Source organism: Electrophorus electricus, chromosome 9 (assembly GCF_013358815.1).
Source record: "Electrophorus electricus isolate fEleEle1 chromosome 9, fEleEle1.pri, whole genome shotgun sequence".
Lineage (NCBI taxonomy): Eukaryota > Metazoa > Chordata > Actinopteri > Gymnotiformes > Gymnotidae > Electrophorus > Electrophorus electricus.
In genome coordinates, this window is record NC_049543.1 from 19,256,651 (window position 1) to 19,396,847 (window position 140,197).

Consider the following 140,197-nt stretch of genomic DNA (forward strand, 5'->3'; position numbering starts at 1 on the left):
GGACCTAATTAGAAGGGGAGATGAGGAACAGGTGCAGCTAATCATTCAATAAACTGATGAACGGATGAGTATTTTTGAGGTGCAATGATCAGGGCATGACAGCACCAAATTTGTAGAAAAAGTCTAATGCACTTATTCACCTCTTGTGTACTCTTGCTTTTTAGTGCCTGTTTCAGGTCCTCTTGTTGGTACTGGTGTTCATTTTCCTACCAAATCCATTTCCACTAGATTGAGAGGCTCTGCTATCTGAAATTTGAATCCTATATTTAGGATTTTAACAATTGTAATACTTACAACAATGTCAGTCATACTGGATGAATAAATACTATGAATACTCATTTCAGTAAGTTAGTGGTGGCAATGCAAAGGGAGTTTTTTGCCATTCATTCTAAAATGTTCATCTCTTATCTTGCGTAATCGCACTGTACAGCCCTCAGGATAGCTGCTGTGCATGATGAAGTTAACATTTTGCATTTCCCGTAGAGAACATCACAAGCTAAACTGATCAGTGGGCAGAAACAAGTGTGTTAAATTACATCAGGAAAGAAAGGCTAAGGTCCGACGCTCCAGCACTGGATATGTTTAAAAATGCTGGGCTGTACCATTTTTATATGGTTGCTTCTCCCTGTGTTGAATTTGTGTAGGCCTGCCCCAGTGGAAGAGAGGGACGGAGGCTGGAACAATTAAACTGATACACCCCATGGTCTGATCATGAAAAGCTTTTGCTCATCATGGGGCAGTGAAAGGTGAATGATAAGAGGTTGTTTTAGCTGGTTTTTAGATTTCACTAGGCGTCGCTGATTCTATGTTTCTATGGACTGAAGTGACGTTTCGAGATATTACTAGCTCCAGCAACTCAAGATGTTCTTGAATAGATGATCGAAAGCTCACAGCACACAGGCACAACAAAACTGGAACCGCTGATAAACAATAATTCTCTCCATTAGTCGCTAAAAAAAATAGTATTCGGTGCATAGGCCAAAATGCATCCACTGAACTTCAAATAATCCAAATGGAGTAAAATGCTATCTTAGGTTCTCAAGGAAACTGGACCAATGATGATGGATCCAAGGACTCAGTTCTCAATAATCTTTTCAACTGCCGATAATCCACACATAGGCAAATAGCGCCATCCCTCTTCCAAACAACCACAGTGGGAGAGGAATGGGGACTGTGACTCATCCATACAAAAGCTGCATCTAACAGCTCCTAAATATAAACTTTCACCAACTCAAACTGGGAAGGGGGGAGGGGCAATGTTATTGCCGTACTAGTGCATAATCTAAAACTATAGTACCCAAGTAAATTAGTACAAGCCATGTTTCCCTGCCCCTGGCTAAATGCCTCATTATATTTCACCAGGAAAGATTTGACCTCCTGTTCTTGAGTCGAAAATTCAGCCATGTCATAACTAAATCTTGGATGACTTAATTCATTAGCTCAACTGTCTGCACTTAAAACTCTGGACCGTTACTTTCATCTGCCTCTACTAAGATGACAGAAAGTTTAACTTGAACCATTTGAAGGTCTCCTAGTGCTGTTTAGATTTTAACCATATATCTTAAGACCCCTATGTTAACAACTGGTCCCATACTATAACTCTCAAAATGGGGAAGAATACATTAGCCACAAGAATGCCTGATAGTAAAGAGAGTTTTTTTTAGACATTTCCCGCCTCAGGTCCAGAATAGGTTATGGTCATGCAGGTGCAGCTAGTTTCATCTTAAAGCAGCCGATGGGTTTGAAATACAGAGAAAATATAGAGACAGAGAAAAAGAAAAAAAAATACCCACAAGGTATATTTGCTAAAAACCTTATAATAAAATAGAATGCCATGTCCTCAATTGTTTTGCAGTTTCTAAGATTTTTTTTTAATCTTATCCTGATAAACTACAAAACCATCTATTTTCTGAAACTTACCTGTAGGCCTGGTGGTAATAGATTACTCGACGGATGGAAGAGTACTGGACACAAGCAGTTTGGCCCAAGCCACAAAATAATTCTTAACAAAGGCCACATTAAGCATGTCATTTAGAAATTTGATGAATGAAAAAAAAAAAAAAAAACATTTGTAAAAATTGCTGTTGTGAAAGTGCTGTTAAAGAACACATGGTTTTCTGCCTTCTAAATGCCTCTAGTATGACCCAGAGAGACTGTGGCAACATTATGTACCTGGTCTAAACTTTAAAATGTAACTGCAAAAGTAGTTTTAAATATATATGCATGTTCAATTTATACACCAATAAAAATAATATGCACATACAGATTCAATTTATACACTAATACAAATAGGCATGACATATGCATATTCTCCAGTTATCATGAATGAGTATGTGTAGCACTGAGAGACCATGTCAGTGCTGGCAGCTAACTGAATTTACAAGAGCAAAGAACACAGACAACCTGAACATATGTTTTCCATTTTCATTTTGTAAAAGCCACGAACGTTGAGGACAGCAACACTGACTGAGAAACTGAACCACGGCGTGTTTTTAGTGCTTGATGATGTTCCGATAATAGCAAGTTATCTGAAACTACATGGAATTTAAATTTGAAAACTGAGAAAAGTGGTCATCACACTGAGCACAACATACATCATACAGTCATGACCAAAAGTTCTGAGCCTAGCACAAATTTTGGTTTTCACAGCTTGCTGCTTCAGTTTTTATGGTGGCAATTTGGATTAACTCTAGATTGTGATGAGTGATCAGATGAATTGCAATTAATTGCAAAGTCATTCCTTGCCAAGAAAATTAACTTAATCACAAAAAATACTGCAATCCAGCCACTGCATTTCAGCCCTGCCACAAAATGACAAGGCAGCTGATATCATTGTCATGCTGATTAGAAGAGCAGACTGGTTGCTTTAGAAGGGTGGTGGTGCTTGAAGTTTTCTTCTGTCAACCATGGTTACCTCCAAGGGCATTGCTCCTTGAAAGATCAACCATTTATCAAATCATCAAGAACTTCAAAGAGAGATGTTCAATTGCAGTGAAGAAAGCTTTAAAGAAAGTCCAGCAATGCTAGGACCTTCTCCTAAAGAGGATGCAGCTATAGGATCAGGTCACCACCTGTGCAGGGCTTGCTCAGGAATGGCAGAAGGCAGGTGTGAGTGCATCTGCATGCCCAGTAAGGCGAAGGCGAAGGCTTTTGGAAGATGGCTTAGTCTCAAGAAGGGCAGCAAAGAAGCCACTTCTCTCCAAGAAAAACATCAAGGACAGACTCACATTCTGCAGAAAGTATCAGGATTAGACTGCAGAGGACTTGGGTAAAGTTATTGTCTCTGATGAAACCCCATTCAGACTGTTTGGGACATCTGTACAAATGATTGTCCAGAGAAGGAAAGGTGAGTACTACTATAAGTCTTGTGCCATGCCAACAGTGAGGGATCCTGAGACCGTTCACAAAGGAGTGGGTTTCACAAGGTTTTGCCTAAGAACACTGCCATGAATAAGGAATGATATCAAATTACCCTCCAAGAGCATTCTCCCAATGATCCAGCAGCAATTTGGGGATGAACAATGCTTTTTTCAGCACGTCAACAGGCAAAATCGATAACAGAAAAAGCAGCCTGGTGAACAAAACATTGAAATTTTTGGTCCATGGCCAGGAAACTCCCCAGATATCAATCCTATTGAGAACCTGTGGTCAATCCTCAAAAAGAGGGTGGTCAAACAAAAACACAGAAACTGTGATCAACTCCAAGCACTGATTAGGCAAGAATGGGTTGCCATCAGTCAACTGATATCCAGCATGTCAACACAAATTGCATAAGTCTTAAAAAAGAAAGATCAACACTGTAAATAAAGTCTTTGCTTAAACTGGATGTATGTCAATAAAATGTTTTTAAATCCTTATCTGGTATAGTAATGTACAATGACAAACATCTGACAAAATGATCAACCAAAAAAAAACAAAACAAAAAAAAAAAAAGAGCTGAGGAAGCAAACTTTGTGAAAACCAAAATGATGTCTCAACTTTTGGCCACAAATGTACATCTAACTTCTATGAACTTGGCCCACTTTAACCCTAAAGCCACTGAGCATGCTGTTGCCATCACTCTGCAAGGTGATGGCAGTACTAAGTAGACAATGTTCCATTTGCTGAGATCTGCACACATTTCTAGTTTTCCTGACACTGCCATGCTAATGCATTGCATGCAGTTCATTAAGAAGCACTTGCACATCTTTGTAGAGATCTTATATTTTACAGCAATGTCCTGTTAGGTTTCACAGATTTTAGAGGTGTAGTTACAATCTATAACAAGAGGTTACTCAACTTTTACCACGCTACATTACTGGCGCTATGGCCAGAAACCAACCAATCTTAACATGCAGCAGCCCCACCCCCAAAAAAAGAGACAAATAACCCAATTAAATAAAAACAAATACAGCACAAATATTAAGACTTTTTATTTCCTTTAATTTTTTTTTAAAAAAGAAATTTTTTATTTTTTTTTTTTAACAAGACTACCAATTCAGGACGAAGAGAATGGTAATAACAAAAGACAGTGTATGTTTACGTCACATCTATAAACTGTTTGTCCTTATGTCCACATGTGGTGTATACCCATGACCCTCCCTCTTCTCCCCCACCCAAACAAAAAGAGAGCAGAAAAAAAAATTAATCAAAACGAATCTATACACAAATCTATAGGTCAATCTGTTCCAAGAGCTTTTGGGGGGGGGAAGGAAATACAGGGCAAAATGAGATGGACAATCTGAGAAGAGACACAGAAGGCTCTAATAAAGCACATGGCAGGAAAGGGAGGAGAGGGGAAAAAAAAAAAAAAAAAACCCCACCAACACTGCTGTAGCTCTCTGTTGGTTAACAAAAATTCTGGATGAAATTTACAGGACACCCCTCTGCCATTAGCTCATACACGCACTTACACACACCCACAATGCCAAACAGGAATGAAAGTTGAGAAAGATGAGTCAAACATCTTTCTGCTCTCTAGTACATGAGCATTTCTTTATGACACTCAACCATTTAACACGACCAAGGGGCAAAAGCCTTTATTTACAGTGTGTATGTGAGAATGACAGACAGACACACACACACACACACACACACACACAGAGGGGGGGGGGGGGTTGAAGAAACCATTAATTGGCAGTGCAGGTGAGGGTGTGTATGCGCACACATGCATGTGTAACTTAATGCCGCCGCTTTTTCTTGCTGCTGGGGGGTGGAGCTGTTGATCTGCCCTTCCTCTTCCTGTTGTTAGTGGTGGTCTCATCATCCTCATAGTGACTCTCCCTGTCAGCTAAATGGACAGTATACAAGAAAAAGAGGCAAGTAATGCAATGCGCTTGGCTCTAGGTAACAGCTGCATTCCAACACCAGTTTAAAGCTGAAGGTGAAATGTCAGCCCACCTTTTCTGGCCTCTTCTTCCAGTTCATCCCAGTCTTTGCCACTTTCTTCTTCACTACCCAGAGATGCGCTGTAGTCTAACAGAGCGAAAGCGAAAAGTAAAAAGGCATGACTTATATAAGCAGGAAAGTATAAAGGAAAATGTACATATTACATTAAATGCAGCAAACATTCAGGGACATGAAAGCAGGACCATGGTTCATCTCAATTACCCGAGTCCTCAGTCTCTGAAGAGTAGTCTTCATCACTGTCCTCCTCTTCTTCCTCCTCTTCATCAGCTGAAGGGTTGAACGTCTCATCCTCCATTTCAGACTCAGAGTCTTCCTCACCACCGCTTCCCTATGACCACAACCCACATTACTTCAAACCAGGGTCACTGCACAGCAGGTCAGCCAGAAGCACCCGACTCCAGCCATCATGGACTTCGGAGCCACAGCCCATGTGATGTTTGCTTCCCTTTGCACAAAGCTAGCTTTGTGTAAATTTTCCAAAGGAAAAGGTTGCGTTTCTCACAATTTTAAGCCTTAGTGATTTTGTTTGCTTTTAAATGTATAAATCATTTGTTTAAATCAACAATAAATATTTAAGAAGTTTTTAGATAAATGCTGACCCCTGCTGGTCAAGAACATTACTGTTGAAAACAGAGTTAAATTCCATAATAACCACCAACAAAATATTTGGGGTGGTGGGCAAGAGGATGAGCAAATTCTGCCTGTTGGACAGAATGACTGAATTCCTAATTAAACAGTATGTTACAGTGGATTTGTTGGGAGGCTTTGACTGCCGTTATGTGCACTGTACTAAAACCAACACACTCTCACTCACAAAATTAAAACCCATTAACTGGTTACTGCACCTGCACCCTCTAGCATAATCATCTGGCATACACCAATCACCTGATGGCACCGAATATTTTTAAAATACACTTCATCCATTAACATAAAATCACTCAGGACCAATACAAGTACCTGCTTAGCGATTTTAGGCCATCTATGTGCAACCGTTCACCAGAAATCCCTTGCTGAACGCACAGCATTTTTGGTTATACAAAATTCAATTACCATCAAAGCATCTGTTTGATGTTTAAAAAGTATACAGAACGCTAGTAGTTTTGATTGCTCATGTCTTTGTACAAAAACATGCATTCCTTTCCTTAGTAACCTAAAATACAAAAGCCTTTATTTGCCATAAAATGCACGTAATTCACGCAGAAGTGTTCCTAAGAGAAGGTTCAATGGCTTTTAGCATGGACTAGCTGTGACGTTTGTATCACAAAATCACTAGATGTTTCCATTTACTGCTGGAAAAAAATCATAATCCTGCTATAAATTCTAAGTATAAATAAGAAAGCATAGATACAATTTCTTTATAGCATTTTCCCCAGCATAACCCAACAGCCTAGGCAATAGCCTTGCAAGGAAGCTAATATTGTCTTCAGGTTGAACATTATGTTTTAGCACCCCCCAAAAAAATCTTGCAAACTCAATGTATAGTGACTGATGACTGTGTGGGCGCGCGTGCATTTGGAGGTTTTTGGGCACTTTGGAGAGGCCAAGGACACAGTGGAAAATACTGCTAGCTCCTAAATAATTTCATATATGCCGAAAAGTGTTAGACAGGTTAATAAACAAGACCCTGGTGAATCAGGAAATGTACAGCATGACTGAAAATGAATCTCCAGCACCCAGATACATATTTGTAATCCTCCAAAATTAAAGGTGTTTTTTGTTGACATCTTCGATATTAGATGATCTCAAATGGTACCTAAATGATGGAAAAATAAGCCTGGATGTGAACGTATGTCTTGTCCCAAGTGTCTACTTCAATTTGAATCCTGAATGATCATTGTGCTGTGTACAATTTCAGATAACTACTATTAAAGTGAACAAGTACAATTCATTCAAAAATGATCTTAAAACTGGGAGGTACATTTCACATTTGTTATCCCATTCATTTCCATGTTTTTCTTAAACCAACAATCCACTGATAAGCAGCCTCCTCCACTCACCTCACTCTCAGGATCAAGGAAAGACCAGCCGCCCTGCTCGAAAAAGCCCTCAGGATCATCCACAATGGTTTTCATGATCTTGGTCCAGTTCAGGGACTGAACACCCTCTGTGTACTTGATGTCACATGAGCTGGAAAGATTGTGGACGCCACATCAGTGATCATACATCAGCTCCTTGCCTTTCTACAACTGAGCATTTACAAGTACTACAAGTTTCAGTCATTATTAACTTACTACTAAAAATCACCATAATGTTTAGTTTCAAAGGAGAGGCATACATGATTAAACCTGATGTAAAGCTTGAAACTAAAATACGAAGGACTGGGACATACTTGAGCCACTCTTTGATCGGGTCGAGCGAGTTGACGGGCACAGCATTGATCATCGTCACCTTCTTGTTGTAGTCTTTGTAGACGATGACAACATCAAAGTTCTTCAGATGGAACTGCACACGCTCAAAATGGACCAGCTCAACTTCGTCCAGTGTGACAACGAAAGGGGGCTGGAGTGGAGACACATGGGGAAGAGAGGATGAGAGTCGAGACAGGTGTGCTTACAGCAATGGCCACTAGTGTTTCGACTGCTCTGGCACTCACCCATTCAGTTACGTTGCAGAGTGCGCTAGACGTCGGCTGCAGTAGGCAGGTGCTCCTGTAGGGGGCGCCCTGGAACCTGTACACAGTCACAAATGGAACTTTCAAACTCAGCAGACGTTCTAAGCTTTGTAGTTCAATGCTCTTATGCCAGGAAACTACAGAAAATAAAGGCAAGGACAGCTGGACAGACAGAATGTTCGTTTTGCACTCTCTTGGCTAGTTTTTCCCCCTCACCCCAGGTCTCGGAATGGGACCTCGAACTCCAACTCCTCCTTGGTGAGGGTCTCCACCTTCTCAATGAAGTTCTTAAAGGCCGACTTGAGCTTGTGTCTCATCTCGCGTTCCATCTGCTCGGCGTAGAGGTCGTCACGGTCGTGCATGTGCTGGTGCTTGCCCAGGTCCGTCGTGATCTCGCCCACCTCCGTGTAGAACTGTACGTCCGTGTGCCGCTTCTTCCCAAACATGATTGCATTCTGGGAGCAAGCGGTAGAGATTCGAATGGAAAGCACACCGACTTCCTCGAAAGAAACTTCACAAGTAAAAGACGACTAGTTTGTTTGTTTTCCATCAATCAAAGTTTCAGTTAATCATGATATTCACTGAGCTGCACACATTTCAGACTTCATAAGGATATTTTTTACAGAACCAATCATTTTCATTTCAGGGAACTTTATGACCAGTTCATGAAGGATTCTGTTGCCAGATCCACAATTTTAAAGCCAAGCACTGGCCAGACTTGTCCACATGCAATGACAGCATGCACACCTTTAGGTGGAAGTGCAGCACAATGATCATCTCTCCGTCACAGGGCTGAAAAATGGCGTGCTTGATATTATTGTAGAGGATGTCCACTTTGTCACCGCGCACGGATGTGAACCGGAAACCTACAGAGAGGACATATATTACTGCTTGATAGTCAGAGGCTTGCCTGTGCGCTGACATGAAAAACTGACCCCGTCCCCTCCACAGTCCCTTTACTAGAAAAAGATGTGCTGACTCAGTATTTACTCCATGACTGATTGTAGCACAGTGGTGTGCCCAGCAGTAGCAGAACAGCAGCTGCAGCAAAAGATTTCTACAAATTAACTGGTTCAATAAAAATTAAAAAAAAACCAAACACAAAATCACCGTTGGTGTGTGCCTCCAGCGAGCCCTGCATCCTTTTCTGGGCGATGTTGGGCCGGATGTAAAGGTCCTTGAGCTTGGGGTTGCTGCGGTTCATGTTGATGACCAGCGAGTCCTGCTTGACGATGCCCTCCTTCTCCTTCTCCTCAGCCTCCCGCGTCTTGTAGCGCTTCTGCACCTCTTTGATGATGCGGAAGGCATTCTGCAGGTTGGTAGATGGTACCGACGGGTCGCCGGGGGACTTGAGGTTCGATGCGCGGTATGTACTACGAGCAGAGGCCACAGACATGCCAGACTCATGACGCGAGATGTTACGTATGAAGTAAAGAATACAAAAGGTGTATGCGTCATTTTCCCACAGCATGTTCTTGCTACCGCAGGCATCTCTTCATGCATGATTAATGAAGGGGTGGACACTCACATCTCTTTGACAAATGTGGCCTCAGGGTTGGGGAAGATGTTGCCTTCGTGCCTCCCCAGCGAGCTGCCTGGCACGAAGAAGTTTATTCTCAAGTAGGTGTAGTCTCCTTCAACTGACATGCTGATGTTCTACACACAAACAGCATTTTCTCAATCCGGGAACCAAGCACTGAACATTGCCACTTGTGAGTGATGACCACCCTTTTACAAAAGCATTGCATTCCTATATGCCACATCTGAGTGAAAGCAGCTCAACTATGGCTTATACTGATGGACATGGACCATATTTTTAAACAAGTCAACATCAGCTTAGATGCAACACCTTTCTCCTGCCAAATATATATATAGACAACACCCCCGCTCTCCCATTTGCACAATGTCCGAGCGAAGGGGCGGGTGTGTTACCTTAACCGTGGCGATGTGGAAGGGTGTGGCTATGCCGAACACTGGCATAATGACCGTCTCGTACTTCTTGTCAATGTAGAGCTTCATGTCCCGAATGTCCTTCTCACGGGGCATCTGAGACACGTTCTTGTAGGACACATTTGACTTCCTGGCCCTGCAAAGGAAAAGGGGAAGAAGAGTCAGCTTTTCAGCTGGGGGACACTGCTGTTGCACCAAGAAGCATTTGCTTAAACAATTAGGCATACATGTGCAGTAGTCTGTGTGTAATATTAAAAAACTAAAGACTCAAGTTTTATTGAATGTTACAGAAGTTGTGTATAACAAACCCCCCCCCAGATTTCATTTCAACTGAGCTACTAAAGTAAAATCACGCCTCATTACAAGGAGGAGCTCAATGCCTTCTTTTTACGTTTATCCCTTACTTTTGAATCTGTTGTTCACCCTTCTGTTCAGTCAGACGTCGCTTGGCTTCTTCGTTCATCTGATTGGCCAGTTCTCTCTGGTGGGCCCGCCTCTTCTCTTCAGCAGTCATCTCGTTCTGATGAATTGGATTAGAGCATTAGTTCATTAGGCAGTCACACCATAATTATTATACATCTGTACACAAGCTTGCATGTTAGGATAAACACCACATGCTGCATATCGTACCCTGGTCCTGTCAGCCAGAAGGGCAGCACGAGCTCCTTTACCCAAAAGCTCCTCTGCATTATCTTCCTCCTCATCTTCATCATCCTCATCATCATTCTAGAGAGAGTAAGAGATTCAGGAGTGCATTCATATACATCAGTGGTCCGAGTTAGCACACGCACACACAAGGTAGACAGATACCTTGAGGAAGATTCCAACATTCTTTATCTTCTTTTTCACTGGAGTTAGTATAATGGCAGGGTCCTCCTGTGACAGACACACAGAGTAATGATACATTATTTTAAGGATGTGTTATATGGTTGCACATATACCCAGCAGTTTGTTAAAATGTTAAATGCATGTGCACCTTCACCTCATTTATCAGAACTGAGTCTCCTATGAAGAGGGCATATTTCTTCTGTTCCTCCTTCTTTCCCTCACTGTTCACCAAGTCAGCAAATCCCAGACTCACACTTAACACCATGCCTACACACAAACAGCCCCCACCATACACAGTTAATAGCACACTACTTGCTCAATGAGAAATAAGATCCTTTTTCCAACACCAACATACTGCGCAGTCAAGCAAAGGAAAGCATCATGACTGTTACTTATACTCCCACAGATGAAGTCAACTGCTTTTAACCAGTCCATGTACTCCAAGATTGAAATAGGGGAGGGTGTTCTCACCTTTCTTCAGCTTGTACTGGTTTTTAGCATTCAGTACCAGGGAGCCCTCCCTAAACTCGATCCCCATGGCAAACCTGAAACATACACCACACTATATCTAAAACAGGCTTGTGTGTGCATGCACACATTCATTTATGTAAATAAATAAGTGTAAGAATGAACCTGCATTCTGTGCTGTGGGTGTTGAACCTACCCCAAGTTTTTCGTAAGTTTGCTAACCAGATCTGGTTTCTCCTTTTTGGCATATTCCATGACGGCATTGTACGCATCACAGATCTTCACGCCTATATGTTTACATATGAGTGGATCACTACAACAGCATGCCACATAGGCATAAGGAAACGCAATCCTTTCCCCGATATCTTCTAACTCTTGCACCGGTCAACCCCCCCCAAAGACCAGGCAGGCAAATAGACACATTTGCCCTCTGTACTTTTCACACCTCACTCTCACCATTCTCACCGTGTTTGAGCTCCTTGAGCAGTTCCTCCTCCACCTGCAGGAGGAAGTTGTAATTGTCCTGCATTTCCTGTGGTGGGTCCACCATGAGGGTGCGTACCAGATTGGAGCAGTACGACTTATAGCGGATGCCCATCGCACACGTTATGGCGCCGAAGTGCATGTGGTTCTTATCACTAAGTGTGAGCAAGAGGGAGACAAGAATGCAGTTCTATTAAAAGTGGGGTTCTATTAAAAGACCAAACCTTGTTCATTATATAATACATTGAAGACACCGCATTCTAAATACTTCAGTCACACTGTATACTTCCAGAAGGACTGTCAAGTGTCAAATGATTTTTTTTATTATTATTTTTTAATATAAATAAACCAGCCCATCAGACCCCTACACTATTAGCCAAAAGGGCCTGTCATCACACCCTCTCACCTGACCACACTAAATTTGAGGCTGTAGTTGCCACCGCTCTGGATGATTGGGGGGTAGCACATCTCCACAGTTGAGGGGTCAACACCACCCAAATACTTCCTGTCCTCAATCGCCTTCTCCACAGACTCTGCCAGCCGGCTGTGCTTCACTTTCTGTTAACACAAATACATATGTGCACACACACACACACACTGAGGAATGTAAGGCAATACCTATATGCTGCAATGTATGAGACGGGCAATTTCCCCACAGATATATAGTGATTCGGAAAGAAAGCAGGTATCTGATAGTGTGTTACCAACAGTCCTATTGGTCCCTTGTTAGGAATATGTCCATGTGTGTTCGTTCCTCACCTCGTCAGCATCCACTATCTCCATGACCCTCTCCTTGAAGAACTTTGTAAAGACGTCGCTGGTGATCGCAGCGGCCTTCTTCATCAGGGCCAGCTCACCGTCTTCTTTCACTGCCATCGTGTATGCCACCACTGCACTGATATCCACCTGACAGACGCACAGTGTGCAAAAATAACTTGCTGCCTATATCTCTTCCCATATTTTCACGACTAACCATCTAACCCACCACCGCCCCCCCCCGACAAATACAATCAATTCGCTCTCCCACCTTCTCCAGGCCCTCAGCTGTGATCATGTCATTCCAGCTCTTCATGTACTCTCCAGGGAATTTGTCCTTGATAAAGACGCCCACCGTCTTTCCCGCTTTACTGCCACGGATTGCTTCTATCATCTTCTCAAAGTTAGCCTTATTGCTCTCATTCTGAGAAAGAACCCCAAGTTCCAGAGAGAGGAAGAGAATGTTGCTGTTACTTTTACAAGTTTTATTTACGACACTTATTTTATGGCTAATAATGTAGAGTATCATGGACAGACAAGTTTCAGAATTAACCATGCTGCATGATAATGTAAATGTCAAATGTGCTAAAAATTGCCACATCAGGGAGTCCATGGAATCTTCAAATTTAGGGATTGAAATTTCTGACAGAATGAGAGAAGAGAGAAAGAATGTTAAAATGGTCCATTGGGTCTACTGGGTACTTCACCTTCTCTCTGACCAGGAGAGTAATGGGTGGGATTCCATTGGCATTCTCATTGCCCTTGGTAATGGCCACCTGTTTAAGGAACTCCACTTTCTTCTTGCTGGCCAAGAAAATGATCTTGGTCTCACAGAACACCATGATAGTGTCTGTCAACTCGTAACCAAACAGCCATGTCTGTATGTGCGACAGAGGATGTTTTATTGTAAAACCAGTTACATGAACACAAAAGTGACCTAGAATAACCTATAAAATCTTTGTGTAAATATGTAACTAGAATTGCAAACCCCATCACTTTACCTGAAGTGCAGTGGATTTCGCGTACACAATCTCTTCATCCACTCCAACAGACACCACGATGGCATCCACCTTACCAAACTCATCTTCGCCTTTCTGTGAAACAAAATGCACAAATTTAAAAATACACACGTATAGACATAAGACTCTCTTGCAGAATATTTTATATAGTTTTTATTGCGTCGCCATTATATTAAAAAGTAATGCCTCTTGTGTAGGTAGCGTTAGCAAATGTGAAGCTGAAAGCAATGTTTCATCAGTCTAAAGAACACTAACCATTAACCACCCATTACCACTTTAGAGTTTCTTGCATTGTGACATATTAAGGGGGACAGCATTAAACTTTATTTCAGACGAAACATCCAACAAACTAAACTTTGCAACTAAAGCGTTAGCTAACTCTTTAGCTAGCTAGCTAAACTTTTAGCCCATTAGCTGGCTAACTAGCTAGCTAGTTACAGAGCTCGTTAGCTAGTATATCTAAAAGCCCGATGTGTCACAATAAATCGACATTGTTAACTAGCTACAAAAACTATAGTCACGAAAAGCACTATGTAAACAAACTGTTTAAGAATTAAGTTAACGGTTTAATTAAAGAAAACCCTCCAGTGCCAACTCTGCAGGTGGCTAGGATAAATGGCTAAACACGCACTGCTAGCTAAAGTTAGCTAGTTAGCATTAGCCTGACAAATGAGCGAGCTAGCTACATTGGTAACGGTCTGGCTAAACTACTATAATAGCAAGCTATTGCTTTGATTTTTTTTTTTTTTTTTTTTGACCGATTTATTTTTGTACACACGTTTTAGACATTACAAACGATCCACACACGGTTAGAGCTCGGAGTATGAGACGTAACAGTTAAATGTAAATCAACACCGAGACGATGATGGAGGCCTTCCTATTGATGCTCATGGCTCGTGCATGGCTCGCGCATCACCACAGGCAACAAACGGCACTACGCACGTCAAAACGCGGACAGATAACGGCTAACCAGTTGTAAACAGCAAGACTAGATTTACTAGTCTCGGCCAACAGCCGGCCTTACAACCTCCCAGACCTGATGTATTTACCTTCCAATTGCCATACAGTCGTTTAATTCGGCGGTAATATGCCTCTTTGTCCAAGTTTACCGCCATATCGACTCTTCAGCTCTTCCAAACTCCAGGTCCCGGCTTCAGTGAAGGCCGGAATGAGGACTCAAGCACGCACTTTCCACGCCTTGCAACCACTGTCGACGCTTGCAACGTTGGCTTACTCCAACCTAGGACTGCCTTCCTGTCCTTTGTAAACGCTGGCTAGTTTTCCCATCAACAAATTAAAAATATATTGGTATAATCCCCTACACCAAGTTCTTATTAAAATTGTTTGTTTTTATTAATTAAAACTATTGTTTTCTTAGATCGCTCGGGTTTTTATTCCCAACACTAATATTAAAATTGGTGCCTGTAGCTACATAATTACATAAATTCCGCCAAATGCGCGTGTATTTGTTTGCTGCACAGCTACGCATACAGGACCGTGATAATTACACGCCGTTTCACCCACTGTTTCTCCCTCCCCCTGCTTCCCGCCCTCCCAGTGTTGACGGCTCTCACAACCACTCAATTCGCATGCTTTTATTTTAAGCGCCAAATATATACCATTATTTTCCGATAATGGCTCTCGTGTCAAATGTTAAGATGGTTAACGTTCGAGGTTTTTTAAATACACAAAAAAATAATTACTAACAGTGTTTACAGAGTTTTGTCCGTATCTGCACGGTTAAAAAAAAAAAGCACGGTATAGTGAATTAATCTGCTGAGCTCTTTGTTCCTTCAAAGACAGCGCCGCCAACGACTACAGCGCCGCTTTGCAACATAGGACATAACTCTGCTCCTCCACTTTTGACCATGCGCTAATTTCCCGCCTTCCTGTAATTTCCCGCCAACTCCTGTCATTTAAAATGGTTCGCTCAGCACAAAGAGGATGTAGTGGAACGCTCCAATCACGTGGGATTCTAACTTCGATCCATCAAAGGGTATACCTGTGCTGTCACAGCTTTACTTATTATCCGCCTGGCGGAAGTACAGCACATAACTTCTATTCCCGCTTAAAATAAAAGAGGGACTAAAATAAATAGCAAAGATCCAAGTGAACAACAAACAAAGAACGATTAATCTTTGGACGTGTATATTAAAGTGTTATGGCCAAGAGCAAAGCATTTCATGTACATTCGGCAACTAATTAAATAATAATTTTAAAAAAAGAATAAAAAATATTAAAATTTTATATGTCTATATCCACCCCACCCAGAGGTTTCTCCGTGCACCACTGGACGGAGCACGCGTACTGCATTAGTTTGAGCGACTGTTTCTATTATCCAGTTCTAATTAACACCTTATTACTAATATAAAGACAACTCAATAATAAAAACATTTATATAAATACTGATATTTCATAACCAGTTTACAATGTCCACCTATTACCATGACCCCACTAAAGCAACATACAAAAACACAAATGACTTGTCCTGGATGTTTATGAAACAAAAATGGAGAGCGCATTACTTTGCAATTTGGTCTCCAACAACTGTTTATTATCTCTGCAAAACAAGGAAAAAATTCAATAAAATTTTGTTCAAGTATACAGTATATTTTAAAACCATGTAGAATTTTAAAAAATATTGTATTTGTTCTAATTTTCTGCCTGTTCCCCCCCCCCCCCCCTTTTCCCCCCTAGAGAATTAATACAAAGTTAAATGTGTCTGTTGTGACTGACAATATGTGTTGCTGCATCTTAAAAGTTTTCCATATGACACAGCAACAGTCTCTTTACACATCTGGGCAGTAATGCACCTGAAGCACAGAAAGCTGTACATATTAACAGAAAGTGAATGACTAGTCTACTAGTGAAGCACAGCATTATAGTTTACTTATTACGCTTCCAGTACAACGATAGTCTTAAATTAGCTTAAGAGGTGTTTTATTTAATCTCATCCACAATAAGAAAACACGTATGCATGCGCAGACATACGCATACGCACGCATGAGCACGTGCACACACATGCACCCTTATTTCGGACCATTCTTAACCTTCTGACCTCACATAACAAAAGCAATACATAAGTAAACTCCAACAGGAATAACTACTCATTTTAGAAAAAATCAACTGAAAATTTCAAATTTAAAAGAACCCAATTCCCTTTTATAATTTCAGTTGGTGCGTCTCGCATACATAACTGATCTGTGATGCCAAACATTAGTGCCATCTTAAATGGACATAACCCTTTCCTGTACATTTTGTTAATTTGAGTCCATTAAACAAACCTTTCAACATGGTTCCTCTGACTGTCCCCACTTTATCAACTAGTCAAGGGTTTTCTGAGAACCTTCTGAGCACCAAGTGGAAAAACAAAAAACTGACAAACACAGACTTTGCCAATGACACGTGAACAAATTTAGAACAATGAGTGAGAAACGACTAGTTCCCAAGCAATTTCACATTTTAGAATAGGTACATTCATAACATTTCATTTTGTAATCAACTTCAAAACTCCTTAAGCATCTTTCAAACATTGCAGTGCCTTGTATTTGTCCTCCAAATTCTTAAAAATTCAAGGATTTTTAAGGCCCATGGGACTGCTGCCCTGGCTTCTCTTAAACTGCTTTTGCAGCCTTCAAATCTAATTTTAGTGCTTAAAGGGATGGTTTAAAGAAACAGCTGGTTAGTTCACTAGATGAAGTCAGAACTCATATCTCGTCAGCCACATGCCTTTTACTGGTTGAACTCTCTCTTTAATTTTGTGTTCACGTATAGTGTACTTCCAGGTAGAGATGAACAACGCCCAGCACTGTGCCGACTATATCCTCTCTTTTTTTCAGTTTCTCTCAACATGTCTACTACATGCCAAGCGATTTCCCCGACTGGCACTCCCTCTCTCGGCCTTGTTAAAGTGAGTACTAAGTTACAGTAGTGGAGTTCTGTCCTCTGATTACGCACCAGGCCATGAACACGTCCCTGTTGGAGAAAGATGTGAAAACACTGCTTAGTCAAATGGCATGTGCACTGTGGAAGGACAAAATGGGGGAGGGGGGGGGGGGGGAACCCCAATGAGCATGCAAAAGATGGTCAGTAGCATGCAGTCCATTATATTTTTGGGATGGCAGTCTAATATCCTGTGAATGAAACATTGTGTAAGAGGCCTCTACCTGCAGTGGGTGGCCACGCACTCATTACTGCAGTACTCGCGGTCCCAGTCTTTGCTCTCAATGGGCGGGTTGTTGCAGCCCGCACGCACGCACACGGCAGGGCCGGCCGGCGGCGCCACTTCGGATGCAGGGGAGCCGTTTAGCTCCACCTCCATCTGAGAGCGAGGAGAGAAAGAAATGGAGAGAAAAAGGTGAAATGATGGCCGGAAAATGAGACAGCACACTATAAACCCAACTGAAAATAAATGACCTGTAACTATATGAATGTTTTAAGAGTAGTTTGATATATCCATTTTGTTTTAGCTTTGACTTTTGGAGGCATACCCCTTCTTCTCCTTCTGCCGTCACTATAGCAGTGGGCTGCGCCACCTCCACAGCCAAGGCAGGGGAAGACGACACCGACGCCTCCCCCGCCGTGGTCACGATAATGGGTGTGGCCATGTCTGTCTGTACAGGGGCGGGGACAATCTTGATTTGCAAAGGTGGTGGTGGTGCTGTGGCAACCGTGGCGGCGACCTGCCCGGCAGCACTGCCGCCACGTGGCTTGGCCTGAAGCGGGGGTGGGGCAGGGGAGTGTACCATCTGTTGGAGGCGTGGGGGAGGAGGGGTGTTCTGCATCTGCTGGAGAGGAGGCGGCAGGCGGGCCGAAGAGGCGGGGGCCACCAAGGGCATGACTTGCTGTTTGGTTATGACTATCTTGGCGACGGTGGGCGGTGACTGCGTGGTGGCAGGGACAGCGGCCGGCTTGTGGGCGCCCGTGCGGGAGCGCGTGGTGACCTGTGGCAAATCGATGATGATGTTGGAGGTGCAGATGTTGGTGATGGTGTTGTTGTCAGGGGCGTGCTGAGGGATGCGACTCGAGCGCGAAGGTGGCTGTGCCGCCGGCTCAGGCGTGGCCATGGCTACAGTGGGAGGGGCAGGTGGAGAAGGGGGTGTGTCCAACACCTCAATAGTGGGCTGCAAGAGACAAAAACAAATTATAAATAAACAGTTGTAAAGTAGACAAATATCAATACGAATGGCTGATTACATTACCTGAGAGAGCAGATTGGCTCTGTAAGCTGCCAGTGCTTTAAGGTACTCCTTTTTAGCTGCTTCAGTCTTCCTCTTGTAAACCTGAAGCAGAAACAATGTGATATGAAATAGTGCATTCTTGCAATTAGGATACATCTTTAAATGTGTTAGTAAGCATTGGTATATGTTCATCTTTTAAGACTGCATTAAGGTAGACATGTATTTGACATAAGCTACTGCCAAGACACATGGAGAAGTCCGTTTAAACGTTTAATAAACATTTGGAAAATGCCAACAGAAAATTCCACACAACATTATGAAATCCCCTGCAAATTAAGAGGTCTTCAACTGTTGTACTGTTAAGCTAAATACACCATGTGGTTATTATAAATGTACAGATCAGAGATATTTTAACAACCAGCAAATATATATATATATATATATATACACACACACACACACACATACACACACACACACACGCACGCACGCACGGGTGTACCTGTTTTTGCTCTTCCCCCAGACTGTCCCACATTGATGCCACGATCTTGGACACTTCCCCAAAAGTGGCATTGGGGTTCTGGCCCTTGATGGCTGCCTGCGTATCTCGGAAGAACAAGGCATAGGCAGACACAGGCTTCTGAGGCTCGTTAGGATCCTTCTTCTTCTTCCCTTTCTTTGCCCCACCCCCTCCACCAGCAGTCACGCCTTTCCGGGCCAAGGTGGGTGGGGCCACAGCTGAGGAGGTAGCGGGCTGCTCTGCAAGGGACGGGGACAGGGAGATGACACCAGGGGAGACTGAGAGGGAGACCGGGGAGTCCACCAGCACGCTCTTCTGAGCCAGAGGGTGGGCAGAGCAGGGGGGGGGAGGGGGAGGGGTATGGGGGGTGGAGAAGGGCATGGTAGCCAAAGAAAGTACAGATTAGTTTCCAGAACATGATGGGACTGTTTTTTGGGCATGCATTATTCCTAGACTAAATTATAGTGTCACTGGTGAATTATAACTTTTTAGTCTAGGTTTAGAAATAATCTTGATCAGGGAAATTAGTCCTTTAACTTTTAAGATACACCATTAGTTTCCAAAATTAAAAACAAAGCAATGGGCAGCCATGTGATGTACTACATAACCTACATTACAGTTAACTACACAGTACAAATAAAATCAGAAACAAATAAATGACTAAAGAAAGCAAAGCAATACAGGTACTCCTTGGAACATCAGTTTCCCAAATATCATGTAACAATTCCCATTGTGTAGAAAAGTAGAAAAGTTCTAAATATAGATGTAGCAATGCATTAAGGATAACTGGTAAATGCACCAAAAAACAACTGCAATTCAACTGGCATTTGTGATCTTCTGAAATCTGATTTTATAGTGCAATATATTTTGCATATCATATAGTATTTGACATGCCCTGTAACTTGTACTGCACTTTAAAATCAGTCAAAAAAACTTTCAATTCTACAACACTGACAAAATTCCCCATTAAAAAGCTCTATAGATCAGTATGAAGGCTTATAATTGTACCTCAATTACATAATTTCCCACAAAACTTTACAAGGTTGCAAAGACTCACTCTTCTGAAGTCGTCCATGTCATCATCCTGCAGAGATTCAGAAGGTGAGCCGGTGGTGGACAGCGGTTGGTCAGGTGACTGGGAGCGTGGCAGGATAGTCCCACCACCCAGACTGAGACCCAGCTGGGCACTGAGCTCTGACTGGTCAATGGTGGTCAACTGATTGTGACCCAGGAGACCATGGTTCATATCAGTCAGTGGAACGTCAATGGTCATGGGGGAGGAGTTACTGAACTGAGATCCAATAGGGTGGCCAATATCCTGAAACAGGTCGAAGGCAATTGGGTTGGGTTTAGAAATGTGTTTCTCATCTATAACAACAAACTGACCTATATAATTTGTGCATGACTAGTAAAAGCAAAGTATGGCTGCAGCCCTACATGTCTGGACCTTTTTCCAATATCTCCTCACCATTCCCAGAGTAGATGCAAGCATGGGCCCCCCTCCCTGCTGGCTCATCAGACTAAGGTGCTCCAGGCCCTGCGAAGATGGGTTCACGAAGGTTGAAGCAAAGGAGGGGTCATCGCCCTCGACGACAGCGTTGCCAGGGACGCCAGAGGAGGGGCCGCCATCGCCCAGCTCTCCAAAATGGGACACCACATCCGAGACGCTGAGGGTGGAGTCAGGGTCCAAAGATATAGGTGGGATTTCAAACTCCTCATCGCCAAGACTGGGTGTGTGGAAAGTCTGCAGGGGGAAAAATAAAATTATTAACTAACCAAATAATTAAATACAAAGAAAACTAGTACATTTTGATAGAATATCAGATCATTCATGGCTACTAGCTTTGCTTCAACAGTAATTGGACTCTGAAGTGTTTATTTTGTCCTACACATCCTAATTCCCGTTCTGCTCATTAACTTGGGATTTAGCCTGAAGGGTGCCGACACTGACACAGACAAAAAGAAGCAGAGCATTTTGTATGCAAAGCACCTTAGCATCCTGGATCGTAAAGGATGTATTTGGAGGGAAGAAGTACCTCGGAGGAGGACAGGAAAGGATGACCTTCTCCACTGATAGCCAAGTAGTTGTCACTTCCTCCAGGGAACTGCAACAAAATAAAAACCATATAGTGCGAGTAGAAAAGGAAAAGAAGAAATAAATCAACAGAATTGTCACATAAGCACATATTAAAGTGTTCTTTTCATTAACAGCTCAATTTCAGGCAAACAAAAATGAGAGGCTTTTGGATGCCTGTTGTTAAAATATATTTATTAGCATTTCAATACATACAATGCAAAACAACTGGCCGAAATTTCTATCTTAAAGACCTGTGTGATCACCTTTTGAACTGTGTCAAATCCATTAAAAGCCTGAGGATCCAGAAACTCCGGATCGCCTGGTTGTCCAGTCCCGTCCGTCAAATCAGAGTAAAAGTTTAGATCCATTTTATTCCAGTGTAACAAATCTTAAATCTCAGCAGCGTGAGCAACGTAAAACAATCGTATCTTAGGAATTAAAGCTGAACTAGACTGTTGTTTCAGTACAACGACCACTCTGTCGTAAAAATTCTCCAGTTAAGATTTCCAGTACACCGTAGGCCTTGGCAAGAAGCAAACCCCTCGGACTTACTCCCATACCAAAAATAACTTGTCTACCCCACTAGCTAACTCAAGACCTGGCTTGTTCCATCTTGCACGCCTGACGCATACTGCGGTACTGGTGCGCTTGCTAGCTAGGTTAGTTAGCTAACTTTGAAGTCTAATCACGCATTCTAACAAACAACATAGCAAACGTCCTTCATTAGACTTTAACAGCACATAAGAGTCGGATGTGCATATTAAAGACAAACGATTCTTGAGCGTAGAATCATCCTGACCGAAGTCGTGCTAGCTAGCTCGCTAACTAGCCTGCTTGCTATTAACATGGGAAGCAACGAGGTAACCAGCGCCGACTTGAATGACAGTCACATGGAAAAAGACGGCTAACGGCGTCACTAACAACAATCGTGCTGTTTCGTGCTACGCCCAATAATACGCACACCACAAATACAATTGCAGAGTTAATAAAACGAGCCAAATACAGATCAAGAGTCCAAAACCAGCTGGTTGTCAAGAAGGTCGGTCACATCGCGAGCGTTTTTCTGTGATCCTGTACGTGCGCGACAGGCATCTCAGTTGAGTCAGTTATCGATTTGGATTTCATTATAGTAGAAGAGAGAGGGGTCAACTGTATGTCTTGACATTTAACGTGTTTAAACCCTGTTTCTTAACCCGATGTAAGTTATATCAATTGCATCCGCATAAAAAATATGTTCCCCCAACCATGTACGTGGTTTATAGTATAAATGGGAGTAATAATATAAGTGGTATTTTCAAAACCACCAAGCTCCCCCCCTATCACCAGCCAGTGAAATAGTCCTAATGTGGCCCAATATGGTGTAGATCGTCGGGTTATTCACCACCAACAAATTATATTAAGTCGGTAAGCAGAGTGGGTTTTAATTCAGTAGTACACACACTGCAAATAGATGGAACAGCACTGAATGTTAAACATTTTAACCAAGTGGAAGGACAATCACGTTATATAATTGCTGGTCCGTTCTCCAAGGAAGAACTTTGGATCTGGGTATTACACATACATGTCAGAAAGCCCCAGAGTCGTCTGATCTATTTTAGAACTATCTGGACATTTGTACTCAAGAAAACGTTTGGCTAACATTCATATTTTCATAATTTAAGTTACTTGACTTTCTGTAAATTAAAAAATAAAGTTGGGATTGCCCTTTACAGATCATGTCTTTTTAGAAAGGAAAAAATGCACCAGTTCAGCCCATAGTCATCGACTGTGGCGATTTGTTTTACAGAAATGTTTTGTTTTATTTTATCTTTAGTTACATTCACCTATTAAAACGAAGTCCTGCACTTCGTAGTTTTTAAAATATGGTAGTTAATAAACTTTTGTAAGAAAGACCATTTAGTCACCTAGAGCAAGTTAACATTTTAGCAATGAAAGAAGTTAAATCACAATCTGTTTCTGTTATAAGTCACTTTCTTTGCCGCATGGTTTAAAAGAGTACACAGATGGCTGAAGATAAGAGGTTTCTTGCCAGCGATTACAAAAGTGTAAAACTGAATGATAGACAAGTGTGCGATTTTGACTATATCCCAGGTAGGTTAAGTAATGTAGCCTTCGCCAGCAAGCCATCATCAAGAACGACGCTGACTGACTAGCTTTGGTATACTAGCTAGAAGCATCCATCAAAACAGCCAGATTAAAAAAGTGATGTCAAAAATAGTGAAAATATGGATTGGGGTCGATGTCCAAGTTATCCAGTCAACCGTTAAACGCTGAGAAAATAGTTTTCTGAATGCAAATTGTGCAATTAACTACTTTCCTATACAGAAAGCCATTCATTTTGGTTAGCTGCTAACGGTCGTTAGCTAGCTAGATAGGATAACTACAACAAGGAAGTTGCTTCGTGTGTGGACGGGCTTGGTGGCTTTTCATCTCCTACTTAATGGACAAAAGGGCTGTAAAGTGTGAATTAACAGGTCGGGGGTGGACAAGGTACCACACAGATGAGCTATTTACACTGAGTAACTTTCAACTTCTCTTCTTACCTCCATACTCGCCCTGAAAACGACACCGTTTCTGTCTTGTGACTTCGATCAAAGGGATTCTCACAAAAAAAGCACTCACAACATGGCACCGGCTTCCGGATTCAGTTCGGAAACGGAAGTTACGCAAGCAAGCTACCGGCTGCGTTGTTGCAGACTCGGCCAGTCTCCAGTGAGGTTTCTGAGCCGGTCAGCAAACACAGATCCTACTAAATTCCATGTCATATAATTTTGATCTCTTTACCAACAAAGGAAAATGACAATTAGGGGTATGCCCTTGTTCTAGTAAAAGTGATGAGTTAATTGGTTTAGGAAGAAGATGTGAATGCATAATATTAGAGAAAGCATACAATTCAAACGTTTTCTTTAGAAAATCAGTTTTATTTCCCATTTGTTTGAGACTGGAGTTTATATTTTAATATTAATGTAATAAAAAAAGGAATGATAAATTGTAGATCTTCGGCATTGATTCACAAGCATGGTGGACAGGAAACGACATCTCTGCACATAAAAAATGATACAAGCATTTTCATAAACAAAATCTCTCTTCCCATCTAAAGCCAACATGTGCACACAAGCACATGTGAAAAAGCAGGTTCCACAAATACAAACCTTTTAGGAGAGCAGGAATTACAGTGCAAAGGCTGACAGCACATAAGTTGTTTGAAGAAAAGAACAAAACCTCCAGCGCATATCACAGCAGACATGTATTAAAAAGATTTGTGTATATGCACAGACACTACCTCTGTTCCTTTCTCACACACAGACAAACATGCATGCATGCTGTCAGCCTAGACAACATTAAGCACTAAAATGGCATGCTGAAACATGGGTCTCTAAATGTGCAACAGTGCCTGCTTCGTATTGCTACAAAACTGTTACCTTTATTCCACAGAACCAACTTCTCATAACATCCTTGTACAACACACACAAAATAAATAATAGACGTTAGCTGAAAATAACCTTTCAACTAATGATCTATCATTCAATTTGCAACTCTTCATACATAAATGACTAGCTCTAACAGTAACTAACTAAAAACACACACACACGGTCCATTATCAACCAGAACAACCCCTGAGTCAGTCCATGGAACACACTTATTGTCCAATTGTGTGATACATGTGTGTGTTTTGATGTGTAGAAGACTTCTCATTAATTGGTCCGATACATGGCTTTCCTTCCCACGACCACTTTATAGGAGAACTTTCCTCCTTTATCTCCACAGCCATAGAATATGCACATAACTACGGCAATACACACTAAGAGCCCAGTCTTTCTGTGCCAAACACTGATCATCACTAAAACAGGGACAGCTGCTGACATTTTTGTTGGTGTTGGTGATAGTGATTGGAGGCTGATGGAAAATGGCTAAGTGTGGGAGGAGCTTGATGGAGTGGGTGATTTTCAGACACTACCATGTAACAAAGTCATCCACACTTTGTTCCATCAAAATTTTCTTTGTGACACCCCTAAAAACCCACTAAGTGACATCCCTTTTTATCTTCTTTGCTATTGGCTGCTATGTGGACAATGCATTTCCGTTGGCCATCAAGAATAGATGGTAATGACCTCACTTCCTCCACCCCTAACCAATAGGACATGCTCTAGGCCCTCTGTTAGAACCTCCAAAAATTCCATATCTGTGTTTCAGTCAAGGAAAGTCATTATTGCGCTAATTAAAAAATAAACAACAAAAACAAAATCTGAATTGCATAAACACTTAATTTAACAAGACATTAATTATAACACAATCACTAAACATTCAACTCTGCAGAGGTTTATTTAAACATAGAAGCTGTGAAAGAAAGGATACAGTTTTCGTCCCCCTCGGGGTTCTTGGGCGGCCCAGGCATGTTCAGCAGGACCAGCCGGGCATCGTGGGATTTGTTTACAATGACCTCATTGAGCTTGACTGCCGTATGCATGCGCCGCACATTGGAATGGTCCCTGCATGTTAATAAAGATCTTAAGATGCCATGATTAAAGAAAGTGAGTGTGTGTGTGTGTGTGTGTGTGTGTGTGTGTGTGTGTGTGTGTGTGTGTGTGTGTGTGTGTGTGTGGTGAGTGAGTGTGAGACACTCACGGCCGGATGCTCAGCATGTCTCTGAAGCCTTCAGGTGTGCTGCAGCCAGATGGTATGTGTGCCTGTGCGCGGAGTTCGAGGGCTTTGTCTTTAGTCCAGGTCATGTGGACGCGCCGGTGCTCTAAGGTAGCACCCACCTTGTCTGCCCCACCCACCCCATCCGTGTCATCGTCGTCATCGGAGCCGATGCTTGTCAAGCGCAGCATGGAGTTCCTGTCCTTCACCAACTGCGCCTGTGGGCAGGAGGAGGCAAACACACACAACCATAGATAAGTATTGGTTAATCTTGGTGACAGCCCTTTGCAACTGTGTTAACACACCTTTATCCTTTCTTCAATCAGATAATTTTACATACAGCTGGACAAATACAACCCCCCCCTCACACCCAGCAAGCCTTTAAATGGACAGCTCCCTCTTCTTCCTACTGTTGTCGCCATTTTATTGCTCTTTTTCTGTCTCTGTTACTCACCCAGTTCTCTATCCATCTTTCTTTCATGCTGTTGTGTTTCTGAGCATTGATTGTTACTATCACTATGCTGAAAGACATCAGCACCTCAAACACAAACACGCTAACTAACACGTAAGCAGGTAGGTTGGGGAAAAACTACTAGTTTTTTTTTTTTTTTTTTAAACTACAGGTATACAGCTAGCCAAGCACAGCTTACATTTAGAACTTACATCATCAAAACTCCATCGAACTCGCTTAAGATGGCGCTCATATTAAATAGAGAAGTTCATATTAAAAAAACACATCATGGCCAATGCAAGGCTAGATACAGTAACATGGACACCTTTTGCTAACCCCCTACCACCACCCACCCACCCACCCACACACACACACACCCCCCCCCCCCAACCTACCTCTCTCTCCCGGTCTGATTTGGAGAGACGCATTTGCCGAAGCATCTGTGACCGCTGTTCCATCATCAGAGTTCTTTCATATGTATATGCACTGATATCACTGTCATGCTGAGGGAGAAAGGGAGAGATATTACTTTGGTTCCTATATTAAATTGTAAGTGCCCAGACTTACACTGATAAAAGCCTTGTCATTCATACAGCACTGAGAAGTCTAAGTGTTCATCATCATAGCTCCTTCCTACCATCTCCACCACCTCTACCTCAGCCTCTATGCGCAGGTGGTAGAGGAAGGTGGCCAGGTCCTTCTTCATCTGAATCGAATTGTCCTCCATCTGAGCCACCGTGAAGATACGCATCCCGCACTTGCGCCACACCTGACGCACGCACACGCGCACACACACACACACACACACACACACACACACACACACACACACACACAAGCTGTTAATATGGGTTGTTAAAGCAGCTAAACCTAGATACCATTTCAGAGTTGGCTAGCCTACCTGCTTCGGCATGTTTCGGCTCATTATATCATTATCGAGAGCTTCAGTGGGATCAGGCAGGTTAAAACAAGTGTGACACTAAACTGTGCAGTGGCATGTCCCTCAGTGATTGGAGGACGGCCCCTCCTGCGTTAACTAATCGACACAGGAGGAGCTCCATTTGACTTTTGTTCTTTCCTTTCTTCTTTGCTACTTGTGCTTTCTTTCTCTGTGGGGTGGGTGGAGGGGTGGCGCTCGGCCCCATAAGAATCTGTGAGACTTGAGTGGCTGTGTCAAACCTTATGCTGGCGCAGCAGGAAGGGAAGCAGCATCAGCATGCCGCCATCGTGCACAATCCACCACACGTCGATGGTGCCCTCTGTGCATGGCTCACTATTGCTGGGGAACAGTGAGATGTTCTTGGGCACCAGCAGGGCGAGGTGGGCAGCCGTGGTCACGCGCACCGTGTCTATGGGACAGATAGGGCGCGCTGCTATCCCCAAGTAAACACGCACACAGAATACGCCTAGGAGCACACAGCCCTGCATGTGTGCACATAGTCTGCAGGGGGCACTGTTGGTCCAGAATTTCCATTAGCATGGTGTAAGGTGTGAGGTATAATTGTAGTTTATATTCTTAGTCCAGTCCTCGGTGGGACCATTCTGCCAGTCCTAGTTTTTGTTTCAGCTCCTCATACACCTGACCCAGCACCACTGAACATTCATTACCTGGCCAACATCTGATCAGGACAAAAATCCTGACCCGGATCAGTGTCCCTGAGGACTGGACTGAGAACCCCTTTGCTCCAGCCAACAAATCTAATGTGTTCCTCTCAAACCTAAACCCCTCCTCTTCCTCACTCACTGATGAAGGTCTTCCAGCTCTGTGGGTCCTCGCTCTGCCTCCAGGCATGGGGCCAGCCCATCACCACCGTGTTGGGCCTCATGCCACCCAGGCCACTGGACTGGATCATGTGACTGATGCCGTCACGTGGCTTCTGCGCCACGATGCACTGCACAAAGCCCTTCACCCGCTCCTTCTCCATCAGGTGCTTTAGGGTCTGGGTAAAAGGGTGAAGGGAGGGAGGGGAGATGCATTGAGAGAGGACTGGATAGGTGGATGGGTATGTGACAGCATGGATGAACAGATTTGGCTGAGTAAAACCCACACTGGAAGCAGATCTGGAGCTAGTCAGCTTTTGTTTGTTGCTTGAAAACAGCCAGAAAATTTTATTTAGGCCAAAAAATGAGCTGGCACTTTTGTGAATATCATTATAACTGTCATCGACTAGAGCATGTTCAGATCGATGCACAGTGGTATGAGGGTAATAACAATAACTGTGATCTATGTTTGATCTGCGATGAAGCTGAACCGAATGGATGAACAAATGCAGGCGTGGATGCCCATCTGGGCAAAAAGAGGGACAGGTAAGGAAGAGGAGGAGGACCTGCTCGGCGGCAAGGGAATCGCCGAAGCTGTAGAGGAAGTTCCCGGGCAGAACAGTGCCCACGATGGTTAGCCCTTTCCCCGCCTTCAGCTGGGAGGCAAAGGTTAGCAGGCGCGGAGACTTAACGTGGGCGTCCTCGTCCAGCTTCAGCAGGACCAGCAGTTGGGGCCTGATCCACACACACACACACACACACACACAGAAACAAAAACACACACACAGCAAGAAAGAACAGGTTTTTTTGGACTTAAATGGGGATTACTCTTAAAGAGTAATGGTTTGCATATGGGAGTGTGCACTTAAGGGGGGGTTGGGGGAGTGTGTGTGTGTGGATGTGTGTGTTCACACAGGTGTCCACATACCTCCAGTTCTTGGTGTGCGGTGGGCCCTCCTCAAGTCTCAACAGAGCATATCGAGCTGCACTGAGAGAAAGACCTCTAATCCCATCTCCCCACTCTTTCTCTGCCCTGCAACACACAAACAATAATGGAAACATATATATTCAATGTATATATGTGGTCTCTGCATCATTTTAAAGGATTCTGAAGTGTTTGAGAATAATATTAACCATGATTTCTTTTGAAGGATTCTAAGTGACCACATCTAAAGAAAATTCCAAGGAAAATTTGCAGTGTATTGTGGCGCTCTAGTACACAAGGATTCCAGAGAAACAGTATATTTCGGACAGAGGTCCTTCATCAGCTGTGCAAGCAAAGTGCTTCTGAAAGTTAAGGAGCTAAAAGCAGTTACAAAACATCTACTGTTCTGAGCATATACCAGTTTGACCTTCTAGAACTTCAGAAGTACTTTGCTCGCAGATTTGTTCAGGAATCCTGGTCCTGTTCTCTGGAAACTTTGCATATCACACACACACAACCAATGTTTACTACCCTCATAAATACATATTTATATGTGTGTTTGCATGCGAGTTTTTGTCTGCGTCCGTGCACTTTCCACATGCATGTACACTGGCAAAAGTAAAGGTTTCCATGGCAACGTACCCGTGATACTCTATATACTTATAAATCATGCCCGCAATCACCATGGCAACGATTGCGTAGTACCATGACGAAATGAACATTAACGCCAAGCAAATAACCATTCCCAGAAATGACAGAGTCCTGAGAGAGAGAGAGAGAGAGAGAGAGAGATCAAAATAACAACAAAGGGATAATGTCATAAGTTTTGTAACACTGTAAGACTGTATTGGATGAACAAATATTTGGCATATATATTTACCAAAATATCATTTTTCAGATAACATTAAATAATAATGTTTATGTGAATCTAAAAGGTCAAACATATTAAGGGCAAACATCGGGTGCCATGTTAGGTGTGCAATTACGTGTATCCATGCACATGTGGGCGTGTGTGTGTCTGTACCAATGGTAGTAGGAGAATCGAGGTCTCCAGTTGGGGGTCCTCAGCAGGGTTTGAAGGGCACAGGCCAGATTTACAAACAGATAACACATCAGGAAAAACCTGCCCAGAGACCAACACACACGTTAGAAACATGCCCAGAGACTGACACTGGCAAACACACACACACAAAAAAAAACGTGCTCCGAGACAGACACGTTAGATGTGCTGACATAATGCAGGTTACACAATGCAGCTTGTATGTATGCTTGTTCGCGCATACACGTGCATGCGCGCACACACACACGTGCACGTACATGGAGAGAATGGGAGCGACCAAGTCCAGGGAGGCGATGAGAATTCCCAGTTCAGCAATGAAGGCAGTCAGGAGCAGAGCCCAGGTGGGTTCTCCATTGGCCTTACCATGACCAAACACCTTTAGACACAACAACCAGCATCATGTTTAACAAAGAGCCATAGTGAGAATCCTCAGTATAATCAAACACCTTCATGCAATTTATATACACTCAAATGTATTAATGTCACTATTATAATACAACCACATATAGAATAAATACTACTTCAGGTAAAGACCCATGGAGGCATACTATAAAAAACACATCTTTAGAGAGCAGACACTTTAAAAAAGTAAGAGCTACATAAATTAATAAAGAGCTAGAGGGTACATTATAACATTCAAAAATGACCAACCTCTTGCACAGAGAATGGCAATATCAAATACACAATCTATATCAATGTCAACAGAGATTAAATATTACAATTGCGAGGCATTATACTTAAATACTATTCTGGTTACCAAAGGTTAATCATCATCATAATCATCATCATCATCATCATCATCATCAACTATTTCAGCCCAATCAAAATTATTTAATCAATATACACTTCATCTGGTAACTGTGCAATTATCAATAAAAAAATGATACAAGGCATAATACTAAGAAGATTCTCAGAAAAGCAAAAGACACTATATGGCCAAAAGTCTGTGGACACTTGACCATCAGACCTATGAAACTGTTTGTCTTTCCTAAATCAAGTGACACACCTCTGGAGGCTATAACAGCCTCCACTCTTCTGGGAATGCTTTCCATTCCAAGATTTTGGATTGTGCCAGTGTGTCCTGGCATTGCGCACAGTCAGGCCTGTGCAGCTGTTTGGCCTTGGAATCACGTTTCATGAAGCCCCAGACACACAGTTCTTGAACTCATGTTAGTTCCAGATGCAGTATGGAACTCTCTGAAGTGCGTTGCACAGAGGGACTCGGCTTCCCCTCTCTGAGAGTTTGCGTGGGGTCTGAATTGTTGTTGCTCCTAGAAGCTTCCACTTCACAATAACACTTACATCTGACAAAGGCAGATCAAGCAGGGCAGAATTTGCACAAACCATACCATGTTCAAAGCCACTGAGCTCTTCAGTACGACCAATTCGACTTCCCATGTTTGTCTATAGGATTGCATGGCTCTGTGCTTGATTTTATTCACCTGTTAGCAATGGGTATTGCTGAAATACCTGAAGGTAATGATTAAGATACATGTCCACATGCTTTTGGCTATATAGTGTAAATGATGAGGTCAACTGAAAAAGCAGCACCACTACAGGCACAGAAGACAGTGATGACTTACTCTCAGGAAGGGAATGATGTTGTCTTTAGCAATAGCCTGCAGCAGTCGTGGGGCACCAGTCAGTGACTGGAGGCCAGCACCACACGTCGAGAAGAAGGAACCAATCACAATGACCCAGGGGGAGGGCCATGCAAGCGTGCCTACGACTAAGTTCCCTTTCACAGACTCTCCAAACCTGCAGGAGAGATAAAATGCTATAGAATGAAAGAGAAAAAGAAAGAAGGGAAAAAGAAAGAAATGATGAGAAAAGGACAAGAAAGGAAAAGAACAAAAAGAAAAGAATATAAACATACTTGTCACGAAGAAGCACTCCTTCCACACAGGCCCCAAAAATCAGTACACTGCTCAGGTCTGTTCCTCACATTTAGGAAAACATCACCACAACCCAGTATCATCTACAGCAACACACTGCAACCTACCTAACCTCATGCCATCAGCAGCAACTTGGGAACAATCAGAGCACGAGCATGGAAGGATACACACAAGGGAGGTGGTGAGGATGGCTAGCACAGTCCCGATCGGAATGGAGCGCTGAGCATCCTTCAGGTCACCTGACCGGTTGGAGCCCGCCATGATACCTGTGAAAGACAAGGCCAAAATATTTAACAGGTTTGGGCCAAAACTTTCACCCACTATAAATCTTTTTTTTTTTAAATTAAAGAATTTAATTTATGTGATATCACTAGCACCTGTCACAGAAGGAAAGAAGATTCCCACCAACAGCGTGAAGGAGGTGGTGATGTCGGCAAAGATGTAAGGAGAGCCATTCCAGACGTGGCTGGAGTAGCCGGGGCTGTGGGCGGAGTGAGAACCTTGCTCCAGAAGGTCCCCTTTACTGAGGTAAGAACTCCAAATGTTGTCTGGAGATGCAATGCACACATAAGGACAAACACGACCCCCACACAAATTGTTAATGAGCACAAAGACAAACACACACAAACACTCATCGAGCTTACCACTCACTGTAGTGCCACCTATTAACACCTATTAAAATCTGTGAACACCTATTAAACTCTGGCTCCTTCTCTTCAGCCTCTTAAAAGCAGAGTCCTCTATAAATCAAATAGATTTTAGGATAAATTTATAATTCTTCTTACAACACAGTGTATATACAAGAAATACCTGCAATAACACCACTCGCAAGTCCTGGTATTCCCTCAATCTGCGTGACGTTGTTGTGAGCAAAGTACTCATCGCATATTGCGTTCATCTCCGATGAGTTGCAGAACTGCTGCCACAGGATGGTCGTCTTCTCCACAATTGCAGCCAATGGGGCTTCCGTGCCATTCAGGCCCCCAGTGACATTTGTACCCTGCTGTGTCTGCATCTCCCGCGATAACAGAATTGTCTTGGCACACTGACCATCCGAAAGGTAATGCTGAGAAAGGCTGCGGTTCCCCAGCATACACACCCTGAGGAGAGACGTGGCCGTTGGTCAATCAAAAACTGACTATGATACTCGGTGAAGGCACTCGGGAAAGGCACCTGCCCGGGCATCCATTGTGTAGGCTCTCCAAGGCACATAGAGCTAGACACTAAAACTTTACATATGCTGCACAGAAAACATCACTGGACAGCCTGGCTGAACCAGGGGCATCCACATGATTTCAATCACAGGCAAAAACCTTAAGCTGCATCAGTCGGGAGTCGTTTAATTGGTTCTGCCGAACTTGGCCAGGTGTCCCGAAAGCGATGTAAACCAAAGGTCGTCGTTAAATGGTAGAGCGAGTATGACACTGAACACTCTCTCTCATTTAAGATGACCTGAACACCAGAATGTGTTGTGGCAAATGAAACCCTTGCTGATAAGTGGGCACCCAGGGGTGTCACTCATGCTTGGGAGCATTTGAATTGGTACTCACGGGAAAAAAGGTGGCCTGAAGGCAGACACCAGTGCGCCGGTGTAGATGGAGAGGATAGAAATGATGACACAAGCCAGGAATACAGATGCTAGTTTGTTCACATATTTAACACCCACAAAGACCAGAAGAGACATCAGCAGCAAGAATATGGAGCCATAAACACGCATGTTATTCAGCATGGCCGCCGCCTCGCCATCAGTATCATGAGATATAAAGATGGCGGCTCTCGGGGCTATGTACATCTGAGAGAGAGAGAGAGAGAGAGAGAGAGAGAGAGAGAGAGAGAGAGAGAGAGAGATGGGTGTACTTGACAGAGTAAACAAGAACAAAATAGAGAATTTTAATAATGAGCTTGCGGTAATGTCTGAGAACATGTTTACTGTTCACACAACAAACAGAACTCCTGATCCGTCAAGTGTCAAGCCTCTGAAGGCCTTAAATAGTGATAGTAGAAAAGTAAGAAGAGCCACTAGAAGGTGGATGTGAAGCAGGATGGGATTAAAGAAGGATTATGGTCATGGTTTAGACTGCTACTTTCTAGAATGGTTTAGAATGCTAGATTTGAGAATGGTCTAGAATGGTTTCAGAGGAGGTTGCATGAGGAAGACTGTAAGGAAGGCTCCCACACCAACAGGATCTCGATGGCTCCGAGGATGTACATGGACCCGGCGAAGGTGGTGCCCAGATAAAAACACAGACCCACTGCACCGCCGAACTCTGGGCCAAGCGAACGGGAGATCATGAAATATGACCCCCCGGCTACAGGGGGTGGAGATAACGAGTGGGAGACAGAGAGACAGAGAGATATTAGTGCATCTATGCTATACAGCTCTACAAAAGCATTATGGAGCATTACAACTGTCAAAGTATGAGTTAGAAAGGTGCATGTTAAAAGGACATATACATATTGATACACAGACACAAAAAATGTTTAAAAAAGAAAAAATATCACACTAGAAAAGTAGTGACAGTTGCCAGTCAATCAATCAATCAATCAATCGCTGGACAGCCAGGACCTATAGTGCACCCTGATTAGATATATTGTCTCAAATATTTCAGCGAAAGATTACCGATATCGAAACTAAAAAAATTGGTATTTGGTATATGACACACAGGGCTTGGAGGATCATACAGCTATGACTGGTGTGGTAGAGAGGGAAACAATGAGTCATACCTGGTACCACTCCATTAGTGGCAATGGCACTCATTGAGATAGCAGTCAACATGGTCTGAGGGAGAGAGAGAGGGAGAGAAAGAGAGAGAGAGAGAAATTAGGCCAAGTGACTTAATAAACGATTTTTGCCACTTTTTCTTTACTGGCAAAATTTAAAGAGCAAAATGTCCTTTACCACTAAAACAAGTAATTGCTGCGGTGGCAGACTGCATATGTGTGTGTGTGTGTGTGTGCCACTCACACAGCAGCAGCAGATGAAAACTATACACAGGGCCTGTAGGATTCCTGCTGTGCCCACGACCCAGGTGAGCCTGAGGAAGAGGATAACGCCAAAGATGTTCTGCAGACACGGCAGGTACACGCCCATGAACGTGCCCATCTGAGGAGACTGGTGGGCAAGACACGCAGCAGAGATTCATGGGAATCATAGTCAAGTATCACATGCGTCCGCATACAATAAATGCAAAATCATGCCACATTTGGGGAAGCTAAAACCATTCAGTGAAACAATGGAAGGCCCTGAAACTGCTGAGTCAGGCATTAGAAAACAAGCAGTTTACAGCAAGAACAGAGGGACAGCTATTTTGAATGAGTTAACTGGAACCCCCATATAGCACAATGATAACTAAAAAGAACATCCCGGTGGTCTTAACACTTTCACTGATGACTAACAATGGCCATCAGCCCTGGTTCTGGACTGGCTTGGCTTGTTTTCAGTCATAATTTGAAAGCCAGAAATATATACAGGGATTGATTTGATGAGGGATGCGAATCCCTCAGTTAAAAAGAACCATGGGGACCTTAACATCTCCCTTTCCACCCACTTTGGATTAAGGTGATGTTATTTAAGATATCTGTTATTAAAAATTTCACTCTAACTGTGTGTAACATTTACACACCAAGATGCCTTGGATATATCATGAATTCTTCATTCAAACCAATATTGTGGAAATACAGATAAAGTGGTTCTGTCTAATCATGGGCTTTCTTTTTACACAACCAGGGAAAGATATTTGGAGTCAATACAAATGAAAATCTGTTCCTGTATTCCTAGGAGATTGTCTTAATATTTAAATGTTAAAAAACCCTATCAGCTGCATTGTCATGACTGGAACTAAGCAAATTTAGTGAGATATTATTGCAAGCAGTGTGGCTACATCTGTGCCTTTAAACCACATTAAGGCTCAGAGAAAGAAAAGAAAATGTGCCCGTCTTCAAATGCATTCTCCCAAGACTTACATGTGCTATGTGGCCAAAATTTTCAAAATGGAACTGCTTCTTGTGTGGGTGAAAGAGCACAGTTAGCAGAAACTAATGGCCGACGTGACGTGGACGAGCTAGTTCCGTTTTTTATATAAGAACACATTGCATTATATGTCTTCTTGTTGATATAGCTTTATTAAATGTAAAATTCACAAAATAAAACTAAGTGAAAAGATACATCAATTACAGTAAAGGGTCAAGATAAAAGAGATTATCTGAAGCTAACGGAGATTGTGCGCCACTAACTAACGGCTAACTGCTAATAAAATAAGTTTATAAGGTAAGCAACATAGGCATTTAAAGGAAAGAAATATCAAACAAAATTAAGCTAACATTACAAGTTTAAATACGAGTTTTGGATACGAGTTTAAACTTGTAAAGCCGTTTAAATTGCCCTAATAGCTACCTCACCTATTTGCAGCGAAGGTTCGAACGCATCTGCTCTGCTGAGATGCACTATGCAGTTTGCCTGTTTTATATGACTCAAACAGCAAATCAGAAATATGCAAAGAAATAACTTTAAACTGAACAGCAAAACCATAGTTTTGTGAATGTAGAAATTAAAGAAAAATAGCCTTTGCTTGATTTGTGCTTGGGGAAGCAGAGAGAATATCAGGGGGGCTTCTATATTCACGCACAGTAGTATGAATTCACAGTATGCTTTACTCGTATGTTTTTCGTGATTTTGTGTTTTTGAGTGGGTGTGGATGCGAATGCTTTGTTTAGAATATTTAAAGCATGTGCGTACTTATCTGGGTATTTTATGATTTGGCACGAGAACCACGTGCAAGTGTGCGTTACCTTGCTGGATTTGCGCTTCTCGCCAAAGTTCTCTGCCTCCTCATGCTCCCGCGCCCCCTGCGTGAGGTTGGTGTAGTTGGCCAGGCGTGAGAGAAGAGAGGACACCTTTGGGCGAGTGTCCATCTCCTCCTACACAGAGAGAGAGAGAGAGAGAGAGAGAGAGAGAGAGAAAGAGAGAGAAAATACCTTCTCCTTCACTGAACTGTACAGACTGAGACAAAGATGTGATCTAGAATCTACCACTTCCTGGATAACACTTAGCATAATAAACTAAATTCTATTGCATTAATGAATTCTGTATTAATTAATTGTAGTGCATTCATGGACCCTGCCAAGTGTCCTAATGGAATTTTTGTGCAACTCGGAGTGATGTCTCGCTTGTACTCTAACTGTGCTTCTCAGGCTGATATTAATGCAGTTTTGTACATACCTCAAACAGGGCCAGGTTTCTGTCATAGAAATCGTCATCATCGATGACATGACTGTTATTGATATACACATTGGAGATCTTAGGATTTCCATCACCTGAGAGAGAGAGTGACAGAGAGAGAGAATTAGTGAAGGATTAGATTTTAGATGGGGTGGATCTCTTAGTAGACCTGCAGCCCAAATCTGTAGTGCTTTGCGTGTGAGAGTGTATGTAGGAGAGAACAACACAGCAGCTCTGCTATCACACTGTAGTTTCAACAATCGTGTCAGCTCTGCTGCTCTGTTCCCCCTTATACACACACACAGTCAAACACCAATGTGCACACAATCACATGCATATGATGTTGATATGACTTTCTTGTTCTTTAAATGATCAACTGCCACCCTCTAGCATTACTGTGTGTTCAATATGCATGCATGTTTCAGAGACCACCGAGTCATTTCATGTATTTGGCGTAACCGATGAAAAGTAACACCGATGACCACCAGTGATGGTGATCCTTACTTCTACTCAATGCTATCTAGTTCCTTAAAGCTATGATTATTACATGGTTATAAAGATGTAACATGTGAATACTGGAACCGGATAGGTGTACGAACCACTAAACCAAAAAGGCCTATAACAATACAATGAGGTTAACTTGAACAGCACCACATAACCTGCTCTGATAGTTGCTCTCTCACTCACCGTGTTCCGTGCGGCTGCGGTCCGGCGTGTCCACCCCAGCTGATGATGTCACGGCCCCAGAAGCTTCGCTGGGTGGCTCGCTGCGCGTGACGCTCTCACGCGAGCCAAAGTGTACACGTCCACCCGATCGCAGGCTGAGATCAGGCGACGTGTCAGAGAGGCCTGGCACATCCTCAGCCTTGGTGGGCGTGACTGTGAAGCGGACGGAGGACGCCACAGCCTCTCTGGGTGGTTGGGGTTCCACCATCGCAAGAAGGGGGGAGCGTGGGGGGTGGGCGGAGTTCAGAAGGTGGTCACAGGGAGCTCAGCTAGCAGTGCAGGTATGGCTGGATTTGAGGTGACATCTCCATTGAAAGCGAGTGGCGTGGACACCAGGGGGAAATACTACAACCGTTTTGATGTGATACAAGTAGCCCAACTAGTTTCAAAAGATTTACAGAACAGCTAAGAATTAGGGTTAGGCTATGGGTCAGCTAGATTCACAAGAGGTACAGAAAAGCTGAGGATTTGGGTGTTTTAAACTGTTATACTGTAGATTTCAGTTTTAAATAGATGTACAATTTATTCTGGGTGCAAGTGAAATCATAGTTGAGATTGGAGGTAGAAATGCTTTTAATAAAGTGCTCTTTCTATACAATCACAAGTCTGCTGATGGAAAAATATAAATGTGTCAGAAAAATGGGTTTTGAAAATGCAGGGACTACATTATACATTAATTGCGTTTTGGCTGTAGGATTTTTTAATAGTAGGGAAAACCTCACTGTAAAATGGTTTGACTAGATAAGAATCGGAGTATTAGTAAATTGACTAAAGTGCTCTATCTTAATGCAAATATAGAAATGACAGTCTGTATGGGTATGAACAAAAACAGAGAAGAGAAAAAAGATGCATACAATAAGAAAGGCAGTATGGAACAAATGCAGAAGTTAATTCATAGCATTGCTTGACATTCATTTTCATTTATATCATTGCAGCAAGAGAATCGTATTAGATTGTTTTTGTATATTTGAACTTGCGCGGGAAAGGTAGCTAAAATTACAGCCAAATTACTTACGTATTGAGGTTCAAAGTAACGGAGACGGGTAGTATAGTTAACTACAGCTTCGACAAGGCGGGACGCAGTTAGAATTTAATCATTATACAAAAGCGGTTCTGACCGGTCGGACGAGAACGCCGCGTGTTCACACGCGGAGGCGACAAACGGTGCATTGAAGACCCGCTAAATTCAAATAATTTACGAATTAAAACATTTATACTCAACCGTCGGATAACCAACTCTGGTGGTGGTGTTTGTGGCCAGTTGCCAAATAAAACCCCTTCAACTCTTAAGAAAATCCAGGTGCTGTCATAACGTTCCTAACGGTCAGTTTAGTCAACCTAACGCTAGCTAGCTCACAGTATCAGACGTCTTTGTGCCCCAAATTAAAGGCCTGTCGAGATTACACCAGGATGTCCGCGTTTATTTAATTTCTTAAATGAAATTAATCACGCCACGTAGGCCTATAAGCCTGGGAATTAATTTAAGTAACTTAAATGCTGATCCTCTTCCCTTATGGTAAGACTATGGGGCACTGATGCTTCAAATTATACTTGTGAGCGCCCAGCTGCTGAAGCGAGCTATTGAGCTAGCATCCATTAAGCCAATTATGATTGTGGATCCTATCGGTCACTCCAAGTATTCATTTTCATAACCGATTACTTGTCAAAATTGCACGTCGAGATTCTGTCCGCGTCTTGATTACATTCAAGAATTTATTCAAGCAGCTAGCTTATTTAAAAAAAACAACAACAAAAAAAAAACAAAAAAAAAACCCCAATGCGCCAGCGATGCGGATACACAGGAGTTAAGAGACACTAAGGTATGCTCAGCGAGACAGCTATGCTAGCTAGCTACTAGAAATCAGAGTAAGAAAAGCAAGTGAAACAGATCTCTTACGTTTTGGTGGGTTTAAGTTTATTAACTAAAGGTATGCGTCCGGTAACACTGGTGCAGTAATTGTTCCCGTCAATTCCCGAGCGCGTTCACTTCGCTCACAAGTAACATTCGTTTGCCTAAGAAGAAAGATTTTCGTGACATTTACCTTGTAATCCTTGTTTTACGTCCAAAAAAAATGCGAATATCTTGAACTGAACTTAAATCCATTCACTCTCGGGGTACCCTCGTCCTTCCCATTAACTCAAATCAGCACGGCCAAATAGCATGAACTCCAGCGCGTACCCGTGCCAGTTCCTCTTTGTTGCCGTATGCTGCAGAAATGCATCCTGGGAGATGTAGTCTTTTAAACTTAAAATGCCAAGGCGCTACAAACGACAGTGGAGACACGAAAAATATCTAAAAGTCTAAATGATTTATTTTAAATGTGAGATGTCAAGTCAAATGATACGAGTGGTTATAAAGTTTAACAAGTTATTACATTGTACTGAAAAGTCTATACAATCAATTTCCATCACCAACATATGTAAGCAACGTAAGTTAAATGGGAGACCGTAATCCACCCACGATATACACGTGTCTATAACCATATCTATTCTTCAGTGTTTCACAACACCGGTCGTGGCTGTTGGGTAAGCAGTAGTCCGAAGCGTTTCTTCACGGTCACTCGGTGTCGGGAGAACTTGTCATCAGGCGAAAAACGAGCTGGGTGCGCAGAGCTGGTGGGCTGTCCGGTAGAATCCACCTTCTGAATCGGGAATGGAACCATTAAAGACAAAATCACATTTTTAGCATGTAACCAAAACATGGTAACAAACCCCCCTTTCCTGCATTGGCCTTCTAACGATTAGGTCCTAAACTACACCAGCTGTATATTTAAAGGGTAAAAACTAGGTTACCAATTTAGCTTTAGATCAAACATCGAAGCTGTTGGGATTTAGAAAGGTCACCAGAAAAAACGGAGCTACATATAAACGCCCGTCTCACCTTTAGTGTATAAACTCTGTCCCCGTTCTCGTTAAGGTAGAACTGCAAGAACATGGCGGCTCTTTGAGTTACGACCCGTCTTTTCCTTTGGTGTTTTTGGTACTTGGAGATTTCGTTTAATTAAGTCAAATATTTCAAAGTAAGTCCATTCGACAGCCTATAGCAAACTACGAAAGTAATATAAAACGTAGTTGCTTCTGAACACGCGTGTACCTCTTCTCCTTGATTCCATGTAAAGGATATCCGGATGGCATCATACGGCAGAGGATGATGGGAAACTGAGTCTTAATTGAGAAGTCATCATAACTGAAAATGGACTGCCATCTGCCGTCAAGGCTATTGCTTTACGATTCGAAAATAGGTCTATCTGAATCGGTCGGTTTTGAATCAAATAAATATACCTGTTTTAATAGGCCGGGTTTGGCCTCTTCTGTAACTTTTTGTAACCATCATTGTTTTTGCGAGTAACGCAAATGTTGGAATGTTTAAATTTGTTTGTTTTTAAAAACTGAATTGTTCATTTTTTAAACGACTTTGAAAAGGATGACTCGTTACAGTATTGGTAAGTAGGTTTTAACAGACGGGTTTTTACATACGGATTCATCTAATCACTGTTTAAAGGGTACCTGCGAACTCTGGGACAACAAACAGGCATGTCTGTTTTTTTTGCGACATAGATGAGCGCAGTTATCCAACTGAAAGTTCAGTGCAGCTGTTATCACTGCACTGTCTGACAGCACAATATGTATACAATATGTATAATTTCATTAATTACTGTATACAAGTTCATGTTTTTTAGGGTCTCTTGCAGTGTCTTCATTCTAAAATGATTGCACAGTAAATTCTAGAAACTGATTACATTTTGTGGGAAAATGGCACAGCCTAAAAAGTCAGACATGATTTCTATACACAAATATTGATCTTATAGTTTTTTCATATTACTTTTATATGTGTTCATTAAATCACCCAGTTTTATTTATTTGTCTTTTTTGGTTCTTTTTGAGCCCAGGCATCTAACATTTTCTCAGAGCAAATTTATGAAGCTGATTGACTTAGCAGTGGACATTGTTCCTGTACTCTCTGTCCCCAGGAAAGGACCACCTCCTTCAGTCATCACTGGACTGATGGAGCAGAATCTCACATCTCCATCTAAGGAGCAAAGGGGGAATAAGACTGAGGAAACCAAGACACAGCCAAACAATGATTATAATGAACAGGTCCAAGAGGATCCTGTTTACCTATGCCTAGGATCATCTGAGATGAAACAGACAACTGATCCAAGATTTGAACGCAATCCTGAAATTGCTATTTCTACTCCTCTGTCACCTTATAAACATACAGAGAAGAATGTGGTGGAAGCAGAAGATGCTGAACTGCCCCATCAAGATACTTTTGCAATCCAGGATTCACTGGAAGTATTTGAACTAATGCCTGATGCTCAGCCAGGACCTGTAAATTCATCTGAGCTAATTCACCTCCTCTCTTTTGCTAGCTTACCTTATGAAATTGAAGAGGATATTCAATTAGTTGATGAGATCAGTGTCATCTCAAGACATGCCAGTCCATTTCAAGACCTGACAAGAGCTTCCATGTGGCCAAATGAAACAGATTTAACAGCAAGCACACCTGAGCTCGCTCCTGCTTTTTTTCTCCCCTTCTCTGAGGCATGTGAAAATGTGAAGACTGATATGATGGTACCTACTGAGTGCATGCTGAAACCAGATGAACTCATGTTCTTACAAACTCCATATAAGCCAATTGAGCCACCGTATCAAAATAATATTGAACTAATGCAAACATCTTATCCCATCTCTGAATATCCTGTTTGTCCTCAGCTGCTGTCCAAGCTAACTGAATGTCCATCAGAAGGTGCTGTAGGAATTTCTGGCACAGTTGAACTGGCCTGTTCTTTATCATTTCCCAGATCTGAAACCACACAGGAGGCTGCCATGTTGCCAATAACGGATAACATGACCCAATCACAGTTAGGAGTATCTGAGCTACTACATCACACTGACATGTTATCAGCCAGTGTACCAGAGCTGCTGCTTAACTCAAGTCAATCCCCCAGCCTGGATGTGAACTGGGGATCTGATTCTGCCCTTTCTGAACTGCAGGAAATCAAGTTGGCGAAGAGATGTCCTCAGCCCCAGCAGCAGTCCTCATGCTTGACCCAGACCCAACAACCACAAACTGTTCAGTTGCCTCCATCAATGGGCGACAAACCACTGCATCTTTTACAGGCACCTCCTGTCTACGACCACCTCTCAACTAAAGCCCATACCAGTGCTGGTCAACAGCCAGTTGTGTTGTCAGAGTCAAACTACATACAACCAATGCAACACAATAGCACTTCTGGGTTTCCACCAATCCCACATTTTGATGTAAATCACATGCAATCAGATCATCAGCTGATATCTTACTTTCAACCAAGCCTTCAGCCCAATAATTGCTTGCCATCGCCTGTCATGTCTGATAGGATCTTCAACCTAGCAAGTGTCAGATATGATAAATGGCCTCATTTGGTGTCTCAGCTAAACTGTAACAGTATCCCCTCAGCATCTCACCTGATCCCTGACTGCTCCCCTCAGTTTCCTTGTACAGTCCCACATATCCTTCTTCCGCACTTTGAAATTAATATCAATAGTCAAGTAGCTCACTCAAACACCGGTGGTATGTTCGGTCTCAGTAGTGCTGAGCAGCCCCTTATGGTAGAATCTAAATCCAACAGGAAGACTCTCTCTCCACATCAATATGAGAACTACAGGCTGTGGAAGAGATATTGCAAGATAGCAAAGACTGTCTCCAATATCACTCCAGATCTGGAGGCCTTAGCTTGTTTCTTCATGTGAGTATAAAGGTATGGCATTACAATGGGAAAATTTAAATGCATGCACAGTTTTCTCAACTCAGCTTTCTCACTTTTTGTGAGCATTCTTAGTCATAGTTAAAAAAAAATCAGGTCTTGTTGCTAAAGCTTCAATATTAATATTACTTTGAAAAATGGTTGTCCTTTTTTTTTCTTTTTTCTTTTTTTTTTACCCCTTTCAGACCAGTAATTCACTCCTTTACCATTCAACATCCTGGCCTTCCACTCCCTACAGCAGTGAAGAAGGCTGTGTTGGAGTGGGAGAAACACTCCAACTTTGATCGCATGGGATATTACCACATGGCCCATAAGTCAGTAACAAACGTGAACTTATTTTGCTAGAATGCTACACAAGGCTTAAACGGACTGCTCCAACTAAAATGTAACTGTGAACCAATTTGAACTGGGAGCATGAGTCAGTGTAGGGGCAAATCATTAGAGAACATGCCTATACACATGCTTGTGTTCCTTCAGGTTCATGGAAATTGAAGAAGAGGAGCTGAGGGCAGAGGAAGATCCAGGCACCAGTGAGGAACTCACGCCCAGAAAGCAAATTCCAAATCAGACCGATACACAGTCAACTAAGCTCAAAGGTCTGGTGCTAATGAGAAAATGATTATCACTTGAACCTGTTTACCTTAGCAATATTTACTTAGGAAAGGGCCCACAGAGTTTGGCATTAAGAAAAATGTACACTAAACAAAAGCCCTTGAAAGCTGAACACAACAGTCTTTCTCTCTTTCTTCCTGAAGACTACTTTCAGTTTGAAAGCCCTTATAAAATGAAGGGTTCAGGCAGCAGATCACAGAAAGCTAAAGGAGGCTCTGGAGTACCTCATGGTGGTAAGGCAGTGAAAGGGAAGGTTCAAAATCTGGCTGAGGAGGCATTTAGGGAGTACTGTGAGATCATGAAAGGTCTGGAATCAAGAATCAAAGAAGGGTCGGAGGTCATGAAAGAGCAGGAAGTGGTAGATGAAGATGTGGAGGAAGGATCATTCATAGAGTATCTTAATAAGCTTTGTAGTCAAAAGGAGTTTGTAACAGAGGTAATTATTTATATACATACACACACAAATATTTATCATAAAATGTAAAAAATTAATTTTATTTTACATGAAGTACTGTCAAACAATGTGATGAAGTTTGCCAATAAGGTCCCAATGATCCTCCCTCTCAGGTTGCAGCTGAGATAGACATGGCATACATCTCATCTTTGCTGTCTTCAGACTCAAATATTACTGATGTGTTGAGCCAGCCAGAGACTCTGGTTAGTGACTCTTACTTACCTATTCTCTGCCCAGTCTTAAGAGTTGTATTGGAAAAGAAGGTATTGAAATTAATGCAGATAGTTCACATTTTAAACTGTTCCCTTCTGGTAAAAGGTTACAGATCATCTTATGTAGAATATTTCAGTTCTGTTACAGCACTTACCATTCTACTGTCAGACTATTAAACTGAACCCAGAATCTTAACAATGTTATTGTATATTAATATATTTGTAATGTTTTTATAAGTGGCATTAATGTGTTATAAGAGTTTTGTTTAATTTTATATCCTTTATATTCCATATATACTATGACCCCTCTCATTTTTGTGTCCATTTTTAATCAATTTATGCTACCAAAAAAAAAAAAGAAAAAAAAAAGTTTAGGAAAAGCTCAGGTTCTACAGATTCTGTAGTATTAATGAATTACTGCACATAAATAATATACTTACTAGTACCTCTCAATTTCTAGGGCAATGCACAGGATGTGGCAAGTGGTATTTCTTTAGTAGCAGAAGAATGCTTTGTCAATCCCCAAGCTGCAGCTGGGTCCTCTTCTCTTGCATCACCAGAACTGCATCCTCCATCCAAAACCTGTGGCATGCAATCTGCTCCACCTTTCTGGCCTGGTCTCTATATGGCTAATGGCATGATTCTTCCCCTTTCTCCATCCTTTACAATGCCCATCTTCCCAAGTCAGCCAAAGGACAATTATGCACAAGATGAACACCTTCTGGGTCCCCCTCAGGTAGATACTGTTTCAGACTGTGGAGTACATGATCTACATTTTCAAAACTTCAACCCCCTGAATATATTTCAGACGCTACCTCCACCAACTGGCCATTTAATCAACCTCCAGATGTTTTTCAACTGGCATAATGCACTTCAAGACTTATGTTTCATCCCAGAAAACTGTACAATACCCCAAACAAGAAACATTAACACCCACAATGCATTTCAATCCAGTTTATTCCAACACCATTCTCTGTTTGCTGTAAATGGCAGTCAAAATGTAAATGACACTTTTCGTCTGTTCAGCAGCAACCAAACGGTCAGTCAGATGGCTGACTATAATTCCCAAAATGCATTACCTTTTCAACTTCGTCAGTCCTGGAATACTTCTGAGTCCTTTTCTGTGGAAAATGCGACAAGAGGCACAATAACTCTTATAAATAAAGAAGTAAACTATACTCTTTCTTCCTCACATATAAGTCAAATATCTAATGAGCCAATAACTGAAGAGAATATGCTACCTTCTAAATCCAAAACTTCAGGTCAAGCCTTGGAGGAGTCACACAAAGTTGCCATGGATGTTCAGCTCTGGAATGATCCACAATCCACATCTCATTCCAATGATAACCTACAAAAAGTAGCTTGGATAAGACGTAAAAGCCATAACTGCAATAAAAAAGTAATTCCTCCCACAATGCCTTGTGCTTTTGCAGAAAGTTCTACCTCTGAGACCATTTCAACTAGCTACAAATTGAAATCTGTCAAAGAAAAAAAGAAAAAGAAAAACACATTTGTGATAGGGATGCAGAGAGTAAAGGAAAGCCAACCTGAACAACAAATAGCCCATATTGACACAGGAGGTAAATCAAATATGGCATCATTTCTAGTGATTAAGGAGGACGTTGCAGACAGGAAGACCAAGGCATCTGAGGGGGTATGTTCCACTTCACAGATATTACCTGAAGATAAAGATTACTCTATTAAATGCCAGGCAGAACATTTGCAGGTAGTGAACGAGCCAAAAGAGGAAGAACTGGCTGTGGTGCAAATTTGTTCTTTGCTCTCCCCTTCCTCCTACCTAAGCTTAGACTCCCCTTCTTCAACCAGGCAAAGCATCCTCAGCCCTCCAATTCCACTATTTAACTGCACGGAAAGAACATCACCTACAGAAAAGTTGAACATTTACCCTATTGAAACCCAAGAAGAGAAAGCTGAAAGCCAGTTGAGGAATTCCTTTCATAGTCCTCTCAGTTTGGCTGTCCTGTCACTTCAGGCTCTAAGGATCTCCACACATGCCACTTACAAGCTGATAAACAAGGAAGATGAGGTTTCTGAGTTTGTTAGATGCTCACTAGACGGTCTTTACCCAGTTGAGTTCTCTCATCCACATTTTGAGAATAAAATGTATCAGTACAGTGGGGAGGACACTTTAAAAGATGAGTTACCAGTGTTATCCTGCTCCTTGGCAAATTCTGAAAGTAAACTTGGTGAAAACATAGACCTGGATGGCTACTTGAAAGGGTCGTCCGCTGGCACTGAGTCAAATCATTTCTCTTCAGAAGGTATGTTATCAGATTATACTGATGTAATTTCAGACAGCACAGAACAAAAAGCAGTTAAAATGAAAGCAAGTGAGGACAAAATCAAGTCAAACTGGGACAAAACACCACTCAAAGACACATCCAAATCACCTGAAATGAGTCCTCAAACTGTGGTGGTCCAATTAAATGATATCATACAAGAAGTATCTCAAGCCCAACCAGGCCTCAGCAAAGTGTCTGACACTTCAGAGTTACTAGCCCCTCCAGCCCAGAATTATGGATTTACTGGCATCAGTACAGTGGTCAGTGATTTACAGCATCTCAGTTCAGGACACCAGGCCCATGTTCCAACAAGTCAGTCAGATCCAAATGTTGTTCTTGCACATCCACATGACGATACAGTCATAGTAAATCAAAATAAATTTACTAAATACAATCCCATAACAAATAAGCAGGCAGATAAAATAAGAGGCCCTATATTGGTAGCATGCAATGCACAAGAGAAGTCACAAACCCAGAATTTAGTAAATATGGTGACAGACTACACAAAAGACCCATTCTCCCACACAGAGCAAGTCAGGTCCATGTCTGACTGGCTGGATTTGGACATGCACACAGCGTTTCTAGCTACAGGACTGGACAGCACCTCTAGGGAGGCCAATTCTGCGCGGGACACACATCAGCTACTATCCTTAGAGGATGATGCATACGGAGCCCACCTGGAAAACATGATTGAAAGCACTGGGACAGACACTATATGCAGTAGTAGAGAGAAAGATCCTGAGAGAAAGGAAACTCAGGTCACCAAGGAGAGTAACAGATCAATGGATAGCAAGCACTCTTTGACTATAAAGGATGCCACCACAGAAGAAGAGGTCTTGGATGAAGTGAGTGGTACAAAGGGAGGGATGTCCAATATGACCCAACAAATACATGTAGAAAGTCATGTGCATCAATATGGGAAAAACCAAGAAAATGCAGTACAGCCAATTCAGAAAGCTACAGAAACATCCGTGTCCATCGAAAATAAAGATGTGGCCACTAAGACCGTACTGGTGTTAAAAAATGAACTTATTACTTCTGAGAAATTTAAGTGCAGTCTCAAAAATGAAGAAACACACATGAGACAGGACAAGTTGGTGAAACAAATAAATGAGTGTCATCTCACAAAGACAACAAGGGTCATGGAGAAAGTGATGGATCAGAAGGACAATATGAATTTGGAAGTGGTTTCATCTATTCTTGGGAAAAATTCAACCATGAGCAGTCAAATCATTAGCTCTGTAGAAGAGAGAGATCAAAGGAGATCTGTACAATACCATGCTACTAAAGAACTGGATATACTGACTAACATAACCAAGAAAGGGATAGATACCACAAAAGACCAAATGCATGAGGCACCAGGAAGTGTGATAAGGCAAAACCTGAATGAAGATGAAATTAAATTAGCACAAAGCAGAAAGGGGACAAGAAATATTAGAAGCTGGAAAATAGAAGACGTGACCAATATATTTAATGAAAATCACAAGAGCTCACTAAATGAAGTAGAATGGCAAGCTGAAGAGATGTTAGAGGGTCTGAACAAACAAGAGTGTGCGATGGATACTAGAAACATGAGATGGAGCTTTGATTCACCAACATCTGAAATCGCTGCAGAAACACAGAATGAAAAAACGAAGACAGAGAAATCAAATGCTATAAAACCCCTCACATCGGCAAAGGAAGTAAAAAAGACAAACCTGAAAATTGGAGAGCTTCTGAAAACCACCAGTGTCAATGCACAGCTGATCAGGGATGGTCCCAGAACCAGAAGCCATGGCCCATCCCTGGAACAGGAAACAGACAAGAGAGCAGCTGAAGTAAAGGAGGAGGAATGGAGCTCAGACACACCAAAAAAGAACAAGAATTTTGATGAGTCACAAAGGTGTAGGACAGGTTTAAGACACAGTGCCTCACAGCTAGGTATTCATATTTCAATGCCAGTCAAGTCATATGTAGTAACTGTAAATGAGAAAAGAAAGGGTATGATTAAGCAGACGAGCTTGCATGAGCAAGGCAAAACGGTAACCCAAACGAGTGGTAAAAATTTAAGGGAGAGGCAACAAACTAGAAGCTTCATGGAAACATTCCAAGGGAATGGGGGAGAGAAAGAATTGAAGGCACCAGAAAGCAATGGCAGCAAAAGCAGTGCTAACCAGAAAAGGAAAATAATGACCAGAGTAGATAATGGTGTGGAAGAAAATCAACAGAAACCGAAAAGGGTTAAGAGGGAAGAGGAGGAGAAAGATGACAAAAGCAGCACAGGGAAAGATGATGAATACCACAATGCAACAACTTGTGCAGGGAGAGAAATGCAAGGAATGGCCACAGGTAATGACATCACAAGATGGAAGAAAAAGATAGAGCAGCTAGCAGAGAGCCAAATAAATGAGACAAGAAAAGAAACAGAGAAGAGCAGTGGTCTGAGCCACAGGAGGACAGAGACGGAGGATCATCTGCAGAGTGATGAACTGTATAGGGTGCAAAATGCCCAAGCCCCGAAGTCACTGAGAATGTCTGTTCTGGACGCCCCTAAAACTAGACGAAGGGCAAAAAGGAGAAACGATGAAAAAGAAGAAACAAAGGAAACCCAGAAGAGGACAAACATGGTGAAAGAAGGAAATGCAGGTAGGAGGAGAGTCTGTCCCCCAGAGAAGCAAAAACCAACAGAAAAAGTCAGAAAGGAGCAGTCAAGCTTGGTAAAGGCAGATATGGAGAGAAGTATAGAGGCAGAGAAAAAGAGAGGGAGAAAAAATAAGTCGTTATCTCCTTCCACTGGGAGACAGGTTGCTCCAAAAAAGAAGGAAAGAAAAGCTACCATTAAAACAGAAAAAAGTGTAATAAAGAGAGGAAAAAAAAGAGTGCGAGAGAGGTGGAGTGATAGACTTGGAAAAATGCAGAAAAAGAGGACAAGATGACAAAGGACAAACAATATGATGAGACTTCATACTTTTTTATTTACAAGCAGAATATATTAAAATATAAAAAGAAATAAATTGTATTATTTGAAGTCATCGCTTGCAAGTAAATACATCTTAAAAACAAACAGTACCAAAAAAAAAAAAAAAATTCCTTCAATTAACATTAAAAAAAAAACAAAAAACACCACACACACAATAAAAGTACCAAGGGACTAACATTCATGACAGAAAAACATTGTTATAGTGGTGCATTATGAAGAAAACAGAGGAACTGAAGCAAGTAAGACACCATCACACAGACCTGTAAACTTTATACCCTTCATGCAGTGTACTTTACAACACATACAACCACACCCCAACATGAAACACTTTAAGTGGCTACATGAATATTCTGTATAGTTCATATATGTTTGTCATCCTATAGCAGTAGTCACCCACCAGTCACATAATCCTAAAAAGTTTGATATTAGCTTCTAGTCTTCAGTGAAACTTCGTATGCGTCACTCCGTTTCCATTAGAAATGCCATTGTTGTGAATGGTCTTTCCATTTTGAATGCCATTGTGATTTCCATCAGCCATGACTGGTTCCACGCATCCACACTGGAAGTACTCATTGAGGATCATCTTAAAGGTAGGGTGAGTTGTCAGCAAATCATACAATGCAGCTGTTGGAAAGAAACATCAATTACTAAAACAACATTCTTCACCTAGATAGAGGGTTTTTAGCAATAGCTCCTATTTTCCAGTTTACATTCCTGCATATTCATTGATCATTTCCTCCAAAAGAACTTTTATATGCCAAGTTCTGTATGAAGTACATTTTAATCAGGCAATTTAACTCTTCACATTATTTAAAGTAACATGATTAATATTCATATTTTCACATTCAGTGAAAACAAATGGCTGGCACAAGCCTCAACAACCATAAGACAGCGGAATCCCCGTTAAGTTCGGAGGAAGTTAAACAAGCTGATTTTACTCTCAGAATAAAACAGATCAATGGCCTGTTGCTTCTGGGTAAATGAATAGATAACATTGATAAATGAATGGATAGCAAGTGTTCGGTGCCATGTTGGAGCAGAAGCACAAATGCCTGTTTGATCATGGCGAAGGCAGATGACTGCAATGATCCAGCCTCACCTTCCGTGCCCTGCCCCTTAGAGGTCAGCTCAGAGTAGATTTCACCAACATTGTACTGAGGTATACCCACCAGTGCCCCCATCAGGTTAGAGAGGTCTGCTGCACTTAGCAAACCATCGCCATCACTATCATACAGCTGGAAGACACACAGATGTGTTCACAATTTTTGCTACTCCAAATTACACTGGATGATTTTCTTTTGCTACTCTGAAGTCATTCAATGGTCAGATACCCAACTTCAGAAAGCAGCCCTTAGCAAGTTAAACCATCAAAGGCACATACATTGACCCCACCTGGTTAAATATTGCCTGGTTAAATAAGCTATACTAGGCCAGCTATATTTAGTGTATGAAGGCATTAATAAAAGACATGGCAGCCCAGCTGGAGGGAGAAAGAGGTGACTAGTTGTATAGCTGTATGTGTTTAAATTAACACCACAGAAAGACCACATATACACTCACCGTGAATGTAGTGTGAAGGAGAGACACTGGATCCCTGAGTCTGGCCGCAACACACACACTCAAACAAAACTGTCTCAGATCCAACATGTCATTCTAAAAACACATAGACCTCTTTAGTTTCAGTGCTAATCTTTTTGTTCAGACAGAAATAAAACCAGTTCAAAGTTTGCCATCAGCTTCAGTGCACACATTACCTTGGAGTAGAGGGAACAGATTTTCACTGCAGTGTGCTTGTCTGTCAGTCCCAGCAGGGAGGTTAAGTGATCAACAGTTATGGTGATACTTTGTCCTGAATGACAGTAGTCAATCATAGTGTTTATCACCGCCTTGATTTGAACAGTGCTAAAACTGAAGGGTGGGCAGCAGAGGCAGATAGACACGCATGAGAAACCATGGGAACATGCAAGTCTCATTACACATCCATAAACGTGTACATATGCCTAAACACATACTTTTATACAGGCTCACACACACACACACACACACACACACAAACCTTACCCTTGACACCTGAGCATTTTGAGCGTTTCCCCAGCAGGGGGTTCCAGAGGAAGCGACAGACCACCTAACTTTGTGACTGGGAAAGAACCCTCCATAACATAGCTTGTGGCTGGTACTCCCAGGGTTCTGCAAGGATGCACACAGTCATCCAGAAAGGATTACTTCAAAGCAATTCCTTGTGGTATAAATTGCAAAATAATTAGTCAAAGCCCATTGAAGGTAGTTGTGCAAACATGCACGCATACAGTAAACCATTAACTCACTTAGCCATGAGTTTCTGCACATTGTCTGCATATAGGTCGGGGTTAACCTTTTCTTCCAAGGAAGGCATGTAGACAGGCAGGAACTATGGCAAAACAGAGATGGGTTTTTTTTCATTCTAGTGGTCACAGCTCAACCAAATAAACATATGATTGGCTCAGAAAGGTAGCCATCATACAGAAGCCCCTACCTCCACAGTAACATTGCTGTAGAGTTGAGAGGCAGTGTACCATAGACACTGAAGCCTGCCACAAAAATAACCTCTTTTAGAAGACGCCCACAATATTGCAATTTACTGCTTATATGCCTACTTACTACAAGAACAAATTTAAATGAATCATATTTAAAACATGCACATGCATGCACCTAAACACACTTTAAACTTTACCATGAGATGCCTTTCCAGGTCCAGCGGACGGTGTCCTGCAAAAGAGATGCTTTAGAAATGAGAACCTAAGTTCTAAGCCATATTAACCTATCGATTCTAACCTCTACATAACATGTCAATAGGAAAAGCGAGCCCAACCTGACAAGCTGCTTCAGGGACACGACCAATGACAACAGAAATCAGATGTTAACATAGTGAGAAGAGGAGTGGAGCCATTCATCCTACACTGAAAATTATCATTTCTCTTTACAGCATGTGCTATTTTAGGCTACATTGGCACTAGGCTATTCTACCCATATCAACACAAACCTGGAGTGATTGAGGAATTTGCATTTCAGTGCTCACTACACATTTACAGGGATACTTATGGAAATATGTCTGTAATGCAGACATGCCATTGGTCCAACATACTTGTACATGTTCTAAAGTGGAGAACATGCCATTTCACCATTATTTTCCAGGTTACACCTGTCTACTAGTGCCAGCAAGACTCGAATGTAGTGGCGAATGTAGTGGTTGCGTCTAGCTGCACCATCCCATGTCCCATAACTGAGCTACTTATATGTGCAGGAAGTGTTGTAGCATCATAACCCTCACCACTCTGTTAGGATAACGAAGCAACACTGGCTGAACTGGAACTCCAGCCAAGAAAGCACCTGGAAGCGACAGGGAGAGACTCCAATAAGAATCAAGTAGTGACAATTTTGAAACTGGATCATACCATTTCCATCTACTGTGTCTTTTGCACTTATCTTTTTAAAATCACCACCATCACCTACCAGGTTTAAACTTGATCAGAGCTTGACCATTAGTGGTGGTCCCCTCTGGGAACATAAGCATCTGCAGAAGGACAAATGTGCAAGCAGACGAGACAGTTATACTGTGTATGACTATGTGACAAATAAACCAAACTTGAACAAACAAGAAAGAGAGAGGCTGTGTGAGAACAGGTGGTCTTTCCCATAGTAAATACACCCTCTAGACTGGAAAGCTGATTGGGCATGTTTTATAGGCAATTCACTATGATGTTCCCAAAGACATTTGACCTTGCACCATACCTGAGGCCAGTAACCGTTGGAAGTGAGTCTCTCTTTGATCTGAGACACACACTTTCTCCTAGACTCAGGATCTTTCCTGCTCACCAGTACCGACTGGTTAAACTCCAGCAGAGCTGAGAGCAAAAGTGAGTGAGAGGGAGAGAGAGTTATCATTTGATCTTGCATATTACATTTTTCAGCCTTTACTTCAGCCAATGCAAAACTCTGTTGCAACCTCAGTGTGCACGTTTCACCTCCTATAACTGGTAGCTTGGTGTTCTCCGAGCGTGATACCACTGTAGGCAGACCCGCAACACATAGCACCAGCATGTCCAAGAAACCACTGTGCGGTGCTACAGCCAACACTGCTGCCTCATTTTGCCCTGCCTGACGACCTTTGACCTTTATCCACAAGAAACCCATAGAGAAGAACACGGCTCGGCTCAGGAAGAGCATAATGGGATGGAACAGCCACCGTCGCCATCCATCCACGGGCCGCGCTCGGTCGGTGTCCGAGAGCCCAGCCAATCGGAGCCGGGCTATTGGCCACATCAGCAGGAAGAAGAGGATGGTGAGAGTGATGCGAATGGGGAACAAGACCAAGCCCAGGAGGACACCCTGTGATGAAGAAAGAGCACATCACATCACTGAAGCATTCAGAAATACACTGAACAGGGTGACTCAGTACATGCACACCCACCACACACTGGAGCCAACAAGGGTTTCAAAACAAAATGAAATTTTAATTGTTGCCCTTCCAATGCAGAATTTAGGAACCGTTGTACAATAGGACAAATTCACACAAATCGATACAGACAGTTAGTAATTGTAGAAAGAATAACTTTTTTTTGCTATAATTATCGTGTTTCTATATTTTTGCAATAGTCTTGCACATAATTCTGCTTTCTTCTCTTTATAGATTACAAACTTTGGTGCCACATTACCTGGTTCGCCAAACACCAACAACGTCATGCCAATTGTATCTACAGAAATAACGCAGACTTTTTCATGTTACTGCTGTTATATGCCAAAACAAGACGTTTCAAAGAATTGTTGATTTTGGTCTTTTTGTTTGGAGGCATGATCTTATTAAAACCATTTTTATAGTTAGACTAATTAATTAGACTACGTTCTATTACAATGGTATAGTTATTTGTAGATTTTATTTATTTATTTGTTTGGGGGACAAACCACCTCCGAAGAGTATAAAATCTGCGTAAATCGAACGCAGCCGACACAACGCTTCGCACAAGTACATTAGAGTTAAGGACACATGGAGACCCTCGCCTGTTCAACTACAGTACCAAGAAAACAACACGCAAGGACTGAGATCGACAATCAAAACAAGTTTATACAACCTTTAACAAATAGTACTTATCCACACACATGCATTGATATCGTACCCGAATTTTCAGCGCTGTAGATTGTTTCACTTCGTGAACAAACGGGTGTGCGTGCTCGTACAACTGGGAGTATCCTTTGCATCTCTCCATGGTGACAAAAACGACAGCAATAAACTCTGGAAAAGCTATTTAAAGTCCAAGGATATATACCGATTGGTCGTCTGGATCCTACTAAGTTGGGTGAAGTGAGAGTGAGACTTGAAAAGAAGTTCTTATAGTTTTTCTTCATCTAAGTAAAAGCCACGGTGGTCCAAAGTGAAGGTAATGAACACGTTAAAAAAGTAATATCCAGAATTTTAAAAAAAATCACATATAAGACGTGTTTATTCTCCTTGCACATGGCGTAAAACTTTCAACACTACAGGAACGCACAACCTTTTAAACTCGCAGATACCTGACCCGCCCCCGGTGGCAGACCGGGAACACGTCTCCTTCAGTGTCTGTTCGAGTCGAACTGGTCCTACAACTCATCGATTGAAACTCGTGTCTATGTTAAGTGTAAGTAATTGAACTCTTGAAAGCGCAGTCTTGGATTGTTGGATTTGAGAGGTCAGTGATGGCTAATTGGTATAATTTCACAATGCGTCTTTCCATACGAACTATTTTCATTCGTACTACAAGGAGAATATAAGTAGCATTAAGCCTGAAACGTTTTCTAAATCGACAACATAATCGTAGCTACAGCCTTTGTCTTGTTACGTACTAGCTGGTATAAAAAAAAAAAAAAAAAAACCCGCTCAGTTACACAGTCGAATCCATGACTACTCTTAAAATACAAAACGCCCTTATGACAGTCATTTGTTTTAACTCCATATCGTAAATCTAAGGTCTATAATCTCAAAAAATGGCCAGAATATGATGAGTTTGCTGAGGATTTATTTTTGTGTTTCTGCTGAACGCAAGATTAAAATGTAGTTTGTTTTTTGCTCACTTCCTGTTGCAAGGGTCCCACTCGGTTTTTATCAGATAAACTTATATATATATATATATATATATATATATATATATATATATATATATATATATATAACTAGATAGACTAGTCCTGCATTCCACCCCCGGTGCTCATTTTGACCGGTTTCATGTTTCACCTTACATCAGCATCGTTCGTGATCGGATATTCTCTCATCGGATAGGCATGCAGAGAGGACATTAAATGAACATGCTCCGTGCTTCTGTGTAAATTATCTCCTTGACGAATTATATTACTTAATCTCGGTTTCCCTTTCCAGATGCTCTGTAATGTGAATAAATTATGCGGGACACCCTATTGCGTCTGTCTCGGTGTGGTTTCATGAAGCGCAAGAATGTCTCCTCTCCCTTTTGTTTACACTTGGGGCGTATGTAGGTTGTAAATGTAATCAATGCCGTGTTATGGTTCTGAAATGAGGCTCCATGCAAACTCGTATTTTTAGGAATTATGCACGTACTTTAAATGAAAGGTTGTACACTTTTATCCTAATTTGGTCAAATGTTTCCTGCTCCACTCTTCGAACTACGGGAGACGGCCCGTGTCTAGCCTATTTGACCCTATGTGCTTCCAATACTTTGTCAGCATACACAGCTACAGAAAGATTATTAAACCCTCGTTTCTAAATTATTCTTAATGCTTACTTCTAAAACATAGCTATTTAAATGAAGTCAAATGAAGTCCACAACCCATATTAGTTTGGTTTTAATTTTTGATGAAGATGCTACTGAATTGACCAAAAAGTTTACTTTCCACCTCCTTATACTCTGGGGGTAGCTCAATGAGTAAGGTACTTGACTAGTAATCAGAAGGTTGCCAATTCAAGCCTTGGCTGGACTGCTATGTTCAGTGTAGCATGTCACTGACTCCTATGCACTGTCTACTCATTTTGTATTTATTATTGTTTATTTAATGACATTTTTGCACTATATTGGACTGTTTGCATTTGTGTAGCATGTTGTCTGTTGCACTGTTGTTTTGTGTTGCACCATGGTCCTGGAGGAACATTGTCTCATTTTTGTTGTGTACTTTTATATAGCTGAAATGACAATAAAACCTCTTTGAACTTGAACTTTGAACTTTAAAACACCATCCTTCAAGTCTCATGGAAAACCAGCATCACTTGATTGGTATTGTACTTGTACTCATTTTGTAAATTTTCTAGGTCTCAGCATGACTCCTGTATCTAGCAGTATCCTAGTTCAATGGTACCTTGGACTCCAACCTGTTGTACTATCTACAATGCATACTATGAATAGGCTACATGACAAAGCAATTTTGTAACTCTGAATTAGAGTGTCTGCTTAATGCCACAAATGTAAGAGTTCCTCAGAGAATTGCTACTGACTACATACAGGTAGAGGATTCCTGTGCTGTTACTGTTTGCTTCTCTATCTGCAGTCTGACCAAATATAAACAATACAGGTACCATCCTTTAATTTCTATAATTAAGATGTTCTTTAAAGTAATGTCTGAAGCAGTTTTATTAAATCTCTTTATAAGGGCATTTGTGATATCAGAACCATTATTTGCAACACATCAAACACGACTTTAAAATGTACATAAATTAAAGAGTAAGGGTCATAACAGTGAATTATATATGAGTGGCAATATGTGAGAAAATTTGTTTAAGTTTTACAACACCATTCCTCCACCCATTATCTCCAACCTCTGTGGGGTGAAAGAAAAAACACAATCAATAAGTATGAAAGTATAGGTTCAAGAAAATCTGAAAAACTTCCTTATCATTGTACTTCAAGGATGCAACACAATCCAAACTTTTTGGTTTAAACCATGGATGTAATATTCCAGTTCTAGGCTTTGTGTAGTTGGAGTCCTACCTGTGGCGATTCAATAAAAGCGAGCCAATCAGATGAGTGTGTTGGCAGGAGGCCCATTGACTGACATTTGTATATTGCCAATGCAGAGCCAAGGAGATTGCCAATAAGGTACACCAAGCCCTGGAGCCACTGTTGACTGGAGCTCTCCAGCAGTTTAAAGGCTAAATAAAGAGAACAACTGTGAGATACATGTAGATCAGAGCATCAGACTTTCATAAGATGCATGATGTTCCCTCATGTAACCTTAATGAATCAGCACATACTACTAAGGTCAAGTTTGTCAAACCCTCTAGTATAGTGCATTTATCTCTGTTCTTTTCAAGATATTCTCTGTTCTTATGATGACACACATCTTTAACATTAAATAGGCTATCTGGGGTTTTATAGCACCGAAGAACAGAGGGACCTAAAGGACATTAGAATCTCCTGAGCAAATGAGACATTCCTTCCTCAAACATTGAATAAATCTACCAAAGTAGATGTAACATATACATATAAATGATACAATTAGATCAGTAAAAAAGTCTGTTCCTGGTCTGAACCACTGGCTGCTTACTATGTTCAGTATAATATGGACTTTAATGGTGAATATAAACTGTTATTTTGGTTTGATGTGTAACTGAACTGGCTCGTGGGTGCAGGTGAGAAAGCTCTGGTAGATGTCACTTACTGGCAGACATGGACATGAGCGCCTGAATAGGCCTCCAGGCCATCATACACACCATCATGATGGGGAAGATGGAGATGGTGTTCCCAGACATGTACATGATAAACAGATTCATTGGAATCTGCTTCAGGGGGCCAAGAGCTACATCCCAGCATCTCTACACACACACACACACACACACACACACACACACACACACACACACACACACACACACACACACAAGATTTAATTTCATGATTAAAACAATATAAAAAGACATGCTACCCAATAATCAGATAAACCTTTTGTACATTAACACGGGGCTTTCTCAGTGTCATGTCACTTTACTAATTCCAATAATCATTACAAAAGACCTCAGTAGATTTAATCTTGTGTAATCAATGAGCCCAAACTTTTATCCAGCTGTATTCTCTGAACAGCAGTAGCACATTGTAAATCTTACCTTCTCTACCAGGTTGCGGTCTGTTTCCTGAACGCTGGTGTCAGGGACTGGTTTGTCTGAGTATCCTACTGGGTACATAACATCCCCCTCCTTATTTTGCCTGTCCCCTCGACTCCTGCACACATATACTGGTGAAATGTTATAAAGCAAGCACTGTTTTCTTTAGGAAATGTACACATCCTCAGCCAGAATCTCAATTTAGGTCTGTTCATGAATAATATGAAATGTATTTTTTGTGAGAGACGTCCTTAAAATGCAACAGTTTATTCTGCTAGGTAAATAACATTTACATAAGTGCTCTCTTTTAAATAGATTGTTATTTACAATAATAATATAGTTGAAAGTTTTAGGCTTCTTCATGGCTTACCTGGTGCTGCCCAGACTCAGTTCCAGGGCCCATTTGATTCTTTTGGGACCTCCCGCTCCCCGCATGGACAAAGCTCCTCCTTGTCCCCCCGGTGACGACATGACTCGTTTTGCTTTAAAACAAACAACCAACCAAGAATAGCTCGCTATTTAGGCCCACCTTTTTGGATATATGAGGTTTAGTTAAAGAATATCTCCATATACAGCTCAGAACCTAAACTTTCAAAAGCATACTTACAAAGGTGTCTTAAATTTACAGATCATTAGCTAAATAATGCTACTGGGACCAAAAAGTCAACTGCATACATCTTTGCGTTAGTTAACCTCGAAAGTCTAACTAGCGTTAGCTCTACTAGCTATATCTCGGCTTCGCTGTCTTCGTGTAACGTTATTCGACTAATCAGTTCGATAGTGTCCGTAATCTAGCTAGCTAACCACCTAGTTTTACCGACGAAAACAGTATCAGGTACTTGCGCACTTATCTAACGCTAAAACACGTAGCTAGCCAGAACCCTAGCAATGGGATACGTTAGTTAGCGTCACTATTTACAAACATAAAAAGGGTCATACCTTGATGTGGTTATAGTACAGTATATAATCTTGCGTCGGTAGCTTGAAATGCAAGAAGTTATTTTAAATGTAGTATAAGAAACTTCAATAACGACAACTGATATTCTTGCCTTCTTAGCTGTCTTGGCAGACCGTCGATGACGTAAAGTACTTGTTCGCGTTGTATTAGCGAGTTTAGTAAATGTGGTACCATCGCCCCCTACTGTATTGTATGTAATTGAAATTAATGTCTATAAAAACCCTGCAATTTCCTCTTCCACATGGCTTTCCAGTTAGTGCTCAAAAGAATCAAAATAAGAAAAAAACAAACAAAAAGTCACAATGTAGAAGAAAATACTAGAGAGATGTGCATGCATATTTTTTTAAAAATGTGCCAACATTCTTTGTAACTTTTATCAGATCTCCTTGGCAAGACTAACACACTAGAGTTTTATCTAATTAAACAGCATATAAAAACAATCTGTCATTTCCTAAACTATTGTCTAGGAGTGGAAAATCAAAGCAGAAAAACATACATGTTAGAAGAACCTGTTTTATTTAATACTTTACATGTACAAATTGTACCTATATGATAGCACTTAAAAAACACTATTATATACACAACATACTAGTTTCCTATATAGTAGAAATTGTGTCAGAATGCAAAAGTATATTTGAAGGAGAGATATGTATATGAACCAGTTCCAGCTGTGTGACACCAGAGTAAATCTGAATCAGCTTATTTGGTGCTGCAACACAATCAGAGGGATCCCATGGAGCAGAATGGTCTGGGTAGCAGGCCACTTTGGCTCAACAGTACCTCAGTGGCAACACGGTATTCAACTAGCTCAATAACTGTGGCTGCGGCAATTTATTCTACACAACTAATTGTGGTCTAGCCCAAGCAAAAAAATTATTCATGATCTCATTGCATTTCATTAACTAATCAAATCTGAATATTAGGTAATCTTCAGTTATATATGGAAGTCATCCCCCCACCCTTCGATCACCTCTATTCAATTTTTTGTCTGTTCTGGTCACCTGTTGTGCAATTGTCCTTATTTTCTTCATTATATAGCAACTTATACTTGAACAATTCTTCAGTCTGACAAACTATATGTGTGTATATATATATATAAATATAATATACACACACATAAATATATATATATATATATATATATATATATATATAAAATCTCACAGTATATAAACAATATGCATTAACATACCATATTAGCAAATGTGAAATATATTTGAACAAAGCACACCACTGCATGGTTTAAGACACTGGGTGGCCCTGTGGAATGGCGTAATATTCCATTTCGTTTTTTTAATTAATTAAATATTTAATTTATTAATTTAATTACACCACAGCATACTACTGAAGGATGAATAAAGTGCAACCATTTTATATGTATATGTAAGCCGGCCACTATATTCATTATATCAGTCAAGACCAACTGGGACTGTTTTGGGAATGGCTAATGAATCCAGGTTGTTTTAAGAAAACCTGCCTGCAGTTATGTTTGCAGTGATATAAACATCAAGTGAGTGTTAACTAGTCTTGATACTTTCTCAGCTCAGGACATTTACATTTTACATCACTTAGCTAATGCTTTTATTCAAAGTGACTTACAATCATCAATGAATACAACTCCAACAACTAAGGGTTAAGGGCCTTGCTCAGGGGCCCAACAGTGGCAACCTGGTGGTGGTGGTGAATTGGCAATCTTTTGATTGCTATTCTAGTACCTTAACCACTAAGCTGTCACTGCACTGGACTGGAGTGTGTTGCATCTGTGAAGGTCACTTATACAGGCTTAGTTCAGGGCAGTGATAAAAGCACATATAGGCATCACAGAGTAGTCGTCGCACAGGCTCCTTAAGGGAAGCAGTCTCTAGGCGTTTCAGCTCTTCCTCCGATAGACTCAGGTAACGCCCCACCTCTGGACATGCCCTCACCTGTGGCACATTGAAGCCGTTCTCTCCTCCTGCCAAAATGATCACAAACCCAATTAAACAAATAAGTGACAGAAATCAAGTTCTACGATTAAATGATTAATAGACAATCATTTGATTCTCTGATTTAGACAGAAAAATTGTCGTCAATAGCAACAGTCCTTGATCTGTGATCTGTGAGCTGACCTGTAATTGCATTTATCCATTAATTCTAGATGACTGAAGCTGTAAGATAAATGACTGGTTCAATGAGTGGAGCTTGAGGTGATAGGGTGAATAATTCTTACCCTCTCTATCAGCCATACTGTCGAAAAACAGCCAGTCAGTAGGTAGGGGCCCATGCTTCACAAAGCTCACATAGTGGCTGGTCTCAATGCATGTCACAGCAAAGAGAGCCAGTTGCTGACGAGCACTATGCACCGGCCCCTCCCACGTGCCTTTGGGGACTCGGACCTTGACGGGTGTATGCATCTGACGCTTCCTATGGGCATGAACCTAACACAGGGAGGGATTATGATTATAGCAGCCAAACACTTTAATTCAAATAAAACACTTTTTAGTGTGTGCATACCTGTGTGCTGCAGGTGTTGCAATACTGTTTTAACTGGCCAGGTGTAATGTCCAGATCCTCATAACACTGAAGACACTCCCACTCCGCTACTGACTGACAGATACTACACTGTCGGAGTGCTAGAAGAGAAGAGGAGGACATTTTCCATTTCATGTTGTCTTTGAGATTGAATATAAGGCTCTAAAAATGCATAGTGCAGCACTGAATGGTGCTGGACATCATTTGGGGTGTCCTCACTCTCATCCAGCAGGTCAGTGATGTCGAGGGTGAGGGATGGCAGGATGGCGTCAAACATCTTAAACTCTTTGCCGAAGCGTGGCATGAGGAGGGGCAAGCAGGAAGGAGCCTGTGCATAGAAACAAAACAAGATATGACTATTTAGCTATAGTCATAGTTAAACAGAGCCTGCTCTCAGAACGCCTTGGAGGAAACAATCTACTTTGGAGTCTGTTTTCAGTCCGTTTTCATTACTTCTGTGCAATTCTGTGTATGGTGCAGTTAATGTAGGTAAAGGTTGCCACTACCTCAGTGAATTTAAGCCCAGAATGCATGAAGGAGGATTCCAATAGAGCCTGCACACTGGCAACCCTCATTAGTCCAGCAGGGGGTGAGGACAGAGGGATGGGGGAGAGGGAGGGAGACAGAGAGGAAGAGAGAGGGGAGGGAACAGGGGAAGACAGAGAGGTCAAGCTGGAAGGCGGGAAGAGCTGGTAGATGTGGCACTCCTGTGGCTCCTGGCTCACAGATCTCCAGAAGAGAAGAAACATATAAATCGATGAGATTGCAAGAGTAGTGAGGAATAAAAGCATTTGGATGGATAGCCCAACATATGGACATGTTAAAAAAAAAGGCAGGGGGGCAGGCATGTACCTAATTTTTAGAACTGGTTCTACCCGGAGGAGCTGGAAAAGCTTGTTAAGGAATTCTTCAGGATCTGAAAACATGCGTGCACACACACAATCCTGTTTTTCTTGTCACTTGCACTTAACATTTTGAAAAATTCTTTAACAGAATGCTACCTTTTTCTTCATTAGTAAAGCCTGCATCTGTAGTCTCAGCTTCCAGAAGCTTCCGTAGAGCCATGGTCTTACTGGCACATACATATCCATACCTAATCACAAACATAACATTAACACAACAGACACACACACACACACACACACACTAATCATATACAACAGTTCACAGAACACAGGTGATGGCTCTGTCTCACACGCATAAAGACACAGACAAACCAAAAAGATGCAAACCTGCGTAGAGGGTTAACGATATCACAGCGCAACAGTTCCTGAGCATCTTTACTGCGTTGGCCTTCCTCGTTGGCAGGCCAAAACAAAACCCAATCAACTGAGCTGCAGCAGGAGAAGAGACTGGAAAAAAGACAAATGGAGGGAGAAAGTAGATACCACTCACTTGCTCTGTCTTTTAAGCTCAGCTACAGAGATCACATAATTTAAGCACTCATGGCTGGTCATGTAAACACATTCATAATAGCTCCTTATGATACTGGCCAAATGACCTGAACTGCCATTTCAGTTGCAGGGTACCGACATGACTCAGAAAGCAGCTGCATTTTAATCCCGCACAGGCCATCTGAAGGCTGGGGAGCTGATGGCTGTGTTATTCCCACCTGAAGAGTGAGGCATCCAGGTAGCAGGAGTTGAGATGACCCTGGATACCCTTCTTAAAGCCCTCATACAGCTTCCTAGCGTCTGTACCCAGCACAGGGGGCGTGTTCTCCTCCACACGCTTACTGCCCCACTCTGCGAATGCTGAAATCACACACACACACACACACACACACACACACAAAACGCAATCCCAAGTCACAAAGAATTACACAAAACTGTAGGAAACACATTCTCTCTGGCAAAGAGCACAGATAGTAAGGTGGAAATACAAGTGACATCATAACATGTGTGCTACCCACCAATTGAATTGCAGCGCTCCACTTGGTTGATGGGCGCCTCAGGGGCGGGAAACCTGGAGTCCCTCCTACAGTTCCGCAGTTTGACAAACAACCCCTTGTTAGGAGGGCAACGGAAGTGCCGCTCACCGAGGTAGCTGCCATCCGTAGCAGCAGACAACTCCTGGTCCTGAAAAAAATAAAATAAAAAAAACCCCACAATGCCAAGCAAGCATGGGCCAAACGAACCTCAAAGCCTTTACCTGTGAATCAACAGAAATTTCTGGTCTTTATGTTGGCTTCTTTAACATGACTTTATTGCTACCAATCATGTACCAGTTCAATTCCCGCCACTTGGTCCGAAATGCCGCTGATCTGTCCAATCCAGCGTATTACTCCAAAAATTGGTGGGTCGTTCATCTCAATCATAGACCCCACCTCTAACCATATCTTAGGCTCCGCCTTCTGCTCAGAAAATGGTGGAGAGGGAGGATCGTGAAATCCATTAGCAGGATGGAACAGATCGGTGGGAGGTGAAGGAGGCGGGGCTTGTGTCTTACTGGATACAGCAGCTGGTGGTTTAAGAGCAGTTTTAGGGTTATGGAGAGGAGGCGGCTTTAAAATAACTTTTAGTGTTTCTGAAGAAGAGGAGGAAGGAGGTTGAAGGGCAGATTTAGCCATGGCCAGCATGGCGGGATCTATCAGTGGCCTCGTGTAAGGGGCAGATACTGTGGGCTGGGGGGGTTGCTTGCTCAGAGTGGGCGAAGGTGGCTGAAGGGCTGTCTTAGACAAAGGATATGGAGGCTGGACAGGAGGGGCTTTGGTGTTAGAGCCAAGAGGAGGTGCCCGCTCCATTCTCAGTTCTGCAAAATGAAACAAAACCAAGAGTGTCAAATTTGTGCTGCATAAAACTAATTTGCAGAGAAATATTCTTCATTAACACTGTTCATATACATGAAACAAGACTGTGCTGGTTGAATGTTACCTGTAGACACTTTGGAGAGCGGAAGAAGATGGCCATATTCAGGAGATGGAATAGAGCACAGCTTATAACTCTTATAGCAACCATTCCAGCTTCCTACTGGTTTATCCTACAAATAGAACCGCAATGTAAAAACCTTACAAGTCTCCATACAGACCACGTTTAGAAAATGTGTACACATTTCCAAAATGAAGAGAATGGCAAATTTGCGATGCTCACCGTCAAAACTCCCACATACAGCCCTGTGGACGTCCGCCCAGGTAGTGGGCCACAGTACTGCACCGTGCCCCAGTGGAGGACATCTTCCTGGAGGAAGCAGACTCTCTGGCCACCCTGTAGTGGCGGTGGTGAGGCAGGGACCACGGCTGAGTCTGCAGCGCGTGGCAGGATGCTTACTGGACCCTGACCATGACTTTGGCTCTGTTCTAGCCAGCCAGGGTCACGGTCGGCCTCGAGCTCACCGGTGCTGCCACTGTGAGATGAGCGGCGGGTGGTCAGCTCGCTGGCGGCCACGAAGAGGGCGCACTGATCCGGGCAGGTGAAGAGCTGATGTCCTTTGTAGCTTCCATTGCTGCTGCCCCTACCTGCTGCCCAGCCCTGGGAGACAAATGGAAACAGACTCAGAAATGACTTTCTCAGCTAATATTCAGATAAAAGGTTCCTGTGAAAATGCCATTACTCCAGATCAAAAAACGGCAATAGCTCAAGACGTTTACTTTTAGCTGGACCCCAAAATACATGGCAGCACTTCCTCGTGTTAGGGGGCCGCGGTAACGAAGCTCTGCATCCGCAAACTCTCCAGATGGGCCACACCGCACCAGCACCTGTGAGCCCAGGGGCAAAGCAGCCAATCTGTGTAACCGATGAGGTCTGGAGAGCAGTTTAAAACGCAGTTCTAGGTCAGTGATAGGCTCCAACAAGCTGGCTAGATCAGCAGGCACTTCATTTAGCAAATGTTTGTCCAGCTTCACCATACTGCCATTGTCTATCACCTGCAAAATTGAAAATGAAGAAAATATCTGAGCTCACTAGTTTTGTATGGTCACAGAGAGTGTGTAGTTAATCAGTTGAAGAATCCCTTACCTTAACCCAAAGATAGTCCACTCTTCCACCTCGCTCCCCTCCACCCTCCTGCTCTTGGCAGAGATTTCCCCTCTGCAGGCGAATGGTGCCTTCCAGGTGATCTTGAACTTTGTGGTCGGATGTCAGCAGGTACATTTTAGGGGCACGTCGCCTCCTATTTTGATGCGCGACACCGGACATGGCAAAGCGGCCTTTTCACTGGCGGCGCAAGAGAGTGAAATGTAAAAAAAAAAAAAAAAAAACCTGCTTCACAAAATATGATTAGCTAATAGTACAATTGAACAACAAAAGATGACCCGTAAGAACTCTAACCATAACTGAAAAGAGCTTTCCTTGGAACATAACACAGAGGACTGTACAACAAATTACCTTTCTAGGTTAACTTGCTATCGTACACTGGAAAGCTCAGTATGAGACAGGCTAGACATACATGTGATGGCATTTTGCTAGCTCGCTATTTAAAAAGCAAGCTATGAATTTAAACTTATTTTAGCTAGTCAGTGAAATCTGATTAACAAAATTTCACAAACTCAAGACACGGAACTAATAAAAAGGCGACCTAACAATTAAAAACGACATTTCGACTTACCAATAAACACATCACCTCACCATACTTTTCACTTCAGCGGACAGGAAAAAACAGGAAACGAAGTGATAGACAGCAACGAAAACCACTCAACTATCAGGAAAGTTTTGCCAGCCAATCAAAAGTACCATCTGAAACCACTTGAAGGAGGGGTTTGTTTTGAGGGAAATTCCACCTTTGCGACGTTTTAGATTAAGTAAGAAATAGAACATATTCATACTGATGATACTGTGCGTGACTTGGTGGCAGGTCAAGTTTATTGCTAGCTAAATCTCTTATTCTTGCGTCATAAATAGGCTTATCTTGTGCTCAAGCACTGTCTTGGATATCATTTTGTATTTTATCATTGCTTTAAGAGTGTGATCCACAGGACGTTATATTCTTTTAATCATTACCTTCTACAGAATTACAAATAATAATAAAATTACTGACTTTATTTACACAAAATATGATGATGGTTATGTCTGCATAATATGAAACATTTTCAGGTAGACTCTACTGAGAGTCTTTAAGAGGAATTGACCATGAAGAATGCAAAGTGGGGTAATTACAGGCATTTTAATAACCTGAGACAATATATGAGGCATAGGGCAGCATTTACATCACAGAGCAGGTTTACTGACTTAAAGGATCAGGTTTTCTAATGACGATCCAAAGTCAGCCCTCCCACACTGCCACTTACAGAATACAAGCACAGGTGAATGTGCAAGTACATAAACCAGTATTTAATAAATAAATATTTTACAAGGTGTAATAATAAAAACAAAAAAGTTCAATAAATTAAATATACTAAGTGCGTTTGGCAAACATGTTGAATAAAAGCACGAGGTTTCTAAACATGTAAAGTACAGGACTATAACAAGACTGCTATTCTTCCTTCCTTCTTTCACTGTTATAATGGATTAAGAAAACCACATCCGATGAATTGTTCAGACATTTTTCAACTGAAGACAAAATGAGAAACCAGCAAAATGTGTAAAGGCTATGTAATATAAAGTCTGTGTAAAATGAATCCATTTTTTTAAGGCTCACCCCTTCAAACAGTAAAGACATGAATAAAAACGGAGATTCTAATGATAAAGGGGTTTTCTGAACTTTGTGTTATGTACCACGTTCTTAGATAAAACAATATGACAGTGAAGGCAGACTGGACCGATGATTTGGGCTCACACGCATGTCATGAGTGTTGTGTTGGCTCAGTGTTTATAAAGTAAGTGGCGAGTTCTCCTTTCCCTTTCACATGAATGACTCCCCTTTTGGTCACGGCATACCCCATGCTCTCGACCACCTGCGCAGTCTCTTCAGGCACCTGAAGGGGGCAGCACACAACAGAGTTTCTTGGTGTCGCTCAGCACTGGCCGAGAGTTCTCCTGCACTGTGCATTTTGTTGTTTTCGCCCAGTTTCCAGCACAACTCTTTGAAATCATTGATTAAAAGATGCATATTACACCCTGTATGAAGTGGGTGTGTAGGAACAGGGAGAATACTTAAATATGCAGATCGATATCATATAAATACGATAATACAGAACCTGCACAGAATTGCACTGAAATTGTATAGAAATTTAGTATGGTGCTAGTCGAACACATGTAAATAAAGTTTTAAGATGTATCTACATTTTAGTACCAGTGGTTTAGTATTTCTATAGGTCAAGTAGTTCGCCTGGAGAGCCAGAAACGGATATAATTTAGTTACCTGACAGAACTAGGCTGTTAAGAATTTAAACATTTAGAGAAAATGCTCAAACTATGATAGTTGCATGACTATCGCTTGATGATTTTTGTTTTGTTTTGTTTTGTTTTGTTTTAACTCACATGGAAAACACCGTCTTATTGGTTTTAATTTAACATGTAAAATATAGCACAATGATAAACTCTAACTGGTATTTTATAAATAATTAAGTTACTCAGTAAACTACTCATTGCCCTAGTGTGTACAGTTTAACCATTTAATTACAGAGAGTTAACTTTTTATAAGGTAACAAAGCAACTTGCCACTTGTACTCATGGCTTATATCAAATGACCGAATTTATTACTATTGTATTATTAATCTAATTTCTGATAGCATGCAGAAATGACTTCCATCTTTACTTTTCATGTCATAATATATATTTTTTCACCTGTATTTTGTCTAGTATTCCAGTAGTGTCCATTCTGCTGGCAACATTAACTGTGTTGCCCCAGATGTCATACTGAGGCTTGTGGGCTCCAATCACCCCTGCAATCACAGGGCCATGGTTCAATCCTGAACAGAGGAAGTGGAGAACAAGAGCAAAGACCCGAAGGTATTGAAAATAAGTGCTATATGGTTATGAACTACTCATGAGTGAGATGTAACGCATTTTTAGACATCTGAAGCTGCACTGTTGGCGTTTCAATTAATTTCACTTCTATGAGAGCAAAATCATTTTGTCTAATAGGGACAGTTTGTCACCAATTTGTTTGTAGTAAGCACCAAGTGCTTACTACAAATACTGAAAAGATACCGCGTTGTGTAACGATCAACTTGCAACTTTTTATAACTGCATACAAAGAAAGATCAAAAGGTACTAATCTGTGCATGTTAAAATATACCTATCCTGAGTCTGAAGTTGTTGAAAGAGTGTCTGTTGATGTTGTCAAGCCTCCCCATCAAAGCAATGGCAAAGTCCACCATGCTGCGTATGTTATTTTTGCTCACATCACTGTCCTGCACAAGGGTGACAGGACAAAACACAAAAATGTTAAGAGGACATTTAGTTCATTCCATTTACAGGAAATATCAGGTAGGGGTTTGTGACATACTAGGTGTGTCAAGGTAACAGCTTTTAAAATTAATGTTGCTTGTAATATGTATGAATGATTATTTTCCACTTTCATAAATAGGTATTAGTAAAGTGCTGAGAGTTCAATATTTGTATCGGTATTTGTTGAAGCAGCAAAATTAATTTGTTCATATAAAGGGGCATCCATGTTGAAAAATGGGGTAAGGGTTGGGGGCAGAAAATGAGTGGTCAAACATATACTGCTAACTATGGAGGTAACTAGTAGACAATGCAGTTGGTGTGTTTGTTTTTTTTAAAAATTGCATTAAAATTATGGCTGACTCAAGAAAACATGCTTTACAATAACATTTTAATGAAGGGGCGAGAGGAAGATGATGTAGGAAGGTGATGTATTGGAACATTCCAAGGCAACCGAGTTGGATGCCAGTCCTTCTGCCATTAAGCCTTTTAAAGTTTGCAGTATAAACTTTGTCTCTTCTACAATCCAGTATTTCACTCCTGCCATGTTGAATGTTGTAAACTTCTGCTACGTGCACAGAAATTACTTCAACTTTCCAATTGGGGATGTAATCAGATCCTAGTGTTTACATTATATGGGTTATTTAAAGCAGGGGTGTCCAAGTCCTGGAGGGCTGGAGTCCTACAAAGTTTAGTGATTGCTCTGCTCAGACATACCTACTAAACCTGCAACTGATTGATGAGTTGAATCAAGTGCATTTACGTATGCAATCAGCAAACCACACCGTTCTCTGGCCCTCTTGGAAAAGGTTTGACACAGTGCTACATTAACTAATATTAATTAAACACACCTGATTCAACTCATCAATCGCCAGGTTTAGTAGGTGTGTCTGAGCAGAGCAATCACTAAACCTAATTACCCAAAGAGGATTACCCACCTCGTTCAATCGGATAGAAATTATATTTGGAATGGCCTCAGTCAGACTAGTCTATTCCGACTGAGGTGCATACATGGACATATTCTATTCCCATTGAGCTATTAGTCAGATTATTAATGGATTATCAGGCTGCTGCATGTAAACCTGGCTAGTTTGTTCCAGGAAAACAAACTACAAAATTTCACTGAAACAGAATTCTGATCATACCCTGCATAATTTTCATATACGCCTCTGAAAAAGTCCACCATGCCACAAATTCTGTTAAACTAAACCCACAGGGGGTGGAGTAATTTCTAATAGCCAAAAATGGTGTGAAAAGCATGTAACCTGGTACACCACTAAAAACTCACCATTAAAACACTCTTACAGTATAATAATCAACATAGGTTATGTTGAAACATACACCAAGAAAACAAAGTCATGCCCAATTTCAGTCACACCACACCTTAAGTGAAGTGTGAAAGTGACTTGCAAGATCAGCCGCATTCCAATTACAGAAACATGCAAATTCAAAAGATGCTTAAATGACATGACATGTCATTTCAAGCAGAACATGGAAAGTCACTCTAAACTGAAGCATCCGACATGAAATGTGGATGCCTGACGGGCCATTCTTCTGTACCTTACGCTCCTCGCGTATCGTCGGAATGGTCAGTCCAGCAGCAGCCATGTAAGTAGTGCCAATAGTTTTAATTTTCTCAACTACATTGAACTTGGGCTTGCTGAGGAGCTAAGGAGAGAGAAATGAAAAATGCAGAAAGAGGGAAATGAAAAAGACCATCTTCACATGTCCATGCACGAAGTCCAAAGACTAACAAACTGCGGCTAACAAAATTAGCATTTGTTGACCTCCAGAATTCTTTCAGATTTTGGCTACCTCATCAAAGTCTGTGATGATCTCGTTGAGAAATCGCAGACATTCCAGCCCGTCTCCATTTAAGCTGCTCTCTGTGTAGAAATCCTTAAACTCAGGCACTGAGGCAAACATCACACATACACTCTCACACAACTGGCTGTACAGGTCCTGAAACACACATGCACGCACACACCACACACACACAAACAAACACACTCTATTTAATTTTTTGGAAAATAAGTGAAATGACAGAGGGATTTGCTATTTTAGTGCTACTGCATTTGTCTTTGTCACTGGCTATCTCATAGTAGTAACTTGATTTTTGTGTGGCGATCATAACCACATACATAACATGTTATAACATGTTATAACAACAACAACAACAAAGGAATAATACCTGGTTGGGAACATCTTTGCCAATGAAGAAGTTAGTCACATGGATTGGCAACAAGTTCTGAAGGAGGAGTCTGTTGACATTCTCTGTTGTCTCCATATCGTCGTGCTCTTTTTGGAAACATTTCTCGAGAAAGAACTCAACACGACAGGCCAACTCATCCTACCACACACACAAGCACACACGCACACACACACACACACACACACACACACACACACACACACACACACACACACACACACACACATAGCTTTTGTTACACAATGCTAGCTTACTCACAATAGAGTTATTCTTGCACCATTCAACATAAAAATACACTCACATTCAAACACACATACTCACGCACACACACAGAGCTGACACACCCTTACCTGTCGAGCAAGAATTAAAGAAGTGAAGTAGAACATGGCAAGCCAAATCCCAGACATGATCTTGGGGTTCTTTAAAATTCCTGGTCTAACAGACACACAAAAAACACATAGTTTATAGATATCACATTTTACATGACTACAGCATTATTTCAGGTCTAATATTCACCGAGTGAAACTCTTGCAGCTTGATGTTCTGTTTTTGACAGCTTAATTGCCATCCCAGGTATGTATGCCCTCTTGGTTGCTATGTCTGGGGGGTTGTCTTTTGGAGTATGCACAGCTGCCCGGAATGTATTGAATGTAGTAGTGGCAGTGTTTATGGGAATGTACAGATGTGTTGTTGAAGATTGCTTTTACAAGCTGTTATGTGTGCGTACATTTCTTTCCCCCTGGCTTGCTGTAGTTATGATAGAGCTATTACAAGTAGCAACCAGTGTGTGTGTGTGTGTGTGTGTGTGTGTGTGTGTGTGTGTGTGTGTGTGTGTTTGCTCTTACTTGCTGCTGCTGTTGGGGTAGAGCTGCAGCATGAGACAGTCAGAACGTGGGGCATACACATACAGGAAAAGTGCAAGGTAGACCACGACAGCCAGAGTAAGGAGGAAGAGTTTAGCTGAAAAGCACATGCGCACGAACACAACCACTCCCAGCATTGCCACCAGACAGCAGTACAGGTAATACTGCCCAAAGAGACACACACAGTAATAGCAAGTCAGAGTAAACTCTGTAGAAAATTGTTTTTATCAGGAATATCTGGATTGTCTTATCTAGAAAATTATATGAAAATGAGTTTTATTGATGTGACTTGAAAATTAATGTAAATGTGAATAGTGAATTATATTAAACAACAACAGCAAAAATACCAATAATAATTGTTAATTATTTTTAAAAAACTCCAGACTTTTTAATAATTTTAATAATCCTACCGGTACAGTATAAAGATTCATGTTATCCAGGGCAGAGGCATTGTATGAGGAGTTTAAGCAGTTATCACCAGGTAGAAAAACCTATAACAACATGGCACATTAAGAGTTAGCAGTGACAGTCCCAGAGTGAGTGGTGTGTATGTGTGTATGTGTGTGTGTCTGTGAAAGACACTCAGTAGAAGTGTAAATGACCCACCAGGTTAAGGAAAGCCATGAGCAAGGTAATGAGCAGACATGTGAAAACCAGCAGTAGTCTCAGCACTGCCATGGTAGCCACTCCCCGAGACAGCGAGGACACCAACCTTGCACTGGAGGAGATCTTGGAGTTGCTTTGCTGAAACACACACACACACACACACACACACACACACACACACACACACACACACGCACACACACACACACGCACACACACACACAGAGTTCATGTTACATCTTCAAATTATTTTCAAATAAAACTTCTGTGCATGCCTTCTGTACATAATATAAAATTTATATTAGACATAACACGTACAAGCATACAAACACAGAGCAGAGTCACCTTTAAGAATCCAGTGCTGACCACCAGAAGTATCATCAGCTGTACAGGGAAGGTTACTCCATATGAAACAGCAAGGGGTAGATTTCTATAAGGGGGTGCAGGGTAAGTTGATTATTATTTAGCTTTTCACCAAAGCCCACTGTAATTTGGTCTTAGTTTTAAGTTACTCCCAATAGGCAATCATTTTGATTCACTTTTCTGAGGTGAGCATCTGCACCACAAACACAGCAATGAAGATGAATGCCAGGCAAGCCAGAGACTGGTGGATACCCTGCACCTCACTAAAAGAATACTGCAAAACACACACACACACACACACACACACACACACACACACACACACACACACACACACACACACACACACACACACACATCCACATTGCTCACAATGTGTTTATAATAGAGATATATAGTTGAAATCTATGTCCAGGGATGGTGTCCAACCTGTTTCTCCGTTTTTATATCATAGAATAGCAAAGTCAGCCAGTTCAATTTTGTTGTTTTTTGCCTAACAGTATAAAAGGGAAAAATATATTTGTATATGTATTTAAACACATAATAACATTTATAAAATTGCTAGTCAGAGTTCATTCTCTCTCTGACACACTCACTCTGTAGCATCTATGTCCAATGTCTCTGCTGATCCATTTTCCAGCACTCCAGCGGTCCTAAAGTCAGATGGGGGGCATCAGACAGATGGAATTGTTTGAATGGGTCTAATTAGTATTAAAAATTAGCAAATAAATTTTGATTCTACCTGCTTTCTTTGCATGATGTCTGACGGGATATTGGCTCCTGTCCATAACAAATTGTAAGTTGTAAACAAAATGAGGTGTTATCTTAATTACTATAAGCACAAATCTTTGTTTCATATTTGCACTACTCTACAGTTTAAAAGGGGGCAATATTTGCTGAACAGGAACATAAGAACAGCCACAAAGATGACTAGGTGTAACAGCTGGAAATGGCATCATACTGCCCATTGAATGAGTGGCACTCACTGTGACTAGCTGTGGTTGGCCTGGGTTGCTGAGTGGAGTGGGTGTACCAGTGATTGAGCTTTCTGGTTGGTGGAGAACTGAAAAAGGCTTGACACTGTGCCAAGACTGCAGATACTGAGACATCCTCACTGAAGCCCGGAGCTTGATTTTACCACTTACCATCAAAGCGTTACTCTGTCACACACACACACACACACACACACACGCACACACACACACACACGCACGCACACACACACACACACACGCACACACGCACACGCACACACACACACACACACACACACACACACACACACACACACACACACACACGCACGAGTATAAGAAAAGGCCAGTTATCGTTTCCACAACATTCCATTGCCTAATTTTGGTCCAATTAATACTCACAGCTTTAGACTTCGTACTGGTACTGTCCTGCTTGTGAGGGTCGATCACTAAATATGTTTTCCTGCCCTGTAAGGCAGAATCGCGACTGGCCCCGTTTCCCTCTTCAACTTGGTACGCCCCACCTAAGTGTCCAAGTGTCTCTTCTGTAATGTGGACCCTCCTAAAGAAGACTGAACAGCTCAAACCAAATTCTTATAGTAACAGCTTCAGGTTAAATAAAATATATTTATATACTTTACTGTTGTACATAGTGTACGTTATATATGCTATATATGTTGCTGTTGTATGTTTTAAAACACTTTAATTGCACATGAAACCTCCACAATAAGAGCTCCAACTAGTTTGCTTTAAACAATAAATCATAAAATATGACTTGTCTTTTATTATTGGGTGCATGTCCACCACATGGTCTAATGTATGTGGACACCACTCCAAATCATTGCATTCAGGTGTTTCATCAACACCTTCTGCTCACACAACGGGGCTACCAAGTGCTGAATCAAATACTCTGTTGATTCACTCGCTATAGAGTTATACATTGCCTCTTGAAACAACATCAGCACAAGAAATGTGCACAGAAAGCTTCATCAAATGGGCTAGCTACCACAGTGCCAACAGGAAATTTTGCCAGAACAGGAATAATGATATTTCCAGTGAAGGGTATTGTTAATACTAGCACATACAAATGTATTTTACAATTACATGTTTCCAATTTTGTGGTAAGGAGAAGTCTCTTTCCTGTTCCAGCATGACCATGCCTCTGTGCACAAATCAAGGTCCATAAACACATCGCTTGATCAGTTTGGTATGGAGAACTCTAGTGGTCTTCCTTGACGCTGACCTTGACCTCACTGAAAACCTTTGGGATGAATTTGAATGTCGATTCAGGGGCCAGGCCTTCTCATCCAGCATCTTCTCTTGGCCTCAAAAAAGCTCTTTTGACTGTATATGCACAAATTTCCATAGATACACTATGAAATTTTGTGGAAAGCTTTCCCATCCTAGAAGAGTGGAGGCTATTATAGCCTCAGAGGGGTAGCTAACTGTATTTTAATGCCTATGATTTACGAATGACCAGCAGTCTCAGGTGTGACGGGGAGGTGTCCACATACTTTTGGCCATAAAGTGTATACCTTGCACTCTCATGAGTTCCCAATATAAAATTTAGAGACAAGTTTTATAACAATAACAATAAGACCAATAAACTTATGATCTAGAAATACTTCACATAGTTAGATTACCGCTAACAAACACTCTCCATCATGTAATGAGTTTCTAGATAGATACTAGATTGTCAATCTTGCACAAACATACCCTGGCACACCCGCTGACTCCATGCGATTGGCTAGAGTCACATTATTTGACCAGACATCATATTGCCACTTCAGTGAGCCAATCACACCACAAAGGACATTTCCAGAGTGCACGCCCACTCTCATGTTAAGGTCTACTTCCGTCGCTTCCCTTAGCTTACTGCAAAAAAATTCATGAGTTAACAGGTTGCAAAAATAGAAGAGAGAATGAACTTAGGAAAAATAGAAATAATTCATTAAAGCCAGATAGTTTCACTGTTCCATTTCTGTTCCATTACTTTACGTGTGTTTTCAGGTCTCAGAAGAGATGGAGAGATGTTACATTATCTAATTAGATAATAAAATAAAATAATTTTGTCTAAAAGTGAATAAGTACACCATTTACACAATAGCAAGGCTCCCCGGACACTAACACATGCCTGGTGTCCTCTAGTATATGAATGAACTGATGTTTTCACAGCACCATAGGACAGATCATCACCCTTGGAGCACTGCATCAATCACTCCTGCTGGTATGTCACTTAATTCATTTCATTTAATATAATTTTATTTCATTTCATTTCAGTTTGGCATCAACCCAACTTCATCACATTTTTGTAAAAATGTGAGTGGCCTGCACAATTCACTGTGTTGCGGAGGCAACTTGTGATACTGACAGTGGAGTGGCTCACTTTATGGCAGTGCACATGTCCAGTCCCATCTGGACACAGTTGCGTGCGTGGTGTGGGATGGAGTCTGGGAGACCCGATACGCAGTAGTAGCAGTCGCCCAGAATCTTTATACGCAAACACCCGTTCTTCTGTGGAGGGAGGGAGGGAGGGAGAGAGAGAGAGAGAGAGAGAGAGAGAGAGAGAGAGAGAGAGAGAGAGAGAGAGAGAGAGAGAGAGAGAGAGAGAGAGAGAGAGAGAGAGAGAGAGAGAGAGAGAGAGAGAGAGAGAGAGAGAGGACCAGAAAAGAAAGTGTCATCAGCATCTGATGAATATGTCTAGCCCTCAGTAGCCCAAAATACCCAACATATGCCCAGGTGGAGACTGGCAGTTTGAGGTGACACTTCACCTTGGCGATTTCATCGAACTTTCCGAAGAGTTTGTTGAGGACAGCAACGATCTCCTCTGGAGTGCAGGAGCTGGCAAGGTTGGTGAAGCCCACAATGTCCGCATAGAGAATACTGTAGGGCAGTACATGCATAGGCCTTCACATTCTACTCTTGTTTCGTTATTAATGTGACTGCGTATCACTCAGCAAATAGGCTATTGTCAGTTAGCTAAACTAACATGAAAGATATTTAATTACCAGAATGAGGCATGAGAGGTTGAGAGTCTGGGATATTTTTGAGTGTGTGTGTGTGTGTGTGTGCTTGTGTGTGTGTTTGAATATGTTTGAATATACACGTGACTCTTAGACACTTCTTATTTTTAGCCTTACTTTTACACTCTGGGTGTGTGTGTGTGTGTGTGTGTGTGTGTGCATAACTCTTTGAACTCTTTGAACTTTGAACTGTCACCTGACATCTTTGTGCTGCTTGATATATAGACTGTGGAAGTTTGGTTTGTTGTCAGCTCCAGTGCATTTGTCTGACAACCTCTTGACAATTTCCTCTTTCAGCTCCTTAGCGATGTACAATGGCAACACAGACAGTAGGAGGTGCTCCTGTAGGGAGGGGTGCGACCTTGACAGGTCATTTAACTGGTCAAACACATACATGAGGCAGTATGTGTGTGCACATAGGTGTGTAGCAATGTGTGTGTGTGTGTGTGTGTGTGTCTGTAGGTGTGTGTACCTGGTCGCGTTTCTGCTTGGCCCGTTTGAAGCGGGTGCAGCTGAATGTCTCTCGGCTTTTGGTGGTCTTCCTGCACGCGCACTCGCTGAGCCAGAGATGGAAGAAACCCACACAGTTCACACACACAAAGAGCACAGCATTTGCCACCAGCTGAGAGAGAGAGAGAGAGAGAGAGAGAGAAGGAGGGAGGAAAAGAGAGGAAGCGAGAAGGAGGGAAAGAATGGGAGGAAGAGGGGGATGAAGATAAAATGAGAGAGAGATAAAGAGAGGGAGGGGGAGAGAAGCATGAATTGTGGCACAGGACTTAAAAAATTCTGTTTTGAATGCATTTGGAAAGCATTTTGAATAATTCAGGGAACGGGGACATGAAACAAAGACAGCAGATGCAAGCATTTGCATCCACCAGCAACAACAGCTATAAATGTTTTGCATGGACATTTGACATGTCTCATTTACAAGCATTTTTTTCAAGTTAATGTGTAAGCAGGTGTGTGTGTGTGTGTGTGTGTGTGTGTGTGTGTGTGTGTGTGTGTGTCTGTCTGTCTGTCTTTCTGTCATGATCTGTGTTTTATTTTTGAGTTATCTAGTCAGGCTGTTGTCCATTTGAATACATTTTCATTTGACTTACCATAACATTTTCCAGGATATGAGTGTGTGTGTGTGTGTATGTGCGCGCACATGCTTTTTGCCTAACCTGCACTGCAAGGTCACGTGTACCAGGTCTGGTGATGGGCACATAGACACTGATGATGATGATGTGGCACACACTTGCTCCTATGCCGAAGATCAGAGCCCAGGAGAGAGTAAGAGGCAGAATCGTATATACTGATAGAGAGAGAAAGAGAAAAAATGCAACCTGAGAGAGAGAGAGAGAGAGAGAGAGAGAGAGAGAGAGAGAGTGAGTTATATAATGTTATGTAACATTTTACACAAATGCAGTATTTGTATGAATGTTGTATGTTCCACAGCCATGATTTTATGCTCAACTTAAAATTATAAGATCGTTTAAAAATAAATTGTGGGATGTCAATTAACAATAACACTGATTTATAACTTCAAAAACCAAAATCCAAGGAAACTGTATGCATAGAATAGCATCACTGGAAAGCCAGCAAATGTTTGAGTGAGACTGAGAATCCTACACATTCTTTTAAACTTATTAAGTTAGTTATATGGCTACCCAATTAGTGTACACTTATGTCCTGACGTTCGGGTGAGAGATATTTAGGACACCGCAAAAGTGAGACTGACTTGCTCCCATGTGGTGATGACTCCGCCAGTGAAGATGAAAACAATGGCTGTGATGAAGAGTGCGGACCAGATGAAGAGGGCGAGCATCTGCTCGCACCGCCGCAGGGTGGGCAGGCATGGCAAAAACACCAAGAGTGACACACACAGACAGAGCACTACACACACCACGGCCAGTTCTCCTACATGAGCACTGAGATTCTGAGGCAGAGAGTGAAAGAAGAGAAGAGAAGAGAAGAGAAGAGAAGAGAAGAGAAGAGAAGAGAAGAGAATGAAGGAACTAAGAAATAAACATTATTTTTAATCATTGAAGTCTTAGACTTGAAAACAACAACTTTGCTAACTGCATAGATGGATGGATACATGGATGGGTGAATGGATGCCTAGATTGTAAAAAACTGGGAAACATAATAAATAAGGAAATTAACATTTGATTGAATAGATTCAGCCATTCATTCATTTATTCACAGGCCTACCTTTTCCGTGGTGGGGATGATGATGATGATGGTCACACAGAACATCATGGTCAACACCAGGCCTGGTACCACAATGGGTGTCTCTTCGAGGCACCGCAGAAGTGCCTGCCGCACCCCCCGGTAACAGCCTAACACACGTTCAGCAACACCACCTCGGCGTCTCCTGCGCCAACCCCTAGAGGCCAACGTGTCTTCCAGCTCTCTCGTCTCTCCAGCGGTTGCACTGACAGCCCTGGAATCTTCTGAGGATTCCCCCATGCTGTTGACAATACTGATGGATCCAGGAACTGGCACGTGATTGGTGCCATGGTGGTTCAGATTCCCATTTTTGACACCATGGGGTTCGACACTTTGACCTTTTACTCCACTTGGGGTTTCCCTGAAGACTGTGCATGCTTTGAGAGGTTTCGGGATGCTCTCTATCCTGGCAATGCCGAGCTCAGCAGCATCCTGCTTAACGTGATGTTCAGTCTTGGCACCAGAGATGCTGCTATTAGGGTGTGCTGCTATGCTACTGCTAGGTAATGTGACGATGTTGCTTTGATAATTGTCATTGTGAGTATTTTGGCACTCAGGGTCCATGACCCAGGTGTCACTTGCCATTCGTTCACTCTCTTTTTTGGCAGAATTATTGTCTTTGCGTATTCCTTCATGGTTGTTGTAATTTGTTTGATTTACATCCCCTCTTTTTTGTGAGAAGTTGTCCACGTTTTTTGCATCCCTTAAATCTGACAGCGTGCTTAAATTATCAATGGAGTTCCCACCCCCATGGCAACCATTAAGAGGTTCTGTTGGCCCAGCCCTCTTTGGAATCCCTCCCATTTCCAGAGAGTCATGTGAGTCATCCTGCATACTGGCCAGTGAACGTCAGACCCTGTCTATGAGACCTCAATGTGTCTTCTCACACAAGATTTTTTTCAGCATACACAATAAATAAATTACAATAAACCAACAACACATTCACAAGATCTATGACAGGATGGTCAAACCATCCATTTGCATAGCGCCATGATACAGATCTGATACAGCTTGTGTCATCTGACTCCAGCTGCAGTGTTCTTCTATGGTAAATCCATTCTGGGGATCCAGTTTTGGAAAAGTGGATGTGAAAGACTTTAGGCCATTTCCCTGTAGTGTCAAATTCAAAAAAAAAAAAAAAAAAAAAAAAAAAAAAAAAAAAAGGAGAACACTAAGCTTAACAGTTTAAAGTGCACAAATAGAATAGAAGACAAGTTTAAAAATTAAACAACATAATCCTATAGCAAATCAGAACATTTCCTATAACACAGAGAATATATTGCAGAACAACCTTACAGAGAAAGAATTTTAATCAAGGCTGTTTGGAATGTGGGTTGAAAAAAAAAGACTACTTAGTCTTTACCAGCTCTGACACTACATTGTAGATACACGCATGCACATATACATTCACATGCAAACACACACACGCACACCCACGCACACATATATATGTATATACATACATAAGTGAAGACTGGTATGTTTTCCAAGCAAAACCGAGAAACATTTTTGCTACTCATTTCTACGCACATACATCCTATGTGCATTGCACAGATAATTTCCCTAACAAGAAATAAGATGATTTCCCTAAGCCTACAGTATCAGTATTCAATTTGAATCAACTCTCTGCCATTTTTCTCCCTCTCTCTCTATTTCTCTCTCTCTTAATGTCTGTCTTTTTTTTTTTCAAATAGCAGATAACATTATTTAAAGACAGTATGGCAGTTTGTGCTCTGTGTGCTTTGTGCCACATGTTTGTTGTAAATATTTGGTTATGGTCAAATTCCTCTAGTGTTAAGATCAAAAGGTCCAGCTCTTCTTTGTCCATTCTGATTTCCCAAACCCCTTTTCAGTTGCAGATAACCTGTGCCACTTAAATGATTCTGTCAGCAATGCCAGCACTGATGCCTGCTTCCAACTGGTTTTTGTGTAATATGTACTTAAGTAAAACTTTGACAGACATTTTTTGAACTAGTAATCTCGTTCATGGGGCAGAGATGATATTGTAGTCAGTAGGAACATGTCTGCTGTGTTAGACATAAGATGAATATTTAATGACCACAATGCTGAGACCCTACTGCTGGTTCCTACTGTGGATATTACAAGGGGGCTTTGATAACACATTCATTTACATTTTTGCCACTAATGTTTTCACAAGAGTTTTATAATGTTCTTTAAATATGAGCCAGAGCACATACTCTCTTTTGTTTATTCTCAGCTTTTGGAACAGGCATTGTTATGTGACCAGTGAAAGCCACCAGCAGCTGATAAAAAAAAAAAGGTACCATGGGAATTTTCTGTACTTCAAAGTGGCTAGTTCCACCAAAGGTCTCTTTTACAGGGTACTATTTTTGACCTGTTTCTTAGCAAAATAGTCTGTGTAACAAAGACTCAAAGACAAGCGAGTAGATACATGATGACCTAAAGAAAGCATTCCAAGCTTAAACATCAGACAAAAGGAGAATGAAGCTCTTTCAGGTCACCGCAGGTTTGCAAAAAGGGAGCAGCTTGAGCTTCTACACCTCAGCACTGTAGGATTTTTAGAAATGTCCACTAGAACCCTTCCAAACTGGACCAAGAAGACAAATGATTGAACTTATCTAGTGTCTGAGAATGAGGGGACCACGTACTTGCCACATGTGGGAGAAAAGATGGGATTTTAAAAAAAGTCATTCATTTTTTTCCCGACTGTGATTAAACAAAGTTTTTGATATGACAAGCTGTTTTTAGCCTTAGAGATTGACACCAATCATTTAGTGTAATATAAAAATACAATCATTTTCTTCCAAAATTAATGATTCTATGAAGTGCTCAGTACAAGTGTCTCAATACAGCTCGAGGGTCTGAGAACCTTAATCAGTTATTATTTATGGAATAATACTTCTCCTCTACGTTTTGACTTTGGTTCCAAGCACTTGTGGAGGAAACTACCTGATTGAGCATAAAAAGATCTTCATCTTAGAAGTCTAATCATGGTACAAAAACAGCAGCCAAGAGTAGTCGAAGGCTCCAAGTGTACAAGAAGAAACTTAGCAGAGGAATAAAGAACTTCAGTTCATTACCTTTGACATTCCTCTGCAGGTGTATATCTCTTTTTGTTTATTCTCTGTCTCTCTCTCGACACGCCGATCTGTTCTCATAAGCCTGTCTCTGTGCGCTCTCTATTTCATATGCATTCCTGTTCTTCCTCCTCCTCCCACCCCAACTTCGTTCCCTCTTTCATTCAGAGTGTAGCGTCCCTTTTCATCTCACGCATCCTTCTGTTTCTCCATGAACAGAGAACCGCTTCTGGTGATTTTAGGAATCATCTTAGAGTTTTCCGGAGCAGATGGAAACCTTACAGAGAAAGAATTTTAACCAAGGTTGTCCAGAGCAGATGGAAGTCTCAACGGTCACCCCTTGGCTCAATAAAAGAAGCAGGTTGGGTTGAGAGAAACGTGAATTTGCAGGCACATAACATGCTAGTGCATGAGAGCATGAAGTACAAACAGAACATGCTAAGTTCATGCTAAGTTCATGTATATATGTAAAAATATGACTCAGAGAGCAGGAGAAACAGGATGAGCGCACTCACAAACAACATCGTATGGAAAGAGTAAATTCGTTCTGATTCTGGACATCGAGAGTGCAATGATTACTCAATTCCAACACACACACACTCACACACACACACACACACACTTGAGCAAAGATCATATGAAGGCCTTAAATCACATTTTCCCACCAAATAGAGCCAGATTATGTGTGAACATACCTCATTTTTGTCACCTGTCTGATACAAGCGCTTCTGTTTTACTTGGTTTTCTTGACTTCTCAGTCACTCTGCTCTGAAGGAATGTAACAGAAATGGTTCACTGTTCTATTTTATCTCATCCAGACTCGTCAAACCAGTCAAACGACACATTGAACGCAGCACAATGGAGTTTGTGCCATACCAGTGGAGTATGCACGGTTATGTATCTTAAACTTCTTAGGTAAGTATAAAAACATCATAGACAAAAATAGGTGCTCCAAGCTCACGTATTACATTTGCCAGAATAACAGTCTATGTAAATAATCACCGTAATCTCCTTTTTCTGTATTTAGTATATGACTTACAAATAAATAAACAAATTGGGTCAAAAGTCTTTATTTTATCACATATATAAATGTAAACACTTCCTTTAAATTGTTTTGCTGAAGATCATTTCCTTTTCTCTCAGCTCTTTGTTGTGATTGTTTGGTTCCATGTTTCAATGTTACAGTTTTATGATACACCCACTGCAGGTAGGTAAATCTACTGTAATTACAGTGCTGTAATCATTGTGCATTTCTAAGTCTGCTTCTGAGTCACACTTTCTCAGTCTGGTTCCTGTTTGTAGCTCACTATATATTCTCATATGTTTATAGAAATTATTACCTGTCATAGAAATTCTACTCTTTCTCGTAGAAGCCCACATATTAAATGAGATGTTGAAAGTGTTCAAGCTTAAAAGTTGACAACTACTATAACATTCTATATTGTATACAATAGCATACACATATAACCATACAGTAGTGCATGTTTATAGCTATCTGCCTTAACAAGGTTACCGATAGAAGCATAAACTAGAGTGGGTGTCTTTAAGCAGCTATGAAAAATGAATAGAATAATAATGCTATCTATCTATCTATCTATCTATCTATCTATCTATCTATCTATCTATCTATCTATCTATCTATCTATCTATCTATCTATCTATCTATCTATCTATCTAACTACAGTGTAGTTGATCAAAAAGGATCAGAAGATATAATATCAACTTGATTTATTAGTGCAAATATTAAATTATATACATTCTTTGACAAATAAGTCTGTATGTTAAGAGACTGTAGATGGACAGAAGCATGCTGGGAGGTTTGATGCCACCTACTTCTTGAACAGTTCAGTTCCTGCTTTTGAGAGAACAGCCACTTGAGAAGTATTCTCATTACTATTCCTACCAATTCAGCATGCCAGAAGCTTCTCTCTGTACATCTTCATTGGATCTGAGCCTCTACTGCTTTGTCAATAAGTTCTAATGCATAGTGTCCCTTCTTTTACTTCTCCATAGGTTCTACACGCTGCCCCTCAATGGCCAGTGGTTCTACATCATCACTTCCACTCCTGAACTACTGTCCACAAAAGCATTCCCACTGTAGTTGCAGTGTGCTTCACAAGAGATTCATATCATTAAGTTAATTTAAGGTATTTGCTAAAAAATATCTCATATGTCTTTTGGCAAGTTATGTGTTGACAAAAGTCACTTTTACAGCAACTCCTGCATATATATACAGACTAAATGAAAAAATCAAAACAAAACAGTTTAGACTTTGATGCTTAAAATTTTCCCTGTCGCTCTTGTAATTTTGTTTAACATGTTTGAGCAAGCTAATGTGTTACTAAATAATTAAGAACATATATACATATATGCATATACAAAACAACACACACCCAAGAAGCTAGGGAATGGAGTGGAAAAATGTAATGATAGAGAGGCAAAGAAGTCCATGATGCAACAGTGGACTTCCTCCACTAAGTCAACTAATTCTATATACTGGGATACGTCGAAGGAATTTATCCCACTTATACCTCAGCTATTATTGTAAAATGATGGTGACTTTCAATGGCTAACCTTTGACCTTATTCCGTTGCTTCCACCACAGGAGTGAAGCAGGCATGCAAGCTCACAACACCAGTGACTATTGAGGTCAAATAGAGGTACTGTCCCCTAAAGGTGTTTTAAGTCTTGCAAGCTTTTTTTTTTTTTGCTGTCAGTCGTCACAGCCATAATGTCCAATTGAAGATATTATTCATAATTTGCCATTATATAATTATTGGGGGGGGGGGGGGTGCCTCTATTTCCTCTTTTTCAATGTGTTTAATAAATGACATCAAAACAAACGGTGTTGTGTTTGCAAAACATTCATGTGACACAAATCAAATAATTTTCAATACAATAAAAAATCAAACTTCCAAAAAAATTCATGGCAAGCCCTCATGTTCTACGGGTGTGAAGGCAAAGTGTGGCATTGGACAATATTATAAATAACTGCTTTGAATAACCTTAGAGGGGTAGGTTCAGGAAGGTATTTTGAATATGTTTGGGGAAAATGAAAATGAGACAGAAGCCATGGACAAATGTAACAGCATCACACAGAAGCACCCACTACATGTTTTGCATGTGCATTGGTTTTCACCGGTCTCCACTGTCATTTGTCAGCCACCCACAAATGAGTCTATTCCTTAAAGAGATACACCAAAATGAGCTGATGATACATGTCACTACCTTCCTATGAGAGCAAACATTCTGCTACAGTACTTCCATGTCCTCCGCTCAGGTCAAATGAGGTCAAACCTCTCTCAAAGCCTAATTTCTCCACGCCTTCCTTGGTTTCTTCAAAGCTCTGATTTTTCCTCAAACACATTGACCCAACCTGCTACCCTTGTTGCTCAGGCGCAGTTCACACCAGGCATTAACATGTCTTATCTTGAAAGAGACAATAAACTGTTAAATAAAAGTGCATTTGTTAGTTACATTTGTATTTTTTATTTTTTTTTGCAAACCAAACTGATAGGTATGTTGTTTGATATGCAAAGCTAGAATTTTGCTGCTCGTTATGCAAAACTAAAGCTAAAACATGTTAGCAGGAAATGTTTTAGCCCTACTCTGGGAAACCATTAAACATATCTCTAACAAACAAGTGATTATTAAAGGGTCCTTTTTGTAGGACCATCTAGTTTTTTAAAGTTAATATTGTAAGAACATCAATAAAGGAACTCTTTTCTCGACAGATAGCCATCTGTACAAAAAAAGATAAAATAGCTTTGAAATGTATCTTTTATGGTACAAATGAATTTTTAAAAAAACATCAAAAAGAGGAACATAAAGCCAATATCTTGTAATGCGAAGAACTAGTAATAAAAGTTGTAACTTGTGTATTATTTGTGTAATATTAGGAACTCTTTTCTTAAATGTTTCTTTCATTCATTCATTCATTCAATTCAACTACCAAGAATACAAGCCCAGCTAAGCAATATGGCTATATTACAGACAGAGGAAAAATATTAACAAAAAGTGTTAGTTAATCACTCCAAGTTTAGAGCAACATGGAACAAGAGAAGGCAACAATACACTGGTTATTGTGACCATATAAGTTGTTGTGAGTAGGTGCTGCTGTGAGTGAATTACTGACTGGGTTGCCAACCGGGACGAGATACCATGTCTCCACACTTGTATGCATTTACAGTTTCTCTATGTCTCTGTCCACTAGCTTGCTTATATAAGAAGGAGCAGAGTCTGATTCCAGGACTGGATAAAACCACCACCTCCTAGAGATCCCAGAAAAAGTATTCACTTGTATAATTATTAATTAAAGAAATGTACAAGCATCAGTTTTGATTGTTCTATACTGCTATAGGAACAGTTTTTTTCTGCTTGCAAATAATAGTAGACCTTTCTTTATGAGAAATATTGATTTCATGAAAATGAAACTCCCCTATAAGAAATATTGTTGCTTTGGTATTTAGTACAAGACAGCTTTGACAGCAATTCAGGTCAGGGCTGCTACTGGCAAAAATGCTTTCTGGTGGAGAAGCATGTTAGTTTTTAGTAGTGTCCATAAATACTGTATGTGCTGTTGTGCTAAGCAGAGTTGGTGAGTTCCTCCAAAATACACATATAATCTGTGATCTTAGAATACTTATGCATAGACATATTTGAAGCTGTCACATCACTGTTTGGGTATGAGAGTGTGCAAAGAGCATGTGTGGTCATGTTTGATCAAGTGAACAGTTAATACATTATCCTACATATTGGGCTGTGGCACAAAGCCTTTTGTGTTTGGCATTTATATTTTACTAGGATAATCTTAAATAGTAGGGCATGCAGTGGTTTTTACTGTACAGTTTTCAGTGGGCTTTCAGTAGATTCGTACTGAGTAAGAGTTATAGTCTGAATATTCAATTAAAGTTGTGATTAGAATATGATGATTAAAAACAATATTTAATGTTTTTAAATAAAGGCAAATAGGGATTACCTCATCTTTTTGTTAGAAAACTTTCATGTAATATGCTTGAACAGTAATACAGAATTAAATTAAATTCCACCATAATTTGCATAGTGACACCTAAGGAAGCTGCCTTTGCTCGCTTGCTTATATAAGAAGGAGCAGAGTCTGACTCCAATACTGGGTAAACCACCACGTCCTAAAGAGCCCAGAAAAGGTATGTATTTGTATATTTATTCATTAATTAAAGAAATGAAGAAGCATCAGTTTTGATTGTTTATATACTGTGAAATATTGGTTTCATGAAAATGAAATCCCCTTATAATAAATATTGTTGCTTTGGTATTTAGTACAAGACAGCTTTGATAGCAATTCAGGTCAGGGTCAAGTCAGGCTATAATATCTTGATAGATAAACTTATGTTCAAACTTTTATGTTCACATGTACATTTTTCATATTTTGTAGGTCTATTGTCATGGGGCTTAATGTGTTCCTTGTCATTTTGTCAGGTTAGTTGTCTTGGTTAGACCCTTTAAACATAGATCCAGTGTATACAGTGTCTTTTAAAAGTATTCAGACCTTACAAAAAGTATTTTACATTTCTAGGGGTATGAAATGTTGGTAATCATTGATTTACATTTGATTTACATGAATTACATTTACATTTGTGGCATTTAGCAGATGCTCTTATACAGAATAACTTACATAGGTGATTTATTTGTTCACTACGGTTAGAGGTTAGAGTCTAAAAATAGCCTTAATTTAGACCAGTGTCAGTGCTGAAACCTAGATTGAGAGATATATAATGCAATATATATATATACAAAATGAGAGATATGTAATGCTATAAAATGCAAATTGAGAGCTATTACTAAAGAAAACATTAAGTACAAATATAAAATCTTCTTACAAGTGCATAATTAGGTTTAAGTGCTTTACAAAGAAACAAATCTTCAGTGGGATTTGAAGACAGCAAGGGACTGCTAGTCAGACACCCAGTGGAAATTCATGCCACTAACTGGGTGCTAGGACAGAGAAGAGTCTTGTTACTTATCTGCCATGACTCATGAATGGGTCAAACCGGGCCACACTGTAATGGGTGGCTCGCAGTGCAAGCGGACCACCACCAGAGAGAAGCCATGAGCTGGGAATAAATCAGCCTCTCAGCTTGATCTCCCACAGATGGCCTCCTCTTTATATAACAGCTTCATTAATGGGCACTCTTTGTTAAGCTTTGGGGTGTGCTACATGTTCCATATACTTGCTAGTAATCGGTGTTTCTCTAGTGGAATTTTTCCAACAAGTCTCCAGGTATCTCTTCTGTCCTGCTCTATCAGGGAGTCCTGCTCTATCAGGGTCTTCTCTTGTGTTTTCCTAAAGTTGTTTCTTATGGGGATGTTCCCCTTCTCTATCAGTGGTCTGTTTCGGTCTCAGTCTTGTCTTATACATAGAGTGGTGAACAGATTCTGGGTCTCTGACCCGGGCAGACCCGGGTCTGATCCCCTGACCGCACAAGTTTACTGGAGCTCTACTCCATTCCTTATTTAAGTTAGAAGTGGGTGGGGGTTTGCTGAACCATAAATCCATTCCTTCTGGTTGGGTAAGCGCTTTTCCTCCCCTGTGTCTCTACTAAGCACCTCCCACACTCTCTCTTCCTAAGTTATTTACTTCAAAGTCCCCCTAACTGTAGTTTATTGTTCAAAAATAGACATGCTGCACCATTCTGCTTCAGATGGAAGGGACTAATGGGACACATGGGAAGACTTGCTAGGAGTGAATTGCAGTAGCCCAGTATAGAGGTGACAGGAGGATGAACTAGCACCTGCGTGCCTTCTCCAGAGAGAAAAGGCCAAAATCTCCACATGCTAAAGAGGTTAATCCTGCATGGAAGGGTTAGGTTTGTGACATGATCAGAGAATGACAATTTTCAGACCATGTCACAAACTTGACTCAGTCATGCAGGTTTCTCCTCTTCATCCAATGGTTCTTGGGATTATTGGAAAGAGTGATCAAGGAGAAATGGAAAGATTTGCGCGAGGACGAGTTGCTCCGGTTGCAGGGAATGGACACATGAGAAAAAGAGTGATGCTGATAACATTTTGAGGTTTATGAGATGGGTGGAGGGGAGGGACTGAGAAGGGAGGAAAAAATAGTGAAGAGCTTTCATGGATCAGATGCTGATGCTTCCTGGTCAGAACCTAATTGCGATGTTCTCCACCTTCTCTCTGTAAATTTATTTATGTAAATGTATTGCTTCATAGCAATATAATATAACTAACTATTACTTTCCATTCTTTTTAGTTTTGTAATATTATTTTGTATGTTTCTGGGAAACAGTGTTATTTCATGTTAAATAATGCCATGTATACACAAGTACACACATCAGCTCACATTTGGAGTGTACTTATTAATTTTTTATGCAACTGTTTTTTGATTGCAAATGCTAATGTGGGTTTATGTAACTAAAAACATATTTAAGAAGAATTTCTTATTTATATTAAGCAATTTCTCAATTTTTAAATAATTGTCAGCCTAAATAAGTGATTTTTGTTACCGTGTATATATATAAAGTCCTATTTTGTCCTTAGTCTTTGTGGGTGTTTGACCCTATGTATGCTGTGTATGTGTAACGCGCGGTGGCCCGAGTGCCGCAGGGTGCGAGGCAGGACGCACGGACTTCTCCAGCTGGGACGAACATTTATTAACATTTAAAGACATAAAGGCACTCACACTTATCACAAACAAGAAACATGAAACGGTTAACGCTAAACAAACACGATACACAAGAAAACATCTAACAGAACCGCGTTACATCTACACATTATACCGACAATAACACCCTGCACACTTTAACACGGGTTTATATACATAAAGACTAACGAGGTGCAGGTGTGGTTACAAAGAAGACAGTCCTCCCACTGCACGTGGCGGGCGAAACACCTGACTAGCGGGAGGCGAGCGTTCCGTGACAGTATGAGCTGTTTTGTTGTTCGTTAGACTGCCTGCTACATTCATAGTTATTGCTTATCGTTCTTCGTGTTTGGTTTCGTTATGTTCAGTTTGAATTAAACGGCTGTTTGTGAAACGTCGGTTTCTACATGCTGCCTTGCCTTCTCACCGTCACAATTTTATTTTTAGTGCAAAAAAGCACCACTTGTACTGCAAGAAGAGTACAGAATTCCACATGTGAATTATGCAAACAGGAATTTATATTTTATTCACTGGCATCTCAAGCATTTCTACTATTTGGGGCCTAGGTGGGTTACAAAATAGCATTGCAGTTTGCTTAAAACTTGAAGTACAAGTTGAACATTTAAATAAAAAGGGCTAAATAAAATAACAAATGTAGGAAAGCCAAAACTAAAACAAAAATAAACATGGTAATTGCAGATTTTTGGAAAGGTACAATATTATATTAGCAAACTTTGGTGCACGAATAACAGTTCAGTTTAACAGTTATTTCAGTACAATAGTATAATGGTGCATTTCGTAATTTGGATATAGGGTCTGAATGCTTTTACAAGTCATGTTTATGTTCACAAATGACTTTAACAAATGAATACAATGTATAGAAATCACAATTTATTTAATCTGTTAAAGATTTTAAATGAAATTTTGTTGTAGTACCCTACAACTCCACATATGTGTTTGGTTAGTCACCTGCAGCTTACAAACCGGCCTCCCATACCAGTACCATTTTGTGATGTTGAAAAAAAATTGGACAGAAGCACAAGGCTACTGCCAGGAGAAGTACACTGATCTGGCCACCATTACCAATTCACAAGACCTGAGTTCACTGATGAATGCTACAGTAGTGAACTCCAGTGAAGAGGCCTGGATTGGACTTTACAATGACATTAACAGCTGGAGGTGGTCCCTATCTGATGAGTATTTCTATGGTACTGGGGAAATGGAATACAGGAACTGGGAAAACGCAGAACCAAATAATAAAATGGGACAAGAAACCTGCACAACGATGGACAATGTCGGAAAATGGAATGATCTGAACTGTGAAAATTCAAGATCATTCATTTGCTTTACTGGTAAGTTACACAAACACACACACACACACACACACACACACACACACACACACACACACACACACACACACACACACACACACAAAAAAAAAAAAACCAAACAAACCACATATGCAGTTTTACTATGTATTCCAACAGGTACCTCAAACTCCTATATCTTATTTACACAAGCAAAGACCTGGTATGAGGCTCAAAAATACTGCCGAACATATTATAAAGACTTGGCCAGCGTGAGGAACCAGACAGAGAATGACCAGATCAAGAACATGATCCAGGGTTCTGGTGTTATCTGGATTGGGCTATTCAGAGACAGCTGGAAGTGGTCAGATGGAAATAATGTCTCATTCCACATCTGGAACTCAGGACAGCCTGATAATGAATATGGAAATGATGAAAACTGTGCTGTGGCTTTGCTAAATCAGCTTGGTCATTGGAATGATATAAATTGCACATATGCGCTTCCATTTTTCTGCTATATTGGTGAGTAGCTTGATGGTCATAAATGGCAATTCTGTTCCACAGGATAGCCTCTATTCATTTGTTCCATAAAGCCAGGTGGATTAGATGCAGTGCATCGCTTTCTCTCTTTCTCTGTGTGTGTGTGTGTGTGTGTGTGTGTGTGTGTGTGTGTGATCTGGTTTTTAAGATCAATCAAAAATCAAGAAAAAACAAATTCTGAGTGTGGTGGTACAATCCAGTCAGGATGTGAGTAGTCCTGCAGTGAAGGCAACCATCTTAGAAAAGGTGAGTCGCACCCTCATGATGGTGCATCTTACCGAGAACACAGTCACAATGTCACAATACAGTATGATATACAATACAGAGTTCTAATAATGACACAAATTATTACAAAGAGCAGTTCACTTACTTCAGTATTCAAATATTAAAGGCTGAGTTTGTTTAGGTCCAGGAGAAGCTGAAGTTGAAGGGTATGGGAGCAAACATCACACTGAAATGGAGACAGCAACCACATGGAGAAGTCTTCCAGAAAAAATACAATGGCTGTAAAGAAGTGTAAGGTACAGTCCACATTAGTTTAATACCATTCATTTGTGTTTTTTCAACCCAAGTTGAAAAAGCAAGTCATCTACTCAGTATTTACCCATTACAAAAAAAACCAAAAACTTAATATTTATCAGAGAATCTTTAATTGAATTTTGAGTTTCTGGAAGTTATGAATTCTGTGAAATGAATTGAATGACTTGTTTATTTGTTCACAGCCATTTTAAAGTACACTTCATTTGATTCTTGATATAGCAGTTATATAGTAATGAGTATAGTATAGTATTGCACAGTAGCAGTACAATTACAATGTGCCTGTGTGACCATGGCTCATGAACCCATTCATTTTCTATGGGAGGCAACAATTTCATTACAGGTGGCCAAACAAAGAAGACAGAAGGAACTTCCCCAAGAATGCATACTTTATAGTACTTTTTTTCAGGTATTAATTTGTACTTCTATAAGTCATGAGTCATACAGTCATTACATAAAGGACATTCTAAATAAAATAACATATGCAAAGCAAATATATACTTTTAACGGTACTATTTACATCCACTGAAGAAATCATCAAATTATTTTAAATTGTAATTTGGCACATAATTTATACATTAATTTCAGTAAATTAAAATAGGTGCTGGTGACAGTCAACAAAGCATCTAAGGGTACCTGAAGTGAGCCCTCTACTGTTGTTTCTTCTTCAACAGCATGCTGAATGATGAAATGCTCTGTGAAGCTAAGTGGATAGTTATTTTGCTTGGTTAGGCACTTGGCCACACTTTTACTGAAGTCTTTCTAGAACAATGAATTCCAGCAGGTGAAACATGAATGTCATTATAGATATGCAGAAAGTTTGGCTGCAAGGGAACCATGTGCATTACATCCACTAAGTGGAACACAAATGTATGCTATATCAGACTGAAGGATTTCTACTAGACTTTAAAGAGAGTATCTCTCTCTCTCTCTCTCTCTGTCTCTCTCTCTCTCTCGCTCTCTCTCTCTCTCACACACACACACACACACACACACACACACACACACACACACACACACACACACACACACATACTGGGATCTCATTCTGTTATGTTGGCTAATGTTTTCTTGTTACAAATAATTTGTTATTTAAAATCATCAGAGTGTCTCTCAATTAAAAAAAATGTAATAAACAGATGTAGCTTATATTTTTTGTGAGAGCTATTTTGGTTATTTTAAGCAAATCGTTAAAAAATGAGTAAAGAAAAACACAAGTTGAGTTGTTATACCTATGCCTCATAGGTTTAGAATTTTTATTTTCTAAATGGAACACAAACATATGCGTTATCAGACTGAAGAATTTCTACAAGACTTTAAATAGAATATCCCTCTCACTCACTCTCTCTCTCTCTCTCTCTCTCACACACACACACACACACACACACACACACACACACACACACTGGGTTGTTCTTGGTGCCAAAGATATTACGCTATTAGGGTGTGCCGCTATGTTACTGCTATGTAATGTGTCTTGAGCATTGCACTGCTTATTGTTATTGTTATTGTCATTGCTTTGACAATTTTTGGCTATCACGGTCCATGACCCAGGTGTCACTTTTCATTTGTTAACCATCTTTTTTGGCAGAATTATTGTCTTTGCATGTTCCTTCATGGTTGTTGTAATTTATTTTATTTACATCTCTTTTTTTGTGAGACGTTGTCCACGTTTTTTGCATCCTTTAAATCTGACAGCGTGCTTAAATTATCAATGGAGTTCCCACCCCCATGGCAACCATTAAGAGGTTCTGTTGGCCCAGCCCTCTTTGGAATCCCTCCCATTTCCAGAGAGTCATGTGAGTCATCCTGAATACTGGCCAGTGGACATCAGAACCTGTCTATGAGAGCTCAGTGTGTCTTCTCACACAAGATTTTTTTCAGCATACACAATAAATAAATTACAATAAATATACATATACATATAAAACATAAACCAACAACACATTTAAAAGATCTAAGGCAGGATGGTCAAATCATCCATTTGCGTAGGGTCATGATACAGGACTGATACAGCTTGGGCCATCTGACACCAGCTACAGTGTTCTTCAATGGTAAATCCAATCTAGGAAACAAGTTTTGGAAAAGTGGATGTGAAAGACTTTAGGCCATTTCCCTGTAGTGTCAAACATAATCCTATAGCAAATCAGAACATTTCCTATAACACAGAGAGTATATTGCAGAGAAACCTTACAGAGAAAGAATTTTAACCAAGGTTGTCCAGAGCAGATGGAAGTCTCGACGGTCACCCCTTGGCTCAATAAAAGAAGCAGGTTGGGTTGAGAGAAACGTGAATTTGCAGGCACATAACATGCTAGTGCATGAGAGCATGAAGTACAAACAGAACATGCTAAGTTCATGCTAAGTTCATGTATATATGTAAAAAAAGAATCAGAGAGCAGGAGAAACAGGATGAGCGCACTCACAAACAACATCGTATGGAAAGAGTAAATTCGTTCTGATTCTGGACATCGAGAGTGCAATGATTACTCAATTCCAACACACACACACTCACACACACACACACACACTTGAGCAAAGATCATATGAAGGCCTTAAATCACATTTTCCCACCAAATAGAGCCAGATTATGTGTGAACATACCTCATTTTTGTCACCTGTCTGATACAAGCGCTTCTGTTTTACTTGGTTTTCTTGACTTCTCAGTCACTCTGCTCTGAAGGAATGTAACCGAAATGGTTCACTGTTCTATTTTGCCTCATCCAGACATCATTTCTAAGTCCGCTTCTGAGTCACACTTTCTCAGTCTGGTTCCTGTTTGTAGCTCACTATATATTCTCATATGTTTATAGAAATTATTACCTGTCATAGAAACTCTACTCTTTCTCGTAGAAGCCCACATATTAAATGAGATGTTGAAAGTGTTCAGGCTTAAAAGTTGACAACTACTATAACATTCTATATTGTATACAATAGCATACACATATAACCATACAGTAGTGCATGTTTATAGCTATCTGCCTTAACAAGGTTACCGATAGAAGCATAAACTAGAGTGGGTGTCTTTAAGCAGCTATGAAAAATGAATAGAATAATAATGCTATCTATCTATCTATCTATCTATCTATCTATCTATCTATCTATCTATCTATCTATCTATCTATCTATCTATCTATCTATCTATCTATCTATCTATCTATCTATCTACAGTGTAGTTGATCAAAAAGGATCAGAAGATGTAATATCAACTTGATTTATTAGTACAAATATTAAATTATATACATTCTTTGACAAATAAGTCTGTATGTTAAGAGACTGTAGATGGACAGAAGCATGCTGGGAGGTTTGATGCCACCTACTTCTTGAACAGTTCAGTTCCTGCTTTTGAGAGAACAGCCACTTGAGAAGGATTCTCATTACTATTCCTACCAATTCAGCATGCCAGAAGCTTCTCTCTGTACATCTTCATTGGATCTGAGCCTCTACTGCTTTGTCAATAAGTTCTAATGCATAGTGTCCCTTCTTTTACTTCTCCATAGGTTCTACACACTGCCCCTCAATGGCCAGTGGTTCTGCATCACTCCTGAACTACTGTCCACAAAAGCATTCCCACTGTAGTTGCACTGTGTGGTTAATTAATTAAGTTAATTTAAGGTATTTGCTAAAAATATCTCATATGTCTTTTGGCAAGTTCTGTGTTGATAAAAGTCACGTTTACAGCAACTCCAGTATCTATATGCAGACTAAATGAAAAAATCAAAACAAAACAGTTTAGACTTTGATGCTTAAAATTTTCCCTGTCGCTCTTGTAATTTTGTTACTAAATAATTAAGAACATATATACATATATGTATATACAAAACAACACACACGGAACTGGGAAGATGAGAAGCTGTATCCGGGGTTGGACTCTGCGGGGTCCTATTATCCCTATGCGGACTATTGAGAGGGCTACGGGAATTACAGACAGAGTGAGGAGTATTACAACGTCAGCCTCATGTCATACTCTGAAGATGACAGTTTTGAGGATCCAACAATGGAGGTGGAGGAGGCCCTCCATGAGGATCCCCCCCCTCCGTGATGGACACTTGGTCAGCAGATTCCCGAAAGCGACGAGCCTCCAGTGACCAAGGCTCCACCCATGGCACACCGCTCTAGAGCCAGCAAGTTGCCCCGTGTGACTCGCAGAGAGGCATCATTGACCTCATCTGAGGTCACTCCCTCACCTAAGGCACACAGCCCCAGAGCTCACGTGCCTACATGTGAGCCTCAAGGAGGCAAGAAGGAGGCGTAACCAGTGCCCACCCTAGAGACAGGCAAACAGCTGGATCCACTTCCTGGCTCGTCTACCACAAAGTCAGAGAAGCAGCCATCACCCAAAGCAGTGAGGGGTGATCCCCCTCAGGCTAGTCGGACTTCGACCCAGGCGAAGATCGGTGGACAGGCTGGGGTTCCTGCCAGCTTCCCTGTACTATTTTGAAAGTGGTCTTGTTCACGTACCTGTCCCTATCACTGTACCCATCCCTGTCACACTTAAAAGTGTCACACTTAAAAGTGCACTTAATGTCACTTTTTCCCCCTTTGTGTGTGTTCCTGTTCCTGCCAGTGTGTCCGTCCCTGTGTCTGCCCTCGTCTTGGTCCCTTTCCTCCACCCCTCGGTCCTGCTCAATCCTCCAGCCTTGCCGTTTGGTGTTGATACAAAACAGGAATTTATATATTATTCACTGATGTCTCAGGCATTTCTGTTATATGTGGCCTAGGTGGGTTCAGAATAACACAGCAGTTATCTTAAAACTTGAAGTGCAAGATGAACATTTCTAAGGATTAAATAAAATAGCAAATGTAGAAAGCCAAAACTAAAACAAATAAACATGGTAATCGCGGATTTTTGAAATGGTACAATATTATATTGACAAACTTTGGTGCAGGAATAACAGTTCAGTTTAACACTTAATTCAGAACAATAGTATAACGGTTCATTTTGTAATTTTACACACTTGGATATAGGGTCTGAATGCTTTTACAAGTCATGTGTATGTTCACAAATAACTTTTACAAATTAATATAATGTATAGATTATATTAATCTGTTAAAGATTTTAAATGAAATTTTGTTGTAGTACCCTACAACTTCACATATGTGTTTGATTAGTTACCTGCATCTTACAAACTGGCCTCCCATATCAGTACCATTTTGTGACATTGAAAAAAAATTGGACAGAAGCACAAGGCTACTGCCAGGAGAAGTACACTGATCTGGCCACCATTACCAATTCACAAGACCTGAGTTCACTGATGAATGCTACAGTAGTGAACTCCAGTGACATGGCCTGGATTGGATTGTACCATGACATTAATAGCTGGAGGTGGTCCCTATCTGATGAGCATTTCTATGGTACTGGGGAGATGGAATACAGGAACTGGGAAAACACACAGCCAAATAATAACTGGGGACAAGAAACTTGCACAATGATGCGCTCCTCCAGAATATGGAATGATCTGAACTGTGAATGTTAAGTATCATTCATTTGCTTCAGTGTTAAGTTACACACATGTACACACACACACACACACACACACACATTCTTTACTATGTATTCCAACAGGTACCTCAAACTCCTATAGCTTATTTACACAAGCAAAGACCTGGTATGAGGTTCAAACATACTGCCAAACGTACTATAAAGACTTGGCCAGCGTTAGGAACCAGGCAGAGAACAACCAGATCAAGAACATGATCCAGGGTCTTGCTTTTGTCTGGATTGAGCTATTCAGAGACAGCTGGAAGTGGTCAGATGGAAATAATGTCTCAATCTATCTCTGGAATTTAGGACAGCCTGATAATGGATATGGAAATGGATAGACAGATGAAAACTGTGCTTTGGCTTTGCTAAATCAGCATGGTCATTGGTACGATATAAAGTGCACATATACGCTTCAATTTTTCTGCTATATTGCTGAGTAGCTTGATGGTCTTAAATGACAATGAAATAGGAAATGATCTTGTAATTTTGATCCCATTTGTTAAAATGGCCTTTCTGTGGCTGTTGCATAAAATGCATTGTTCGTAAAAAGCGTGGACTTGTGAAGGCTTGAAAGTCTCCCTCTGTGAACCTCCCCTCAATGGGAAATACCCCAAGCCTTGTCAGTTGTGCTCTTTCTAAGGTCTGCTGTATGCAGTAGCTGTTTACTTCTGCTCACATGGCTGGGTGGAGCTGTGCTTGTCTTAGTCTGTAGTTTTATTACCAAAGTAGTATTTCAATCCTGGACTGTACTATGACTAGCAGTTGTGGATTTGCATATAATAAATGTCACTCAACTAGGCACATGTGTACTGCCTCCTATCTCACATGATTATAAAATGGCCAACCACTGAAGGACACATGCATGTAGTTGTTCTGCTAGGACGAAACTCCAGCTACATTACTGGAGCAAAGCAAGTGCCCTGATTTTTCACTTCTGTGTCATTGCTTTTCTAAAAGAGCTGCCCATGACACAGGTAGATTGTACATTTTTGATCTGGGAGGCAAATAATCTTGGAGGGATTGGGCAGGAAGTGGGTTGAGACAAGTTTGGAAGATGAAGTGGCAGACATTTAGCAAGGATTTATGGTTGTGTTGCTGGGCTGTTTTGATCTGATGGCGGGAGAGAGAACCAGCTCCACTTCCAGTTATGACAGAAAGCAGCTCAAGTAATGGAGGGTTGCTCAGGGGCAAGATACAAAATAAGCGAGCATAACTGGGAACCAGAGACTCACATGACAGGACAACATGACAGGAAGTCACTGTTAAGAAGTGCAATGAACTCAGAACAGGTGACAATAATGGTGGGAAGAAGAAACAGCACTAGACAGGGCATCAGCAAATAAAAGCAAAAACAAATCACATGTATAATTATAACTGCATAATATAATTTGTAATTGATTTTACATTAACATTTTAAGCTCTGAAACTACTCGAGAGTGATTGAGAATAAGTACTACAAGTGTATTCTGATATTTCTTTCTAGGATTTTATACAAATCCTTTGCAGTGGTATGTGACCCTAAATATAGGGAAATAATTAATTATTAATAATGAAATACTGCAGGTTAATACTGTATCAGTCTCATTATGAAATTAGAGTTCAAAACATGTGCAGAAACATAATAGCTTTGGTTAAATTATACCTTCCATGGGGACCAACTTAATGAAAAAAATGCAAAGTTTACTGATTTATTAATTTCAAGAAATATTTAGATGTTATAAGGCAGAGTAAACAAAGGATGTTGGGTAGGCTCAGGTATACAGAACTCACCAACAAGCTACTAGCATGGGAAAAAACTCAAATGAATTAATATGAATACACAATAAAACCAGAAACTCCACACAAAGCTTAAACCAGCACTAACTTACCAAGACACTTTTGGCGACCCAGTAAATTAAAATTGAGGAAAATGCCTTGATAAGGGAGAGTCCTACCAGGGAATTCCTAACAGGCAAATGTGATTACGTACTTCATGTTTAAACTACCAGGGATGAAGAATCTAAGTCTGCTGTGAGAATAATTTAGCCCTTGCAGTGAAAAACCATACATGTGCATTTACTGTTTCTCTGTATTCTCTGTAAAACCTAACATAAAGCATTATTGCAAGTTTTATTTTACCTACCTAACTTTTTTTTTAAATCATATTTGGCTCCAAAGCATGGCCTGTGAATGACAGACGAGGCCTTATTTTACTGGTGGCAGAGTTTAGCCCAGCCTGTCGTCTGCCCTCCCGTGTGCAGGGAAATAACGCAGCATAATTCAAGGCTCAAACTAACCGCGCATCCTGCTCAAATGTGACGCCCTGTTCCAGGACTGCTCAGAACCATAAGAGATTAGCACAGCCTCTGAAATCTCCCAGAGATGCTTGCAGTTGTTTAGCCTCATTCTTACGCTGACTTGTAGCTTTGCAGTTGGTGACTTAAGAGTAATTGTTTCAGAGACAGCAGACAAACCATTAATATTATAATTACAAGCACAGTCAGAAAAGCAGCGTATGTGTCGTCAGAAACTGATCACAATGAGTTGGGATAAACAGTACACTCATCTGAATATTTTGTTCACATATTCAGTAGGAGAGTATTTTTTTTTTAAGTGTTCTTGCTGCCACTGTCAAAGTGTCAAATCTGTTTATTGACTATCGTTTGGTTTATTTTTCTGCAATTTATGATTCTTCAGATGATCTTGTAACATTTTGTGACACCGTATTCTGATTAAGTATATAACTTATGTAAGCACAACATTGACTAATCCGGATCTATTTGAGTTAGTAAAATAATGACCTGACTGGGTCATCTTAACACCTTGGCTGGATTCAGCACTGAGTTCACGTTTCTCCTCAGCTGTCAGCTCTTGAGTCATTGACCTCCACTGTAGATGGAAAAATTTAGAAATATGAATTGTTTAACTGTGTAAGGGTTGGCACCAGGCCGAGGCCCCTCCGGCCACCAGGGGGAGGCCTCGAGTCAGGCACGCTACCAATCAGGCCTGATGCCCAACAGCTGGGCTAGACCTATATAAGCCCAGTGACCCAGTCACTCAGTGCTGGGTCTTTTGAGCTAAGCTCCTAGCCAGTAACGCTGGGTATTGAGGTCTGTGAGCCCTTCTGCTCTGCGAGGGTGTCTGTGTTTTTACACGTCCCTTCTCCAGTTTTCCCTCTCAAGTCTGTCTCTCCGGAGGCTCCCTGGCTCCCTTAGCCACTAAAGTTCCTCCCGGTTTTCTGGTTTTGTTTGGGAAGATTTAGAGTTTGGTTTTCCCCATTGCATCGGGACTGCCATTCTTCCCGTTGCGTCCTTTGTTTTCCCTTTGTCCACGCTTGGCATGGTGTTTTGTTTCTCCTTCTGTCTTGTTGTTCTCCATTCCTTTGAAGGGCGATAAACGCGCAGGATGTTTAATGGCTGCCACAGTCAATCTCAAGCTTGACTTGGGAGCTCAAGCTGCCGGGGTTTGACTCTTCACTGCTGGTGTTTTACTTCTCTTGTTTTACCTGTTCTAATGTTCTTCCATCATTAGTGGGTAGCTCACCCAGCAGAGAATCGGTGTCATCACCTGTCTGTCCTGTATTTGAGCTCCATTACAAATTGAATATTTGTAAGATAGAAAGAACTACTATTTAAACTGTTGATGTACAATGTAGATTTAGAAAGGGGGGGAATTAAGGAATTAGCTCTGTCCCAACTGTTAAAAACCACGAATTATGAATGTCAACCAAGACTAATGCAACAAAGCTATTTACTCATAGGCAGGTTAACAGTAGCATGATGTTGAACAGAGATGTAGTGTATGAACATCTGTAGTCATTTCTGGCACGAAAATATAAAATTGCAATATTGCAAAACAGAATAGAATGGCTGACTGCACCATAGAGCAGAATCTTTTCTTTTGTTATCTGCTAGGCCAACCGTGACCACCAGAGGGAGGCACAGAGCCACTATTGGGTAATCAAGGGTAAGTGGCAGCACCTGTGGCAGCCTCTACTCAGGAGATCTTGCTCAGTCTTGGTGTTTGAGGGGGTCTGCTCATTTATTAAAGATTTTAGAGGTTTCTGTTGGCTTTTTTCAGGCATAATCCTCTCAGAGGTTCTTGAGCTTCTCTTTCCTGTTTTCTGTGTTCTCTTCTTGTTATTGTTTGTATTTGCTCTTTCAAAAACACTCCTGCACTCAATCTTGACACTAAAACATGAACCTAGTGTCGCTTCCACAGTGACTTGGTGTGAGGCATCATTTGATCCATGTTTTCCCCCTGGGCCTGCAGGTCTCTGTTCTTGCCTTTTTTCTCCTTAAGACAAAAAAAAAATATTTCAAACAAACTGAGCACAAATAAACAACTATTAAAATTCTAGATGTACTGTTTAATGTTCTGAGAAAAACAAGACACATAAGTCTCTACTGTATTTGATGTGGTATTAAATATGTGGTATTTAACTGTCAGTCTGGGGGCATTAGGGAAATGGAGCTCAGCTGGCCTGACTGAATATTAAAAAAATAAAAATACATTCAATCCTAGTCTTTAAGTTAAGGCAATTTTCTCAATGTAGCTTTCAAAGAAAAGAAATGGAATGAAACATCTGAAACACAAAAATAGGTATGCATTTGCATTTATCTATTAAACTGATAACTACGGTTAGGTGAGACAAGTTTTAGGATATAATAATAAGTGAATCATTTCCATCACACCTTTTCACCTGAGTCTCCTGTATTTCTGAATAAAAGAATGTAATATAACACAACAATATAGAAGAAAAGTTATACAATTTCCCAAAGGCAAAGTAAATATATAATTTTAAAAGGCACTATTTACATCCACTGAACACATCAGCAGATTATTTTAAATTATTTGACACAATTTATACAATAATTTCAGTAAATTTAAAATAGTCCAGCAGGTGAAACATGAACGTCATTATAGATATGCAGAAAGTTTGGCTGCAAGGGAACCATGTGCATGACGTCCACTAAGTGGAACACAAACTTATGCTTTATCAGACTAAAGGATTTCTTCAAGACCTTAGCGTATCACATACACACACTGGGTTGTTATAATTCTGTTATATTGCATAATTGTTTTCTTGTTACAAATGATTTATTTAAAATCAACAGTGTCTCTCAATTTTAATGTCAAACATGTAGCATTTCTGAGTGAGCTAATTTGGTGATTTCAAGCAAATTAAAAGAATGAGTAAAGAAAAACATATGTTTGTTTTGATATATCTATGCCCCATAAGTTATAAAACTATTTTAACTGTCACGGTTGGCCAGTCAACCAGCAGGAGGGACACGCCCACTCCTGGTAAGGATCATACCACACGCCTGTCGTGCTCCCAATCACCCACCCATTAACCTTCCTCACCTGTTCCTTGTTTTCCTTTGCTATTTAAACTCACAGGTTCCTGCTGTCGGCACTGAACATTAACTGACCACAGATCTACTTGCAACGATGGAACGCAGCGCTACTTCAAACGCTTGTTTCGTTTTCCATTTTGTCACTGCTTTGCAGTTGTATGAGTTATGGATAATAAAGAATTCTTTCTTTCAGCTTCGTCGCTTGCTCCCGCTATGCCGTCTCCATCACATTAACTAATCTGACGTTATGAAATTAACATTTTCTATGATTCTAATATAATGTCTGCAGTAGAAAGATAACAATGTTTTTAAAAAGCTGTTTGGAAATGTGAACATGAATTACCAAAAGGGTCCCTTTCATGGAAAATTGAATTTCCCTCGATTTATCCAAATAATGGACTTTGGAATATATAATATGTAACATATGTAATATAGTAATATGTAAATATTTGTATATTAAGTTATAATATGTTTTTGTGATCGTGACAGGGAGGGAGCAAGATGAGCATGCGAATAAGGAGAGCAGGCTACAAACTCGGAACGTCATCTTTGGCACTGTACGGGCAAGCTATGAACCGCATTAGAGGAGAGTAGCTATGGCCTTAGATAGGAGAGAAAACAAAAGACACAAATAAGGCACAGATCCTCGTGATCAATAATCAAATGGGCGGGACAGATGGTTTGTGTGTGTGTGTGTCATTGGACGTGGCCCACGGTGTGCGTGATTGGCGCTCTGTGAGTTTCACAAGACACTGTTCACTTCTCTAGTCCATACCATACATACATATATGGCATCAAAGCTGCAAAAATTGCCCATTTTGCAATCACTATATTTCTCTGTCTCAAGAGCAAACTCATTTACATATCTCTGCCTATTCAGTCTACAGCAGTTTTGACCGGCCCACTTACACAGCAGTTCTCAGGTGTTTCATCTATGAGTGCTTTTCGAATGAGGCACAAAAGCCAATCAGAACAGAGCTCATTTATCTTATACATTGTTATCCGTCTGTTTAATTCTAAAGTGGTCATATAAAAATTAATTCTAACCAATTTTGGAACATAAAGCCACACAAAATTGTAAGTGGCCTTAAAGGAAAAATATAAACGAAATATTAAACCATTGGTTCACCAATAAAATGGTAACATAAATGTGCATCTTGTTTGTTAAATAAGACTTTATTTCTTGTTATGACTTAGATGAACATTTTAGGAGCCATTTCATAAAAAAAAAAAAAAAAAAAAAAAACAGGATTTTTTTCTTACAGCTGTAATTGCTACAGAGTTAAATGTCTCACAGCAAATTGGATAATTATGTAGCAGAAAGGATCATTGAAGCCATGTACCATTAGTCTGCACAAAACAGATGTCAGAATGACCTTTACTCCTCAAATAAGGACCATTACAATTTCCATCGCAACTTTTTCCGTATTAAATTACTTCAACTCTGCGTAACAATTTTGGTAATGTAACTGGAGCAAAACAAAACAAACAAACATAAAAAACCCAACAAGAAATATGAATGAAAAAATATAAAAATATATAAAATATACAATCTGCATACTGTATACCTCTTATCAATAAGTACATCTTTCGTCCAGTGTTATGTGTTATCATAGCAATGTGATTAAACTCCAGAGTATACTTAGAAGAGATGAATTGAACTTTTGAAAATCGGATTTTTTAAAACATTGCTATATAATGTCTATTCTTTCATACAGTTTCAAACATTGTTTTGGAGATTTATGGTGCGACTGGACTACGTGTTAAGGATTATATTCACCTGGAGTCCACTGGCTACCTTCACAGCACAAATACCTGTCACAAATTATCATTTCCATTGAACTTGAAGGGATGCTCCCCCTCGGCTCCAATGCAGCTAGTTCATTATGAATGCATTTGGTTCATGAGGTTTTGATTACTTGCCATTATTTCCAAAATATACTTTTTAGTGGACATTATGAAAACACACATTAAACTATTTGCAGCATAATGGTTTGTATCATTGCTCAATTGCTTAATTTGTAATCAGACTGACACCAATTTGCATTGGTATGCAAAGAAAATAAATAAATTATTTAACACTGAAAAGCACCTCTGTTATATAGTGCCCCCTTGTGGAGAATCCTCAACCTGCTAAATATGAGTGGTGATAAGAGTTGCAAGCCAGGTTCTTGAGGTGCTTCTGAAACAGAGACATATGTTAAAATATAACATTAAAATATTTCATTTTGTAAAAACACCATATATGACACACCAGTTACCAGTTAGAAAACAATGTCTTTCAAAAAGGAATATAAAACACAGGCAGATTTAACAACAGAATTAAGAAATAAGTAAAGCTTCTTTCAATATAAAAATCACACAGTTTTAATTATTTGAACTCACTTGATATTGCTTTCGTTCAATTCTATGCGCACAGCAGAAACCTAATCATGAATTTAAACTTTCTGATAAGTCTTGATGTTTGTATAATCTCACTACACGGTTTTAGCATACCTCAAGTCTGCCTCACTGCCCTCTAATGCCTCTACACGTTTCCCTGACTTTCCAGAATGAAATGAGACAATTTGTTGATGTCTGTGACAGTCGGGTGACACTGTAGGGTCATGGTGACCATGCTCTCCTGTCCTGGAAATATCTGCACCAAATCCTGTTTCAGTCTCAGCGTCGCCTCTGATGTCCGCTCCATTTCCTTGCCAGCCTGGGCCTGACCCTTGCCTGATCCGTGAGCACTATGTACGCCCCCTGGTGTCCGTTCGCGATACTGCAGCACCTCAGTCTGAGCTCTAGGGTGGTAGGAGGGCGAAGAGGAGGAGGACATACCTGCGAATGAGTGGCTGCCGGGGATAAGGAAAGAAAGACAGACAGAGTCAGACGGTTGTTAAATTCGATAATGTAGCTAGGCTGTGTTTGAGCATTTGCGTGCAGCTTCAGTCCTGTCCTCCACACCTGTTCTGCATCCGCAGGAAATCGTTGATGTGAGGTCCGCTTCTGCCCAATGGATCATCTGGCACCATGAATAGGTCACCTGCGAACACATACTGCAGTAACCTGCAGAGGTCAAAACATTTCAAGAATGGTCAGTTCTTTAACACAGGCTGAACTGAACTGATAACAGTAGTATTACCCTGTTAGGACACTATTTATGTGTTAATGGTCATACAGCTAACAAAGTACAGTATATCTGAGGGGCCTGGCTAGAGTTCAGGAACTTCTTGTAATTATGGAGCCAACTGGTCTTATCTTTTTCCACTGTTCAAAAAGGCAAAATATTAGCATCTAAAGTAGAATAAAGCCAAGACAACAGCAAAGTTAGAAACTAGTTTCAACTTGGCTTCCCTAGCAGGCACTGGTGAATAAAGTACACAGAGTCTGTGCTTAAGCTAAAGTGCAGATTTTTTTTTTTTTTTGGGGGGGGGGGGGGGGGGGGGGGAATACTCAAGTAAACAAAGAAGTAATTTATATTTGTCCTTGAAGTAAAGTAGAAAAATACATTTAAAGGCACTTAAATATATTGTGAGCAATAATATCTTTATATTATATTGTTATATAGAATATCTAAATAGAATATATGTTATATAGAATATTTCAAACATATTTGCAATAGGGCCATGAAAGCTCTAGTGGCCTGATTTCCACATGCATTACAACACTAGACCTGTCTCATATAATTCTGCTGCTTAAAGTTGAAGTTGGGTAGAGCCACTTTGCTCTTTTTTTACATTAGCGCAACAAGTCAAACAAATCTGTCACTTTAAAGGTGTATTACACTATGATTAGTTTTGCTTTGGGTTGACAGTGCCTATTATTTAATGTATTTTAGACAATCCTGATTTCTCCCACTTTTGCATAGGAAGTGCAGAAAATGGTGATGTGAAAAGTGACTAATATACTTAGGAGTGTAATGGAGTGAAAGTTAAAGGTTTGCAAAAATGTAGTAGTTTAAAAAATAAAGATACTTTAAAAAAGAATACAATTTAATATTAAATTATTAGGCTATAGGATGTGCTCTCTTTTTATGACCCAAAAGCAACTGCTTACCTTTTCTTGATGATTTCCCGCCATGAGGCTGACTCGTCCACGAGATCTCTCATGTTGTCGTTCGTCACTATCACTCCATCCGTTTGCTGAGCAAGCTGCAGCATGAATCTGAAACCATTTCCCATATGGATGTGTCAGAAGAATGAGGGCAGCATAGGTTGAATAGACAGAAAATATATGTTTACTTTGAACTATGGCATTAAGTTCTCACTTTTTAGTACATTCCATAGAAATACCATGTCAGACTATTAGTAAGACAGGTAACTACTACAAATATAATATAAATAATCAGTATTGCCCCTGTTTCTTCCAGGCCAGTAATAACAGTTGCTAATTATATTTCTTGCATGTCCTTTTTCTTTAATTTTTTGAGGCTCTGTTAGACAAGAGTTTGAATGCATCTGAAAGAAATGTATGCCCAAACAACCATTCACTAAAAAGTTAAATGAAGCATTCTGAATTGAACATGTGAGACCACATGTTATTGAGGGCAGAGCTCACATCATAATCATAGATGATGAAAGAATTGATGATGTATCGGCACACTTGATGTATGAGTATACCTGTCATCATAGCAGTTTATCCTCTGTTTCAAAACCTCTCTCGAGGGGGTAAAGGAGAGAAGACCAAGATCTTGTAGTTCAGTCATGAAGTGCTGCTCTTTAATAAAAACTTGGTATTATTAAACACAGCAGTTTAAGAAAGATTTATGATCGTAAGCCTAAATGCTGGAAAAAATACAGTGGTATTTACCTTTTATCTTTGGATCTTTCTTCTGTCTCCACTGGGGAACAAAGACTGTGATTTTGCGATGCCCCCGGCTCCAGAAGTACTGCACAGCCAGAGCGATGCCCCGACATGAGAAGAACATTCCTAGGCCATGGCTTTGGAAAATTATAAGACAGAGCCTGTGTTCAGAATCCTACCACATATGACATGGTGCAGCATAAGCAGCCAAAGCCTGGCTTTGAATGTCTCGCATCCCGCTTGTGACATCATCTCCATCGTTCCCATTAACAAACGCTGAAGAGCAAACTGTGGCTTCAGAACCTTAGGTGAGCACAGAGGCCACCCAGAGTAGAAAAGCCAGGATGGGCTGACTACACCAGACGGTGTGTTGGGGGTGTTGAAGAATTCCCAATCTACAAGTGCTTAAAAATTCTTTCCTCAATTCCCATTTTGTTGTTTCTCTGCCCCTATGCCAGCTCCCAGGACAAGCTGGCCTTCTGTACAGAAGCTCACTGAGCTTTTCACACACACACTCAAGCCTTCAATGGCAAGAGGTGCCACATCTCTTTGGAGCAGACCATGACTTCTCACATCTTCACTCCCCTTGAAAACAGCACTCAGAGGTTTACTATACACACAAGTTTTTGCACAAGTTTATCTAACACCAAATGGTGTGTGTGTCTTCTTCTACTCCTGCTCCTCCTAATATCTCAGAATCATCAGAGTCATTCCATGTCAGGTCACCAGGGCTCAGCCTCGTCAGCTGTAAACATGGGAGCTAAGGCAAAAAAACCACTGTGATGGAACAAAGTAGCAACTGTAACAACATATATCTAATAAACTTAAGGGCGTTGACAAGCTCCAAACAGGACATACAAGCATTGCCATGGCTGTACCAAGGGTGAAATGTATGGGTGGAAGCACAATAGTGTACAGTAACGTCTATACGTCTGTTCTTGGTAGAGGTCATCTGGATAGAGGTACTGGATTAAAGAACAAAAGTTTCTCTTTTGTAATTGTTCCTGAAATAAAGCTTACGCTGTACTTAGTAGTTTCATTCTAACAATGTTGAAATAATATAAAAAGTTACCCATTTTCTTTAGTCCAAGTTCTGAAATGAATTTGACATAATTTTGTATCATCTTCTTATACATATATATACACTATGGGGCTGTCTTTCTTAAACCATCCTCTTGTGAGAAAATGTGAAATGGAAATTATCTCCATTTTCATTTCTTTACTTTTCCGTTGCCAATGCAATTCGATGTAGTCAAGCTTTCTTCTCCCTTTTCATACACACACACACACACACATACATATTATATGTATATATATATATTTCTCTCTCCTTCAACACCTTAACTTTTTTCTTACCTCTTGGCAACATTGCTCCCATCAATGATGATCTGCCGCAGCTCTGGATCACCGGGGTCATCATTCAGCTGGAGGGCAAAAGGCATATCTAGGCCTTCCAGAAAGCGCTGTGCTCCTGTAACAACTGCCCCTGCCTTGGCAGGTGGCGGTCCCTGTTTTTGCTTAGACTTGGTAACAGGGGCCTCAGTTGGGTTGACTTGCCTCTCTGAGTTGTTGTGATGCAGCGGTGATGCATACACAGGTTGAGGTGGCCCTCGAACAGAAGGAGGAGAAGAAGAAGAAATGTCAGGCTTGTTACTTGCCCAGTCCAGCCTGTCCTGTTCCATGAAGAGTCTCTGCATCCTTGGTTCAAGGTCTGTTAATCCTCTTCTTCCGACTTTTTCTCTCTCTTTCTTTTTAGACTTTTCTCTCAGGTTCATCCCCTCATCATTCTCAGCCTTTTCCATATTTGTTGCTTCATTCATTTTATCAACTCTCTCATTTTTCTTTTCATCCATTAAATCCCCGTCCTTTACGCTTTGAGAACTCGGCACCTTTCTCTGCTGTTCTTCTGGTTCTTCTGTTCTCTTCCTCTCGCTGAGTCTCCCACCCTCAGGTTTTCTCATGCCCTCTTTCTGCAATTCCAGGATCAGCTGGTGGGGTTTTATTTTGGGAAGGTTGTTGAACACCGCATCCACTTTTTCCTCTGTATATCCACAACTGGCTGCTGCCTTTTTTGTCACACCGAGGACAAAGTCATCTTCTTTTGCCCCTTTGGCTCCATCCTCAACAGTTGGGCTTTGCTCTTGCTGGACCAGGTCAAGGATCTGGGAGGGCTCTTGGGGCCCAGAACGGGCCAGAACCCTACCTACTACCTCCTCATTGTAACCCATAGCAGTGAAGAATTTAAGGAGGTGCTCATCCTGCTGCAGTGATTCTCTTTCCTTGTTTGCGTCCAGGGATGCACCGCCAACCCATTTCTGTGCATTGCCATCTTGCATGTTTTCCTCTGCAGCCTGTGCAAGAGGCCTATGTTCCAAATCAGAGAAGAATTCATCCATTCTGGGATATTTGATGCCATAACTGCAAGATATAGGAAGGTTCTGAGATGTACCATTTGGATTGAGAAGGATGGTGGATGATAGTGTTTCATTCTTCCTAGGTTCTCTCAGTATCAGTCTATCGATATTCTCTGAAAGGTCCAATAGTGTTTCCCTTTCTGCTGAAACTGATACATTGTCCCAGAAATCTAGGTCCAGTGCTGACTGCTTAACCAAGTCTAGAAGAAGCTCCTTAACTAGAACTGGCAGCACCAGCAGATCCAGAGTATGACGGTCCTCAAGCCTCTCGACCATGGATTTGAACACTCGACGTGATTCCAGGGACTCACATGCTGCCTTGTAGGGTTGTGCCTGGCTGTCCCTATACTTATCTACCAAGTCCATGATGAGGGAGTAGGCCTTCACTACAGGCTCAGCCAGCCCAGAAATGAGAAGACAACCCATAGAGCCCACCTGGAAAAAAACAAAACAAAAAACAAAAACAAAAAACAAAACAAGAAACAAGGTCATTAAATAAGAATAATAAGGTGCTAGAGGGTTTTTTTCTGCTATAAGTAAATAGAAGGCAAACTTGACACCCAGTCATCAACATCATACATTATTTTTTTTCTACTCACCATTATATGTGCTGAAGTATTTTTGATCAGAGAGTCAATGAACAACCCTTTTGCACCACAGAACACACAGTGAAGTGCTTCTGGATATTGGACTTCCTTCTGAGCCTCCTGGTTCACTACACCTTTTACAAAAAGCTGAATGCCATGAAGAGACACCCAACAAAACATTAACTACTTCATACTAAAAAAGAAATGTAACACATATTGTCACTAACAGACAAAGTCACCCAAAAACCAAAAACTGACCAAAGGGACCAATTTACTATGCATTACTAAGTATGAGCAAAAAGTTTCATATGATTAAAAACCAGACCAGTCTTTATGAACGGATGAAGCTACCTTTGCTGCCTCCACTTCCGTTTTCTTCCCTTTTAGCTGCAGCCAAATCTGTCCATCCTGAGGTGTGTATGAGGATAGCCCTTCACCGATTCTCAAGATAACGCCAAACAGCCGCTCTACCACAGACTGCTGGGCTAGCAGAGAGCCCCGCAGCACAACGGGACAAGTGAACTCATCCTCCACATGCTGCTCCGCTCTCATATCATCCCTCCAACCCAAGTCGGCAGAGAGATCCATGACTGAGTATATTTGCTGATGGTCAATTCTTACTGTGTGTAGTGAGAAAACACACGTATCGATCTAACGTAAGCTTGCTTTATAATAGCTTCAAATATACATTGTAAAATGAGAATGTAAAACTGAAACTGATTCGTCGTCTGGATACCAAGACAAAAATACAGACAAATATGCATCCGTACAATGGCATGAGAACGAAAGCGCAATAAAACAGCATGCGATTGTTTTTCGAAGTTTCAGAAATATTACCTCGATTACTTCAGCATTTTAAACCGCACCCTTCACCTGTTGGCTTACAAGTTTCGGTTGCATACCCGTTCCTGTCTTCCGTAGTTATCGGAATATTTAAGTCCAAAGTTCAATACTCTCTAATTCACACCTCGATTGTGCTTGTGTTCATTTACAAATTCCTATTATTGTGATTCTAAATGTTTTTGTGCAGTTTCCTGGTTCTCTAAGTAAAAAAAACATCGTACTCACGATGATCGTGTATTATTATTATTAATAAAATGAAACTTAGGGAAACTCGCAGTGGGCGTGTGTTGTCTACCGTAATAAACGTATATATGACAACCCAAAAGTGTGTAATAATGCGGCATTCGGAGCAGTTTATATATATTTTAAAGGAGGCAACTGTAAGGCTTTAAAATTGGACCAAGAAATAATTATAACAACCTTTTTACTATGAAAAAAATCGCTATAGGTGTAATATTTTTTCCTGTGTAAATTTACAGCGCGTAACTTGGCAAAGTTGTAGCAACATTTTTAGCGACGAAATACGGGAAATTCCACTGACGTCAAAAATTAAATACGACGTTTCCGTTAGGGTAAAAGAAATAGAACCCCTGACAATGTGGAATCAAGTTTGGTTTAAACATCAGATGACACATTAATATAAATAAAGCTTTTCAGTAGGATTTATCATAATTTATAATAAAATCATAATTAATCACAATTTATGATATATATGCACGAATCGCCAAAGAATAAACTACGGGACAATTTATTAGAAAGAGTATTTTAATATGAGCTTTTAACGCTATCCGTCAGTAGGGAGTGGTGAGCATATATACCTGCCGGGCAGGTACACCGACATGGTCGAGGTAGCCTACGTCATATTCTACTTTTTTTTTTCATAGGAGGAAGTGAAAGAAAGATATTGACGCTATTTTGTCTGGTCGTCGCCATTTCAGTATTAGTATTTAGTATTATCAACAGCATAATAGGTGTTTCAGAATTTCAGTACCTATATTTTAAGTTTTTGCTTTAAGTTTGTGTTCCGGGATCAGTTTAGGGGTCATTCTTTACACACGGATTATGTGTTGGGTAAGTAAACATGTTCAACGGCTTTGGCTATATGTCTAACAGTCCATTGTTTAACTGAAACGAATGCCATTAAGTTATAATAACGTATAAGACACTTTTACTCAGCACTTCAATGTTATTGCTAGAATCGCCCTTTCTAAAAATTTACTTGAATGAAAACAAAATTCCTTTTTACACAGTGAGGAATGGAACTGTCCAGCTGCCCTGTGCCTGCATCGATTAATGATGAAAGTCTAGAGTCCTGGCAACTAATTGGCTCTGGTGGATTTGGAAAGATTTATAAGGCAAAACATACAAAATGGGGGACGAATGTTGCTATAAAGTTATTACGTTGTAATGATGGGTAAATATTTGTGTCACATGCTTATGACTTTCTAGCTTGAATGAGCTTTTCAGACGCAATTTGCGTACATTCTTATATAGTACAAATAATATGAAAAGCATTGTTTTAACGAAAATAAATGTAAAAATCGCAATTAAAATGCATTATAATGCAGTCTAAGCTAATGACAACAGCCTGCTACTGAAAGCTGTATTTTGTCATGTTCCTGATACCAAAGATCACATGCCTCTCTGTAATACTTTTCTTTGGTTCCTAGCTCTGATTCCTCTCTTCTCCAAGAGGCGGACCTGATGCGTCATGGCGGGAATCCCAATGTGCTCAGAATCTTTGGGGTGTATGTAGGTTGCCCTCATGGACAGCCATGCCCCACCCAGTTAGGTTTAGTCATGGAGTACATGGAGAGAGGGTCTGTGGCAGACCTCCAGCAAGCTGTGGGCGGACCCCCTCCCTGGCCCCTCGCCTTCCGCATCATGCACCAGATCGCCCTGGGCATGAACTTCCTTCACCAGCTGTCCCCGCCCCTGCTCCATTTGGACCTGAAGCCCAGCAACGTGCTGCTGGATGACAGCCTCAACGCAAAAGTGAGGCTCAGGCTTCTGGCCACTATTAGGCCTCAGAAATAATGGGTCTTCTGAGGGCTGGGCTGTGCAATTCATGGATGATTTTATCAATGGTATTCCAGTGGTCAATGAATTAAAAGAATGCTGTCATCTGTTAACAGTCTCTCTCTCTCTCTCTCTCTCTCTCTCTCTCTCTCTCTCTCTCTCTCTCTCTCTCTCTCTCTCGCTCTCTCTCTCTGTCTCCAGCTCACTGATTTTGGTCTGGCCAAACTGGCCCAAAGCCGTTCCAATGTGGACAGAGAGCAAGATGAGGAAGTAGGTGGAACCACAAGCTACATGCCTCCAGAAGCATTTCAGCCCTCTTCTTACACTCCTGCCTTTTCTTCGGATGTTTACAGGTGAAGCGTGTAAATGAAAACATGTGCAGCTTTGACTATGAGTGGGTAGTATTGATATTTAGTGACCTTGTTTCTCTTTTCATATCTTCTTTTAGCTATGGTGTACTGTTGTGGTCAGTTATGACTGGAAAGCCACCATACTACAGTGAGTATCCACTATATTCTTTAACTGCGACTCGGACACACACACACACACACACACACACACACACACACACACACACACTTTAATATAGGTAACAGCTTGTCCTCTTTCACTCTTATGTCCTCTCTGCTTCATTCTCTTTCACTCTCTCACACTTCACCTCCCTCCCCCAGCTCCCCTCTCTAGCCTGGTGCGGTTTCGTGTCACTGAAGGTGACAGGCCTGATCTGGGATCTGTGGACAGCAGCCAGGCACATGGGCTCAGTAACCTCATTGATCTAATGAAGCTCTGCTGGCATGCCGACCCCACCCAGAGGCCCACCTTCATGAGTAAGTGGCTAGGACAAGACTAAACTAAAATGAAAGTCAGATGTATAAGCCTGGTCAATTTTATTCTAGTCAAATGATCCCTTCACTTGGCCAATAATGACATGTCTACAGCACTTACTATTTATGCTTGTAAACTTTTCTTGTGTTAGGGTAATCTTTGGTCTGTTCAGTCTCTTGGTTTAAATGTTGGCAGTGTTGGCAATGTACTTCATCAGCTCTAAAAAGTGTAGATTTATATAAAGTATATTATACAAACTATATTATTCACACTAGATTATCCAGTGTTTATTGTATATATTATACACGTATGTGCTTGGTTTACCTCTTTATTTTAGAGATGGTTAAGTATAGTTAAGGCCCCATGTTCTAGAACTTACCTTAGTTCTCCAGATAGTAATTTTTATGTCTCTGTTTTTTTTCTGTGTTCATTTCAGAATGTGTTAATGTCACTGAGAAGGTGTATGATTTTCACAAACGAAAAGTACATAACGCTGTCTGTGCCATTCTAGAAAATCTGGTAAGAAATACTATTCCAGTCTTTGTTTCAGAGAAGTGCTGATCTGTGTAAGGCATTTTAGTATTGTTGAAAAGGAAGGTTTTTCAACACCGACCTGAAATTAAGTACCTTTTACATTATCATTTTAAATTTAGTCTTGAAGGTAATGTTCTCATATATTTACTGTTGCAAGGCTTCTTTCTTACTGTGAGTTTATTTTTTGTTGATTTCATATGTATTATTTGTATTCTAAGTGGTATGAATGGTGGTAAGTAGATGATACTTGTATAACTTTTAAACAGACGTTGCTCTCTTTCACTTCTCTAACCCTAGGACAATAGTGACAAAATCAGTTCCAGTTTTAAATCACTTGGGATCAACCCTAAAATGAACAATGGTACTTTCCATTTTATACTTCCCATGACCTGTCTTGTCTGTTTATGTGCCAATCAATTAATCATTTAATTATTTTCTCTTATTATTTACTTTCAATTTGAAAACAACAGAGTCATATGTTCTGTCATAAAGCTCTGCATTGCAATTACATTTAATTCATCAAAACTTTCATTTATCTGGTAATCCTAAGAAGTTTTCTTACGTGCACTGCATCACTCACATCACATCTTACTCTGTCCCTTTAAAGATTGTTTGGCCAGTCATTGAGATCTAACAAATGTATTTTTGTCTCTGGGGAACATTTTCATTTGCCGTTTCATTTTGATAATCATTTATTGTGTAATTCATATTGTTTGATTCATTTTTCTGTTTCTGTGTTTTTAGCCATAGCATCCATTAAAGAAAAGTCTCATCATTCTGTGAAGACTCCCACACAGGTATTCTACACAACTGACCTTAACAGGAAAGTGATCTTCCAAGCTGTTTAATGTTAGAAACGCAATATATGTAGATACTATCTTTGCTATAATTGGATGTGCTTAATAAAAACCTGTGCTGTCTCTTTTAGGAGAAAAGTGAAATTGTAATCTCCCAGTGCACGGAAACAGGTAACGTAAGCTAGTCTACTGATCTTAGCATTAAGGCTGTTTGTTCTGGAGATTTCTATAGCACATCAAGTTTTTTGTTTCACTCATCATTACCTGATAGGGTCATTTGCTCGTCCACGTCCTCCACCTACATCAAGAACCAACCACAAGCCAGCTGCCATTGGCTCACACACCACTCACAAATCAGCTACCAAAAGACTGCAAAAGGTTTTAACGACCCAGGTCTGGAAATCATTTTCTTCATGATTCTTCATGATTTTGAAAAATCATGATATGATTTTTTTAAAAACGGTTTGGAACTTACAATGTTTAACTCAAACATTTTTTTGTCCACTTCTAGCGCCAATTCTCTACACCAAGTAAGTAATAGTCTTGCCCCACTCTGTGTAAAGTACTTGAAATTTCAGGCAATATTTGTGTTTTTTTTTCTCTTGATATAGACAGGAATTGAAACCAGTAACTTGGAAGTTTGCACACATCCTGTTTCTTTTCCTTCCTCCTAGGCACTGTGAGCATCTGCCTATCCAACGTCACAGGCGTACAGATCGGCAACAACAACCACATGAATATAAACCATCCTCTTGACAGACAGCGCAATAGACACCAAACAGCACCTTCTTCTGTCAGCCTTCCCAACCCCGATTGGCCTCCCAGATCTGAAAAAAACCCCTGATCATATCAAATCATAATGACCTCTTATATTTGAGGTTGTTATTTATCTGACAGTTCTCAGTTATTTTTATTTTAGGTTATCTCAAATAATATCACTAACTGGCATATAGACTTTTTTCCAGATTACTAATCTTGCTTGAAAGTTTTGTTTTTATGACTCCAGTATCGATTACAAGAAACCTGATGCTGCTTTTGTGCAAAGGAAAAAAAACAATGTTGATTAAAAGCTACTTTCCCAAGCATCTGCTTCTTACTGTCTTTGGACTGAACCCCGGATCTAGATGACGTGCACGTTTTGAAGGTGCAAGCAAATCCTATTCAGCGCCAGTCTCCTGTAGCGATGTGGAACTCTTGATGCTAACAATCAGTGACGGCGTGCATGGCATTACCAGCAGGATCCTGTCGTTCCCCATCCCCCATCCGCCAGCCCCATCTGCCACCGGAATTTCGTGGACATGGAACTGCACAATCAGCAGCATGCCTGCGTGAGAGGCACTGTCCCAGCGTCCTTAACAAATCTAAAGTCTGGAGGGTGGTGTTCCTGATTGAAGGAGGTAACAGCTGGAAGCAAAGCACGTGTAACCAGCGTGGAGAAGACACCACGTGAAACAAAAATGTTCATGAGAGCGGTTTAATTAAAGCACAGGCCATTTCACAAGGATGTTCCAGGGTTTTGGAGGATGGTGTACATCTTGGCTTTGACCCTTGTGCACTGTGCAGTGTGTGGTCATGTTTAATTACCTCCTACTGTCTACACAGGACACAGAACAAGAGACCATGTCCAATACACACATACCTTTAGCTTGAATGGCCATAGCCAAGATTGGCAAAGTGTTCACAGTAATCTATTTGGCTCTATATTAACAGAGGGTGTGGGCGATAATAAATAGAAAGTAGCCCGTGGCCACATATCCACCTGTGTCCGTTTGCACTTTGATCTTGATAAAATGGCCACATCACACATTGGATTATCTCACAGGTTTTGCTCCAGATGACATTGTATGATGAAGCCATGCAAATTAAATGAATACAATGACAATGACTAGCTACCAAAATCACCAGCATAAGATATAGAAGAGAAGAAAAGTAAATATATTATTATCAGTTTTGAAAATAGTTGAAACTCATTTAGAAGCTATAAATATATGGGGATGCCCATGCACTGATTCAAGTACATTTTCACCTTATATAGTGTCCCAATAAAATCTGTTTGTATGAAATTCTATCTCTGTCTTGCCTTCTTTGTCATTCTGTAAGTGCAGAGGTCAATACTGGGCCTTTAGTCCAGTTCCCAGTACAGGACTTTGTAATCACAGGTAGTTCAAACAGTTAATGTAACTGACTGGCCACTTCATGGGTAAAAAGTGCTAAATCTGTATCTGTATTAGGACTTTGACAGCTATCTTATAAATGTTCATATTTTATGCCATAAATTAGCACATTTTGTTTTCATTTTTTCTTGTTTTTATTATTATACATGTATTATTATTTATTTTTTGTTTGCACCTGGAGTTGTATACCCCTACCCTTGAAACTTCTATAACGGGAATACAAGAAACCCAGAGAAGGTAGAGTACTTCCAGCCACCCATCAGGTTTCCCCGCTCCAGTTTGAGGTAAGCTTTGTCTCCTCTCTCCATGGTGACAAGCCCGGCATTGGTTGCTGCCTCACGTGTCACGTCCTGGTCCCCAGCGAAGGCTGAGATCACTGGCCAACCATTCAGCACTAGACTTACCTGAGGTGAGGGAGAGAGAATAGTAAATGGCAAAACACGTCCTGGTTTCTAGGTGGAAGCATCAACCTGTGAATGGAGTCCATTCTCTCTTTTAGTGGACAGTTGAGACGAATTAACTCACAGTTTTGCCTGGGTATAAGTGACTCATGTGTGAATCATAGTTTCTTCAATATGTTTTTTGTATGATATATGCTAATTCAAAGATCACGGCTAATAGTTCTAGTGGTTGTCTGGGGGAAATCACATTGGAGCTGCATGTGAAGTAAAATTCTAGTCCTGTTTTAAGGCTTTTTTTAATCTGTTCAGAAGGGCAGCAGCACTCATAGGTATTCAGATCCCCTAAGTTGTCATTGTACCTGATCCATACCTTTTTATCAAACTCAAAGACAGCTGGAATTTGACCCAACAGTAAGTTGAGCAAAGGTGTAGCTGGTGCAGAGGTGTTATCTATGTTAAAGTAACGTCCAGCACATTGTTCTGTCACTTACCTGTATCGTCTGTCTGTTGTAAACTTTTACCACATGGAAGCTGAAGCTATAGACTCCCTTTCTGGGCGCCACAAAGATGCTCCGTGCCGGGTCAAAATGGCTGCCAACATTCACCAAGACCTTATATCAAAACAACAGCATGCAATAACTGTATGAGGATGACTCATTTCTGTGCTTGCTTTTATTTGATTGTTCATCCCTTCCTACAGTTACTTAATTACCTCATTAAAAAAATATAATTTTTATCCATTAATCCAACCAGTCTTATGGCCATTCATCCATCCATTCATCTACCCATCTGTCTACACATCCACATGTTTCTTATGAAACAAATTCAAACTTAATGTCATCTCCATCACGAACCTGGTCGAAGTAGATGGTCATCGTCCGGTTGCTCATTTCTGATGGCTCGTGGTTGGTATTACGGATGGCAGAAAATGCCACCCGCCCAGTCCCGGAGCGCACTGACATTCCTAATGCATTGTTAGTGGGCTCTGCAGTCGGAGTGGAGTCGCACACCACCAAACACTTCCCCTCCAGAATGATGGGCTCTGTGTCATTCTGGCTCCTGACCACCAGGAACCTCCCAAGCAAGAGACCAGCCACAGCTAACATGAAATGGCCTAATCCCATGCCCTCCATCTCCTTGGTGTATTATACAGGGTTTTTTTTTGTTTGTTTGTTTCCTTTGTTGGGAAATTATGGATACTTCTTTGAACTGTGTAACAATTACAGATCAATCAGAGAATGCTTGCTGTTGCGTTGATGTGAAATGTGTGATGTGGAGATGTAGAGCAGTTCACAACCTCTGACTGACCCTTAAATCTTTTTATTGTGTCCAGCTTAATTATTAATTATCTGACAGTTTAGTGGTTGCCTGCCCCTTTTCTTCCATTCCCAGTTCAGAACAAGCAGTTTTTCAGGCACACCAGTTGTATAACAAGGTCACTTGACATACAGATGGAGAAGATGCTGACTTCTTTGAAATGGCATAGAGTTCTGAGGAGAGAAACAGAATCAAAGGGAGTGTCTTGCAATGTCTATGAACATTCAAGCATATAGGAACTTTTTCTTGTTACAGAAGATGCACCAAAAGCACAAAACTTAATACATTCTGTGTCAGTCTGCAAGGTAAAAAGGCCAGCAGTGCATGGCGCAAGAGGATGAGCTCATGCTTTGGCAGAGAGTGGAATCACGAGGGACATGCGCTTGCACATGGCTGCCAGCAGGCCAATCTGCACCTGCTGAGAAACCATCTGACTACTAAACATGCACTCCAAAACATTCCTATACATTCAAGTTCATAAACCCTTCCAATACAAGTGGAAATATGCATAGGTGCTAACAAAAGGAGATATCACTCATTCTGTGTATAACATAAAGACTTTAGTCCCCAAATCAAAAACTAACCTCACCAAAGCTCCTAAGGCATTGTAATTTAAAACTAGTAGACTTACCAAACACCAAGTTTACAGCAGAATGTCATTATTTAATTTAAACCAAAATTGTCTTGCTAATTGGGCTACTATATCACGCTTTTTCAGGTGACTACTGCTTATATTTAATCATTGCCCTATTTTAACAACAAGTATTTTAACAACAAGTGTTTTGGATGTTTATTTTAATACACATCACAACCTATAAGATACGAATTAAAGTACTGCTGATGTTACATATTTTGTTACCATTATTTGGCAGGTGAATGGAATTGCCAGTGCTGGGAGAAATGCCAGAACAAAAGGAAAAAGAAAAAGGAGAAAGCTTACCACTCTCAGGATGAATCTCCAAATCCTACAGCGGTGAGAAGGAACCAGCATCCTTATCAACAGTAGAGCAATTCCTAACTGCCCCTCAGTCTCTCTCTCTCTCTCTCTCTCTCTCTCTCTCTCTCTCTCTCTCTCTCTCTCTCTCTCTCTCTCTCTCTCTCTCTCTCTCTCTCTCTCTCTCTCTCTCTCCCACCCCTCCAGTTTGCCAGGGAACCCCCCTGTTCAAACAGGCTTTTAATTAGAACACATCTATTTTTCTCTCTTTTTTTACCACTGTACAGAACACCCTCCTCCCACACACTCACACTCTTATTCTCAAGATTCTTATTTCTGTCTGCTGTTTTATCCCCACTGTCAACCACCTGGCACAAAATTTCTTGGTTTAATGTTTAGGAACGTTTTATTTACAACATCAACAATGACATCAACAAAGGATAAATTCTGAACAATACAATATATTTGATGTATACGGTTGTTTCTTTAGGTTAGTCTTTGTGTTTAGCAAACCAATCCAGCTCAGTATAAAAATGAATACATATTGAAGGTGCAAGTGTTAAATTCTTACACTGTAGGAGTAGCCTTAACACTATGTTATTGCTTTAAATCTGGTCATCTTGCTCTATTGAAGACTGCAGATTGGTTCTGGACAATGGTTTCACAGAAGTCACTGACTAAAGAGTGAATGGGGTCCCAAGCAAATAACAGTCCAGCACAGTTTAAATATTTCCATGTGTTAGAGCGAATAAATCACCAAACTCTATTGGACTCTGGCCCTCCACAACTCAATTTGGTAACCTTTCCATAGACACTCACCTCTGGGATTCTGGTCCTTCAGACTCTGACACTATATCATCTGCAGCAGTCTGGACCCCGCTTCACGCAGTTCCCCCATCAAGAACCGGGCACATCTTGTCTGAGAAGAGACTTATCATTCCTAATTCACAGTGCAAGACATCACTGATCCTAAAACAGGCTCTGCACCCTGTGGCTTCCAGACATTGACGACCTCCCCACCCTAACATCTGCCTCAGAGGTCTTGACTTCTCCCCCAACAGGACAGATGAGAAGAGGGGCAATGTTCTTCCCGTCATCATGGAGACAGGGGTTGAAGTACGGGTACAGTGTTTCAGCAAAGGTGCACCCAGTGTAGGAATAAATGTGAAATCTGGCATCAGTATCATAGAAGGAGACAAGGCCCTCCTCATAGTCCACAAACACCCCCACCCTCTGGGGCCTTTCACGGAAGGAGACAAGTGGGATGGAGGGTCCGGCACAGGCACTCAGGTGACCGCCACTCCGACGGCACACGGCCCAGAAACCTTGATCGGGCCGAACGGTTATGGAACCCTTCCTGTTGATCGACTCTCGTGCCACACCAAGATCCCAGTCTGTCTTGCCTCCAACCTGAACCACCCAGTAGTGCCTCCCGGTGGTAATTCCTGGCTGTCCCAGGACACACACACAGGAGTCAAAGCGCAGGGGGCTGGGCGGTACAAGATCAGACAGGGGCTGGTAGCCCAGACTGGCTTGCTTAAGGTCGGAGGAAAGGATGAGCCAGGGGGCAGCGGTCCGGGGGTCAAAGGTCACATCCACTAATTGGCAGAAGTGGTGAGATAGATACGTTAAGTTAGGGTTAAAGTAGAAATATTTTTCCACACAAAAAATAAACAAGACTCACCCGTATATCGCTGGATCTGGCGCAATTCTACAAAAAGAACGGAAGAGAAACAGTTGAACACAAATACACAGGGCACACATGCACTCACACACACACACGTACACACACAGACCCAATTGACATTCTCACCAGCTTCACACAGGCTCCGCTCCTGGCTGCGCAGCAACTCCTCCAGGTTGGCCATGGCTCTCCTCACTGTGCCCACACGCTCATCGTTCCTGATGCAGGTCTGGGACCAGTCCTTAGTACGAGGAGGACACGCCACAGAGTGGAAACTCTGCAAGCATAGAGAACAGGATCTCAGTGTTCTCGTGTGACTGTGTGTTAATTAAAGAATGATTATTCTTTATATTATATTGTATAATCATAGCCACATATTTCTTATCTGCATACACAGTTTTGGTAAAAACTGCTGATTCTGATTCTGAAAGGATGGGGCTGCCTAAAATACTGACTAAAAATGAAATTTTGCTTTAGCAAATAATATTAGCAAAAAATATTTAGACATTTTATAATAATTTTTCATGAGTGCTCTATATTTTCCATTGATATGTAATGTACAGGGCGTGTAAAACCACACAGTAATTAACTGAATATTAAATATTGCTATTTTTTGTACTACATTTACAACATGTAGAATCTGACATATAAAAACAGTACAACGTATAAACTTCAATAAAGATGAGGAGAAAAACTCTGTTTTCTGGAACACACTTGGAGAAGGTGCAGTGTATCCTCTGTGTCTAAGAGCTGCTCCAACTCCGACTTTTTCATCACGAGGTCGGCAAGCTCCTTCTCCAGCTCTTCCAGGAGTGCACCGCCCCGCTGCTCCAGCTCCCTCTGCTTCTCCCTCAGCTCCTCCAGCAGCTCCTCTTGGCTTCTCTCGATAGAGCGCAGCAGGGCAGTGAAGCCCTGCATGCTCTGCTCCATCTCCTTCTCGGTGGTTCTCTGAAGTGCAGAGCAGGAAGCAATGGGACTAGATTTGCACTCTACAAGGGGCAGTCCTAGTAACAGCAGAATCCCCTTCTTTGCTTTGTTGATTTTGTTAGCATAGCGATGGTCCTGATGTGATATAAATTCCATAGCTTTGCTATGCCACAACTGAAATTTCCTCAGTCCCTACTACCTCTGTTGGTTAAATAGAACACCACTTACCTAATGATATTTTGTTTACATTGTTCTGTTTCTTTCTTGTCAAGGATGTGGTGTGTTAAAATGCTGTATAATTACAGTGAGTCAGCATTTTCAAGATACCTGAAGCCTTTTATACAATCCTTGAGGTAAATTCTGCTCTGACAATAGAATAATGGCTATGTCTTGCCCAGAGCACTTGAATAATGTCATGGGGGCATCTTTATTGTCGTTTGCTTTCAGAAACTGATACTAAATGCTAATACTAATTTCCAATCAGTAATTATAATGGGCATGAAGATAGAATAGTCGAACATGAATGTTGAATGGTCGGTCTAATGGTAGTATATTGGACATATATATTGGACCAAACTTTGCAAACAGTATTGTAAAAAAAAATTGCGTGCAAAGGTGGAGTGTTTTTAGAGTGCCTCAGCTATTTCCTTCTAGAAGGCTAGGCACTGATACTATATTTGCAAAGGAAAAGAATCTCTGGAATGAAGAAGCAGATGTAGGAGCATTGATCTCCAGCCACTCACTTTGCTGAGCTGCAGAGAGAGTTTGATCTCGTCCACCTTCCCCGTGCGCTCTTGGATCATCCGCAGCAGTCTGGACCCTGCCTCACGCAGTTCCCCCTGGCCACAACACACACACACACACACACACACACACACACACGCATGTTAGGAACACAATATCATCCCCTGCACTACTCATACACTCCTCTGTCTCTTTCTCTTTTTTCCCCTCACCCTCATCCTCTTGCTCTCTCTCTCCACAGCCACTGTCTGGTGTCCTTTGTGCTGACTCTCCACACATCTTGAGCACACGACCGCCTGCTCCGTCCTGCAGTAAACTTCCAGTGGCTTTCCATGCCTGGGGCAGACATCCCATTTCCCAGACATCCCCTCTTCCTCTACTTTCCTGTCCCTTTGGCCCAGTTCTGGCCTTCTGACCTGATTTGAATTGACCTGGAAGGACCTTTTGAATCCCTCAGTGATATCAGCAAGGGCATGGTTGACCCGGAGTTCCGGCTTTCGCCGGAAGCCCTCCTTGCACAGTGGACATTCACTGCGCTCAGCTTTATCCCAGAATTCTCGGATGCATGAGAGGCAGAAGTTGTGACCACATGGGATAGAAACAGGCTGACAGAAAAAATCCAGACAGATGCAACACATGAACTGCTCTTCTGATAGGGCAGAGGCCATAATGGGAAGCTTGAAGGGGACCAATCTGATGCAGAGGGAGTGCTCCTGGTGTAGAAGGTCTATCCTGTGGGTTGTTTGATTAAAGGAATACTTCAGTGCTAAACCTCAAAAAACATCATATTTTATTCAGCATTCTGAGTTACATAACAAGATTTTAGGATGCTTTTAGTAAAATGTTTGCTTTCAGAATACAGACCAAAATGTTTGAAATAGGTCAAAAATGTTCAAGTTTGTCACTAGAGTATTTAAGTACAAGATAAACATATTCTACTTATTGTATACTCTTTTTTTTAAATCTCACCCTTTGGTTTAATGTCTTTATTCTCTTGAATATGTATAAATATTCAGTTACTTGTCCAGTCTGTCTAATATGTTACATCATACATGTGTGCGCATACAAAGACAAATTCTTTGTATGTCTGACATTCTTGGTAAAATAATGTGATTCTGATCATTGTAGAAAAGCTCAATTAGGATTTGGAATATTCTCTTTGTAATATCTTGTTTGTCTCAGTCTGAATCTTTTTCTCTCTCTTTCTTGGATAAGAACACACCCAGTGATGTTTCAAGGTGTCCGATTGCAGGAATGTGGCCATACTGCTTTTAACTTCTACATTCTGTTATATACTATAGTCTGAAACAAACATTCTATAAACTTCATGTCTCCAAAGACTACAGGAAGTTAAAGAATATTCCACACTGAAGAATGTTCATTTTACTCATTATGTGTAACGTCCTTTTAAGATACAGTTTGAACTGACATATGTTTGCTTTAAAAAATGTTAAGACAGTAATTATCTGCATTTGTTCAACCGTGAAACTGTTGTTCAATCTGTTAACTGCTAAGTATGAGAAGTGAAATATATAACCTTACCAGCCACCTTAGCAATATCATTTAAGCACCATGACAGGATAAAAAAATAACCTACCTGTCTAGTATCTTACCTCTTGTATGGAGAACAAGTTATGCTTAGCTTAGAGAATGACAGTTTGATATACAGGTAGGACTGACGGTGCATTCACTTCTTGTAATTTACAATGTGCCTGTCCAATCCAATCAGGGCAAGAAGTTAAATCCTGGTCTTATGCAGGACATCCAATGAGAGCACTCCTGCAGTGCTTCTGACTGCCTGAAGAAGATTTTTTTATAAAAGTACACTGAAGTGGAAAAAAACCCACAGAAAAACAGGAACTACAAACTGATATTGAACCTCCACATACCATTAGGTAGCACAGTGAGTAATTTGGTTGGCATTTTGTTTAAATACTTTTTGTGTTTGTCTTGCATAGCTAAATAAGAACATTTCAACTTGGTGTTAGATAAAGGCGCCTATGGGTATCGTTAGGCCTGTCTTAGGGGATTTTAGCCCTCCTTAAATGTTCTTTATCCCACACAAATAAGCATGTATTATTAGTTTAAATCGTCAATAGTTCTCATGCATTCTTATTCAACCCTGTCATTGTGTCTCCAAACTCACAATATAATGAGATAAAGGGACAACTAAGACCTGGGAGAGGTGCTGCTGCAGTACAACAGCCCCAAAACGCAATTTGAGTATGAAAGATGTAATGCTTGGGCAATCTGTGACTCTGTTAGTGGTTTGAGTAGTAGGTTTCAGTAGTAGGCTGGCTACCTATGCAACTAGTTCAACTGTGATGCATGTTGACACATCACAGTTAGTTTTATAGCATGAATATCCATCATGTACTGTTCTGCCTTCTTCAGGAGGTATGTGTACTAAAGGAAAAGGATGTAGATCATTTAAATAAATGATTGTCTTGTTTGTCTGCTATGAGCTACAATATCTGTAAGTGTTCAGTGACTAGACCAATCAGCATGCAGGAGCATGCCTATGTTCACTTATAGCAGGCCTCTATCTATAAGCCCCCCTATTTATATATTCCCAGTGACACCCTTAAAGATGCTTAATGGTGAAGGTGACAATCAAGACTCAAAACAAGACTCCACAGTCATCATTTAGACCAGGAAAGCTCAGTGAAAACCATGTACATGAATATTGTGCATATTATTAAAACAAGCCCCATATGGTCCACGGGCCAAATTCATATAACTTATCTCCAGATTTAATGTGACATTAACAGCAAGTAGTGCAGCAGTAATACGCTTCCTCCATGAATGTGGATTGCTGAAATATTATACCGTTTTCGTGATATTTGGTACTACCACAGTTAGTCCTTATTTGCGCCTTACTTTAGCAATGCATAATAGAATACTGCCCCACAAGGAAAGCCACCCGATCCTCTGTGAAAGGAAATGTCCCGGTAAGAAGCCGACATGGATTTGATTATCTTTTCTCTAATAATACACTGCCTAGCCAAGAAGAGGTCACACACTCTAATATTTTGTTGAACCGCCTTTAGCTTTGATTAGGGAACGCATTCGCTGTGGCATCATTTCCGCAAGCTTCTGCAATGTCACATTTATTACTGTCCAGAGTTGCATTAATTTTTCCCCAAGATCTTGTATTGATGATGGGAGACTTGGACCACTGTGCAAAGTCTTCTCCAGCACATCCCAAAAATTCTCAATGGGGTTCAGGTCTGGACTCTGTGGTAGCCAATCCATGCATTAAAATGATGTCTCATGCTCCCTGAACCACTCTTTCACAATTTGAGCCCGATGAATCCTGGCATTGTCATCTTGGAATATGCCTGTGCCATCAGAGAAGAAAAAATCCATTGATGGAATAATCTGGTCGTTCAGTATATTCAGGTAGTCAACTGACCTCATTCTTTGGGCACATAACGTTGCTTAACCTAGACCTGACCAACTGCAGCAACCCCTACTGACCAGCTGTAGCAACCCCAGATCACTGCCCCCACAGGCTTGTATGGTAGGCATGAGGGGTGCATCACATCAGCCGCCTCTCTTCTTACCCTGATGCACCCATCACTCTGGAACAGGGAAAATCTGGACTCGTCAGACCACATTACCTTCTTCCATTGCTCCAGAGTCCAATCTTTATGCTCCCTAGCAAATTGAAGCCGTTTTTGCTGGTTAGCCTCACTGACAAGTGGTTTTCTTAAGGCTACACGGCTGTTTAGTCCCAATCCCTTGAGTTCCCTTTGCATTGTGCATGTGGAAATGCTCTTATTTTCACTATTAAACATATCCCTGAGTTCTACTGTTGTTTTTCTAGTTTGATTTCACCACAAGTTTAAGTAATCGCTGATCACGATAATTCAAGATTTTTTTCTGACCACATTCCTTCCTCGTAGATGACGTTTCCCTGCTGTTCTTCCACTTTTTAATAATGCGTCGAACAGTTTTTAACCCAAATTTAGTAGTTTCAGCAATCTCCTTAGATGTTTTCTCTGCTTGATGCATGCCAATAATTTGACCCTTCTGAAACAGATGAACATCTTTTTCACAACCACAGGATGTGTCTTTAGACATGGTTGTTTAACAAATGAGAAACTACTCAATGCATCAGTTAGGGTTAAATAACTTTTTGCCAGCTGAAACATAATCACCCATGCAGTAATTATCCAATGGGAGGCTCTTACCTATTTGCTTAGTTAAATCCAGATGGTGACCTTTTTTTGGCCAGGCAGTGTATTTTGTCATATGTGCCAAGTTTCAGCAAAAAACCCATTGAGGTCATTTACAAATGTATTTAAAAGGAACATTTCTGGTCTGTTTGGAGTGATCATGATGGTAAACCTTACAACAGTAGGAGTACAAGGAGGAAGGCAACTTGTTTGAATAGGATTTCAGAATCCACCAACTAGCCATAAGAAAGGCACACTTACGTGTTAGAGAGCGAGAAATTCTTGGATAACTTGACATTTAGCCTCTTCCATTTAATGGATGATGAAACCTGGCTCTTCTGCCAAATCTGTGCACAATCTGCATCTGAGGCCATGTGCTTTCAGAATTAAGTGTCTCTTGATTAAAATTATACCACAGTTCATGACATGATTCTATAAGTCATTCCATTACCTTAATCATCTCTTTCCCACACCTTAATTATGTCATTCTCAGGCTGTAATGATCTTGTTTTCATGCCTTAATCATCTCATTCCCACACTTTAATAAATCGTGGCCATGCCATACATTTTTTAAGAAGGGATATCACCAGCAGGGCTCCATATCCAACAGTCTATTTTGCAAAACATTTGTGCATCTTAGAGTGCAGGTACGGATGCTTGGCAACATTTTCAAACCTGGCTGGCAGAGACTCATTTCCATTGTGGTTATCCATAAGACCAGAGGTCAAATCGAATAAGAGCATGGAAATGCTATTACTGATTCAGGCATGCAGAAGAGTTGGGCAAGGGGTACAGGGAAGAATAAGGGGAGAAACGTGTTAATTGGGTTACTCAACACCATTTTCTGATATTCTAATATTTCATTTTTATACCATGTCTGTATGAGTACAGAATGTGGCAAATATGATGATAATGATTCTTCTTCTTATTATTATTATTATTACCCTAAAATACAGCACTTTAAAAGTTTTAAACTATTGGGAGGCTTCAAGAGCAAATTGATAATACAATATTGTTTACTTTAATAACAAATAAGAAAAAGGAAGCCATAACCCAGGAATATCACACAGTAAGTATTCTTAAAGGATCTGCATGTGTTTTTTTTGTTTTCTGTTGTGAAGATGTCACATGTGAATATGTGCAAACATGACAGATGTAAATAAGACGTATTGTGTTTAAATTTAAAAAGTGTCCAAACACCACCATTCCACTTTGAAAACTGGTCTGTAAAAGCTTCTTTTTTTTTTTCACTATGACATGTCTGTTATTTTCATCATATTGCTCGAAAGGCATTCAGTGATGGCATATTGCAAGTGTATATATCCTTCCTTCATATTACTTTGTTACATATGATTCCTTTATAGACCTGGTTGAAAATGGCCTATTTAGATAATGAAAAGTAACTCACATCACCCAGGCAGGTCGTATTCAAATCACAGTTCCCAAGATGCAGGTCCTACAGATTTTCCCACTCCCTTAACCTAGCCGTCAAGCGGAATGAAAAGTGGAAACAAACCACAAGTCACTACAAAATTCCTATATGACTATGCAGCTACACAACAATATTACAAAAAAGTCCAGAATTCATTTCTACTCACTTAGGCTATCTGACAAATTGTGAATATAATAAAGGTCAGATTGACTAAAAATAGCTTTTTTTTTCATAAGCTAGACTTTGAGTCACTTTGAATCTTTTTCTCTCTCAAATCCCATAGCAGATGATCCGTTGCTCCTCCCTGCTAAAGTGCATGAAGGATTTCTTCTCTGCATAGCTTTCATCAAACCAGACACCCAGCTTCATTATCATGCCACACAGCTCGTCACCCCTTATGTTGTCGGGTTGCAGTAAAGCCCATGCTGCCATAATTCCCAGTGGGACGTTTCCCAAGGACCAGTGCCAGATTGTGATGTCATTGTACATGCCAATCCATGTGTCAGAAGTAAAGTAGCTCTGTTCTGCATTTTTAAGGTTTGCCACATCACTATTACTTTCCATGGTGACCAGGTCACCATATGACGCTCGATAGTAGGCCCGAGCTGCACTCCACGTTGTCTCCTGCTGAATCAGATAGTATCGGAGGGACAGGGAGATGCGATGCTTTTTAGTGTCTCACAGGCTAACCCTTGTGTCTTCCTAATATTAGTTCTAATGTGTGATTAGAGGTCTACCTTGTCATGTATGTAGGCCAAACCAAGGAGGTGAAAGCTGCCTTTCTATAAAACAAGTGAAACCAACCTTAGAATTGAATAGATAAATAAACGTGTTCATCAAACACCAGGAAGCTCATGGTGTTTGGATTAACTGACTAAAGAGGGCTCCAAGGAGGTGTTCAAGGACCTTTTAGTTAATCATTCTTTTTTTTGCCTAATGAACAAAAACCTTTCACACTTGAACATAGTCTTTCCATGTAACACACAGGCACAGAACCCTCCTCCCCAACATACACACTCATCAAGTTGGAGGAAGCTGTGCATCGTGTGTTGCTGGGGTACTCGTGTTTTGTGTTTTACTGGAGTACCCTTAAAAGTAAGAAACCTCATTAAAATGTTTCACCAGTAAGTGTCCAGTAAGGCCAGCAACTGCAGCTGTTCCTTGATCATTTGTATTAACAAGTAAAACACAATATAGTACTGAACAGAACTACTTCACTACTATAATACTTTTACATACTTTTGCAACTGCTCTGATGAAAAACTAACAGTATATTTCCTCTCACAGATAACTATAATGCTTTTAAAATAGCTAATACATATTTTGAAATGACATCAAAACAGTTTTTGTTACAACCATTTGAACTGTCATTCTTAGCAAATATAGATGAAATTTGTCTCAGGAGTAACAAAAATGTTCAGCACCAAACTCACTAAAATATATACTTTATATCTATAACAAAAGTGTTAGAGATATACCTGCGACATGAAGGAGGCAAAAAAACAAACAAAAAACAAATTCAAAATGTAACCTCTCTGTGTTCTCTTCACCGCTTATGCTACTTTGGCATACTGAGCTGGTTATTTATCTCCCATCAGGCTTCACATCTTATGCAAAACATCCACTGATGTATAGGACAGGCATTCACCAGGAGTTCTATCGCCACTTTCCTTACAAGACTCTTTAATCAAATGGAACTGAAGAGCGCAGGCTGAAGAGGAGTCAGCTTTGCACTGTCCTGCAGACCTGTAAACATAGACACAGCATCAGGCTGTTTATGTGGAAAGTTATAGCAACCTGCAGAACATCAAATTTGGCTTGTGAGTTACTGCTAAATGTGCTGTTTTCATTGGTGGTGTAGAATGTAGCATTGTGTGGGCCAGAGCCCCAAGATGTATGATAGTTTGGAAGCAAATCAATCAATGATGCACTTTCACTAAATGGCCACGTGAGGGAGACATATTAAAGCATTATATCACCCCAACCCACAAACGCAGTCCACGACTGCAATCGTAGGCATCAAGTGGAAATGCACTCCAAGAGTGAAGATGTATCATATTGGAGAAAAGCAGAAAGGAATGTAATATATATGCACGCACTTGCACACACTAAAATGTTATTTAATTTGCACATTTTCTTCTGAAATGACTCTTGGATTTCATAGGTGACTGTTGTTTATAAAATCATAATTTAGAATACAACCTTCTTTAGTAGTAGTGCCCTCGAGATATGAAAAGGGCTGTTTAAAATGTCTCCCCTGGTGTTTGACTTCCCATTTTAGGTCATCATGAAAAATGGGACAAATAAAATTAAATTAAACTGGAATAGAATATATTGTAGTTTGCATAGCCAACATGCTGAGTAATTACACTGAGTCCAGGACTCACTAGGTTTCTGCCATTTGGGTCTGTCTTTGAAGACAGCAAGCCCAAACCAAGAAAAGAAAAAAAAACAGCTATTTGGATTATTTAATGAAAAAGAACAAAGGCAGTGGAATAAATGATAAATGGCAGCAGCCCCATCGCCTGAGAAAACCAGTTTAAGCTGTGGGCAGGAATATTACTAGAGCTGTAATGAAAGAAAAAAATAAGTGCAGTAAAAAGGACCAACAATACTATACTCACGAGAATTATATAAAAGTTGCCTATTGTGAAGATCTGCTTCAAAAACAGGGAAGCCAGGCTATGATAGTCTAAACAGAATGCACAGCAGTGAGCGAAGAACAGTTTATGGGCAGAAATTATGACAAAGCACATCTAGACTATGTGTGAAGAAATGGTGGAAAAAAGTCAGTTGATTTAATGCGTACCACAGGAGTGACACTTGGTGGAGGTGGTGTCTTTATGGTTGTTATTGGAGATGTAAATAAAGATTTCTTTAGAACCGTACGGAAAAAAAAAAACACTTCTAGACGAATGTTGAAGGACTTTACTCAACCCTAAATACACCCCTAAATAAACTTCCATGGCAACGAAGATTGAAAAAAATTATCTGCGTTTAACTTATTACATCCTACACTTCGTCATTACAAAGGCTTGGTAAAACAACTCATATGATGGGAGAAAGATGATTGTGCGCCATACGTACCGAAAGCAAGTTTCTGCTACTTTAATTCCGTTTTCCTCTGTACGTATACTCATCTAAAAGGAACAAATTGACTGTCACGGTACTCTGGAAAGGAACTTGGTCATGCTCCTCAGCTGGGCGTGACTCACCTGGATGGTAAGAGCTGGTGGACCACAACACTTAAAGAAGTGAATTTTGAGGGAATAACTGTCCTTTATTAGCACAGATGGTTTGAGTTAGTGAATCATCGTTTTTGAATACCCTACAGGCCTGATTGCTGTTATTGGCTAGTCCGGCTCCCAAAGAATGTCAGAAACTCGCAGGGTAGCAGACAGCGACACCGCCGCGGAAATATTTTGACAAGGCCTTAAAGAGTAGTCAATATTTGGACTAGGGACAAGTCCCGTAGAAAGAGGTTTAGTTTGCAAAAGCGAGAACGCCGACCTGTTAATTTATGTTGGCGATTTGCGTTAGTGTGTGGAGTCAAGGGTCTCTCTAATTCAAATAAATTTTTACAAGGATGACAGTCACTGCCATCTGGCTCTCAAGATCGAAATCGCGACAAGCAAGGCGCGGCGAGAAAAGCCCAACTCCATAAATGACTTTGGAGATGTTAGAGATGGTTTCGCGCATATAATTGGTTTTATAGCCGAGATTTAAAAGGGTTTTACACAAAGAAAAACAGGTCCTTGATTTATTTTAAATAAATGTCTTAGACCCTCTCTAGTACCTTACTTATTCTCTACACTTAGTGCCTAAAATATTTGTGCGCTCCTTTGCCAGGGCAAAAAAAACTAGTGGACGGACAAAAAGAATCATTCAGATATGAGTACAAACATGGTACAAATGTAAGTTAATAAGCCATTTTAATACATGTTTAAGTCTGAATTTAGATGAGACTTTTTCGATGTACATTCTCAAATGAACCAATGCGTTCGAGCAGTGTAAGTGGCATGACAGCACTGCCATCTTGTGGTGTAATTGCATGATGGCATTTTCATATTTTTGAAATACTAAATTTGGTATCTTTCACTCAAAACGGAACCCGCCTGTTAACTTAGTCACAAAGGGGGGCGTTAATTTAAGATGTAGCGTTGCTTCCTGTTGCATCCTAAAATGGGGTATGAAGATAGGCCTATTCTAGCCTACCCCAAGCCTTGTAAAGCAGTGTAGTATGTTTTAATATATATCTCAAAAGTACTGGAAACATTCCTTCACTTTGGACAGGAGACAATAACTAAATGGCCTAGCCGCTGTGTCATGTTCGACTGACAAATTATAGCCTAGGCTAACGAACTGCAATAGTCCATACAGCTTGTCAAAATATATTTCCAAAATGTAATGTAATGTGGCCTATTTACCAAATAAGCAAATGAATGACATTAAGTAATGTTTGAGAATGGAACTTTAGATGTTGTGTTTGTTTTTGTTCTCGGTTTGCTTCTTTTCCGTTCTGGACCATTAAGTGTGATTGTGACAACATGGTCAAGCTGATTGACTATTTGGAATGTGAGGTCATCATTCACCTTGAGAAAAGTTGGTTGTAGAGCTTAATGTGTGATTCATGCATTCAAGCAGGAGGCAAACCGTTAAGTATAGACAGATGTGTCCCTGTTGAAACACCGAAGGATCGTTTTCAGTATTGGAGGCACTAAAGAACTAACTTAAACTGCAGAATTGCAGAGAAGCATCTGGGAATGTTTTTTGTTCCTAACATTTTCACCACCTAACATCACTATTTAAAAAAAAAAAAAAAAGAGGTATACCTCTGCTAAGCATGATACTCATTTTGCCAAACCACTCATATCTTATTTTACTCATATCTTATATTATCATATCTTATATTACTAGGACCAAAAATAGAATTTGTTCAGTCTGGAAAGGTAGTTCAAATAGAACATCTGACCATTTTGTTTTTAGAAAAGGGTAACAATGAGATGCATCAAGACTTAAGTCTTTTCTTTGATTAATGTTTAAAAATCATATTTATGAATATTTAATTTAAAGCAATGTCAAGAAGACCAGGGCAAAGCTTTTGTTTTAAAACACAAGTTATGTGAATTGGTGCTTTAGGACACAAAATAAAGCCCACCATTTGGATGGGAAAATGTTTAGAAACCCAATCTAATCTCACTAACATACCCATGGCATTCTTGAATGTTCTCTCTGCCCATATTGAAACCATCAAAATTATTTTATATATCAAAACCCCCAGAGTTCCTCAGAAACTTGGCCTCAGCCCACAGCGGTAGAAAATAAAAGCTCGCTCTTCACGCCTGACACTGTTTAGTGCTGCCAGTTGCTGCTATGATTCGGGAGGTCGGATAAGGCAGATGGGGAGGCAAGCCATAGCTGCCCAAGAAAAAGATACCCCCCCCCCCCCCCCCCGTCGCCGCCTCTGACACACACAACTAGGATTTGGATGTGATGGTAGTGGTGGTGGTAGTTGGTTGGGGGGATGCGGTGGTGGAGCGGGGTCTCTGAGAGAAAAGAATACACATCTGTAGTGAATTTCACCCAGCTCAGTTTGATTCGTTAGATGGAGATAAATGACGGACTCCAGACCTTACAGCACAGCCTGTTCTCTCATTCTCTGTTTACTGTCTCTCAGCACTAGCACTACTGTAGAATTTGAAATAAATAATGGCTGTCTATTCATAAATTACCACAGGATGGATTCCATCCTTCCAGACATTTTGGGGGAAATGTTCACCCCCAAACACCAAGCTCATTTCTTTTTTGTTGTTGGTTCTGCTAGAAATAAATACCTAAACCTTCTGATCTTTTGCATGCTCTGTGCTTCATTTTGCAGCTGGAAAAGATCCATAAACATTGTCTGTGCATGAGTGTGTGCTTGCGTGTGTGTGTGTGCACCCAGGTATGTGGGTGTGTGTTTGAAGTACAAATAAAATGTGTGTGACTGGAATTAATGAGGAGATAATGATACCTTTTTGTTAAATATTTAGAATCAATATTTTTATAAAAGTCATGAAAATTGCTTTTTAATTGAAAACAATAAATCATGCTTAGACTGTTAAAACTGTATGGCTAACATATTACTACATTCTGACACTAGAACAACATTTTAGATAAATTTTCATACTACAGAATTGGTTTCAAGTTAAACACTGTACATTTAGAATTATCTTAAAGGCTTAAAACTTATCATTAAACATCACTAATGGGGTTTGATAGTACAGCTACCCTTATAAGTCAAGGCTTTCTAACACAGAAAATGTTGTGCACATACATTGCACATACCCTGTACTTAGCAGCCATTTATTTCCTAATAGTGATAAAATCTCTTATCAAATAGGCATTTGTCTAATAATAATGAAGAATGTTTGATTAGACTGACATCTGAACACACTCATTCTCCACACGATGCATTTTAACCATTAAATTTGTGTACAGGCAATTGCAGCGGCCTGGGCCACATTGTAAATCTGCCCAAGTGCTTACATGGAAGAGGGCTTCATGGTAGGGCGAAGCTTCCCTTCGGAGACTGCTGCTAGCAGCGGCACTGATCAAAACCATGTGGAGCACAGAGCTCTATGATTTTCAGATGTGCACTGAAACGCTCAGTCGAGCGGGGCAGCGTCTGGGGCTTATCAAACAAAGCACTGGAGTGATGAGCTTTAGTACTGCTTAGAGTGCGTATTAAAAACACAGCTAAGATGTTTGGCTGCACAGACAAAGACATGATTTAGGCTTTCTGTGCCCTGAAAGATTTCAGTTTTCACAAGCCATCACTATGCGGTAAAAATCACACACAAGGTAAAAATTAGACACAACAGTGTTACAGACAGGCATTAAGTCCTGACATGATACAAAGCTGAGCTCCTTTCAAATTGTCTTTGCTCTTTTTAAGTTAGAATTATAGCTTGTAGATCTAGGGCATGTGTAGTGTCCAGTGCATTTGTGAGGGCCACAACTTCATTCACTGAAACACAGCTAAGCCTAGTGGATTAACTAAAGCGGACGTGAGAGCCTGACTTAACGACGTGCCGCTGGATGTGCAGATTTGACGGGGCTGACCTCTGCCGAGGACCTTCTCTTGCAGGGTCGGGCAGCTAGTGGCTGAGGGGTTTAGGGTTTAGGGATGGGGCTCCGGAAACAAGGGTAGGCGGCTCCAGAGAGAGCCCCTTCGGACATCAATCAGGTGGCTCGCAGAGTGTGCCGGGAGTCCGGGGCCTAGCTGCTGCGACTCTCCATGGGATGCATCTGCCCTAGTGGAGAGGTGGGTCAAGGGCATTCAGGCATAGGTTTACACCCTGCAGCAGCGTCTATGTTTGAATGGCTCACTGGAAAAAGCTTGAGTTGTGTGTGACTGACAAGGGCAGAGAGTAGATAAGCCCGTGAGGTCTAAATAAAGGGCCAAACCTTTATCCATTTGTTCAGAAGGTCATGGACATGGTAGACTGTGTCACATTATTCCAATTTGCCAGGTGTAATAATAGAACTAGTCCTTAACAATGAACAAGACCTGAAACTTACCTACATCGAAAAGTCTCTTGTAAGAATGTGCAGAGAGCCCAGTATTTGTATTTGTATCTGTATTTGTTGAGGCAGAAAATATATTTGTATTTGCATTTGAATAAAAGGGCATCCATTTTGGAAAGTAGGGTAGGGGTTTGGGGGCCGGCAAATGAGTGGTCAAATATACACTATTAACAATGGCGGTAACAAGTAGACAACAGAGCTAACAATGGAGCTATAGAGCTTGCTGTCTGCAAAATGGGGTGTAGCTAAACAGGATATGCAAATACTCAACTCCTTGTCAAGAGCAGACGCAATTCAGAACAATCACACAAAATGTAGGTTATTTCTACACTGAGAAAAATATAGGCTAAGTTACTGGGCTAACAAACTCCACTGTATCTGAGACTTCTGAGTTGAACTAGTGGCGCTGTGTTCGCATTTGCCTCCACCGCTAGTCTCTTGGCTTGACCATTCAAGTGCAGAACATGTCCAAATGTAACAAACTCAAAACTGTTGTTGACTGTAGTAGGGATTGTATTAGGCTGTATTAGATTATGCGCAATGAAATAGAAATTCTGCCCACGAAAACAGCACCTGGTTCTTTGTGTCAAAACCCACAGATTCTGGGATTCACTGAAGTATGAAGAGTTGCATGTTCAATAGCTTTTGCATTTGTTTTTTTGTCTTTTTGATGTGCATGGACATTCTGCCCAATAGTGCCGTTTCTGGACCCATGCATTCATCTGTGATTGAGTATATGAAGTTATGATGATTGGTTTGTTGTGAGCGGCTAGATTCCTAAGCCGTAATGGTGTGCGGCAGTAGGAGATTGGCCCGATTGCCTTATGATGCTCCTCTCAAAGTGTCCATCGCCCTAACAATCTGTGTATGACTCTGAGCGAAGGGCTAACGCCCAAGGAAGCATACAGTTAGTGAACACTAACCATAACACGATTAGCATATGAGGGCTAAATCTACCACAGATTAGGCCATTGTAGTGCCCTGAATATATGGGCCTCTTGCCTCAGTACTAAATTCAAACTCCAGGCAAAGATTTGCTAAAATATGCTTTGTATTTTTGCTGAAAAAAAAATGCAATTTTCTTTTAACCGTAAACAAAGACCACTGTCACGTTGTGTCATACTCCATTTCCTATTAAAACAAAGGGAAAGAATTTCATTTGGGTATACTTAAATACCTTCCATAATTAACAACCATAGCTTGTTAAAACAATCTGATTTATTGATACAGAAATGGTTGGCCATGACCTCCTGCCTAAGTTTATGATATTCCTTTCAATCTCCGCAGACCACATATTGCTGAAATGTTGTCATGTTGAGCAAAAGTGTCTGGAATCTATAAAGCATTAAGCTTTATTTCTTGTTTTTTTTTGTAAAGGCGCCATAAACGAGAAGTGAGCACCAAGAGTTGCACCAGTGGTGAGCGAAACCCTTCAGCGGTGATATCATGAAGACCCAAACACCTCAGCCATGCTGCATAGACTTTATGATGTGGCATATTTTTCTCCCTTTTTGCCAGCAGCAAATGAAGCCTGGCCCGACAGTTTTAAATAAAACTGAGACCTTACCACTTGACCATTGACTTGTTTTGCATGAATATCTTCTAGCACATTGGTCTCATGCAGCCATATGTGAGTATGTGTCAAAACGTCTGAGTGCATACTCTCAGACAGGATGCATGCTCATAACTTCATTAACTCCTTCTCGGCTGCCCTGAAACTCTTGCTATTGTAAACAGTAAACACTAACTTTTCTAATCCCTGTTTATTTTATTTGTTGTTGTTTTTTAAACAATGCTTATTTATTATGGAGGAGTTTG

At 40.8% G+C, this 140,197-nt stretch overlaps 13 protein-coding genes and 1 long non-coding RNA gene across 24 annotated transcripts; 3 read left to right on the forward strand and 11 right to left on the reverse strand.

The window, feature by feature from the left end:
- Nucleotides 1–4,396: 4,396 nt before the first annotated feature.
- supt16h (SPT16 homolog, facilitates chromatin remodeling subunit) lies at nt 4,397–15,027 on the reverse strand. Its single transcript, XM_027032000.2, has 24 exons — nt 14,553–15,027; nt 13,486–13,578; nt 13,192–13,362; nt 12,756–12,908; nt 12,488–12,634; nt 12,135–12,286; nt 11,711–11,883; nt 11,442–11,532; nt 11,249–11,322; nt 10,932–11,044; nt 10,760–10,825; nt 10,580–10,675; nt 10,354–10,469; nt 9,932–10,085; nt 9,528–9,655; nt 9,110–9,372; nt 8,747–8,865; nt 8,216–8,454; nt 7,982–8,057; nt 7,718–7,887; nt 7,386–7,515; nt 5,590–5,716; nt 5,380–5,454; nt 4,397–5,269 (listed from the first exon to the last, which is right to left on the reverse strand). Exons 1-24 carry the CDS (start codon nt 14,616–14,618, stop codon nt 5,160–5,162), a joined length of 3,102 nt encoding a protein of 1,033 aa, XP_026887801.1. The 5' UTR covers nt 14,619–15,027; the 3' UTR covers nt 4,397–5,159.
- Nucleotides 15,028–16,426: 1,399 nt separating this feature from the next.
- Nucleotides 16,427–23,910, reverse strand: tox4b (TOX high mobility group box family member 4 b). Of its 3 annotated transcripts, none has more exons than XM_027032003.2 (9): nt 23,824–23,910; nt 21,240–21,308; nt 20,672–20,947; nt 20,261–20,521; nt 19,186–19,518; nt 18,705–18,785; nt 17,994–18,626; nt 17,670–17,824; nt 16,427–17,478 (listed from the first exon to the last, which is right to left on the reverse strand). In XM_027032003.2, the coding sequence occupies exons 1-9, from the start codon at nt 23,827–23,829 to the stop codon at nt 17,421–17,423; spliced, it is 1,872 nt and encodes a 623-aa protein (XP_026887804.1). In that variant the 5' UTR covers nt 23,830–23,910; the 3' UTR covers nt 16,427–17,420. The 3 variants fall into 3 exon arrangements, with proteins under 3 accessions (XP_026887804.1, XP_026887802.1, XP_026887803.1); XM_027032001.2 differs by lacking the exon at nt 23,824–23,910 and adding an exon at nt 21,544–22,440; XM_027032002.2 differs by lacking the exon at nt 23,824–23,910 and adding an exon at nt 21,544–22,438 and having other exon boundaries at nt 19,186–19,515.
- Nucleotides 23,911–24,186: 276 nt separating this feature from the next.
- On the reverse strand, nt 24,187–40,144 carry LOC113591494 (solute carrier family 12 member 6-like). Of its 3 annotated transcripts, none has more exons than XM_027031997.2 (25): nt 40,000–40,144; nt 37,919–38,302; nt 37,232–37,326; nt 36,802–36,930; nt 34,979–35,125; nt 34,738–34,792; nt 34,192–34,322; nt 33,564–33,805; nt 32,824–33,113; nt 32,391–32,561; nt 32,181–32,279; nt 31,995–32,052; nt 31,702–31,876; nt 30,376–30,494; nt 30,083–30,181; nt 29,701–29,820; nt 29,062–29,166; nt 28,700–28,868; nt 28,117–28,312; nt 27,552–27,721; nt 27,010–27,141; nt 26,768–26,875; nt 25,907–26,139; nt 25,637–25,770; nt 24,187–25,463 (listed from the first exon to the last, which is right to left on the reverse strand). In XM_027031997.2, exons 2-25 carry the CDS (start codon nt 38,163–38,165, stop codon nt 25,372–25,374), a joined length of 3,516 nt encoding a protein of 1,171 aa, XP_026887798.2. In that variant the 5' UTR covers nt 38,166–38,302; nt 40,000–40,144; the 3' UTR covers nt 24,187–25,371. The 3 variants fall into 3 exon arrangements, with proteins under 3 accessions (XP_026887798.2, XP_026887797.2, XP_026887796.2); XM_027031996.2 differs by having other exon boundaries at nt 37,919–38,336; XM_027031995.2 differs by having other exon boundaries at nt 37,919–38,765.
- Nucleotides 40,145–40,251: 107 nt separating this feature from the next.
- nop10 (NOP10 ribonucleoprotein homolog (yeast)) lies at nt 40,252–41,097 on the reverse strand. The gene is made up of 2 exons (XM_027031998.2): nt 40,839–41,097; nt 40,252–40,599 (listed from the first exon to the last, which is right to left on the reverse strand). The coding sequence occupies exons 1-2, from the start codon at nt 40,890–40,892 to the stop codon at nt 40,459–40,461; spliced, it is 195 nt and encodes a 64-aa protein (XP_026887799.1). The 5' UTR covers nt 40,893–41,097; the 3' UTR covers nt 40,252–40,458.
- Nucleotides 41,098–50,407: 9,310 nt separating this feature from the next.
- On the reverse strand, nt 50,408–56,332 carry lpcat4 (lysophosphatidylcholine acyltransferase 4). The gene is made up of 13 exons (XM_027031993.2): nt 55,395–56,332; nt 54,246–54,609; nt 54,013–54,125; nt 53,734–53,794; nt 53,552–53,610; nt 52,955–52,989; nt 52,757–52,811; nt 52,569–52,651; nt 52,306–52,431; nt 51,999–52,152; nt 51,805–51,897; nt 51,344–51,479; nt 50,408–50,868 (listed from the first exon to the last, which is right to left on the reverse strand). Exons 1-13 carry the CDS (start codon nt 55,482–55,484, stop codon nt 50,684–50,686), a joined length of 1,554 nt encoding a protein of 517 aa, XP_026887794.2. The 5' UTR covers nt 55,485–56,332; the 3' UTR covers nt 50,408–50,683.
- Nucleotides 56,333–57,830: 1,498 nt separating this feature from the next.
- On the reverse strand, nt 57,831–60,445 carry emc4 (ER membrane protein complex subunit 4). 4 transcript variants are annotated; one of them, XM_027032006.2, is made up of 6 exons: nt 60,364–60,445; nt 59,685–59,796; nt 59,318–59,432; nt 58,876–59,029; nt 58,206–58,366; nt 57,831–58,035 (listed from the first exon to the last, which is right to left on the reverse strand). In XM_027032006.2, the coding sequence occupies exons 2-6, from the start codon at nt 59,783–59,785 to the stop codon at nt 58,000–58,002; spliced, it is 567 nt and encodes a 188-aa protein (XP_026887807.1). In that variant the 5' UTR covers nt 59,786–59,796; nt 60,364–60,445; the 3' UTR covers nt 57,831–57,999. The 4 variants fall into 4 exon arrangements, with proteins under 4 accessions (XP_026887807.1, XP_026887808.1, XP_026887809.1 ...); XM_027032007.2 differs by having other exon boundaries at nt 60,254–60,397; XM_027032008.2 differs by lacking the exon at nt 60,364–60,445 and adding an exon at nt 59,922–60,226.
- A 335-nt stretch (nt 60,446–60,780) lies between these two features.
- On the reverse strand, nt 60,781–67,406 carry si:cabz01101003.1 (ubiquitin carboxyl-terminal hydrolase CYLD). The gene is made up of 16 exons (XM_027032004.2): nt 67,326–67,406; nt 66,737–66,934; nt 66,370–66,645; nt 65,873–66,250; nt 65,657–65,762; nt 65,008–65,534; nt 64,696–64,861; nt 64,396–64,537; nt 64,016–64,135; nt 63,785–63,876; nt 63,636–63,699; nt 63,290–63,512; nt 63,003–63,111; nt 62,766–62,884; nt 62,482–62,689; nt 60,781–62,226 (listed from the first exon to the last, which is right to left on the reverse strand). The coding sequence occupies exons 2-16, from the start codon at nt 66,914–66,916 to the stop codon at nt 62,042–62,044; spliced, it is 2,895 nt and encodes a 964-aa protein (XP_026887805.2). The 5' UTR covers nt 66,917–66,934; nt 67,326–67,406; the 3' UTR covers nt 60,781–62,041.
- A 529-nt stretch (nt 67,407–67,935) lies between these two features.
- Nucleotides 67,936–81,134, reverse strand: LOC113591496 (adenylate cyclase type 4-like). Its single transcript, XM_027031999.2, has 26 exons — nt 80,883–81,134; nt 80,283–80,753; nt 79,810–80,007; nt 79,253–79,414; nt 78,559–78,708; nt 78,283–78,428; nt 77,835–77,946; nt 77,450–77,577; nt 76,780–76,938; nt 75,466–75,625; nt 75,076–75,249; nt 74,832–74,869; nt 74,686–74,742; nt 74,519–74,582; nt 74,266–74,363; nt 74,072–74,156; nt 73,727–73,864; nt 73,531–73,611; nt 73,103–73,284; nt 72,608–72,692; nt 72,237–72,395; nt 71,861–72,007; nt 71,606–71,713; nt 69,897–70,011; nt 69,443–69,567; nt 67,936–68,631 (listed from the first exon to the last, which is right to left on the reverse strand). Exons 1-26 carry the CDS (start codon nt 81,132–81,134, stop codon nt 68,500–68,502), a joined length of 3,726 nt encoding a protein of 1,241 aa, XP_026887800.2. The 3' UTR covers nt 67,936–68,499.
- A 7,361-nt stretch (nt 81,135–88,495) lies between these two features.
- LOC113568477 (macrophage mannose receptor 1-like) lies at nt 88,496–92,838 on the forward strand. The gene is made up of 4 exons (XM_035529557.1): nt 88,496–88,524; nt 88,773–88,816; nt 91,964–92,206; nt 92,522–92,838. Exons 2-4 carry the CDS (start codon nt 88,783–88,785, stop codon nt 92,836–92,838), a joined length of 594 nt encoding a protein of 197 aa, XP_035385450.1. The 5' UTR covers nt 88,496–88,524; nt 88,773–88,782.
- Nucleotides 92,839–93,002: 164 nt separating this feature from the next.
- On the forward strand, nt 93,003–93,742 carry LOC113568476. Its single transcript, XR_003409592.1, has 3 exons — nt 93,003–93,094; nt 93,255–93,369; nt 93,729–93,742. It is a non-coding gene; the product is annotated as an uncharacterized LOC113568476 (long non-coding RNA).
- Nucleotides 93,743–105,366: 11,624 nt separating this feature from the next.
- khnyn (KH and NYN domain containing) lies at nt 105,367–113,070 on the reverse strand. Of its 2 annotated transcripts, XM_026996688.2 has the most exons (10): nt 112,836–113,070; nt 112,350–112,618; nt 112,011–112,145; nt 110,354–111,846; nt 109,004–109,134; nt 108,814–108,910; nt 108,251–108,358; nt 107,159–107,260; nt 106,706–107,046; nt 105,367–106,391 (listed from the first exon to the last, which is right to left on the reverse strand). In XM_026996688.2, exons 2-9 carry the CDS (start codon nt 112,584–112,586, stop codon nt 106,737–106,739), a joined length of 2,613 nt encoding a protein of 870 aa, XP_026852489.2. In that variant the 5' UTR covers nt 112,587–112,618; nt 112,836–113,070; the 3' UTR covers nt 105,367–106,391; nt 106,706–106,736. The 2 variants fall into 2 exon arrangements, with proteins under 2 accessions (XP_026852489.2, XP_026852488.2); XM_026996687.2 differs by having other exon boundaries at nt 105,367–107,046.
- Nucleotides 113,071–113,672: 602 nt separating this feature from the next.
- On the forward strand, nt 113,673–118,099 carry ripk3 (receptor-interacting serine-threonine kinase 3). 3 transcript variants are annotated; one of them, XM_035530247.1, is made up of 13 exons: nt 113,673–113,912; nt 114,092–114,255; nt 114,512–114,836; nt 115,062–115,213; nt 115,309–115,358; nt 115,532–115,687; nt 116,122–116,204; nt 116,517–116,580; nt 116,964–117,016; nt 117,148–117,187; nt 117,288–117,409; nt 117,528–117,546; nt 117,691–118,099. In XM_035530247.1, the coding sequence occupies exons 2-13, from the start codon at nt 114,098–114,100 to the stop codon at nt 117,858–117,860; spliced, it is 1,392 nt and encodes a 463-aa protein (XP_035386140.1). In that variant the 5' UTR covers nt 113,673–113,912; nt 114,092–114,097; the 3' UTR covers nt 117,861–118,099. The 3 variants fall into 3 exon arrangements, with proteins under 3 accessions (XP_035386140.1, XP_035386141.1, XP_035386142.1); XM_035530248.1 differs by lacking the exon at nt 114,092–114,255 and having other exon boundaries at nt 113,695–113,912; XM_035530249.1 differs by lacking the exon at nt 113,673–113,912 and having other exon boundaries at nt 114,115–114,196.
- A 377-nt stretch (nt 118,100–118,476) lies between these two features.
- si:dkeyp-74b6.2 (cerebellin-1) lies at nt 118,477–121,947 on the reverse strand. The gene is made up of 4 exons (XM_027016563.2): nt 121,849–121,947; nt 120,446–121,081; nt 120,083–120,202; nt 118,477–119,594 (listed from the first exon to the last, which is right to left on the reverse strand). The coding sequence occupies exons 2-4, from the start codon at nt 120,722–120,724 to the stop codon at nt 119,397–119,399; spliced, it is 597 nt and encodes a 198-aa protein (XP_026872364.1). The 5' UTR covers nt 120,725–121,081; nt 121,849–121,947; the 3' UTR covers nt 118,477–119,396.
- A 221-nt stretch (nt 121,948–122,168) lies between these two features.
- Nucleotides 122,169–125,865, reverse strand: LOC113581415 (E3 ubiquitin-protein ligase TRIM39-like). Its single transcript, XM_027016550.2, has 6 exons — nt 125,410–125,865; nt 125,197–125,292; nt 124,241–124,474; nt 123,656–123,803; nt 123,527–123,553; nt 122,169–123,440 (listed from the first exon to the last, which is right to left on the reverse strand). The coding sequence occupies exons 1-6, from the start codon at nt 125,863–125,865 to the stop codon at nt 122,812–122,814; spliced, it is 1,590 nt and encodes a 529-aa protein (XP_026872351.2). The 3' UTR covers nt 122,169–122,811.
- Between the last annotated feature and the right edge of the window lie 14,332 nt (nt 125,866–140,197).

Bases quoted from the DNA above. Each gene is read 5' to 3' on its own strand.
- supt16h (XM_027032000.2), bottom strand. From the start codon at position 14,618: ATGGCGGTAAACTTGGACAAAGAGGCATATTACCGCCGAATTAAACGA. The intron at 13,363-13,485 runs GTAAAGTGATGG...TCGCACATACAG, and splicing joins CGAAATCCACTGCACTTCAG to ACATGGCTGTTTGGTTACGA. The intron at 7,888-7,981 runs GTGAGTGCCAGA...TCTCCACTCCAG, and splicing joins TCTGCAACGTAACTGAATGG to CCCCCTTTCGTTGTCACACT.
- tox4b (XM_027032001.2), bottom strand. From the start codon at position 21,648: ATGGATCTAAACTTTTACTCTGATTTGACGGACGGGACTGGACAACCA. The intron at 18,627-18,704 runs GTAATGTAATCA...TGTCTCTTGCAG, and splicing joins GAGCCAATCTGCTCTCTCAG to CCCACTATTGAGGTGTTGGA. The intron at 17,479-17,669 runs GTAGAGGCCTCT...TTTCTCCAACAG, and splicing joins TGCGTGGCCACCCACTGCAG to GGACGTGTTCATGGCCTGGT.
- LOC113591494 (XM_027031997.2), bottom strand. From the start codon at position 38,165: ATGGTGGAACCCCAACCACCCAGAGAGGCTGTGGCGTCCTCCGTCCGC. The intron at 33,114-33,563 runs GTGAGTACCAAT...GTCTCTCCTCAG, and splicing joins TTCAGGCCACCTTTTTTCCC to GGTGTGTATGCTGGGGAACC. The intron at 32,280-32,390 runs GTGCTAGTGATA...TGTCTTTCACAG, and splicing joins CTTCTTTCCTTCTGTGACAG to GTATCATGGCGGGCTCCAAC.
- nop10 (XM_027031998.2), bottom strand. From the start codon at position 40,892: ATGTTCTTGCAGTTCTACCTTAACGAGAACGGGGACAGAGTTTATACA. The intron at 40,600-40,838 runs GTGAGACGGGCG...TTCCCGATTCAG, and splicing joins ACAGAGTTTATACACTAAAG to AAGGTGGATTCTACCGGACA.
- lpcat4 (XM_027031993.2), bottom strand. From the start codon at position 55,484: ATGGAGAGATGCAAAGGATACTCCCAGTTGTACGAGCACGCACACCCG. The intron at 54,126-54,245 runs GTGAAACGTGCA...TTTTGCTCTCAG, and splicing joins CAAGCTACCAGTTATAGGAG to CTCTGCTGGAGTTTAACCAG. The intron at 52,153-52,305 runs GTAAGGTTTGTG...CCCACCCTTCAG, and splicing joins AAAATGCTCAGGTGTCAAGG to TTTTAGCACTGTTCAAATCA.
- emc4 (XM_027032006.2), bottom strand. From the start codon at position 59,785: ATGTCGTCACCGGGGGGACAAGGAGGAGCTTTGTCCATGCGGGGAGCG. The intron at 59,433-59,684 runs GTAAGCCATGAA...ATATGTGTGCAG, and splicing joins CTGAGTCTGGGCAGCACCAG to GAGTCGAGGGGACAGGCAAA. The intron at 58,036-58,205 runs GTAGGACTCCAA...TTCACCCCACAG, and splicing joins CTTTTATTGAATCGCCACAG to AGGTTGGAGATAATGGGTGG.
- si:cabz01101003.1 (XM_027032004.2), bottom strand. From the start codon at position 66,916: ATGTCCGGTGTCGCGCATCAAAATAGGAGGCGACGTGCCCCTAAAATG. The intron at 64,136-64,395 runs GTGGGAATAACA...TCTTTTTTCCAG, and splicing joins CTGGATGCCTCACTCTTCAG to TCTCTTCTCCTGCTGCAGCT. The intron at 62,885-63,002 runs GTGAGGACACCC...CTTCTCTTCTAG, and splicing joins CACTGACCTGCTGGATGAGA to CACTCCGACAGTGTAGTATC.
- LOC113591496 (XM_027031999.2), bottom strand. From the start codon at position 81,134: ATGCAGGATGACTCACATGACTCTCTGGAAATGGGAGGGATTCCAAAG. The intron at 76,939-77,449 runs GTGAGCCACTCC...ATTTTTTTGCAG, and splicing joins GACATGTGCACTGCCATAAA to TAAGCTAAGGGAAGCGACGG. The intron at 73,285-73,530 runs GTAGGATTATTA...CTCTTTGGGCAG, and splicing joins TGAATCTTTATACTGTACCG to TATTACCTGTACTGCTGTCT.
- LOC113568477 (XM_035529557.1), top strand. From the start codon at position 88,783: ATGGGGCTTAATGTGTTCCTTGTCATTTTGTCAG. The intron at 88,817-91,963 runs GTTAGTTGTCTT...GTGTTTGGTTAG, and splicing joins GTTCCTTGTCATTTTGTCAG to TCACCTGCAGCTTACAAACC. The intron at 92,207-92,521 runs GTACTGGGGAAA...TATTTACACAAG, and splicing joins ATCTGATGAGTATTTCTATG to CAAAGACCTGGTATGAGGCT.
- khnyn (XM_026996688.2), bottom strand. From the start codon at position 112,586: ATGGATCTCTCTGCCGACTTGGGTTGGAGGGATGATATGAGAGCGGAG. The intron at 112,146-112,349 runs GTAGCTTCATCC...CATGGCATTCAG, and splicing joins CGGAAGTGGAGGCAGCAAAG to CTTTTTGTAAAAGGTGTAGT. The intron at 108,911-109,003 runs GTAAATACCACT...TTTTTATTAAAG, and splicing joins GAAAGATCCAAAGATAAAAG to AGCAGCACTTCATGACTGAA.
- ripk3 (XM_035530247.1), top strand. From the start codon at position 114,098: ATGGAACTGTCCAGCTGCCCTGTGCCTGCATCGATTAATGATGAAAGT. The intron at 115,688-116,121 runs GTAAGTGGCTAG...TGTTCATTTCAG, and splicing joins CCAGAGGCCCACCTTCATGA to AATGTGTTAATGTCACTGAG. The intron at 116,581-116,963 runs GTACTTTCCATT...CTGTGTTTTTAG, and splicing joins CAACCCTAAAATGAACAATG to CCATAGCATCCATTAAAGAA.
- si:dkeyp-74b6.2 (XM_027016563.2), bottom strand. From the start codon at position 120,724: ATGGAGGGCATGGGATTAGGCCATTTCATGTTAGCTGTGGCTGGTCTC. The intron at 120,203-120,445 runs GTTCGTGATGGA...TTTTGATATAAG, and splicing joins TGACCATCTACTTCGACCAG to GTCTTGGTGAATGTTGGCAG. The intron at 119,595-120,082 runs GTAAGTGACAGA...CCCTCACCTCAG, and splicing joins ACAACAGACAGACGATACAG to GTAAGTCTAGTGCTGAATGG.
- LOC113581415 (XM_027016550.2), bottom strand. From the start codon at position 125,865: ATGGCCTCTGCCCTATCAGAAGAGCAGTTCATGTGTTGCATCTGTCTG. The intron at 125,293-125,409 runs GTGAGGGGAAAA...TGTTGTGGCCAG, and splicing joins GAGAGAGCAAGAGGATGAGG to GGGGAACTGCGTGAGGCAGG. The intron at 123,804-124,240 runs GTGTGTTCCAGA...CTATGCTTGCAG, and splicing joins ATACACTGCACCTTCTCCAA to AGTTTCCACTCTGTGGCGTG.